The 143,693-nt window shown below is 40.5% G+C and overlaps 1 protein-coding gene across 2 annotated transcripts; it reads left to right on the top strand.

Annotated features, from left to right (window-relative positions):
* Nucleotides 1-3,808: 3,808 nt before the first annotated feature.
* On the top strand, nt 3,809-92,424 carry CHRM2 (cholinergic receptor muscarinic 2). 2 transcript variants are annotated; one of them, XM_066549689.1, is made up of 3 exons: nt 3,809-4,135; nt 85,078-86,510; nt 89,704-92,424. In XM_066549689.1, exons 2-3 carry the CDS (start codon nt 85,117-85,119, stop codon nt 89,723-89,725), a joined length of 1,416 nt encoding a protein of 471 aa, XP_066405786.1. In that variant the 5' UTR covers nt 3,809-4,135; nt 85,078-85,116; the 3' UTR covers nt 89,726-92,424. The 2 variants fall into 2 exon arrangements, with proteins under 2 accessions (XP_066405786.1, XP_066405788.1); XM_066549691.1 differs by lacking the exon at nt 89,704-92,424 and having other exon boundaries at nt 85,078-86,514.
* The last annotated feature ends 51,269 nt before the right edge of the window (nt 92,425-143,693 follow it).

The following is a 143,693-nucleotide window of genomic DNA, read 5'->3' on the forward strand; positions in this document are numbered from 1 at the left end:
GGGGAGCTGAACAATCAGATCCCCATCCACTGGGCATTGGCACATCCAAGTGTGCACCTCCCTGTTTCCCTCCTCCTAGGAAATTTGGCAAGCAGGAAACAGCCCTGGCTCTAGGTGGACATGAAAGCCTCTGGGAGTGAGAGGGAAGTCAGTCTGCCCTTTTCTCATACCCTCTCTAACACCAGCCTCGTGGCAATGGGATGAAGCAGCATTCCCCCCACTGAGAAGAGAGAAATAGGAGCTGTGGGAGCATGGGGACCACCTGCCCAGCCCCTTGTAGCCTCCCTCTCTCTTGAGGGAACCTTGAGCTTCTGCAGATATCTCTGTGACCCCCAGGTGCAGAGAGAGAGAATCAGAGAGGGAGCTCACCCTAGGAATACAATAGAAAATGTCCCCTTGGAAGTGCCTGCCAGGGACACCACTCCTCCCTCTCCACCCAAGTTATGTATCCATGGGGACAGGGGACCAATCCTGCCGGGGCAAACCCCAACGAGGCAGCTCCACGCCGGGAGAAGGAGCCATTTGGGACACGTGTAGCCAGAAACAAGGAGAGCCCCCAGCAAAGTCTCACTAGAGATCACTGGGCATCTCTGGATACGGACGCGGTTTCCTTTGGAATAGCCTCGCTGAAAGTTGCTGTCTCCGCCTGCGCTCCCCGGGAGCGACTCCTGGTCCCTCTGCAGGGGAGGGAAGTTCAGCATGAGCAAACACGCGTTTCCCCACGAGCTTGCTTTTTGTTTCCTCCCAGCGAAGGGCTGAGTGCTTTGTTCTGTGGTTCCAGGACCAATTTAACCCCACTGCGGTTTAGAGCGCTGTAAATTACTCGGCTCCCTCGCCCTCCCTCTCCTCGCAGGAGCCGCGGCCGAGGGGCGTTTGGAGCGGCTGGGGAGTGAGGGGGATCGGGGAGAGGGATGTGTTTTAAACGTTTTAAGCTCAGAAGCGGCATTTTTTTTCCCCCTCAGGAGGCGTGTCCAGCACGTAGATCTATAAAGAGGAGAGCCGGTAATGACGGATGCTCTGTCAAACTTAAAAGGTGCCAATTACCACGGAGTCACCGGGTGCCATCACGATGTACTTGCCGAGGTTGATTGAGAGCCGGGCTCGGGGAGGCAGCGCTGCTCTCACGCGTGTCGGTGGCTGGGGGGAATCTCCGCTGACAAGGCACGGAGGAGGTGAGGGTTACACGCCAGGGGTTTTCAGGACCTCGCTTTTATTTCCTTGGGAGATCACCCTTGCGAGGAAGCGAGATGCTGGCCGCTCGGGCGAGGGGATGTCCCTGCAGCGATCCGTGACGGCCGCACGGCGCTGAGCAGTGGCACTGGGGAGCCCCCTGCAGCTGGGCACGGCCACCTCCTGCCTTCACTCACAGCAGCCGTGCTGCTGGGAGCCATCCCCGCACCTCTGTCCTGTTCTGCAGCGCAGGGACACAGCCTGGGGAGTCCCCAAGACCGCCGGGGTCATCCCAGGGCAGGGACGCCCCCCGCTCCCTGCTCGCCGCTGTGGGAAGGGCTGAGTCGTGCTCGCAGCCGCTGAACTCTAATTAAATCTCCAGAAATCAACGTGCACAATCAAACACTCGCTGGGAGGGAAAGAATAATAATGATAATAATAAGGGGAAGAAGAAGAAGCAGGTGTTGTGACTTTTGAGGCTGCTGGTCATCCTGATTAGCGAATGTCAAAGTGTGTTAAGTGCCAAGGGCTCAGAGACAAGCGTGGGAGGTGCAGGGGCGGCCGGGGCTGAGGCTCTGTCTGGCAAAGGAAGGGACACCCAGACTGTGGAGGTGGCTGTCCCCTGCCCTGGCACTTGAAGTGAAGACAGCAATCAATCCCATGGGGCTGTGGCATGCTTATGGCATGCTTCCCGCCTCCAAATATCAAAATCAAATATCCAATACCAAATATCGATGCCAAATTATCGTCCGAGTGCCTGGATAGCTGTCTTCCAACTCTGCTGTGAAGTCCAGGCAAAATTTTCTGTGAAAACTGAAAAACCAAGGGGCAGAAGTCAGGTCCCAGGTGCCTTGATTTTCATGAAAAGCTCTAAGTAATCCAGCCCTTAAATCATGTGAAAGTGCTTTCACATAGAGAAACACAGCCTTGTTTACTGTACCTACACTGTACCTGTATAACACAGCTACCTCCAAAATTCAGAGCTCCCCATCTCCAAATCAAGCTGGTAGTAAGGAACAAAAAAGATCATTTAGTTCCAACTCCACTACCATGGGCAGGGACATCTTCCACTAGATCAGATTGCTCAAAGTCCCATCCAGCCTGGCTTTGAACCCTTCCAGGCAGTAGCCCTACAGGACTACCCTGAAGGCACATCACCCTCTTTGGGGTAAATCTACCCCTAAGACCCTTCCAGGAGCAACAGCTACATGTACATGAGTCATGTAGACAGCTTTCTTCCTGCAGCAATCTCAGGCCAAGAAATATTTGGAGACTCGAGTAGAGGTTGGAGTGGAGAGGAGGGGAGTGCTTGGGCTGTAGCTCCTTCAGCCTTCCAAGACAAGAGATGGGGCAGGGGAGGCAGCAGCCAAAAGCCTGGATTGCCTTCATGAAGTCCACTTCTCTTTTCTGCACTTAGCACTTCCTCCCCTGCTATTCTTTGGACAATAGATGAGATGGGTTCCGCTCTCCTGCTTCCCACTCCGACAGCCCTATCCCAAGGGAAAAAGCAAACTTCAGAGCACAAATCAGTTCTGGTCCAGGAGAGAGGCAAATAAAAACAAAGAAAACCTAAAGATTTTTATATCAAGATTACATCCACAGAAGTGGCAAGTTTTCTTATACAAAATTAACACCTCTTAGCCTAGTGACTGTTAGTTAAAGAAGAATTCTTTACACCCTGTGAGAATTAACTCTTGTTCTCAGAATGTACCTGTTTTCTCTTATTTATTTGTCATTGTGCAAAATGTGCAAAATTTATTTGTCATTGTACATGAAAATTTCAGAACAACAATCAGTTTAAGAAACTGAGCTGGATTTAGTGTAACAACATTTTTCCACAATGTGTGGACCTCCGATGACTGCAATAATCTAAAAGCAAGATCTCCTTCTCTCTTTTTCCTCCCACATATTGCTTTTACACTTACAGCTATCAAGGAGTTGGATTAAAAGAAAAAACAAGAAAAGAAAAAATAATCAGAAATAAAGAGGACAGTATTGCAGGGAAAGATGGGGAGAAGGTAATTGAAAAAACAAAAAAGTGGTTCTGATGTGCAAATTGTAGATAAAGACTTATGATGAGAAAGAGGGGAGTGCCTGATGAGGAAGACGGGAGAGTGTGTTGAGAGATAACAAGAACCAGTAATTTCTATTCAGCAAAGCCACCAAATCAGAGAGCAGTGCGATCTTATTGGAGGAGAGCCTTCAACAGCAACTAATCCTGTCATATTGAAAGAAAATTGTAAATGTTCTCTGCAGAAATTGCCTTCCCATTGCAGCTAATCGAGCCCACTTGGCGCTCGCACACATCACACACCCCCGCACGCCCTCCGGGCGGGCAGCGAGCGGACCCACAGCCGCGGCAGCCGGCAAGGACATCCACCCGAGATGCTCACCTAGGCAAAGCTTCCCTCGCTCGCCACCAGCCCAGCCAGGGCGGCAGCTCACCCTCATTTCCCCACCAGCTCTGGGGAAGTGTAAATTATTACCGGCTCACTCACGAGTCCCGGCTTCACCTGTTTTTAATTACTCCAGTTTTGTCTAAACCTTTAAGTCAGGTTCGATAGCACTATTGCTCTATATTTTTTAAATTTTATTTATTTTTTTTTTAAAGCTCAGCTTGGCTGAACTGAAGCAGCGACTCCCGAGGGTGTGCGTGTATATGTGTGTGCCTGTGGGTGTGGGAGGGCGAGAGGGAGCGAGAGGCAAAAACTCCATCAGCCCGGACAATGCCACCTCTCGTTTAAAGCTCCCAAGCTGTTATTCTTTCCCCGCACTATCACGGTACCGAGCGTTCTGTGTTTCCCCCAGCCCAGCCCCCCTGGCTCCTGGTGGAAGATATGGAAGAGGAAGATAAAGCCGCTGGCTGCGGGCGCTGACGGCGCGCAGCCCGCATGCCTCTGCCGCCGCCGCTCCAGCGAGCCGCTTGCAGCGGGATGAGATGCAACTTCTGCTAATTGGATCACAGGTAGGAAAGCTTTGCTTTTTACTGACGTTTCCTCTCTCTTCTTTTTTTCTTTTTTCTTTCCATCATCTTTTTTTTTTTTTGTCTTTTTTTTTTTTTTTTTCTCTTGGCTTTTCTTTCACGTCCTCTACCCTCCGCCCCTTCTTCGCCGCACCTAGGATTTCATCCGCTGCTCTCATAGGAAAGCTCCCGCCAAGGAAACAATGTCTAAGAGACGAGCTTTTGCTTCCTGGCAGAACAAGCAGAGCAGACCATAGGGAAACTTTTGCTGAATGGGTCACAGCTGAGCGGGCCACCGGTGAGAAGCAGCGAGAGGCAAAGCGATTGTCCCCAGCACAGAGCCCTTGTCTGTCGAGTTTCAGTTGCGATATTAACCCCAGAACCGAGCCTGTCGTGGCATAGCGGGCGAGACACAGTAGAGAAACCTTCACATTTTTCAAGCGCCGCACACAGGGGGGTTTTATTACAAAAGCTACATTCCGACACAGGTTCATCTGCCGGGCTGCCGCTCCCAAATCCCGCTGTGACATGTTTGCCGGCGACTCCTGCAAAATGTCAGCGGGAGCGGAGCCGTCCCCGGGGAGCGGAGCTCGCTGTCGGGCCCGACGGGGCGGGCGGGATCGGGATCCCTGCCCTGCGGGACCAGGAGGGATGCGGGTGCCGGGGAGGGAGCTGCCGGCGCTTCCCTCGCCCCCCGAGTCCCCGCTGTGCCCGGGAGCAGCTCCCGCTGCCCCATCTCCCATGTCCTGCTCGGGGAGGGGAGCGGGCTCGGAGGTGGGAAGGGTCTGGGCTTTCCCCGGCTCATTTCCGGCCCCGCTTCCCCGCATCCTTGCCCTGGCTTCGCTCCCCGGAGCAGGGAGCAGGGTGATGCGGGAGAGGATGGGCCGGGGCCGGGGCCGGCTCGTCCCCCTGTCCCGGTCCGGCTGAGTCGGTCCCGGCCGTGCCTCCGGGCTCCTTTTACTTTCGCCCGTGCACCACCATGGGGTGCTTAGGGCCAGAAGGAGCGAGCTGACACTGGGAGGGAACTCAGATCAAGCTGTGGGAGAAAAATTTCCACCCAGAAACAGCCCTGGGGCATCGAGGTGCTCGTGCAGCCCCACAATAAGGCTGTGTCGGGGACTCTGAAGGGACTAAGTGCTTTCTGCTCCTTCTCGGGCAAAAGCTGATCCTGGCCGTCCCTCCAGCCAGGGCACTTCTCCTGGCTTTGTGCCTTCCCACCGGGCTGCCCCAGCACCAGGATGATGGGGAAAGGCGGGCTGGGAGCTCCTCTGCTCTCCCCTGCGGGGCACCCCAGCCCCAGGGCCCTGATGCCAGGTGCTCCTGGAGAATGGCTGTGCCCGGCCCATGGGTGAGTCCTTACCCCTTTACTGGGTGAAGAACAAGGACAATTCCTCCCACCCCTGTAAGATCGTTTATTCTTACTGTTTTGATTTGCTAAAGTTCCTCCCAGGGCAAGGAGATGGCTTTTCCAGCTGGAAATTCTTGTTGTAAATCTAGCCAGAATGACATCCATTCCCATTTTTATGTGTCAACCAGTGTGTTGGCACATTGGCTTGTCCTTGTCCCTTAAGGAAGATATTCTCTTTGCAGAAAGAAAAAGGCAAGGACAAAAAAAGAAGGTCTAACCTCTGCTTGACAGCCTGTTCTTGCAGCTATTTGGTGGATAAAGCAAATCCACAAACTATAAAAAAGGATAAGGAAGGTTAATACAGGAGAGCAGAAGGATGCATGCTGTCTGCCTTTATGGTATTGCATCACTTGCAATCACAACCCCTGTCTGAATACACACCAGCTTTGATTGTGTGGTTTATGACCACCAGCTGCTCTCGGTGATTCATCTATAAACCTCTTTAAGCTACACAGAATACACTTTCTTGTTCCTTTAGGATCTCTTGGAGTGTAAGTTTGGTTGAACTTCCCCTCTGCAGGAGCCTGGACTGTTTGGCTTTGCACCAGGAGAGTGAGAAGTGCAGTAATCTCACTGGTTTGTTGTACCCCACTGAGCTGCCCCCTCAGCACTCTGATTTCTGCATTGTAGTCCACCTGGGAACAAGGCACAATATATGGGGAGGGGGGGTCTAGGATATCCCCAACTTGTTTTGGATGGAGGGCAAAATTATAAAAAGGAGAGGTCATGCTTTTCTCCCATCCAAACCCAGGATTTTGAGTAGTGTCCTCTAGCCTAATGGTTGTAACTCTGCATCTGGAAAGAGCTCAGGGAGGCCTGGACCATGTGTGATCAAGGATGTCCTGAGGAGATGGAAGGCACAGCTGCCTGGATGTGCTCTGTCACATCCATCCAGGATGGAGACACAGACACTGAAAGGAGGAAACTGAGGCCATCAGTTAAAAACAGAATCTATAAACAAAACTTTTTTTTTTCCCTCCTAGGTGTTCAGCCCAGTGCCCACTGCCACTTTGGTTGTCACCTCTGGGCTGAATCCCTGTGTGTATGTCATGGTTCTCAGCTACTCAAAATGCTTGCAGCCCGTTTGGTGCCTCATTCAAAAGTCTTTTGAGGACACCTACTATGAAATCCCTCACTGTTGTTAATATAATCCCAGGAGGTTGCTCTGTCCCACTTCACTCCTGTAACCCACTCACCCGTTCACCCAGCTTTCCCTTCTCCGCTAATATCATGACCTACATGCAAAAGATGTATTTTCTGGTCCTGTTTCCATAGCAATGCAGCACGGGGAACTCAGACAAGCCAGTAATAATGAAGCCAATTCCCTTTCTGTGAAATCAGGACCTCTTTGAAAGTTGAGTTCAGTTTAAGGCAAAGTAGGAAGCCGTGGAGAGTTTTATTTCCATCCCGGAGCCCAGGTCCCCGCGCCCTCTAGTGCCAGAGGCAGGCGAGGAAGAGCATCCCCGGGACCAAGGAATGTGAGGCTTCATAGCCAACTACGGCACGGGGAGACAAGCAAGTGGTGTGAGAAAAGAACATTCTTCCATTCTTCCCAGTGTCTGTTGCCAGTCAGGTCTGCTAAATCCCAAGCTGCAAAAAAGGGCAGCTAATGCTCAGTTGATTCGACTGATCCTGGTTTGGTCACTCGGAGATTATGGCTTGGGTGGGTTAAACTGTGGAGTAAAACGTGGGAAGAAATTGAAGCTGGGAAGCTCAGACTAGGTCTGACCATTTTTTTGGAGATTTTGGATCTCTCTGGATTTGAGCTTCACAGCTTGAAGCCACTCTCAGCTAATTTTGAGAGATTTGAAGGCACAGAAGAGGATTACTCACTCGTGAAACTGCTGCCCTGACCTTCTACTGGCTGTTTAGGTGGGTGGATGGGATAGGCAACAGTAATCACGCTAAGGAAAGCTGAAGGGGTTCAGATGCAGCTCATATGATTGACAGGGATAACTTTTCCACAAATGCTTGTAGCCTCAAATCTTAAAAAGCTTAAATTGTATGCTGGCATTTAATGTATGGTAGCATTAAATTGTGTGGTAGCATTTCAAGGCCTGTTAGATCCATCTCAGAGATTCTCATCTCTAAGAACCAGGCTGCACAAAGAGCCAAGCACTGAGAACTCCTGAGGCTAAACGGGACTCCACGCACACCACCCACCCATCTTTTCCAGTTCCTCTATTTTGGCAAAGATAGCTTTCAGTTTTGCCAGGGTCTCCACAGCTTTTCCTGTGTCAGAGCTGCCCAAAAAATACAGTTCCCTACTTGCTTGTCCACATCCCACCAGCTGACTGCCAAACACCTGTGCCTAGCAGATTGCATTCCCTAGCTCTCCACATTAAATTGAGGAGGGATCCCTTGCTGACTTATCCCACCAGCTTCCTACACTTCCCTGATTGAAGTGGGCAGAATTAAAAGTTGAGACCACTCCTGAAGTTGCATTAAAGGGCTGCCTCCTTTTCCCATACACCCTGAGCTTGCTGCTATGTTGAAATGCTTTAGGCTGTGGAGCTGCCAGTCATTTTGGACTGCCTGTCCTACCTTATAATCTATATTATTACCTATGTCTAACACCATCTATTCCCCATAGGAAGGGTTATACATCAGCAGATCTTCCAAAGAATATTCTCTCATATAGCACAATTTGAAGTTCCAGGAGGATAGCGTAGGGTGAAGTGAGTTTCATTTCGTTTCCATCAAGGACTTCTTAGAGAATGCTTGCCAATGCCACTAAGATGTGCAGTGGGATTTCAGTAGTTCACGTGCTTCATATATTTGTTTTTAAGGATATGATACAGGTTAAATGAAACCACATTTAGGGCTAGCTGCTTTGCTCAGAGTCTTCTGCATGTTTTCTGTTTGACAAGATGATTCTTTGATTCCCATCATTCCAGTATTTCTTGAGACTCCATGGGCCAGATTTTGATCTTAATTACATTCTTTCAAATCAGGGGTGCCTCCAGTGATTTTAATTGCGTCTGCTTTATTCTGGTGCAATTGAGCTCAAAATTTGACTTTCACAGAAACATAGCAAGTATTGTAATTAGAATATGCCAGTGTTTTGACAACTGTTCATGGAACAGCTCTGTTTCATCAGACTCTGCTGAAAGGGAAATGCAATGTGATAATGGGCATTGGGAATAGCACGGGGCGCCTCTTGCAGTGATGGCAATAAAGATCTCTGTGAGAAGTCACAACATAAATAGGCGAGAAATTCTGTAAATCAGCATTTTACAGGATTTCCCTAAGCTCTTAGAAAAGCTCTGAGTAAACTGTGGGCATGTTTTCTTTGATTTTGGTTGCTTGTGTTTTACAGTTTGGTGTTTGGTTTTGTTTGGGGTTTTGTGGCTTTGAGAGAGGTGTAATGAGACAAAAATATCTCCATAAGTCTTTCTTCTGAATCATTGTCAAAATTAGTGTTGGAAACCAAGGTGATTTAAAAGAATTTTCTTGCTTAGTGATTTCTCTGGCTCAGGATTTTCAGGTAGCCTGAGTATATAAAGATCTCATTATTTCTGTGCAGACAGGATGATCTTCAAACATGAAGATTAGATCCTTTTCTTTTGTAATCTGTTCCACCTCGTGAGAAACAAAAATTAGCAAAAACAATACATGGGGAAAAAATAAGTTTCTGATATAGACCATAGCATTTTCACAGATTCCTGAGAAACTTTCTCTCAGCTTTGCAGTGCATTACTGATGTCTATTCTAAACTCATCTGTCTCATGCTCAGTCAATTAGAAAACAGAGCAGTCATATATTGAAAATTATTCATAACTTTGTTCATGAGTAATGGCAACAAGCTTATTCTGCTATTATTTCTGAAATCCTTTAAAGGAAGCTAGTGACCAATGATTTATTCATGAAAACATTCGCACATTTCAAAACTTTCATGAATGTTAGCATGAATAATTAAGGGAATTTGTGTTATTTGTTCTCATTGCTCATTATTTTCCTATTCAAAACGGCATCAGTCATCCACTTACAGAGCATTAGAACATAATGATTACAGTATTAGATAAGACAGGTGTTTTGTCTCATCCTGTAGAGTGTTTTGATCAATGTTGGTTACCAAAAAAGGCAGGTGTAGTGAATGCTGCCCTAGATATCTGTACTGCCCTCAGGTAAAAGGTTTTTATACCCATCAGCTTGGGTTTGCTCTCTACCCAGAGATCTTTTCCAAATGACAAAAAGATCTACTCACCTCCCTCCCCAGGTGGAAACCTCTAGAGATTTTAGACAAGCTGCAGATGTACTCACAGGCCAGATAAGCAACTAATCCGGTTTTGCGTCCCAGTGAGTTCAGTACCTTAGTGATAGTATGTAGCAGGCAATTCAGTAGGTTAATTAAATATTTTCCTTGGAAAATCATATTCCAGACAACCTTTGTTCTATTTAAATTAGTTGTCTTTCAGTGTTATTGATACCTCTCTGTTATGTTAAATGAAAAGACCAACTAGAACAGCCAGTTCATTGTATAGGCGTCACTCATTTAATCCCCCATTAGAGAAGAAAAGAACAATAAAGTAATTTCCATTTTAACACCTCTTACTCCTCCCATGCTAATGAAAGTTTTGGTTTGTTTAGTTTGGTTTTTTTTTTCTGATCACTGCTGTAATAGAGCAGAATAGGGTTGTTCACTGTAATGCCATAATGAGTGGCCACAGCTGGCTTAGAATCCAGAAAGGCTTCCAGATCTTTCACTCTACCTGTGACTGTTCTGCCTCAGCCAATATTAATTTCCATTAGCTACCCAAATGTTAGGTTCTCCCAACTCAATTAACATACTACAAAATACTTAATTTCTTATTCTTTTTTTCTAAGAGCAATAATTCAAGTAAAGTTCTACGTTCTTGGACAACCTGACTGATAATATTTTGCTGTGAAAAAGGATCACTCATGTGTAGCTTCTCTTTTCTCTTTCTTAACCAGCTTCCAGCTTGTAATAGTAATTTTCCTATTCTATCACAACTTAAATCTGTCAAAGAATTTAATGCAATATAGAAGTACCTATATATGTAGACTTGTCAGGTTGGTTTCTTGGTCTTTTAACTTGATGCTTCAAAGAACATATATCAGACAACATTTTCTTAAAAAATCTATTATTCTTTTTTATCCTCTCCTATATGTAAATCCAGTTTTTGTTAGTTTCAGTCAATTAAGGTGGAAGTAGAATGAGGCTTTTCAGTATATAATACCTAAGATTAATCCCGTGCCTGTCCTAAAGATAGGTATGCTTGTTGCTACCCCCTGCCCTTCTGCAGCGTATCTGACTCCAGCAACAACTTGCATATTTTTGCTATCAGCACAGCCACTTCAATTTCAAATGCTTTCCAAACCCTTGCATATATAGCCATGAGGTCCTTTTGATATGCTGCTGTTTAGTTTATCAATTTGTTCCAATGTTTCCCCTTTCAGAGTTTCACGTTCTGACAGCTCATGTGCTTTCTTGTCTTGGAAAAGAAATAGGTCTAACATGGATATCAGCACAGCATCATGTGCACAGAAGATTTAACCAAAAAAATAATTCAGTACCTCTGCAAAGTCCTTTTCCTCATTAATTATTCCAAATAGTCCCTTGATGTGCAGTAGATCCCACTGGCTCCCTCCTGAACTGGCAGAATTTAAGAGAATTGAGAAATGTCCTGCAGTTCCTCTCTCTGCACACACCCCCACCAGCTCTTGTCAGTTTGTGCATCCTTGATCCTCTTCATTTACAGCTGACATTTTGTTTGTGTTTTATTTTAACTCCCTCCCTTAGCCATGGGCTTCACCAGACATGAAGTGTCATTTCCACAAACATGGTTGCTTGGCTCAAGCAACTTCTTGGACCTTCACATTTCACAACAACTTTTTTCCTGCCTTCTCTTCCAATTTGCTTTCCACATGACCTCACTGAATCAGAAACTGTCTGTTGTTTTGAATCCGTGGATTTTACTTTCTCTTTTGTTCTTTGGTTTTTTTTTGTTTGTTTGTTTTTAATTTCATTTATTTCTGCCTTCAGTACTTTTTAAGCAGTTCACTAATTATGAGCAGTTTGTCTTGCGCTCTTAATGCAGTAATAAGTTTATAATTTTTCAATGTTTTGATTATTTCATGTCTTCAGCTATTTAGTTAAGAGCACCTGCTCTTATGTTCTCCACTTATTCTAAAAATCACTTAGGAATTGATGGGGTTTTTTTGATCTGTTTGTACCATTTGACTTACCAACACACAGGCGGGTGGACTCACTGATGGTTGGTTACAATCTTATTAGACATTTTGATACCTCTTTGATCTCTCTCCATAAGAACCCTTTGAATACCCCAGACATTTCCTGGAATAAGGGTGCTAGTGCTTGAATAAGGGTGCTAGTGCTTTGTGCAAGCATCAGGCTTGAAGTAGAGAGGATATTTTTTCGCTTAGCACACTGGACTGAGACCAAGCTGATCACAGATAAGCTCCTGACCATGCCACCCACCTGCTGCATGAGTTTTGACACATTCCTGTGGCCTGACACAAAGCCTGCTGAGGTCAGAGACCAACTCTTGTTACCTTGGGTAGGCTTTGGCTTGGCATCCTGAGGCAGGGACAATAATTCTTCCTGGTCCCATGACAGTGTTGTAGGGATTTGCTTCCCACAGATTGTCAGATAGTGAAGTTCAGCTGTGGTGCTGCCAAATGAAAAAAAAGGAACACACAGACTCCACACAGAGGGTTTTTCTTTGCACTGGAATGTTGGAAAATTGAGCCTTTAGGAGATGCTTAGTGGGAAAGTTTTTGTTCAGGAAAGGAGGATAACCTAAAATGTTCAGTATCCCTCCAACAAAAAGGTACTGAGGCTGCAGCTGCTCCAGACCTTGGTGAGAAGTAAAAGAGAGATGTTTTCTCTGCTGTTGCTTTTCCATGCTCAATCTGATCCCCTGATCCATTACTGGCCTCTTTCACCCACACAAATTTCACTTTTCTAGCACTGTATATTCAGCTGATGGAAGCTGTCAGAGCACGAAGGACATGAAAGGAGAGGCCACCACCACAGAAAGTGCTATATTTAACCTGGCAATGTCATGCCTTCTCAGTATGACCTTGAGCCCTAACACTGAGAATTTAAACAGGGAATCTTGGTTGTGAAGCTTCTTCCTTTAGCCAAACATAGAAGGCTCTTAAATATGAAGAAAAGTGGGAAAGAAGTAAGGTAAAATAAGTTTTCCTTCTGCTTTTGACATTTGTGATAGCCAGCACACTTAACTGCCACTAGAAGAATACATGAAGGCCTCACTGTTAAATTCTCATTAGAAATGTCTGTTTGATGTCTGCTAGTCATTTCCACAATCTATCCACTGAGAGTAAATGTAGGGATTTTTACTGGAAGGTTTTGACATCAGAAGCAGTTTCCTGCAAGAAATACCCTACTGATATTAATTATTTTGCTATGTGCTTCAGTAAAGGGGAAAAATCCCAAAAGTACACAATTGGGAAAAAAAAGTAAGGAAAGAAAAAAGAAAGAAGATGAACAAAAGCTTTGGTTATGTTTTGTCTGAAGAAAGCCTGTAACTATCTCTCTCCCTTTCTTTACCAAAGAGTGAGACTGTTTATCTCCTACTTTGAAGCACAGGGAAATGCAAAATAACAGGTTTAAAAAAGCCCAGGTAAGTCAGGCACTGCCATCCTTTCTGAATGACAGATTTGACAATTAATATTCCACATTATTGTCTTCAATTCCTCTTAAAAATCGAAGTAGGGTGTGGAAATTACACATAGCTAAAAAGATGAGGAGTCATTTTCTTGTTAGTACTTGCAGAAAGTAGTGACAAAGGCTGAATTCCTGGTTTCACCACACGTTGCTGACATGGCCTTGGATAAACTCAGTAACCTACTGTACCTCAGCTTCTAACATGGAAATAGTATAAAAAAACATTTTCATTCTCACAAGCTTTGTCTGCTCTTCCTGTTTAGATTTTTAAAGTGTTTGGCAGCATTTCTGGAACAGTCAGCACTAAACTTGCCCTTAAACATACCTAAATTTGGGCATCCATAGAAAGAAATTAATGATATATCATCTTTCAAATGTTCAGTTGCTTTTTATTCCATCTGCAAATTAGCTAATAGCATGGGCCTTTGGGGAGTCAGAGCCTTTCCACTGACCCCTGGTGTTGCTGGCACAGGCAGCTACAGATGGGATGGTATCCCAATTTCTGCTGGGGTGGTGGTACCACTGTGTGCTTGTTCCCTTTGCTGCCACACACTTCTGAGAGTGTGGGCACTTCTGAGCAAAGTGGGAACTCTGGCTTAGGGAGAGTTGCTTTTGTAGCCAGAATCATCAGGTGAGCCCTCTTCTCTGGACAATGCTCAGCCTGCTTTACTTTCTGTGCTCACCTGAAATTTTTTGTCCTTCTTGGCCAGGTTCTTACTAAAACCAAAACTACTGTAAGACACTAGGGAAAGTTTCCCTGAGGGAAAGGCAGGTGCAAAGCTGCAGAGAGAAAGCACTTAGCCCCACAAACCAGCAGCAGCAGGATTTACCCACTTTGGGGACACAGTGGCAGCCCAGATATCAAATGTGCTGCTCTTCAGGGAGAGTGTGATGGTGTTTGCAGGGGTCCCAGGATGAGGGAAGAGACGAGGATCTGACTCCATGTTTCAGAAGGCTGTTTATTATTTTATGATATATATATTATATTAAAACTATACTAAAAGAATTGAAGAAAGGATTTCATCAGAAGGCCAGCTAAGAATAGAATAGCAAAGAATGATAACAAAAGCTTGTGGCTTGGACTCTCTGTCTGAGCCACTGGGCTGTGATTAGCCATTAATTAGAAACAAAAATATGGGCCAATCAAAGATCCACCTGTTGCATTCCACAGCAGCAGATAATAATTGTTTACATTTTGTTCCTGAGGCCTCTCAACTTCCCAGGAGGAAAAAATTCCCAGGAGGAAAGGATTTTTCATAAAAGATGTCTGTGACAGGAGAGTCATTGGCTCTGGCTGCTGTGGACAAAAAGTGCAGTTTCTAAAGACTCAGTCCCACTGAAGACTGTCTGAATCACCTTTTCCCAGGGCACAGGCAGGCTGGGCATTCTCTCTCAAGGGGATCTGGCCATCAGCATGTTCTGTGATGCTGTCTATGACTTGAATGAGCCCCTTGCCCTCCCTGCACCTTTCTCTTCTCCACTGTTTAAGAGTGGGAACATCAAGTTTCCTCAGTGCAGGTCAGTGGACAGGACCAGCTGAAGGTGCCCTGATTTTGTGCTAAGGATGACAGCATAACAAATGCCTACAGCACAACAGCAAAGGAAAAAATGCATCCTCTGTATTTTCTGATATTCTTTGGGTATGTTCAGGTTGAGTCAGCTAGGAGGCTCAGAGACTTCTGACTGTACACCTTAGCAGGTGAAAAGTTCTCAATTTAACTTTTATTCCAGTTTGAGTAGATGGAACAAACTAAAAGGTCTTCAGCCCTTTCCTTCAAGGCAGGAGGAAGCTGTGGTTAAAGCTGTTTCTTAACCCTCTGGCAGTGGTGTTAATGCAATACAACAAAAAGAACAAGGCAAAAAGCCCAGGAGAGCTCTCACTCTTTTTTTCTTTAAGAATTTATTTATTTCACACGAAAAGCTCCAGATCGACATTTTATTCATTGTACATTATTGCTTCTTAAACAAAAGAACAAAATTAAAAGCACAACCAGAAAAGAAGAGGTTTTTTTGCAGCTGAACACATAGAGATGATAACTAAACAAGAGGAATCCCTTGCTTATTTTGAAGGTCTAATAATTCCTCATTGTTAGGGATCACAGCAACATATTTTTGTTGTGCTAACACCCTTATCTCTTCAACCTCCTGTGTTCTGCCATGAAGCCAGTTCCTGCACTGCAGCTTTAAGGAGTAATTATCACCCTTTCCTGGGTAATGATTAGATCTTGTAGAGGCCACCTAGAAGCCTCCTGTGGTCGTCATGCCAACTCTCTCCCCCAGTCTTCTTTAACCTGCTCTTTTTTGCTGCAATGCTCAGCCACAGGTGGGCTTTGAGGGGCATTCAGGCTGTGCACAGCCCAGCCTGCTTTCACAGCATCCTGGACACTGAAAGGGCGCCCAGCATCACCGAGTGAGCACAGACACAGGGATTTTAAAGGCTGCTGTCTCTTGCTCAGCCTGTGTTCCCTGCCATGATGTGAGAGGATTAGGATGTGTGCTGAGTGCCAGAGCTCTCGCTGCCCTGCAGTCAGCCACCCTGGGTGCTCAGAGTGCAGCCCCAGGAGGAGCCTGCTCCAGCCCTGTCAGCTGGCAGCTCTCTCTCTGACACCAGGGCTGGACAAGCTGCGGCTCGGGGGGTGCTGATGGGGCAGGCATGAAAGCAGAGGAGAGGTGCTAAAAGAGGACAGCACCTCAGAGAACTCAGATGCACTTGGCTCTGGTAGGAGCCAAGGTGTGTTTCCAGCTACCCCTCAGTGCTGCTAAGATGTCAGTCCTTTTTAGAGGTGGAATCGATTAGCCAGAAAGTGAGAACATCACTGGCTTTGCTTTAAAGTGGTGGGCATGTCTCAGCAGGGAAAAGGGAGGAGGACTGCATGTTGTCTGATCTCCCACCATTCCTTAAACTCTGAATTGAATTGCACTGCGAGGAAAATGAGAGCTGGTCTTTGCTGAGATAAGCGTTCTCAAGTAAATTAACAAAACAATGACAGAGCTATTTGTGTTCCTGTAGGAAATTGTCATATGGGCTAGGGTGCATCCTGCAGGCTGAACGGTGCAGGAGCAGAACCAGCTGCCTCAGCTCAGGAATACTTGGGATTTGGTACAATATCTATTTTTTTTTTCTTTTGCTGCTTGCTGAAATGACTACCTACAGCCCCTCAAGGGCAAAAGAAAAAGAAATCTGTAAGAACCTCTCCATATTCTCCACAACAGAGGACACACAGTTGCTCTTATCATTATTTATACATAGATGATTGTTATCTTCCACAGTGAGGAATGAAAGGATTAATTGGAGAAATAATCTGAAAATCAAATGCTTCTTTCCTTTATGTTTTTTAAAAGGATAGATTTTGCCAAAGCTGTCCCATGTTTATTTTTAATAGTCTATTTAATAATATATTAATAATCTGTTTAATAATCTATTTAATAATCTATTTTTAATAATCTCTAATTAAACATCTAACCAAAGAGAGCAACATTTTTACAAAAACAAGTTAAAGATTGATTATTATATGGAAAGCAGTGCTCTGTTTTGGACTGGGAGGAGAGAGAAGAAACTTTCTCTCTTTGGTCTACATCCAGCAGGTTGAAAACAGAGAGCTCTTCAGTTCAGTTTCCTTTTTACTCCTCCACCCTCCATACTCCTCTTCCTTCCAACATGCACTTCTCATCCCTCTTTTCAAAGACACAGCCTTGTCAGTCCCAAAATGACTTTGTCTGCTGTTTGAGTCTTTGAGTCAATGAGTTATGATCACCCATCCAGCCCCATTCACACACAGAGCTACTGATTTTCTTGGTTCTGCACATTCACTGCAGGAGCACCACACTGTTTTGAGCAGTCTGTCCCTTCTGTGGGGTTGTCTGGCTGTTATCTCTGCCCTCTCAGCCTAAGGAAGAGAGGGCAGGACACAACAAGTTGTTAGGCTTGTGAGAGAAATTGTGTGTCTTCCCAATAGCCTGCAAGAGGGCTGTGTGAGGATGGGCTTTTCTAAGCACAGACATCCCCTCAGTCTGGGTCTCATCAGTCACTGGTCTCATCAGACAGCTGATGCTTTCTTTTGCTTTCAGATCATTGAAAATAAAATGACCTATGCTGAACAATCTGTTAATTGTCATTAATTTGTCCACTGGATATTTCCCCCCTATATTTTAAATTGTACATCTGCAAGTGTGCTGGCTAAGCTTCACAGTCTGATTAATAGTTTCAATTATTATGTCAAGGCCAAGAGATTCTTTAAAGCTTTTCACATTCAGTATTGAGAACTTGGTACTTTTTGTGTGTGACTGTTGACTTAACACATGTGAACCAGCTTCCCACCTCTAAATTAATGGCCTGATATCTGTAGGCAGAAGCTGAAGGTGCTCTGGACAGGCTGGACAAGAGCTGCTCCCTTTTGCTCTAGGAATTGCTCCAGAGCAGCACAGCTGAAGGGAGAGATTGCAAACCAGAAATATCTTGGAGAAAGGACAAACCCAAAGGCATGGGCTGTTCAGCAGGGGCAGCATTTATTGTTCCTTTCCCCACATCAGATAATTATTGCAAATCACTGGTGGCTGACTCCATACCTCAGCCTGTTCTTGACCACATCTTGCAGGAGGATCTTTTGGTTCAATACCTGTGAACATAACCCTGATCTGTTATGGTTTAGCATTATTCTGCATCATCCACTTGTCTTTTTAAAGGCAAGTGCCTTTAAAAAGATATTAAACTGCAGGTCTACACTGTGGGTAGTAGCAGAAACTCCCTTTGGGCATATTTTCCTTGAGTACACCAGGACTGCTTCCACACAAGACAGAAACTCTGCTGCATCTCCTCCATCCTGAAAGAGGCACAGAGTTCAGTCCACTCCAAAAGTGGAAACCTGTTTGGCCATGTGTGTCCCAAGGAAAATGTGTGATCTTAAAATAGACTTGGCTTCCCTGGGGAGTTAATTTTTGTCTCATGGTCTCCTTCACTTCAGCATTGGCTGCTCCATCATCCCCTTTCTTGAAAACTTTGCAAAAACTTGCTCAGCAAGCAAAGGGATTCCTGTCTTATGACATTTCTGCTGCTTTAGCACTGCCTTTTTTTGTACCACCTGCTGTCTCTTCAGCTCATTTTAGGATTGAGGCAACTGCTCTTTTATTTGCTTTGGGTTCTATTTCACCACTGAACAAACATCCCAGAAATGTTTGTCACATCAACTGCTCCACACTGTGAGTGATAGTCCCTGGATCTGGCACAAAATACTAAAGGAATGAAATAGTATCTAGTCTGAGCAAAGACTGCAAAATCTTTCATTAGCTTTTCACCCACATTTGTTAGCATCTCCTCTTTTACACAGAAAACCTGTTCACACATGCTGAAAATATAGGGCAGCACATTTGAAAATATTTGCAAAGTATATTTTACTCAGTGACTTTCTTACTGTTAAGCAGCAGAATATGCACAGTTGCTGAACTAAGAAATGTAATGCATTTTTAAGAAGTATTGGTCAATCATGTGGAAATAGACATCCCTCTCAAGTATGACTAAAATTACTAGTGGTATCTATGATTAAAATTACTAGTGGTATCAGACCTCATGTGCCTGATTTTACATTGATTATTGAGGTCAGAGAGGTATCTTTCCACGTAATAAAAGGCTGTTGATTATTGAGGAAATTGACTTTCAAAGAATTAAATATAGCTATTATTTTATATGGTATTTTATAGTAAATAATAGTATTCTTTATTTACTACATAATTATATATATATATATATATATATATATATATATATATATACATATACATATATATATGTCAACTTGTGATTGCTGTACTCTTGAATAGGGGCATTAGTGATGTCTGCCTACTTGGAGGTTCTTATGTTTCAAAAATGTCTCAGAGCCATAAAAAATGCCCAAAAAGAGCATGGGAGCCTCACAGGGCCCCAGGGACCTGTAAATAGACAGCCAAGTGCAAGTGTGATAAGTGGCAGGGTTAGATAAATTCTATTTGAGACGTCACTTCTAAAGAGTCTGTTCTTCATTTGTTGCACTTTGTTAGCAAAGCAGAGCTTCTAGAAATCTATTTCAATGCATCAGAGTAAACAAAAGCAGCAGGAAGAATAAATGTGTTCTGTCTAGTCTCATGCTGATGCCAAGGGGCCAGAACCCAGATGTCCTGACCCTGAGTTCAGCCCCATGCTCTTATTATTGGACTATAATTTTACATGAAGCTTTCTTTCTTTTTTCCTTTTATTTTTTTCCACAGGGTGTTGGGGGGTGGTGGTACATTGTATTTGTTCACATCAGCCAAGACTGAAGCAAAAATATTATGTATAATTACAGAGCAAGGCAGGCTCATACGTCACCCATCAGCATTGTCTCATGGCTGGTATTATTCTCTGTTCTTACTCACCCTCATGTCACTGCTGCCTCTCTTCCCACCTCAAAGGCTGAACTCCTCCTTCCTCTGACAGGATGTACAATAGCCAGAGCAGTATAAATCAAAGCCTAGAATCAGGAGAATTAGAACAGATTGGAAGTGCCAGTTCCTCAAGAAGGAAAAGAAGGAAACAAGGCAGCAGGAGATCAGAAGAGTGATTGCAGCTTCATTACAAGGGCTGCTCTACCATCACTACAGGTTATTGCCTGTCACAAACTGTTTTTATTTCCCAGCTCCTGACTGGTGGAGACCTTGATCTGAAATAAATACCAGCCATCCACTTATTTTATAAATCTCCTGGCTGTGATCACATTTAATATTTACTTGTCACCATTTTTTCAAGTAAAATCTGATTTTATACTTTTGGTATCTTTATTGTAAAGCAGCAGCAGAGAGGTTGAGAATTACTGAGGAGCTTTTACAGGTCCATGTGCAGTAGGACTGAGAGGGAATGAACTCAGGCAGATCAAAAGGCAGGATAAACTGTGATGGGTCTTCCATGCAGTGGGATCAACATAAACTCCTTTCTTAATCAGGTCTGGACATTAATCATACAAGTGGTCTGCAATACTGAATTTTTAAAGCTTTCTTTCATTAATTTATTTACTAGTTAAAAGAAAAAAAAAAGAAAAAACAACCAAGGAACCATCCAAAAATAATCTTATTCTGTAACATCAGGTTGAAAACTGAGGATTTCAACAACATGTCACTGGGACTTTCAGATTTCAAGTAAAAAAATGTCTGGAGCAGGAAGAGGTGAAGACAGTTTCTTCCCTGAATGCTGGATCTTTGCTAAGTGTATGTGTTGAGGGCAGATCTCCATACTGACTTTTCCATGGGGGACAAAGTCATCTCTTTAGGATAAAGAATTTCTTTTTATTTTAAGATTCATGTGTAAAACAATAACTGATTTTTTTTTAGCAATCTATAATTGTTAGACCTCCTATTTACACAGCCAGCTCGGCATGCCCAGGTTTGTTTTATAGAAGTTGTGTTTGGAGGTAACTTGAGCACCATTTGCAGCTTTGCTCACAAACCCATGGGCTGGCTTATCCTCCCTGTGCTCTGCAAGCAGCCAAGTGCTTGGGGTTATACTTTTTGAGTGGCTGCCATCTCTAAAGCATCCTCTGTGTTTTTAGTTTTAGGTTGAGTGAGTGTTCTTCTCCTGCTGACACTTTGGACGCTGTCCCTCTCACAAGTGGTCCCTCAGAAGAAGTTAGGAGATTTGGAGGAGTAACAGGCATTTATTTGGGCCAGAACTGCAGCATTTGAGTCCTGAGTGGGAATGAGGAGCTCTCTGACTGTCTCCAAACAATGAGGGAGAGATGCAGCTCTGATTTCCCCCCTGTGTGCTGTAATTCTGCACAGGAAGGCTGCTGGTGGCATGGCACAGGAACTGTTCTTTCTGAAACATGCAGGATGGAAGGGCACCTGTACAAGCAGGAGAAAATCTGCAGGGAGACAGGGTGGGCTCACTGTAAGAGCTGGCAGTGAGCAGTCTGGTTGGGTTTGTAGTTATGCACTGGCACTGCTCTTTATTGCTGAAGTTTTGTGCCCCAGTCCCATTAGTCAGGATTTTAACATGCAACCAGTGGAAGACAAAATATTCACTCCTTATTTTAAAATTAGTTGTTTGGGACCAAAATGATCTGATTTTGGTACTTTAATGAAGTGTCCCAGTGCTGCTTTAGGTTAACATTTCATTGTCTGGATAATTGTCCTGAACAGACCAGGCTAAGCTGAAATCTCATTGCAATAACAGGAACAACAAAAAAATAAAAATCATCAGGTTTGCTTCATGAACCTGTTTCTCACCTGAGATGTATTTTCAGCGTCTAAATGGAATTGAAGAGTTGGATGTCAGCTATGCTTCTCTCTATTGAAAGTCCAGATTTAGAATGAAGTATTACCATTTTAGTGATTTATTTTACCCTTTCTCTTAACATTCCTTAATTAATTTTTAAGACTCTGAGCTGACACCATATTTGCAAGCTTTCCATTTCCAACTGAGTCTTCTTTCTAAACAGTCTTACTCTTTCATTTTCAGTCTTTATAGTATTTCTTCATGTATTAAACTTCCTTATTAGTATATATATTATAGAATTACTGCTGTCTCTAATGAAAACCAGTATTTTAGAGCAGAGAGAGTTTATTTCTTTTCAGATTCAGTAATTTCCTATGCTTAAGAACTAGAAAAGACCTATTCAGAGAGGAAGATTAAAAAAGAGAACAGCTCCAACTGTCAGTACCTGCCATTTATTTGTATTAAAAAGCAATGACTGCCAAAAATTACAGAAGCTCAAGAAAGTTATTGCTTTAACAAATTTATTAAAGAAGTTTCCTCAGTAAAATATTTGATTTTCTATCAGCTAAAAATTCTAGTGGAAAACATCTGCATAGATTAAAAAGAAACAAAACAACAAAAACTACTAATTGCCTCATTAGAAATGCAAAAGAAAAAAAGAAATGTAAATCCATATTCTTGGGTTTCAACAGCTTGTTGAAACTCTTTGCCTTTAATTTCTTTCATTTTAAAACAAAGCTTTAAGAACTTTGCTGAGTGTTTTGGTTAATATTGTTTTGAAGGATCAAAGTACCAGCTCAGCAATGTGCAAGGTGTATGTGAAGAAACCAAATACAGTGACAGATCTAATTAGTGGGGGAAAGGAGAATGAGGAGATATAAGCCTTAGGAGACAATGGCAATTCTATAAAAATATACTTTTCACTACAATGAGGTAGCTCACTACATGATAACTTTGTGACCTAAAAATTTGTTTTTTTTCTACAGGAGAATAGAATATGTATCTGGTTGGATAGGATCCATTTAAATTTGAATTTTTTTTTGGTTGGTTGGTTTCAGTTTGTTTTTATTTTTCTTTTTTTAACTAGGCCACTAGGAGAATTTCTTAGAACAGACTTTGTTGGCTACTTTGAACAGAAATACTTTTTTTGTGCCTGCTGGGTGTTCTTCATGTGTTTGGGCCAAGTAGGCAAAGAGCAAGTTAGGTATGAGTTTGCAAGTAAACCTTGTTCCATATTTTCCTGTCAAAAGTACTGCAGGATGATTGCCTTTTTATCAATACCACCATAAAACATCAGTGTTTATTTGGGATGAAAAGTGATCACAGTTTGTGGCAGGGCTTTGATTACCAGGCAATTCCTTCAAATTGTCACCTGGTTCAGTCTTTTTACCACATGGAGACTTGGAGGAGCCTGGGCAATTCATGGACAGGACAGACCTCAGCACTGGAGAGAATAACACTGAGGCAACCTTTTTTGGGTAGATATATTTAAAAAATTCTACTTCATTAAAATTGTCTAGCTTACACAGTTTTTTTAAACATGATTCCAAACCAATTAATTGTGCCTCTCTGTTCTGAGCTAAAGTGAGCACTAATGTGTGTCTTATCTTTATTGTATGGAAAATGTACAGGAAAATAAATGAAAAACATCACAATAGTTCCCAATATCTGCCCCATGGAGAATGCAATTTAAAGATGAAGGAAGGGATTTAGAAGACAACTTCAGATAACAACTGTACCCTTGCAGCAGAGCACAGACAGATCAGTTGACTGAGAAATGAACAATGTTAGCAAACAAAGATAGTTGTTTTAGATGAATAGACTGGGGATGGATACATCCCACTGCTCTAAGCCAAACTCTTGTTTGTCTCTTAAACTCTGTTTGGCTGTCAGTCATTTCTTCTCCAGCTGTCTTCCTCCTTACCCATTTTTTTGAAACTAGATTACATTTTTGGCTGAGGTTCACAAAGAGTTTGATTATGTTACCTAATTCACTAGTTTTGGGGTTTTTTTCTTTTTTATTTTCTGGGAGCCTTTATCTGTTTTTGTTTGTTTGTTTGTTTGGGTATTTTTTGTTTTGTTTTTTTGTTTTTCTGTTATATTTCTGGTGCATGATCCTTTTCCATTCTTCCTTTTCATGTTTCAGGAGCTTGTTTTAATACTCATACACAGGGATTTTCCTGGTTTTTTCCTGCCTCTGCTTTTTCTTTTCCACCTCCCCAGCTGATATCTAATTCCCTGTATGTTCATCTGTAGAGACATTTGCAGAGTAAATGAGACGGCACAATCTTATCCTCCCATCCTTTGCAGGCTCTGAGTGTCACAGAGGGAATTCTAAAACCGACTAAAGTAGCTAGAATTTGGTTCACAAATGCAGGGCTTGATTTTTATTTTACTTTTAATGCATTCTCTTGAAGGTACAGTACCAACTTAATTTTCATTTTCTGCCTCTCTTTTATTCTACCAGCGTGGAGGGCTTTGGGATTCCAGCTCCTGTCACACAGGGGGATTGAAAGGGACCAATCCCAGGATAATTTACAACTTGCTTGCCAGCAAAGCTGCACCAGCTTGGTGCATTTTCCATCATATCCACAGGTAGATGCTGGCAAAAAAGAGCCCAGCCTCAAACCCACTGGTATTTCTCACCTCCACAGTGCTTGGAGCAGGCTCACCCCAGTGTCAGAACCCTTGCATTTGTATTTCTTTTAAAAATATCTGGATAGGAGCAGAGGGTAAGAGCAGTGTCTCCTCCATGCTGCCAGCTACCAGTAAGAGCAATTATTTGAGAGGCAGCAGACAAAGAGCAGACAAACAGCCTCTGTCTGCCTGCTCCCAGCACCCTCACACCTGCACTGTCACCTACCAGCAGCGTCCCCAAATGCAATAATGCCAGGAACACTAAATCAGGAGAGACTGGCAATTGCAGAGAGACTTCAAAGGCCTCCTACATGAAGCACTTAATAAAGAGCCCTGAAGGGCAGCCTGTGCCTGGAGCAGACATGAGAGCCCACATGTGCCTGCTTCACTTGTGCCATGGTACCTTAGCAGAGCTCTGGAGCCCAGGGTGCTTCCAGACTCCTGGGTATAAAACACACACTTGTTTGTGTGTGCCTCTCTGAGCACCTCTGTGACCTGACAGCTCACAATGTGCCCCAGCAGAGGTGGTTTTGGTCCCAGTCACAGTCCCCTGAGATTAAAAAAAGCATCTTTCAGCTGTAAAGATGGAAGATAAATTATTCTCAAAACCTGGACTGCTTTGGGAAAAAAAAAAAAGACAATTCTGTTCTTTATAATTTTAGCAATTGTAATTTTCCTTTTTTTTCTACACTAGAAGATAATTTATAGACAGATTTATAAACAAAACCAGCAAAAAAAAAAGGCACAAAGAAACCATCTTATTCTTTTATCTTTCTCCTTATTGCTATTATTATTATTCTCTTCTTATTTTCACTCTACATATCTGTGTGGATTTCCTTGAAGTGTTACTGAAAAAGCTCCTGAAAGGTTTAGAAGAAATAAAATCTTTAATTGGAAAGCCCTGCTTGCTGCTCCAACTCAGTAGCATTCTTCAGAAGGAGACTTTTCCTTGTTAATGCTGATGTTTGAACAGAAATCTTTTTGTCATCTATGGCTGCTTGCAGCTGGCATCCTTTTATCCAGGAGCAAGTCTTACACTTTACCCTGAAACTGCTTAGAAAGTAGTTCTGTCTTTTAATTGGAAAAGGAAAAGAGTTCACAAGAAAACTGGAGTTTGTGGGCAATATGAAAAGCCACACAGAATTACAGGAAGCCTTCAGCTGAGGAGAACAGCTTTGAGCTATGTTGGGAAATTACCTGACAGCTGGTAAATATCACTTCTACATGACACATTATTCTGCTTTTATTAGAGCAAGAAGTCTGGAAAATTACTTAAAGCCTGGGATAGCAAAAAGCCCCCAAAAAGTAAGGATAACCAAAATACCTTTAAAGAGTCTCTTTCTCCAGAGTATTACCATGAGGATGCTTTCTGTCAATTACCACCTGCTTTCTGACAAGATGCAAACTATTTCTTGGTATTACTTAACTGGTTCTGTGCAGTGCAATTCTTCAAAGAATTAACATGAAGTAGTAGAAGCAATTGATATCTGCTCTGATTTTTATGTTGGTGCACACTGACCTGAGTTAAATTAATTTTTTTTCCTGATTTTGTGTACTTTACTGGGCTGTTCTCTCCAGTTACCTCTGATATGCACAGCAGCCTGTTCCAAAAATACCGTATTTCTTGTGAGCTTCAGTAGTAAGAGAGAAAATCATATTTCATTCCATTTACCTGGGAAAAATCAGTTCTTCTAAAGCAATGTTTCAACTGGTCGAAAGAGCAATCATCATTTTCTGAAAGCAAAAAGTAATAAACCCATCATCTTCCAGGGTTTTATTCTGCTGGTGGTGGTTTTTTCTTTTTGTCCTGCAACATATCACAGCCCTTTAATGTAATTTTGTTTTCTTCATTTTAATCAGTTTATCCTTTAACTACAAGATTTCTCTGCCTGCCTGTCTTTTCCCTTTAGCTTTTAGACAAAATTATTACAAAGTAGGAAAACCAAAAGAAAAACAGACCAGACCAAAAAGTTGGATCTCTAAGCAAGACCATCTCAAAATGAGAACATCCTGCTGGAGATATTTCTGTTCTGAAAGAGCAACTTTCCTTTAAGATAAATGTCTAATTTTTTTGTTTAGTTTGGTCAGTGTCATTTACAGGGGAATGGATCATACACTGTATACCCATTTTTCATGTAATGCATGGTGTAGTAAGCAGCATTTGACTTTTATTGGGTGGTACTGCTGCCCCTTAGATTGTTCTTTCTCTTTGTGACCTGCCACAAGTGATGTGTAGCAGACTTACAGAATTTAGGAGCTTTCAGATGCTGGCAAAGCAGAGTGTCTCCCTGAAAATTAATCTAATTTCCTGAGTTTGGCACTGCAGCAGAAACACAAGGCTGGGACACAAGAGAATGAGAAGTGCTCTCTTACCTTCCACTCTCATCAGTTTCTTTCTGGCATCATGAGTTTTTCACAAACATACAAACCTGCACAAACCCATTGCACAAACAAGCAAACAAACACACACCAAAAGTAACATTAGAAATAAAACACCAAAGCCTTATTAATGCCACTTTTCAGGCAAGATGTAGCTTTCTATTAAAGCTTGTGCTCAGTTCTTAATAGATCAGAACCCTAGTGAAAATCTGACACCACGGTTACACTCCTGTGAAAAATTATCCTCCACTTGTGAGGATTGATGCCCTACCTAAAGCCCAGTGATAAAACAGCAGTATGAAAAAGGACTACTTTTGCCAGACTAATTTTTTAAATAATGTAAGAGATAGAGTGCAATTTGTGTAAATACCACGACTATCTCGAATTGAAGTTCAGCCTTTTAGTGCAAGAAATGGCTTGTGATGTGCTTGAGAGTTTTCAGTGCTTTAATGGCTCATTCTTTGGCATTAAGCAAATGACTAGCACACTGAGGAGTGAGCTGGCGAGGAGTTAAAAATCTGAATGTGAAAGATAATCTCTTTTGAAAATGCCAGGGACAGCAAGGTGTTCCTTGGCCCATATGATCAAGATTAAACATCCCATGTTCCTCACAGCAGAAGCTAAACTCATCAAAGAGGGAAGGTTTTGTAGGCAAAGCCCAGCAGGCTATTTGTTTTCAATGTATAATGGTACAGCCAGTAGGAGTCCTTTTCAAAGGGTTGTCTGATTTAAATCCCTGATGGGAATGACCTCCTGTGGACTGGGGTAAGATTGTCTCTTAGGTGAAAAAAATGGTGGTCTCTTAGTTTTCAAGCAAATTTCTCTAATGACTGAAGCCTCTGATATTTCTGTTGATAATTTTGGTAATGTTTTAGCATTCTGTCCTGTGCAGCACTCTTCAGTACTCAAATTCTCCTCTCCCTTTTTATGGACACATCTCATGAGCAAGTGTTTCAAAATGATGATCCCTTTATTGCATACCTTGGAGCAGATGAAACTTTTTCAGACTTGTGTGTTTTCTCTTGGCTTCTGCCACAGTGTTATCATAGACTCATAGAATGTCCTTGAGTTGGGAGGGACTCACAAGGATCATCAAAGCCCAGCTCCTGGCCTCTCAGGTTTGCTGTGGCTGAAATGGCTCCCGAGGTATTAAAGAGTCTTTTTCCCAGTCCTGTGACCAAAGAAAAAATTGGGATTCCTCGGCTCTGGTTTTCAAGGCTGTTTATTTTCTCTTACCTATTACATTCTTTTTCTGACCCACTGAGGTCTGTCTGGCAGGTTGGTTCATGGCACACTGACCGCCCTCAGGGTGGTGTTAGTTTTTTATACTAAGAACTACGTGTACTTTATTTACAATAATTTTCCAATATTATCACCTATGTTAGACAGTTTTTCTCTACTCTAAACCAATGCAAAAGTGACACCATCATAGCAGAAGATGGAGGACAAGAAGGAGAAGAAAGACAGGACACACCCAGATTCCTCCATCTTGCCTCTTGAACCCCCATTCTAAAAACCCCAAAATTCTACTTTTTCACCCTGTGACAAATTAGCTATCATTCTATTCAAACTCTTGTGGCTTGTAAATCTTCACACAAAGTTAGTAATTGTTTCCATGGGTTAAAATCGAAGGCACAGGTGTCCTTGACTCTGTGCCAAGGTCTCTGAGCCCCCTGCCAGGATCTCGAGTCCTCCAGGGCAGCCAGAGGAATGTCCTGGGTTCCAACACTGGCCCTGCACAGGACACCCCAAGAAAGACCCTGTGTGCATGAGAGCATTGTCCAGATGCTTCTTGAAATCTTCCTGTGATCACTTCTCTGGGGAGCTTGTTCCAGTGCCCAACCACCCTCTGGGTGAAGAAGATTTTTCTAATATCCAACTTAAGCCTTCCGTGACACAACTTGAGGCCATTCTCTTGAGGGGTCCTGTCACTGGGCACCACAGAAAAGAGATCAGTGCCCGCCCCTCCTTTTTCCCTCTTGAGGAAGCTGTAACTGCAGTGAGTTTCCTCTCAGTCTCTTCTCCAGGCTGAACAGACCAAGAGACCTCAGTTGCTCCTTGTATGTCTCCCCCTCAATGCCCTTCAGCATCTTTGGAGCTCTCCTTTGGATGCTCTCTAACAACTTTGTATCTTTATTTTGTTGTGGCACCCAAAACTCACCCAGGACTCGAGGTGAGGCTGCCCAGTTGGAGTAAAGCAGTAAATCACCTCCTGTACTTATCAGAGAGCTGCTGGGTTTAATAAGGCAATTAAAGCAATTATAGCAAACTGTTCATAATTTCAGTATTTATTATAACTCTCGGATGGAAGAGGGCACATGGCAGTATTTGGGGACAGGCAGTTTGCATGGTCAGTTGCTAAGATATTGGCTAATGTCAAAATTGTGTCTGAAATGATGGATTGTTCTGTCCCTTAAAAAGATTTTAGCTGCATGTTGGTCTTTATTTGTCTTCAGAAAAATGCTGGCCCTTAGAAGAATCATTTCATTTTTGACATACTGCAAAAACTATGTGACTCAGCAGAGTGAAATGCCCTGCAGACACCATATCCATCAGCAACTATTCATTAGTTCAATAGTACACAACACACAGTTCACATCAAATTAATTCTGCCCATTAGATAAAAATCTAGAAATCTCAGCTCACAAACAGTTGGATTGGGAGAAATCTTGTTTCCACAGGGGTCAAAGTAGATCTTCTTTCTCTCCTAGTGTTAGCATTCAGAAACACATAATCACATAAGTGATTATATGCAGGTGCTTTTATTAAGAGCTCTGGGTGTCAGGAGTATTCAACTCAAATCTGACTCCGACCATACATTCGAGAGGGTCGTGTTTTATACTCTATCGTTATATAACTTTCATGTTGATTATTAAACTTATATTGTTCTATTGTATACATAGATTTCAGTCAAGCATGGCTTTTCATGGTTCCCCCTTACATTTCTAACATAGTTTCTCATGATTCTTCTTATGATTATACAATAATTATATTTAGTTACTAAACAATCATCACATCTAACAATTATATCATTTATCATACTGCTTATGCAGGTGCAGTGATCTGAGAAAACACAAAGCCTAACATTTTCAAAGTCTATCTTTGACATTTTCCAGGGCTCCTCTATCACTAGTTGTCATAAAATTTCATCTTACACCTTTGTGGCCAGGTAGTATTAGACAGCATCTTAATCCAAATTAAAATGAAGCAGCACAGACACACTTCCCCAGAGATGCTAAGAGATATGAAAATTTTTTACTCTTGAGAGAAGCCTGCAACTTTATGAAACCAGTATCTGTCTTGATCAAGTCCTCCAAAGAAATTAGTGGAAATTTTCGACTCAAATTCGCTTTGAAAAGATTCTACCATGACATAAATTTTATATAAATATGAATTGATTGCTTTGACATTTCCCTTGGACTAGTAACTTTACATAGGCAGAAAAAGCCTTGACTTAGCAGGACTTTCGTCTTATAACTTCTGCCCAGGAACTTTCACTTGATAATTATAAAAATTACTGTCCAGAGCTTTCATCTTGTCTCTGCTGCATTCCTTTATGTTACTAGCAGTAATTACAGCAAAGTCTTCTGTAGCATTTTAGGGAAGCCCATGAGGCTGATTCACTGAGATTTTGGGAATCTCTTTGCTTTTATAGCCTTCCACGGAACGTGTTAGAGCTCAACACACCCAAAAATCATGCTAGATTCTCCATAATCAAGTGCTACTGGAAATGGTTTGCATTTTCATGTTATCTATCACCTTAAGAGAATAATAAAATATATTACCAACTGATTCAACTCCAGTACACTAAAAACTCTCCAATGCATCATATTCAGCATACTTCTGGGCTGAAATATGCCAGCTGCTTCAGTGTATTTAGCGGAATTACACCTTATCAAAGGGTAGGAAATGGAATATGGTGTCCCATTGCAATGCCAGATAGAATTCTACATATTGAAATTTAATTACCCAAGTTGTATTAGGGTAGCAGTTCTCTATCTGCTTTAATCCAGCTCATTATCATTTCAGAGAATAGCACAATTGCTGGTAATTTACTGCTGGTGATACCAATGGTCTCTAGAGGTAGTTTTATCCAGCCCTTGTAATGTTAAAAGAGGCCCCAAACCAGAGCTGTTTAAAGGAAAAAGTGAAGAATAAAAGAAAATCTGCTTTGAGGAACGTCTTTCACATGCCTTTAAATCAATCACTGAAAGACTTTGCAGAAGCAGACAGCTGAGATCTAATATTTTACATATTGTACATTAATAATATTTTAATATTATTTCGTAGTATTCTAACAACAAATTTGAACTCCAAACCAAAAAACCTCTAACAGTATTCGTGGCCTTTGGGAGGAATTGACTTTCTTAAAATTCCTCTTTGCTTTCTGAGGACAGAGGAAATCACAGATATGAGGTCATCTTTTGATACCTGCAAAAGAGATTTGTCCCCTCCTCCATTGCATCAAATTCTGCTTGGATGGGATCTGGACAGTGATCAGCAGGCACATTAAAGAATACAATATGAATTAATATTAAAGAATATAATATAATTATATATGTACAATCAGGAACATTAAAGAAACTTTGGAGCAGATCCCCAGCCAGGAACTTTGACAGAAGTAGAAACAAAATCTTAATATTTTCTGTGCCAATAAAGAACATTCCAAACTTTTTTTTTTCCTTTTTTTTTCTTTTTTTTTTTTTTTTTGGCACACTTATCAGTCTGCTCTGTTGTTGACAGCCACAAAGTTCTTAATGGTGGTGCAGTGAAATATGCTGTTATAGTGATAATATCATAAGGGAGACTGACAGAACACAACATCAATAATCTTTCCACAGTGCTTTAGCATCACTGCTGTCAGTCACCACTGCAGCATGGTTGAGGCTTACAGTCCTACCTGAGCAGGGAATGGAGGCAGGAGAGGTAAGGGAAAATGAAAAGAGCACTGGAAGGTCAGACTATACATGTCATTTGCCTGTCACCTTCCTTAGTACCTTTTGGCAGCTCCCAATCCCTGTTCTTTAAAGATCTTCTTGTGACAATTGCTTAAGTAAAACTGTATTCAGATTCATGTTTGATGGAAATGAAAACAACAAATCCACAGTGCCATTACACAGTAAAGTGATCAAAGGGCTGCTGATAAGTTGTAGAAAACTTGCTGAAACCCAGCCTTGTAATTTAGTTATGTATCAGATTCTGTCTTTTACTTACTTTTCCCTTACAGTTCGATCTTGAAGCATTATTTCATTCTGAGAAGAGCTAGTTTCCCTATCAGACTTACACACTTTCTGTGGGTTTACTCAGCAGCAATTCACATATTCCAACTGAGCTGTTTGAGGAATAATGTCTTACTAAGCAGGAACCCCATGTATTTCCCCACAGCAACTCAGGGAGTAATGTACTATTCACCATAAACTAAGTGTATGTCAGCAACATAATTTGAATTACTGTGCATAGATTTACTGTGCATTGAAATGTTGGCAAGTGCATGAAAGCAGACTAAGATTTCATTTGTCCTTTCTGCTTATACTCATTATTTGCCCCTGCATTGACATCATCAGCATCTCTGCTGCAACGAAATTTAATGGCACAAACAGCATTGTAATTTGAAATAAAGCAGCAAGAACAGACACAGCCCTAGCCCATGTATTTTGACTCTGAGCAAAAAATCATGCCACTACATTGCAGAAGAAAATAAACACCAAATACATCCATTGCAGAAACCAAAAATTTCTTTAATTCAAATGCTTTCACGACAGTTATGTGTGACATCTTTGTAGGGATGAACTATGAGATGCAGCCATGATTTCTTTGTCTTAAATACTCCTTCCTTGATACAGGGGAGTTTTCAAAACTGAATTGTCATTGGCATCTCTTTATATATATTTAGGAATGTATATCAATATTAAATGTTAGATCTGCTTTTTTGTTCATTTTTTAAGAAAAAAATTTTCTAGAAAAAGGGAAGATTAGAGAGTAACTTTTCCTGTGCTGTTGAACAGGAGCCTAAATGTGTGCAAGGTCTCTTCTTAAGCTTTTCCTGGGTTATCAGGCTTTTACAGAGTCAGGTGGCTGTGTGTGCTTCTTCCCTATGAAGAGTGGTGGGGCATGCAGGAGTCTTGTCTTTGTGTCTTCTTTGGCCAAGAAATGCTGCCATGTACAGTCATTGTATATCAGTAGTGAATAATTACAGCCTCTTCCCCATGAAAAGGAAAAAAAAAATCATTTAGGTGGCAGAAAAATGAATGGCAAACCTACCTGCCAACTTTCAAGTATTGGGGTTTTCTAGTGCCTGCTTTTCCATATGTAGTTCACTTTTCTGTGTACAGATGCACAATTTATCCTCAGTCTTGCTCTCAAGGTCTGCTTCTCTATTCATATATCCATAACTTCAGAGATATCTATGGGATATGAAATCTCCAGAAATTATCCTTTGCAGTGGCTTTTTACTTTTTTTTTTTTTTTTTTTTTTTTTTTTTTTTTTTTGTAATTCTCATTCAGTCAAAAAAAGGGAAAAAAGGGAAAAAAAATACAGGCACAGCTTAAACAGATTGCTTTTTCACAGGCACCGAAAAATTAAGAAAGCTAGGTTACAAATCAGTAGGGGAGATGAGTTCCAAAATAGATGCCTATTTATTCAAAATGTCCTGCTATCACTCCACAGTGAAGAAGGTAAAGAATATATCACCACACAATTTAATCACCACACTGGTCAGCTGTTTGCATGAAATAATAATGTGGCATTTAGTCTTTCTGTGAACATCAGCATACCTATCTGTAAAATGCATAGCATGTTGTAAAATTCATATAATACCTTGCAGGAGTTTTGTAAGGCTAGGCTAATTAATGTCAAGCAGTCAGCTAAAATTTGCTCTTTAAGCAAAATTAATTTATCTAAACCTTCATAGAAAGGAGATTTCTTAATACTTTCCTATAAAGGTCCTATAGCCATCATGCTGACTATTTATTACTTATACATCAAACCCAAAGTGTAGGAGAATAATGGGCAGGGCAGAAAGCTTGAAAATAATAAGTTGCAAGCAAGGTCTCATTAGAGGCACCAAAGTACAGAGTCAGTGGAGATAAAGAACAGTTTATGACACTGTGCTTGCACATTGGCACTGTGCTTGGAAATGGTAGAAAAATTTCTAAGACCACCATGATCACCATTGCAGGTACTCTTCCTTGGACATCAGCATGTGATTTGAGGCTAGAAACACAATTCAGATTCTGCTCATCTTTGAGAAACACTGAGGAATGATTTATTTGCCTTAAGTAGTCCTTCCTTGATACAGGGGAGTTTTCAAAACTCCCCTGTCATTCTCCATTTATTAATCTTTCTTGGCTGACCAGAACATATTTCTCACATTGTTACTTACATTCTTCAGCATTGCTGCAAAACAAAGCAGCCACCCAAAAGACTTGTTCAGAGATGGTTAGGACATGAAAGGAATCCCAGATTTTGTAATTCCTGATGGAGTTCTCCACCTTGATGCTCTAGTTGAGACAGAAGGTGCTGAGTATGGCAGGTGTAGAGTGAGTGCCAAATGCTGAAAGGAAAGGTGTGTGTGACCTCTTACCCTTGTGTATTACACTGTACAATGGTGGGAAAGGGGTGCTGAAAAGGAACAAAGGAATTTGCCTGCTGTAGAAGAACTGGTAGAGGATTCAGCAATTCCCTGTTGGACGCGCTGAGGATGAGGATGAAGATGAACACTGGGAGCAGTGCTGTCTTCATGAGTTCATGGTTCGACACCATGGATCTCCAGGTGGGTCAAGGTTATAGAGATACACCAACCTGGAGGACTCCATGCTGTTGAGCTGTTCATAAGCAGCGGAAGCCAATAAACTCCTCTCAGCCTGGTGGTTGTTTTCCCTGCCTGCCTCTGGAGCTCTTCTGGCTGCACTGTTTGACTCACTTTGGAGGAAATTCCTCGTGGAAAAAACCCAAAACCTTCCAGCACTGAGGAGACGGAGCAAACCATCTCTCTGTTGGAGACTAAAGCACAATCAATACTGATGCACAGCTAAGGAGATTTTGGTGTTGTTACCAAGTGAGAGCATGTGCGTGCACATGTCCAAAGTGGATTTTCTTCCATCTTGCTGTGAATGCTGCAAACTTCAATTCTTTGTCACAGGGAGAGGTGAATGGGCAGATGATGTTCTCTGTGAAACCACTAAAGTAGTAAGCGGGTAACTGTCTAAAGCAAAGAAATCAGGCATGTTCTGAAGGGGTATGCCTACACTGTCAAAAATTCATGGGTATGAGGCCATTCTCCAACACGTGTGAATGGATGCCTTCCATCCTCAGTGAATACCTCCAGTGGTGGTAGAAGCTCTGAATTCAGGTTATTTATGATTCTTCTGAGAGAGGACAGCCTGAGCCCTTTCCCAAACTCTGCATGAACCCAAATCTTGTTTAAGTGTTCTAGGCAGAGGAGGCTGTGGTTGGGCAGAGCATGTTACTCTCCCACTATGTCAGCACATGTGTGAGGGACAGCTTCTTCCTTTTTCCTGGAAATTTGAGCTATAAATGCTAGTGTGGATGGAAAGCTTTGAGGTCATGGGGAATGGCACCCTTACATCTATTTTTTGAGCCCACTTTACACCTGGAAGTGTAGACATACCTATGGAGGATCATGTCTTCTGCATGTGTTTATGTCCATTGATGTAATTCAATACTCAGTCCTTTGTGGTTCACTTGGGTAAAGCCAAGCCTTGTCATTCTGGAAGAGGGGAATTACCTTGGAGCAGAAGACAGCTGCTCCGGTTGAAGACCTTGGGGCTGTTGGGTCACTCACTTTTTGCCTGAGTGCACCAAGGCTCTTCAAGGATATTGACAATGGATTGTTGCAAACCAGGAATTTTTGCTCTCAGGAATTGCCAGGGGTAAAGCTTAGGCTGTTGCTTACTGGACTTTTTTGTTTACTGTTTACTGTACAGGATTTCTAATTGTTTAGAAATTTTCTGTTTACTGTACAGGATTTCTAATTGAGGGTAGAATAGGAGGTTGCAAGAGAATAGACATGCGCAAAAGCTCTGTAAAGCAGGATACATCCTTATGCATGTTTCACTGAGCTGTGATTTAAGTATATCTGGTCTGCCGCTGACGAGCAATCTAAAAGTGATGGGATTTTCAGAGACCTCTTTTGCTTTCCATAAGGCATTTCTCTTTTCCTTGGGGAAAAAAAAGAAAGGAAAAGAGACTAAGAGAGTGAAAGAGTTCTTTGGGACATAAAATGACTTCCAGAGACAAACAATGCACCTGTATTATACAGTATTGGTTGTGACATGGCCGTGAGTTACATGGAATTACAAGCTCCCTTGCTCTCTGTTTCACCAGGGCTGTTTCATTTGTATAAATTGATACAGGACCCACAGCTGAGGGGCTGTTTTTCACCCTTTTACCTGAGCCCTTAGAGCTGTTGGTAATGACTGAGAAAAGTGGGGAGCTGATAATCAGGGAAGAGTGGAGGCAGTGTATTACTCACTTCCAGTGCCCTGTTATCACACTGCTGAGCTGACTGGGGCAACAGCCTTCTCAAAGCAATCTGCACTAGGGCCATTTGCCTCCAGCAGACAGAGAGCAAGAAAGCACATGGGCTATGACTTTTGTGCTGGTTATCTAATGTCATGAAAGAAACTTTTTGAACTCCAAAGTGGCCAGGAATCACCAGATATTGTTAGTAAGGAAAACCAGTTTGAATCAGGAACAAATGAATGCTCCCGCATATTCAAAAGGGTTCTGTGATGTAGCATGTTGAATTTTGGCTGTGTGAGTGGATGATACTCAAGCAGATCACTGATGTTTTTGAAATCTAGTAATGCATAGTTTCATTGTCCTCAAACAACTCCTGGAGTAGAGTGGGACTTTGCTGAGGCCAAGGGGCTCCAAACCATCTATACTGATCTGTCTGGACATGCCCTTAGAGAGTAGGGCGTATTCATTGTCCTTGTTTTTCCCTTGTCTTCTGAAAAAGAAAATATGTTCCCATTCCCTCAGGTTCACTTAAGAAACTCTCCACCATTTTTTATGGGTTTAGGGCTTTTATTCCTATGTTTATGGCTCTTATTTTTAGACTGTGATTGGTGCTGAACTGCAACACACTATGACAGCTGCTTATTCACATGTTTGTAGCTGTACCTTTAACTTCAGTTGCTCTCTGTCTCATTGCAACATCTCTTCAAAATGCAAACACGTTTAAAAAATAGATTATATTTTTAACCAAAGTGAAAAATCATGACCAATTTTCTTTGTTTATGAAATTTTGTGGCATATGGATGTTTGCTAGCAGGGTAGCTAGTCCCAGCTGGTGTGTTTATTTTGCAAAGTGTAAAGTGTACTGCAAACTGGCTAATCAACTTGTCCTTTTCAACCTGCTGATTTCATAAGAGTTATAAATCCATATTTCCCATTCTGGTGTGGCTGGATAAACAATGCAGCAGCTATTTGAGTCTGGGTTCCACAAGCTCCAAAAAAAATCCATCAGACTAATCCAGTTTAATATTGCACTGGGCATGGTTTGTAAATCTATTCAGTGTAGTGCACCTCAGTATGAGCTGGAATTTCCTTTTTCCTTTCCCTTCTTTAGCCATTTACATGTGGAAAGAGAAAGGAGTGAAAGAGACAAGTGAAGGAAGTCTCATCTTCTAGCACCTAAGCTAAGAGAGTGGAGGTTTTGAGTTGTGCCTCCCTCAGCACAGCAAGGGTTTCTGTCTTTCCTCACTAGTAGCCCAAGACACTTCTTTTACAGGACACTAGACAGCAATAACCTTCATTTTAGTGTGAAGGTTTCATTGGGCTCCTTTGTGATTCCTTTCTACAAACAACAAATATGGAATCATCTTCACCTCAACCCTATAAATCTCCCCAGATCAGTCTCAAGGAAGATCATTCCTCAACAAGCATCCTTTAAAACGAAACCTTAAGGTTGTTCTCCATTCCTTCCAGATGTTGGAATGTTTTGAGAACTGGAAAATTCCTTTCAAAATACTAGATGCTATCATAACCTGATTCACAGAACTGGGATTTTAAGGGAGAGAAACAAAATAAAAAACCCAAACATATGAGGCATTAAAATTACAGGATCTGGCAGTACTATATTTTGCATTTAATTTATAGAGGCTTTTAGGCTGGAGGGGAAGTCTTCCTCGTACATTATTATTGTCATTTTTAGAAAAAAAAAACAACAAAGAAGACCAAAAAAGGAGCAAAAAAACCCCAAAAAAGAACAAACCCACAAAGAAAAACACAACTACCAAAACATAGATCAACATTTCATCTTGTTAATTAATATTATTTTATTGGACAAGGAAATTAACAATCTCCTGAAGTATTTCAGTAAGGTCAAAGCCAGTTTTAAATATGGATAGAACCTGTTGGATTCACCAGTTGTATTACTGCTCTCCTTTTCTTTTTATAGTTGCTTGAAGGATGTAACCATCTCATTGCTTTCTTTTCTGCTCAGAGAATAGAAACTGTGACCATCCTGCTTGTGCCTTCCTACCCCTAATTACGACACCTGTGACCCAGATTCCTTCTTTGAGGGCTAGGTGACAGAGAGATCCTGCATTAAATTCCCAGTTAATATCAGGCTGCTTGCATCAGCTCTGCTTGTTGCCCTCTTGAAGGCAACAGGATGAGCTTTCTTGTTTTCTGCGTCAAAGATCTTCATTATGAGGCCCTCCTCAGCAGGGGCTTTTGATGGGCTGAGGTGGAACAATGCCATTAATGGTGTTGTGAAGCAACAGCAGAGCACAAATCTACACAATTAATGTAGCCTCAGTCTAAAGTGAGAAAAAGACACTTCTTGATGCCCATTATGTATGTGACCTTGAAGATTTCTGCCTAGTTTACTGATCAAGATTTTCTATTGTTAGCAGTGCAGAGCCATTACAATCTGGAAGAATGAGCTGTGCTGAGATCTGCTGTGTGCACTGTCAGCAGAATTGTCAGCTCTGCCTTAGTCACTGCATTTTTATTATAGGAGGGTTTGCAGGCCTTGTAGACACTCAGATTGACTTTTTATTTGTGCACTGAGCTAAGATGACAGAGAAACCTACACAAGGCAGCAAATGTGAACCAGAACCCTACTTGGTACTTTCACAGTGTGGCTTTTGTGTTTGCTACCAATCTTTGCAGTGAGGGTAAAAAAAAAAATCCCATTATTGCTCTCTTTTGTTTTCAGAACTCCCTTCCAGCTCATTTCCACCAACTGTGAGCTCTGTCTCACACACGTAATGGAAAGAAGGAAATAACGCCTTTAGCTTGAAAGCTTTCTAATCACAGGCTAGAGGACTGACATTTTACCTAACAATAGCCAAAGAAATCTATGTGCTTTAAGAACCCTTTCTAATGCCAAAAAAGAAGCATAAAAATGAATAACAGCAGGAAAATGAATAATAGCTTTACTACTTAGTAGGCACTGAGAGTTCCATAACATAGTTTTGATGATGTGTCTTTTCTTGAAGATTCACAAGTGACATTTACTCAGTCCAGTGAGATATTCTGGATCAGAATGGGATGTGGGATTCCTCCCAGTTAGGTTTCAAAATCCAGTTACAAACTGGCCTTCTCGTCTACCAGGTCTGACTAGTGTTCCTGTGTAGTAAAGTATCCACTGGTGGCACTTAATTCCATTCTACCATGGGGATAATGAAGAGAGGGCAGATTCCCTTCTGGATTCCCTTCTCTGTGATGTTCTTTGCTGTAGAAGGATCCAAAATAGCTTTGTTAAGGTTCCTAACTTTCAGAACACTAAAATCAGGCCAACAGTATCCCATGGAAGGAGAAAGAAAACCACTTCTGAAGTCTGCTCTGCTTGCTGTTTCCTCTTTCCAGCCTCCAAACCCAATGCACTTTTGTTTCAACCAGAAAGGGTACCTTCCTACAGCCCTTGATATAAAGCTTCTGATTAATATGAAGAACAAGGAACAAAGGGTGAAATACCCCAGTGACACAGACATGGTGCCTCTTTCCCTCGGTACGTAAAAGAAGAAATGTTCCTTGTTGTCCTTCTCCCTTGCCACCTACTTTGTTGAGACTTTTTCTGTGGAAGTTCTTGGGAGCAGATCCATTGAATTCAGCAGGATTTTTATCAGCAGATGTGTCTGTGAAGGACTTGTTATGCATTCATTTGCATGCTGTCAATCCTTTCAGTAGCCTCTGCTTTTGAAAAAGAAAATGTCTATGATCTGGGACCCCGAGCCCGGAACAGACCCTTACCCCCAGCACAACACAATGCTCTGCCTTAGGTTGTAAGGTACAGAGCAAGCTACCTCTGTAGATTAGGGGTTTTCCTATCAAATAAAGATATGCCCAAAGTTGCCATGCCTAATTCCTGTTTAATTAATGCTGCCACTAGAGAAGCATTCAGTGTTTCCATGAAAATTTCCCTTGTACTAGACACTGAATAAACAGTGGGTTCTGACTTAGCTCCAGACAGCTTGATTCTTGAAGTTTCATAAATAAATTATTTTCAGAAAAAAAGTAGATAACCCCTGCTCCATAAAGTTACTGCTATCAATGATCTAAGTCCTCCTTTCCCACTTCATATTCTCTGTGTCTCTGGAATTTTTAACATGAAAACTCAGCATCTGAAGTGGGAAAAAATGTTGTGAGGTTTTTGGTTTTGTTCCTGCTCTTTAGTGGGGGGTTTTTGTTTGTTTGGAGGTTTTTTCCCTTCCTTTTTCTAACTCATATTACTTTCTAAAACTACAACATACTGCACTGTTTATCAATTACTATTTACCTATGTATAAATATTTCTGATGTGTCAAACAATTTCTTTTCCCAGCAGAAAAATTTAATTCCAAATTACTGAACCCCATATGAATATTTTACTTTGGTCTCATTTTAATTTAAAAAAATCTATCCAAGCAGAATTTCAGGCAACTAAATTTGGATTTCTAGTTTTGTTTTGAGTTGTTTTTTTGGTTTTTTTTTCTGATGCCAGGCAACAAAACTAGGGAGTGAATAATGCTCTCCTTTTTGCAGTGTACAGTTTTCAAAATACCATTGTCTAGTTTCCTTTCCATCTATCCATTTTCTTGAATCAGCCACAAGTTGTATCAGTGTTAAGATTTCAGATTTCTCTTTCTCTATATGGTTTTAAGCTATCTCAAAATTAAATTGCTGTAATATAAAATACTGCAGAACCACTAAAGCCGACAAAATTAGTTCTTCTGCATACCCCAGAACAGGTGAGCTGCATGTTACAAAGCCAGACAGATTTTAAATTATAGTGGAGTTCAGTTCCATGCACTTTCTTAATGTACATACACTGAGAATTACTGGGGCTAACAGCTTCTGTCCTGCTGTGAAGGATTGCTTTGAACTCCTTATTCTCCTGACAGCCTTTCCAAAATGGACATGTATTTGAAAGTAATGCCCAATTGAATACGTTTGCAGGTGTTCTGTCAGCAAAGGACTGAATCCTAAAAAATGAAAGTACTGAGTAGGTTTGTTTTACTCTGAGGTCACTCACCTTTGTTGCCCTGCCCTGTAAAATTTTATAAGTATTGGAGGCTGGAATCTGATTTCAGATTCCAAAGATCTGTGCAGGAAGTTTTACACCACTATTTGCATTCTTTGACCCATTTAATTCTTTATTTGATCTTGGCAGAATCATTAAGGGAGCCCAGTAGAAGCATGAAGTGACTTGATTTAGAAAACATACATTGATAAATGCTTGTATTTTTAGATTATATGTAAAGACAAATGACTGTAAATAGAACTCCCATTAAGTCAAAAGGCATTTTATCTTTAGCAAGCTCTAATGTCAGTGTCTCAGCAACTGTAACGTGACACAGCTTCATTACAGTCAATAGAAGGACAATTTGTTACAGTCATAATATTTCCAGCAGCTCAGAAACTACAGGGAGCCCTGTGCACAGAATTCTTCTTCCATTTGAATGCAAGTCATTTAGCTCACCTTTTAGAAGTTGGGTGCAAGTAACTTCCTCAAATTGTGTCAATATGGATAAAAAATTCAATTTTACCCATGCAGGAATAATTTTCCCCTCTCTCCTTCTTTTACAGTCAACACCACCACCACTACATCTGAGAGTCTTTTACCACTGATTGCTCCAATTTGTTTTTTCTTGAGCTCCTTCCAGAATTTTTAAGGGGAAGTGCATGTAGATTGTGTTACATAGCTGAAATTGTGTTATATACACTGAAATTATGAAAGAGATCTCTTTGCTTCTTCCCACAGATTCAGGTGTTATATAGGAGAATCCCTTCTTCACATGGAAGAATTCCTATTTTTTTTTTATATAACTTATCCCACTCTGATACAGAATGGTGCTGCTGCTCTGTGCATCATAGACATTCCCTTCACTAAAACTGTATGTGACTTTTCTAGACATCCTTTAGAATGCCAAACAAGCTCCATTAGGTAAAGGTTAAAATAACAGAGAGTAAAAATGGAAAAGAGCTATCAAACCACCCACTGGTGCATGCTCCCTCTTCAGGATTATCCTGCAAGCCTTGTAATGGTGTCTTGATCTGACATTTTAAAAATTGTACCAGAAAGTGCTAGAAAGGGGCCTGTGATGCTTTTACCCTTACTCCATGGAAGCAGTGCTGAGGATATCTTAATTATCCTTGATAGGTATCTGTAAACCCTGATATTAAAGACCTCCATGGATGGAGATGCCACAAAATTCTGTTGGTACACTGATCCAACATTTAACTCTCTTTTTTAGGTAGAACCTTTACCTAATAAGGAATCAAAATCTCTTTTTCTGCTAGTCAAAGTAATTATTCCTTGTGCCATTGGTTATGAGTGTAGAGAACAGTTTCTCATCATTTGAAACAGCTTTCTGAAATTCAAACTTCTCTAGAATGAAAAAATCCAATTCTCCCAATTTTCAGTCTATTGCAGGATTTCTTGACCTCTGTTCAGTTTAATTCTACTGCCCTGGACCCCTGATTATACATTTGGGAATTCCTGAAAGTGGTTTGTGAAATAGAATGTGGTATTCCAGCTGAACACTCATTATTGTAAGATGCTGAAATAATTATTTTCCTCAACTTGCAGATTTGCATGTTCCATAATCATATTTATCTTTTCATAGCAACACTGCATATTGCATCTTACTGATATGGAGATCTTTTCCCCAAGAACAATAGCCTCCATTTTTTGTTTGCCTATCTAATTTCCACTTTTTTCATGTAGGACTTTGGTCTTGCCTTAATCAAATTTTAATTTCTGATTCAATTTTTTTTCCAGTGTACTGAATCACTTGAGATTCTCATTCTTGTGCTAGTTGCTTATCATTCATACCCACATATTAATATTGGCAAAGCTTGTGGGTGATCAGGATGTTTTTGGGGAAAGATTATCAGCTTTTGTGGAACCCCCTGTAGTTTGTCTCCACCTGGCCCATTGAGGGAAATGTGCTCATCCATGTTGTCATCTCAGCAGAGTAGTGTGGGAGGCCAGCTGCTGCTTTTTGGTTGGTAAATCAGCTTTCTAAAGAAAGTTTTAATTAATACTGTTCCTTGAGGTCCATCTTGCAGTGTAAAACACTACCAAACCATTTTTCCTTATTTCTCAAACCTCTCTATATATATTAATTTATCTCATTTTCATTGTAAATTAATACTCTGACAATTTTTCTTCAAACGTCACCATTGATAGAGCTTTACTCCTTCTCTGGTTCCAAATCTCCTGAACACTCAATTCACAAAAATATCTCCTTGAACAAAAAGCTTAAGTTGTATTTAAAGTCTGAAAATACGTTTAATACTAATCATGAGTTCCAATTCAAAATTGCAGCATCATATTACACAGCTAAGGGGAGAAATCGCTTCCCCTCCTGTCATTCCTGCACTCATGAGGACAAATGACAAAAAGATGTGTCACTGTTCAATGTCTTCCATCAACATTCTTGCCACCAGTAATACAGACATATTCTTAAAATTTGATATTTCATTCTAAAAATTTTGCTGAATAAGTGCCTGCTTAAGTGTTTTCCCAAACCAGAGCTCAAGTTAATTTGTACTATTTTCCATCTGCTCCATTATTTCTTATAATATATTGTTTCATTTCTAAGCTGTTTATGTTCTTGAATTAAAAATTATGCTAAATAAAATTAAATGAAACAGCTCTCCTAGTAGCCACATTAGAGGATATCACTCCCCAGATCAGACATATCACAGAACTGTTATCTTTATTTGCAGTCTCTTGTTTTTTCTTAGTTCACAGACAGTAGTGCTCCTATTTAAGTCAGATGGGGTTTCTGGGGATAGCAGCATTTCATAGAAATCTACATTACATACTTTAATATAGTATTACATCACTTTAGAAAACAATTTGATATTCTGTCTCCTAGAGCATTATCTGCAAAATTAATATGCAGATGGAGCATATGATAGGGATGCAAATTTAAAAATCTATCTATTATGCATTTCTTGTTAGTTCCTGCAGTTACTGAACTGAGGGCTCTGGTACTCATTAAACACATTGTGATCTTCCAGGGAAACTCCAGGATGTTGGTGCACATAACTCAGAGCTGGGTTAAAGCTTCTCAGTGGTGGCCAAATCTTGCTGCCTCCAGCACAGAGGCAGGAGAAGGTGGAGCAAACAGGGATCAGTAGGGAGGGAGAGAGCCTGGGGAGAGCAGCCAGAGGCTGCTGGCTTTGTCAGGAGCCAGCACTGCAGCACTGCCTGCTCTGAGGTGCCTGGAGACAGCAGAGGGGTCATTGCCAGGGCTCTGGTGTTGGCAAAAGCAAGGCAGCAAGCCCTGAGCTGTGTCACTGCTCTGCTCATCTGACACTGCCCACGGTTCTGCCTGTCACAAGACTTGTCCCCAGGACTACTGTGACCAAAGGCTTGTTAGATCTGTACTGAGCTGCTTAAAACAACACCACTTTTTGTGTAGGCAGGGTACCACCCAGATTCCATCAGAGGAAACATCCAGCTTTGCATGCAGGTGGCAAAAGACAGGCCAGTGGTGGCACTGCTGTGATGTGCTCTGGCATGCTGGGGACGTGCACTCACCCCCAGAGCCCAGCCCTCAGCTCAGGCTGTGGAGGTGATAAAGCAGTGTACCAGGTCTATTTATGACTGCAACCTTTAGAGAGTTTATTTTCAGGGCCAAGCTCAACACTGTGATAACACAGTGGGGCTGCACCTCGTGGTGGTGGTGCAACAAGCCTGGAATAATTCAGTGTTTTTGTGCCATGTGCTGGCTCAGATCACTTACACACAGACAGCACAACACTGCTAAGTGCTCTGGGGGCAGCAGGCAGTCTCCTCTTACCAGCTACTATCTGATATTCATACAGTAGTACACTCAGCCTTGCTTAAAAGCATTAGGATGAGCAGAAGCATCCTGAAGCACAGTGAGAAAGTGGGTTTTTAATTTTATTTCATGCTTCCCTCAATATCCTCTATCAAGGTTCACTGTATACCTTTCCTAGGGTAGAATTTATGGGTATCTGATGAAAGTAGATAGGTGGCAGAGCTCTGGTATTTATTGATGTGCCTGCAACATCAATTTTTTCTCTTTAATTTTTGTTAGCTTGAAAAAAGTCTAAAGAAAAAATCATTGGTCTTTGTCAACAGGCTCAAACTTTTCTTATTACACATGAAAAGAAGAAGGATATTCACTAGTTTTAGGCTACTTCCAACTATTGTGTGTCCAGAAACCACCTGAAGCTTCTGAAGCCTCAAACATGGGGTAATTCTACCATTCTGCACCTACTACAACCCCTGTACACATCCTGCAGGAAAAACCTGTGCCATTTCTGTAAAAGCTTCAGAACATCTCATTTGCCTTTTCTTGTGCCTTTCTTTTTCTCACCTTTCATTCTTCCCATTTTTCTCCCTTTTCCCTTGGTCTTTCTTCTGCTGCCCCTCTTTTTACTCCTTTATCTTCAGACACTTCCCATTGCCTTCACCCTTTCCTGCCAGGGTTTCAGTCCTGTGCTGTGGATGGAGCAGATGTTCTCACAGGAGGTTCTGCAGACAGATTGGAAACACCCAGCATGCTGTATGGGAGAATCTCTCAGCTGCCAGTGCTCAGGACTGGGGATCCACTCATTGCAGTTCAGTTCTGAGAGCCCAGAGACTCCCAGACACTTCAGTCTCTGTCCCTAATTTTCACCCAGCAAGGCACAAACCAGGGACCCCAGGATGTTGATGTGGGGTTTTGGTAATCAAAAAACACAGAAACCTCCAGAGATGTAAATACAGAGTAAAGTTCCACTTGCTGCAGGAGAGCAAACCTGTGTTCAAATCCACCAGGCACTGCAGAGGCTTTCAGCAGGAATGTTTTTACTTTGCAAGGAGATTTGTATTCATTAGGCAGCCTCTAAGACCAGTGGTCACCTCTAATAAGTGTGCTGATAAAAGAGGTCATGTCCCCAAAGGGTGTCTGATTGGGACGTGTCATTTCTCCTGTAAAAGATGATTGATTACTATAGTCAGACACTGATTGTCTTCTAATATCCTTAAGGTAACAATCTTTTTAAAAAAAAGATAAAGAAATTGCACTTCTCCTTCAAGGTTGTTCAGGACTGATGAAAGTTGTTGGACTGATGACTCTGAGAAACAAAAGTTCCTCTGCTTCACAGCATAGGCATTGTCAGTGCAGGACAATTTTGCCTATTTAGCAGCACTACATGACCAGCAGGGTTCAAACCTGCATGCAGGGACAATCCTCAAAGTCAAGGATAATCTGACTTCCAATTCTCCTGTTCCATCTGGGATAGGGACCAGTTCCATATAAGCTGCATATGCTTCAGTCTGTAACCTCCATACAGCCCTTTGGACAGGGCATGGCCATTGGAGCAGATAGCCCAGCCAGCTATTTAGTCCTAAGAGATTCCAGAAATGGGCATGGAGTGAGCTGAGACTCAGCTGAATTATCTCTGGGAGCCTCCCCTTGTCTGCACTGTGTCCCCATGTCACCAGAGGGGAAGGGACCCTCTTGTCCCCTCCTGGATGTTGTGGCTGTCCCACTGTTGAGGTGTAGGACCAGGCACAAAGCTGGTGCATGAGGAGGGCGCCCACACTGAGGGTCTCAGGAGGAAAGGCCAGGGCAGCCAACCCTCACAGGCTTTTTTTAGAGGCTGTGGCACCTCCACACTGCCTTCACAAGATGAAAGGTTTTTCATTTTGCCCCCAGAAATAATGAGACCAAATGTGGAATCCGAGTGTTAGTAAGTGGCAGAACTGGGGAAAAGGTCTAGAAGGCAGAGGAGAAAAATTCTTTGCTGATTCTTCCACAGAAGACTGAGCTGAGTAGAACACAGCCCAACAGAAAATACCAGGTGTAAATTATCATCCAACTGCTTATTTGAACCATGCATTATAATGTCAAAACTTAATTACTTAAAGACCAAAAAGTTTACTATACTAGCTTTCCTTGGTTTTGTGGGGTTTTTTGTTGGTTTGTTTTTTCGTTTTTGTGTTTTTGTTTTTTTTTTTTTTTTGCTTGCTTGCTTGTTTGTTTTGGTTTTGGTTTTGGTTTTTCCTTTCCACTGTCCAGGAAAGTTTTCATCATTCAATTTTCAGGAGTATGATAGGATGAACTAATTAATCTCATTATGAGGTTGTGAAGTGTTCAGATAAAAGTGACACAAAACCTGTACAAAGCACAGACACCCATCTTTCTTCTGTTTCTTTCTTCTCATTTGCACTTTGTCCCACTCCCAGTTAATGACTCTACCAGCTTTGGAAACCTAAATTTTGAATTACCCTCACTGTTCAGTCTCTGGTTTTGTGTTTGTTTTGTGTTTGTTTTCTGTTTGTTTGTTTCTGTACTGCTTTCCAAATCTAGATGCTTTTTACTGCACCATTCTACCAGTGCAAATAACAGGGACAGTTTAGAGTCTGATGGCCTATAGAATAATTTTCCATTCATTTTTCTTCAGTGATGTTTTTATTTCTTTCCTAGTACTGTATCATTTTGAAACATATCCAGGCATTAAACTGTAACTAAATTCTATGCTTCAACATGTGTGGACTTTCTGAAAGGATTTCTTCCTCAGACCTGCCACTTTTCTGTTCTTAAGAGGGGTAATTCACAGTTCAGTTAATAATAGTTAACATTTCCTTCCCTCTCCCTCTCAAATGATTTCCTTTTCTTGTGCAATTTTATGAAACCAGAAGGATTGTCCCTTTTGTTTTTGCTCCTGAATTTCAGATATCTACTTATTTATCTACTCCTACTAGGTTTGACTGGACAAAAGATGTTAAAACCCCTATCTAAAATAACCACACTATTTCTAGTGCTGCACTTTGGTAGCTGTCCTGATCTTAACCACACCTCATCAATTGCAATTACATCTATTTATGAGTGGGCATTACCAAGATTTCTGCTCATGTAAGTGATGGAATTCCCCAGTTGTATATTGGAGTTTTGCCAACAGACTTGGCAGAGCGTGAGGTTGCCACAATTGGTAGGGAAATCATAATGGAATTTAAAAGAATTTCATTGTATTTATTGTCAGACAAGAGAGGAGAAGAAAAATGGCCAACTGTAATATCACTCACAAACTCTCAAACAGAAATATAAACTTTTTTTGTGAGATTCTGTTTCTCAAATATCACCATTCATATTCTGCAATCAGCTGCTCCTTAGTGACCTTTTATCTTGAATTTTATGCAGCCTTGAAACATTGGCATTGCTGCTGCAGAGAGTTTGCAAAATGCTTGTCACTGCCAAGATATTTTGCCCCCTGTGCTTCCACAGTAGGGGCTCAGCCTCACTCTCCTAATTCTTAAGCCAGAATCAGCAGTCAGGTTGTCACTCACATCACATTTACCTGCCTCTGGCAAGAAGACAGGAGCAATGTTTTCTTTGAAAAATTTCTACTGCAGTGTTGCCAAATCTTAATTAGCTGGGACAGACATCTTTCATTTGCTTAAACAAATGAGATTTCTAATGTCAGATTGGGGCATACAGACTAAGGATAGGGAAAACAATGTAATTAGGTCTTTAATCACACAGGTTTCTAGAGGAAGGGGTCTGTTACCAGAAATAATAAGTTCAGGTATGATTGGGCACCACACATCTCCTAGGGCATGGCTAAGAGCTGCCTCTTCCACGCATCACTGCTTATTGAAAAGAAAATTCTTTGCCTTCTTTAGAGCTGGTTTTGGTTGCAGCCACATTCTCTTTGATGACTTTTAGGGTCACATAAAGTGACAAAGGAATCAACAGTTTACTTATGATGAAGCCTAAACTATAAGTTCATTTCATCAGCCTTATATAAAGATTGACCCTGATGTTCAAATAGTGTTGTTTCACCAGAGCACCACAGGGCAGGACTTTGGGCAGAGGTGTCCATCATGTGTGAAGGCAGCAGGGCTCCACATTCTGGAGAAAGCCCCACTGTATAATTCATATGGTAGGAAAAAGCCAAGATTATGCTAGAAATTGCAAGCAGAAAGCTGCTTGAACTATGCCAACCCTGCTACCCACCAGGATTTTAGGGAAAACTGGCAACTGAGAGGATTGCACAAAGGTAAAGTGTTTGGGACAAGCCCCCTACTGCTAGAAATGTTATTAAACAGGGTTCAGATATGTCTTAATCTGTGTATTTTAGTGTGTAGCTTCTCCCTGCCTGACCAGCCCGTGTGGGTTTAAGGTATGAGAGTTGAGAATAATTTCTTTTGGAAAAACAAGGAACTCTGTTCTTCACAGGGAAAGGGTTTCTTCCTCACAGTTCTCTTCCACCCTTGTATTTTCTGGAAGGGGATTTCAAATACACAGATCTAACATGCCAAGCAAACTCCATAATTTGCATTATCAAAATCCTGAATTCTGCATCTTGGTGAATATTTCAAAACTAATAGAAACAGAGGTATTTTCAATCAAATTTAGGGGGATATTTTCCTCCAAAGCTTTGTTTTGTATGGTCATTTGTTTTTCAAATACATTTTAAAATGAAACTGTATTTTTTTACTCTTGTAAACAAGAAATTTACATTAAAATTTTATAAATTCTTATATACATCTAGAACATTAAAATAAAACCTGCAATAATTCTTAAAATTACTTCAAAATACTTTCTGAATGCATACAGTAATTCTGTCATAGTGATATCCAAGGTCTTTGTCCCTTCTTGCATTTTTCTGTTCTTCATGACCAATGAATATTTCAAAATACTATAAATATTTCATTTATTGTAAGATAGCATTTCTTATAGTATGAATATCAATCGTGCAGAAACGTGACTAATACAATTATTTTTTCTGAAGAGATGATAACCTGCAAAATACACCTTACCTGTTGCAGACACTTAATAAATTACAAATGCTTAAGCCTTCATAAACCAGAACTGAATTTGACAATTACTAGAAACAGTGGAATTAGCATGCTTGCCTCTGTGACACGGGCTGCATAACTCTTCTGTTTCCCTAACACTGTCAAGAATCCAGCTGATATATTTTCCCTTCTTGAACACCTGAAGTCTCTGGAATTGTACTGAATTTTATTATTCAAGAAACTTTTGCAAGTGTTGATTGTATTTTCCCTGACAAACATGAAACCAGCCATAAACAGTGATGTCAAATTGTCTTAAGAAATCAAACAGTCCGGAAGAGCAGTTCAATCTTTTGCATCTTTAATAAGCAGTGTAATCATGCAGAAACTTTTTACTTATAAAACACCTCTTAGTTAGGTTCTACAAATTTTCTTACATCTGAAGACATGCCCTAGGGTGCTTTAAAGTGCAAACTCCATGTAGGAGATGGTGTGCTGTTCTCCTTATGCTCTGTTAACTTTGTGGTCTCATTAGTACCGTGTGGCAATGTAAAAGAATATATTTTTGTATTGGATATGTGATACAGAGGGTTTGATCTCTCATTCTTGCTCTCTGATTACACTCTGTGGTTTCTCTGTTCTAAAGAGCAGATAGATGTCCATGCAGGGAGTGTTTGCTGTGGACAAGCCATGCAGATGATTAACCTTGGCACTGCCCCATGTCTCTCAGTGTAAAATTTTCACTGAGCAGATTCGAAGTAAATCACCCAGCCCACTTCACTTAATAATGCCTCTTTAACATGCTCTGCAATTATATCATTTGTGCTGTTGAGCTTGGCCATTTTCCTTCTCAGCTATTCATTTCCCCCCAAGGAATGGCAGTTTAGCAGGCATTTCCAGTGACATAAGTGGTAAAATGAGGCAATGAGTTATCTTACTGACCACAGGATTCCTCTCTTACAGCAACCACAGCAGTCAGGTGTCATATTCATTTCAGGAAGAACCTTTCTTCCATCATAGACCACTTGGGAAGACTGGTAAAGCTGGTCCCTTCCCTGCAAATACAAAACAGGAGCTGGACAGAGAGTTCCATGTGTTATGTCCCACTCTGGCTCCTCTGGTGTATCCACCCAGCAGGTCCAGCAGCAGCAGTGCCCAACATCTGGCACAAGGCACCAGGGGGATGCCCAGCTTACCCAGGAGCACCAGCCACCCATGGCTGTCCCACTGGGCTTTGCTTTTACAGCTTCCAAATCCCTGACAACAGATTGCAGAGAATGCCACAAGTCCAAACCTCAATTTTTACAAGATTCCTACATATTTTGATGGACATATTTTGATGAACGCATTCTCTCCCCTTCCTGCTGTGGGAGCTGTCTGCATGAATTGGAACACAGAACTATTCTTGTTTCACTCCATTCCAATTCAGACCCAGCTCCTGACAATTTTAGGTCCCTGGCAGGGTCATGGTATTTTATCCTTGTGCTCAGCTGGTATTGCTTTTCTGTGGGAAAGAGGCTTTCCTTCCCATCCTGCTCTTCTCCTTCTCTCCTTTGCCGTTTTATATGGTGTGGTCATTTAAAAAAATGAGTTTCTTATACAGCAGAAGTGTTCAAAGAGCTGTAACACTCTTGAACCACTAGCACCTGACTTTGGGTAACTTAATTGCTGGCTCATTTTTGCAATGACCAAATTCAAAATATTTTGAAATTTACTGTTAGGTAAAGACTACCTGCAATTCATAGCAAGACAAATTACCTTCTTGGACAAGGAATGCTGACAGGGATGTTGCTACTAACATTTTCCATGCAAACTGCAGTGAGGGGTTCTGGTAGGATGGTTTTCATACCAGATCACATTTGAAAACAAGTAGTACCTTGTGATTCACAATGCTTCTTTTCTGTCACTCCACAGAGTCACATAATAGCTCCATAATGTCAGCAGCTAGAATCATAGAGGAAAAATAGTTAATATACTTAGCAGGGTTCCTGAATCAAAGGCATCCTGGCCTGCTAATACCTTTTTGGCTGAGTTTCACTTCTGTAGGAACATTTAAAGGGTCCTAGTTCAGTTTCAACACGGAATAAAAACCAGAAAAAAAGCTGCCCCCAAACAGAATGGTTTCCTTCTGAGAAGTGGGATATATCATGCCAGATAGAGACCCTGTGCACAAGAAATGGATGCAAGTGAACTGAAATTCAGGGAGTTTTATCTGTTTTGGGATGGGTTTCAATCCTTTTAGCACGTGATTGAGTGCAGGATCAAGTACAAGAAGTGGGATAGTCAAAATATTACTTGGTTCTAGGGAGGCATTTCAGATAGCTGTAAAGAATGCCTTTATCAGTGCATAAAGTAACCTCTGATAACAGAGTCAATGATTGGAAGTAGAAGGCAAAAAAAAGAAGTCAAGAGGAAATTTAATAGAGTTTAAGTATAAGCAGATATAAACAAGCCAAAAGATCAATAGGAAGAGCAAGGAGAAGAGATCAAAATTTATTTTCCTGTGATCTAAATCAAAGGGAAGCTGCATTGAAGAATGTTAAGGCACAAATACAGGAGTGGCTAAGAAATCTCTAAATGTGTAATAGGATTCTTCTTGTAACATATTCTTACCTATAGAAGTTCCCTTAACCAGAAATAAAGATAGAAGAAATTAAATATGCAGGGAGGGCAATTGCATGAACAGGAAAGATACAAACATGCTCAAACCTGGGTTCCAAAATGTACTCTGTCATGGGCTTTCTAGGCTTTCCTTTGGAAAAAGTTATGAGCAAAATTTTCTTATTTTTATTTTAATTCACACCAATTGTAAACTAGATTGGTGTCCTCACCGTTTATCCTCAAAGGGAGTTTCTCAAGGCAAATTAACTGTAATGAGAGTCTGCATCTGTCACCTTTCTTCTCCTCTTCAAGGAGGAAGCACAGACAACAAATCTCTTTTATACCAGCCTTCCAGCCATGGAAAGTCCTCTGAGGGGACCCCAAGCACACAAGCTATTCTAAGACACTTCTTGTCTGTGGCTGACCATGTAAATTAAAATGCTGCAGCCATCAGTAAGGTTCTGATGTCTTTCCTTACCCTGCTGCAGAGATTTCTTGGTGAGAAAGAAAATGTAGCCCTCTGTGATTTTATCCCTTAATTACTTCCCTATAATAAGTTAAGTTTTAATTCAGACAGTAATATTTCCTTTCTTCCAACCTATCTATCTAGTTGATAAAGTCATTGAGAGGGAAGAGCTTCCTTCTTCAACTATTCAAGGGCAAGATGCTCAGAGACTGACATAATTGAATTAAAGCCACAATGCAGTTATACTGTTTTCTCTGAGCTGGTGACTTTGCCCTGAACATTTTAAAGGAACACGCTCCAGGACTGCTGGGTCCCTGATCCCAAAGCAAAGAAGTTCTGTTCTGTCCTGAAACAGATTTTAAAAGTGCTGCCATTGGTTCAGACAAGCAGAGTGTTGAAAACTCTGCACTCTCTTGGTCTTTCATGTGTTTAATACAATTTTCTACAGGCACCCTGTACTCCTCACCTTGTTGCTTCCCATTAGGTTCTGAAGTGTTGATAACACTTCATGATGGTCAGGACAATCATGCAGTGATCAGGCAGGGTGGGTTTCTGTGCCTTTCCTCCCCTCTGTGCCACGTTTGGAGCAGGTGTGCTGTCTACATCCATTGGAGACCCAGATTAATCTCTCTGTTACAATCACTGTTTGGCCATGAACTCTGATACCTGAAAGTAATTGAAACTTGGAGAAAGTTGTGGTTGTGAATACAGGATATATTCATGAACTGCAATTCCTTCTCAATAACATAAGCCCCACTTGCAATTATAAAAAGACTGGGTTCATGTGGGATTTTTTCCTTTTGTTATTTATCCATACTTGAAAATACCAAGAGAGGGGACATGAGGACTATTCTAATCAAATTAGTCCAAAAGCAGAATAAATAGGAACTCTTAGAAATATCAAATAAAGAGGTGATGAATAGTTTAAAGAATGAGGCCAGCTACTTTTCAAATTCTAGTAAACAAATGGAGATCAATCCAGTAAATTAATTTCTACTCCATTTTATTCCAATGGGACAAAATAAGTGATTTTCATGAGATTTTTCAGTAGGATTTGTTTACCAAGTTTCAGAGAAATTCAATTTATCTTCAGTGAGAATTTTGAGCTCTTAGATGTTTATCTAAATTCAATCAAGCACTTGGAGGGTCACTTGCTGCAAATACAACCAAAAAACTTCAAAACAAAAGTTGATTAAAGGTGCATAAAGGTCACCTATGTTATCCCACTTGAGTGGGAGGGTAGACAAAATGACCTCCAGAGGTCCCTTCCAACTGCAACCATTCTGTGATTCTATTATTAATTTTTTTAAATTTTGTTTTCCTAATCTCAGTTTGGTCTTTAAAAAAAGGTGCAGTATTTACTCTTTTTTTTAAGTTCAAGTATCAGCAGTGAAAACCAAAGAGACTGTAATTCAGTGGTCTGGCACTTCACTGGTGATGCATTACTGTGTGCCATGATTACTTGTGTGTTCATAGGGTTTGGGTGCAGCTTTATTCACCAGAAGAGTTGGAAAAATGTCCAAGCATGGCAGCAGTGAATGGCTGAAGAACAGAATCCCTGTTATCCCTTGGTGCAGCTCCAAATATGCCTTGTCTGATGTAACCCTTCAGCTGCATTTTCTGCCACAGATCTCAAAAGCCAAACTCAGCAGATAAAATATATCTCAGCTGGGTCTAAGCAGGTGTGAAACAAGGCACAGTGGATGTTATTGATAAATGCAATATAAAGCCCTTCTCTATGGTGATTTAGGCAAAGAGAGCACAGGATTTGGATATTAGGTGATCTTCTGCAATACCATTAGAACAGAATGTCCTACTCCACTCTCATCCCTGCTCCTAGTGAGAGCATGCAGAAGTGTCTGAATTCACTTGTATGGATTTACCAGTTGCAATTGTGCAACTTTTCACTCCTAGACAGCTGACAACATCACCTAATTAAAAAAAGACAAACAATCTGATTTCTTCAGCCAAAATATTATCAGCAAGTGTCTAAGAAGCCATCTTTGCAATGTGCTTGCAGAGAAACACTGACTTTCATAGGATAATTCAGATGACACCTGTGACAGTGTTCACAGGGGTCTGAGGATGAGGGAAGAGATGAGGATTTGACTCCATGTTTCAGAAGGCTGGATTTATTGTTTTATGATATATATTATATTAAAACTATACTAAAAGAATAGAAGAAAGGATTTCATCAGAAGGCTAGTTAAGAATAGAAAAAGAATGACAACAAAAGCTTGTGTCTCAGACAGAGAGTCCAAGCCAGCAGGGCTGTGATTGGCCATTAATTAGAAACAACCACATGAGACCAATCACAGATCCACCTGTTGCATTCCACAGCAGCAGATAACCATTGTTTACATTTTGTTCCTGAGGCCTCTCAGCTTCTCAGGAGAAAAAATCCTAAGGAAAGGATTGTTCATAAAATGTGTCTGTGACAGACACCTACCTGAACTCTGCTGTTAAACATTTTCTGAAGATTTGCCTGTGGATTTTATGATAACTGACAGTCTTTTGTGCTCCCATTAAGCTCTTGTTTTAAGAGTTCCTTGAAACTGTCATGTATGAACCCTTAGGCCTCTCATCCTAAGGCAGAAGAAAAGTGGGGGGAAAGGCTTATGGGCCTAGCTCAAACAAATATTTGTGTTTTGTGATGAGGCTGCCCTAAATCTACCTGGTTGAATATTCAGACTGGAAGAGCATCTGAACATCTGTGTTCTCAGTGAAATGCACAGGCACACAGATGATTGGCACCATGAGAGCCACAAGAGCACTCCTGGCCCTGGCAGGTACCCAGAGCCCAGGGCAGCAAGCAGCGCTGGGCTGCTGGAATCAATGTAGCCACAGGCAGCAGAAAATAGGAGCAGCAGACATTTATTTCCAGTATGGTCCCTGAAAAAAGACACTTCAATTGCTGAAGAGTGATGCTTTGAGGAAAAGGATCTGATCCCTGTATCAGCACTTCTTCAGGGATTCCAGAGTTTCCCCTTCTCTCAATATCCTCTACCATTTGCACAACTGAAAACTCCAGAGCTCAACAGCAAAGAATTTTCAAACTGCTTAATCTGAATAACCACTGAAGAGAAACTGCAGTAATAGAGAATAGAACTGCTGCCAGGAAAATGGAAACATTTAAAAAGAGAAGCCCTAGGAGCAGAAAAACAGCTTTGGTGGGAACTGTGTTGCAAAGGCCAGCCCTCCCCTGTGTGGTTTTAGCAATTCAATTAGAAACCTTTACAGGTTTAGTAGCTGATTGTTAAGCACACACCTTCAGCCTGCAGTGCCTGCTGTTGACATGTTCTGTATATTCAGGATTTCTCTGTGGCTCAGCATGCACATGAGCCCAAAGCTCTCACCCATTGAGAGACACAATGGGTGCCCACACCTAGTCCCAGAGCAGGAGAAGAGAAGGAAAACAAGCCTGCATGGGAATTAAAACCAAAGGGACCTGCCCTCAAAGGAGAATCTGTCTCCTCAGGTATATTATTGTGTTTCTGGGGTAAGGCTTCAGATCTGCTTTTTTAGCATTTGAAATAGGAACAGCAGGAAGGCAAGCAAGAAGGACACAATGAGGCACTCTGGGTCTGGGATTGTGGTTGTCCAATCCAACAGATAGCAAATTTACAGTGTTTTCTTCAAGTAAATTCCCACAGAGGAGAATTTAGCTTGAGTTTGGACCATAATAAAAAGAGATTAGTGAATTCAGCTCTGATTTTGAAGGAGGAGGGACATTAATGGTCTCCTAAGTATCTATAGATTTTAATTAGTTCTGATAAAACATTCCACAAGTGGTAAAGCATCCAGAGATATGTTTGCTTTTAACATAGCTAGAAGTGAGGTACCAGGACTTGAACTGTGAAAGTGTGAGTTTTTCACTTGTAACCTATGGCAGAACCTCTTCATTTCTGGGTCTCATTGCTTTCATTTGAAATGTGACAGTTAAATATCTCAGAAAATCCAACTGCAACCTTATATTTCACCCAGTTTTCGCTGAAAAGTCTAGTTTGATTGAAAAATGCTCCATATTTCACAAAATAAGATATGAGAGCCAATGAGTAGGAATCAAGCATTGAATATGTTTTGAAATATGAAGTCTTGTTACTTGGGTAGAGCTTAGCACAACACTGTTTACACCACAGTTGTTGAAATTCCTGTAACTCATTATGGGTTACCCTAGCCTTCACCAGCTCCCTTAGACTGACTGCAAAATCAATTTTAACCTATCTACCCCACGCAGTTTCTGAAGAGCTTTCAAAATTGATATTTATGAAAGGCCATTGTATACGAGTGATTTTCTAAACTACAATATATTGCAATATTCCACAGTGTTGTCAGTATGGGCAACTAAAAGCAAACCACAGGAGTGCAGTTGTACTGACTTTTTCCAATTACACAACCAGTGAAGGGGGATAGAAGCAAGGCAGATGAACACTTCTAATATGAAGTTGGGTAACCCAAGAGGATTGAAAGGTGAATGGAAGGTCAATGTTAATTTAAAATATAAAATGTCTTCATTATGTTATTTCTCTGTGCAGTTTGGTAACTTCTAAAAGTACAGTAGCTCCAGCCTGAATACGGAGTAAATTAAACACAAAATACTAATGTAGCTCACTCTGTGGCCACATTCTTCACTCACTGCTGATTTAGTTTCCCTGATCTGACATCCTCATATTTAATCACTAAAAATGCAAAATCCAGTTCCACTGTTCTCAGATGGCTCAGGAGGGCAGCACATGGTACCCATATTCCTGTGCTCCATCTGGTGCCAGTCCCACTGGTATCAGCACAAACTTGCCACTTCCAGTAGAAGGTTGCCTGGCAGCATGAAACAATTCAGGGGTTCATGCAGGCCAAATTTAGGGAGAAAAAAAAATTGAGGTGGAGGTAAAAAAGTTTAATTAAAATATTAAATTTTTGTCAGAAAAGGCAGAAGGCAGAAGGTCAGTGCCATTCAATGAGACTCTGTAAATGCATAGACACGTAGCTTCTGCTGTTATCAGCCATCGACTTATAGGGGATAAACCTATTGTTTGTAGGCAGAAAAAACACACATGACAATGTCTGACAAAACCCTGGTTCTCCTTTCATGTCATCACAAAATTTAAAAGAGGCATTTATGTCTAACTTGGCTAACGATTCTTCCCAATGACTCCTGAGAGCCAAGCCTGCAGTGAGGATGGGAACACCACGGGCTCCCTGCCTTTGGTGGCAGAGATGAGATGGAGCCCTCAGGAAATCTGAAAGGTGGCATGCATTTTGCCACACAGCTCTCTCATCCAAATAAGCCAAGGTAATTCCAAGAAAACAAGCTAACTTGAACATTTAGTTTCATCATATTTCTCTTTTGGTGGCAGTTGTAAAAAAAAAAAAATCAAGCTATTCCAGTTCCACAGATGTTTACCTGAAATCAAAATGAGGATTTTCCTTCTATTAGGTTTTAGGCTCCATTTCCAGACTTAAACAAGCTTTTTTCTTGTACTTCCTCCCATATTTTATTAACAACTCCAGCAAATAAAAGAGCACATAATTTATCAAAAATGTTTTCATGAAAATGAAAAATAGAAGACATTAAGAAAATATGTTAAACAGCATGTCAGAAATAATCTATGGCCCAAAATAATCAAATGAAAACAAGAGAATTTCTGAATTCATACAGAAACACGTGGTGTCTTTTTAAAATGGACATCTCTTCAAAATGCCCCTCCTCTGGCACATTTCAGGAAGGGCATTTTCATGCATGTGCTTTCATGAATGTTCTCTATGCCTTCAGTCAACCAAAAGAGAGTCCTCTCAAAGATTACTTCTTTCTTCTTGTTTTTTCCCCTTTTTTTTCAGGAAAATAGACAGTAGGGGAGAAGCTATCTAAAATCTTTTGAATTAATCTTTTCCTTAAAAATCTAGAAGAGAAAAAAAAAAAAGAAGCTCTATCACAAAAGAAAACAGGATGTTTTCCCAGTAATATTAGTAATAGAACATTACAAATAAACATTTCAATCAAAATAAATCCCAACACTAATATATCCAGTTGTCAGAAGTATTGCACAAATTTTTGAATGCCAAACACATCAGCCTTTTGAGATTAATAATCTTCTTTTTGGTCAAGAAAGAAAACATTTTGTAGTCCAATATTTCCACACTGAGATTGTTTTCCACTTTCTTTTATGTGCAAATAGTTGAGATGTCAAAATTTCATCAGTGTGGGCTGAAAACAAATTAGTAATATTTCCTACAGGGAGACAATTCAATTTTCCACATTTGTCTGACTGAAAAGCTATTCAGACCAATGTGTGTTTTTATAGCATGCAGGCTTTGAAGTACCTGAATACCCTCAAGTCCTGTTAAGACTTGGTTTATGTTCTTTAAGACTCTTCACCTCCATCCTCCAGCTCTTCTCAGAGCCCACACTCTCAAGGAAAAAGCTTTCCCAAAGAGACAGTAAGGCAACAGAAATAATAACTGCCAAAACTCAGTATAAGATTGAACAGATAAATGGATTACTGCCTGCAATATTTGCTCTTAATTAGCTGCAATTATTAGCACCCTAATGAAGTCAATAGGCTAAAGGGAAATACAGAATTGGCAAAATTAGCTGATGGAAGTGGTTAGGTTAGCCAAGACAGAATATGTAAGGTTCTAATGTACTCCTAAATAATTACATTATGTACAAAGTTGATAAATGTAATGAGCAGTCTCAGGTGCATCCATGTACAAACATCAGCTTTAAAATCAAAGTAACCTTTTTAAGGAAAGAAAAAAAAAACAATTAAGGCTCTCTTGTTAATGAGAAACATAAAACTGAAGAGGGAGAAAGTGAATAAAATGAAGAGTTAAATGTCTCATCCACAGTGGTTTCAGCCCTCTTGTCTTTTGTTTCAATTATCTTGTCTTTAAGAAAGAAAAATACAGAAATATGATGGTCTAAAGACACTGAGGAAACATCTTTCCTCCTCCTACTGAGGGAGATATTTTACATCATTCAGTGTAAGAAGGAATTGAAGATGCTGGGAAATTTTTTTGGCAAAGAGAATAATTATATCAATCATGACAGAGTTATAAAAATTAAATTAATTACATTGGGAAGGCTAAATAGAGCTAAATAGATATGTCTGTCTACCTTGAGTTGAATAGCACAGGATGCATTAATAGTCAGCAAATGTACAGCAAAGGAAAGAAATAGTTTCATGCAACATTTAATTGAATTGTTGCTTCTCACTGCAGGGAAATTTTACTGACACTAAAAGCTTGGCAAGACTAAAATATGTTTGTGTTTGTATGAATTACATGTTGGATACATGCCTACGTTTCGGAGCTACTGTTAAACAGGGTGTATGGGTGGAAACCTGGGGCTTGGTCCCTTTACCTTGGTAGTGTGTGCAGAGCTTTTAGGATGGGAATTTCAATTTCCTGTCCTGTTTCCCTGACCTCACCACTATGACTGCCAAGAGTACTTTCTTATTGGCTTTAAATGGTAGAAGAATAGAGCAAATTCTAGAAATCTTACATCTTGGAATTCCTTTATTTAGTTCTTGCTCTGAGACATTCAAGTGGCAACCAGGGTGACAGAAAAAAATTTCATCATTTTCTGCATTCACCAAAGGCCAGGTAAACACTTTGTGTCTTATTTTTAGTCCTTCAATACAAACTATCTCATCACTATGAGGACTCTGCAGTCTATGATGCTATGATAACAGTGATAAGAAAGAAAATTGAATTCTTTATATGGTTTATCCCATTTTTTTTGTCTTTGATTCTCTAATGTATTTCCTACCATGCCATATTGTTAGAAGATAAGCCACCAGTAATATAACAGCAGTCATACATAAAAGCAATACTACGTTTGCACAGGAAACAAAATAATTTTGACAACATTTATCAAATGCTGTTTCATACAACATAAAAATAATAATACTTGCATAAGCAGAAGCTGAGCAGTATAGTGATCATTAACCCTGTTTTGTCTTACAGAGTTTCCCAGGGCCTCAATCCCAAAACTATTAAAACATAGTTGAAAAAATTCCCTCTGGCTTAGTAAACTTGGGTTCAGGTCCAGGAAAAAAAATATTTATTACATAACTTTTTTATTTGATGAGAAAGCCAGTTTTCTGTGTTACTTATCAACCCCAGATGCCATTCATTTACACTTCTAGTGACTTATACTTTGTAAATATAGTTTGGGAAGCTAGGGAGAAATGCCTGGAGAACACATGCTGTGCTGGAGAACATCTACCAGAGGGCAGATTTTCTGCAGTGGGTTAGCCCTGCTGATTTGTGTCCAGTGGCACTCTGTAGTATTGCCCCATATTAAACTTCCATATAGCAAGGAGTTAATGAAAAGTGAGAATTGTCCTATCCTCTTTTCTATACTTGCTGTTTTCTAGGAAGTTTTTTCATTTCCAAGCCTGGTCTCAAGCGAAAAAATTGCTCTCCTAAGTTCTGTGGTGTTCTGATACTTTTTGTTCTTATTTTGTCTCACTTTCTTCTTGCCTTCTGGAAATACAGCATCTGAACCCAAGTGCAATTAATAGCAAATAAATTTAGACTTGGGAAAAATCTTCAGATGAAACTGGGGAAAGAAGAGCACTCATCTCCTGTGATATACTTCTGACAAAGTATAATTAAAATATTTTCATGCTGGCTTGCCTGCTCCGTCTGCCTTTCATGAATGATGAATTCTATCAAGCTATTATTTGTCTACACATTGTGTGAGGAAGGATTAAACCACTGAAGTGTTCAATATCAGTAAATGATCTGGAACTCCATAAAAACATCAATTATTATGCAGTTAAAGACATCTCAGAGGTCTCTCAGGAAGCTGGTGTTTTGTCCTCATTCCTCTGATGATGGAGTGTGAGGATGGCTGTCTCCAGGGACAGAGCATGTGCAACTAAGATGTAAGGTACAGGACTGTGCAGAAAGGAGGGGGATTTTCTCAGTTATTTATTAGGATATAGTAGAAGAAAAATGGAGCCTAAGTCAGTGCAGAAAAAGGTGCTTTACTTATATCTCAGAAAAGAGGGGCTCCTCTGCCTAAGCCCCTCCATTTTGGGCTGACATGGTGCAATGGTGCCACGTCCTGAGGTCAAAAACCTTTGAGGATTTCTGGTGAAGCAATCAAAAAGACTGTAACTGTGGGATTCACATTCTCTGAACCTGAGAGAAGCAGTGAGAGAAGAAGAGAAAAGAATGATCAAACCAATTCTTATCTCATTGGCTGTGTTTGTGCCAAAGTAGAATGCAATGTGGAGATTGTTTACCCAAAGTGTTGGTGTTTTGTTTTCTTGGCCCATCAGGGCCAAGTGTGTGTGTGGGGACTGTCAGCTGACAGTCATGAGATTGTGGGCAGTTGAGTTGAGTTGAGTTGAGTTGAGTGCTTGTGCAGATTCAGTTTAGATGTAGTGTAATATAGTATAGAATAATACAGCATAATAAAGCAATTAATTAGCCTTCTGATATCCGTGGAGTCAGATGCATCATTTTCTCTCCCTCATGTTGGGGTTGCCTTGCTTTCCAATATGTAATTCAATATGTAATTAATTTGAATGTATTTGTGCTTGGTTGAGTGGTAGGCAGCCTGAAAACATATTGACTAAAAACCAAATCCCTGCTCAAAGCCCTACTGTCACTTTTTTTTTTTTTTTTTAGTGGTAGGGTTCTGCTATCTTTGATATAGCTGTGCCAATTTAGAGCCAAAGAGGATCTGAAATATCAAGCAGGCACCGTTCCCAAAGTCTTTCTCCTAAACAAAAAGTTTGAACTAAAGCAAATAATATACTTGCAGTGTAGAGATTGCATATAAGACTCAATGAAATCATGATATACAAAAAATACTGTTGGTGACCTTAAATTACACAACAAAATGACAGAGGACATCTAAAAATTAATTCTAACTCATTAAATGCATTGCTCACTTAATGAATGATTCATGATTCGTATTGCTCAAGTTGCCAAACATTACCTCAAATTATAGATTGGGCACATCCTGTCAGCAGTATTAATAATTACAATTATGTCAGTGTAAGTACCTTCAGATACAAAAGCCAATACATTATCTTCTCCAAGCCTTCCTGCCTCACCCTCAGAGCAGGAGGGTCCCTGAAGCACATAGGAGCACATTTTATTTTTTAAAATGACACCATACTTGGGAGATCTAAAGGTCTAACTAACAAAAGCTGAAAAATGTTCATGTTCAGAGTTGATCTCAATACAGCTTGTGATAGCCAATTAGAGTTGGACCATGAAAACACAGGACTTGCCCAGTGAGTTTCTAATCTTTCCTCTGCTTGTGTCCATTAGAGCTTTAAATCTTATCAGCTATTTAGGAAGCTCCTAAACAAACAGCAGGATGAATAGCTGTAACTAGGAAAAAAAAAAAGACAAAAAAGTCTGTGTAAGTTGTACTGCTTAGAAATTGTGGTGGAAATCCAGCCACAGAATGCCATCTCCCTCTGCAAGTCTACATAGTCTTGCAGACTTGTATTATGAAGGTTTTTTACATGTACTTTTTGTGAATCCACACCTTCAGTCTTGTTTAAATGATAGTGAGACCACAAACCACTCTTGTGGCAGTGAGCTCTGCAGCCACATGTGCAGCACATGAAAATCCAGTTCCTTGTACCAGATTCACATCTGTGGACTTTCAAATTTCTCTAAAGTGCCCTATTTGAGAGGAATGGGGCAAAATAAGCTTTGAGTTCAATTTCTATCTGACACAGACTGCACTTCATGTGATTACTGCATCCTCTCCTTTTTCTCTTCAAGCTAGACAGTGGCAGTCTCTGATGTCTCAGTAGGCCAGCTAAATTAACCTTAGCAGAGACAGAAGAGGTAAAAGACCTTTCTATCTGAAATGTTCAGAGAGAAGAATCTTAACCCAGGGTAGTCTTTATACAGCTTGGAACCACTTGCTTAGAATACTTTGTGGTAAATACTGGAATGAAGCTTCTCTTTCCCTTGCAGTGAAATTGTTTATTTATTTAATTACCTACTTCTTGGAAAATACACAGCATTTAAGGAAACTTTTGAGCTAATAAAAACCATAATTGTACTAGGATATGAAAAGATGGATGTAAATTGGTTATGGATCTTTTATAGCAGGGAATTTTTCATGACTCAACAGAAAAACAAGAAGCAGGAAATCTATTTCTATAGTGAAGCACAGAAAGTCTCTGCCTGCTGTAGTGACAGGATTAGAAGATATAAATATGGTGGAGTTGTCAAAGCATCTGTTTAGGATTTCAGATTAACTAGGTGATTTGACTGGAGTTTCTATAATGTGTTAACCAGAAAGGTTTATTGAAATTTCTAGAGGTAGACATGATTTACTTTCTTTAAGTGCAAAAAAAATCAAGGCAATCTTTCTTCATGCTGAAAGATTGCAGAGGGTAAAGTCACTTTGCTGCTTATTGAAGTAGATACTGAACTGCCATCACTATATTCCCTGACCTTTTGTCTCAGTTTGACTCAGGGTGAGAAATTGAGCAGCTGCTTTCATATAAATTACCACTATAATCTTCTACAATAACATGCTTGAATTTTTCTCATTTCTTTTTTTCCCCCCTCACCTCATGAAACAGCTTTTTCCTTCCCCAGTGAGTGTTCCTACACTAGAGGAGTACCAACAAATTTACACTGCTTGGTTTATTCGTGGGTAAATTCCATTTCCCTGAATCTTGCCTCTGTTATAGTGCCACTCACTACACACTGCTTAGATTGTACCATATCTCTTATTGTCAACCCTGAATCTCTCTGATATTGCCCTGGCATCTCAGATAAATGATGCCTAGCTGTCTGACATATTCCAAGGAAGGCATTTGTGGGCTGTCCAGTTGCAGTCATCTATTCCACAGCAATGATACAAAAAGGCAAAAAACATTATGGGGGAACCCTTGTATTTTTGTGAGACAGTATATTTGCCAAGAGTGGGCCACAGCTGGATCTCTCCAGCCCCAAGAGAACATGGGTGTAGGCAGGTTTGTCTTGTAACCCAGCACAAGATGAATGGGCAGCATTAGGGGAATGACAGGACAGCAGAACACAATAAAAAGCAGCAGCTCATGAGGGAGGCTGGCTGGTCAACTTTATTGCCATGCTCTTTGCTTCCCTCATTGCAATTATAACATCTTCGGCTGTTGTTTTTTCCACATCAGGTTGCACAATAATTTGTGGAGGAGAGATGAGACAAAGATGAGATATTGAAAGACTCCCTAAGAATAAACTGGATAACAAAGAATAAATGGCACAATTCTTTGGCAGGATGGGGGTTCATGCTCCCCTCAGCTTCGGCTGAGATGCTTGGGTTGGGGCCTAAGAGAGAGCAGAGAGAGAGATTTCAGGTGCCTGATTCAGAGATCTGAAAAGCCAAATGACTGTGAGAGAACCTCCCCATCCTCATTCACTGAAGAGCTGAAGGTGAGTCTGCTAACTTAGGCACCCTTTTTAAACATCAGCTGCTGTAGGTGTGAAAACTCTCCTTCACTGTTCTGTAGTAATTAATCAGTAAATCTGTAACCACCACTTGGAGCCAGGTATTGAACTGCACTCTGACACACGACAAGGTTCTTGATACTGGCATGGCTTTTATTCCTATCCAATACCTTCTGGATATTCTTTTATTCCTCTCCAATATTCTTAGCAGAAATCTAGTAATTTTTTTCTATTGAATATTATAAGATTTGCCAGGAAATCAAAAAATAATAGTTAAAAAATTATACCCCTCTGAGTACCCATACTTTGAATTCTTTCACAGAATTCAAAATAGGTATCATAATGTACAATTTCTTGTGAGGCATGTGAAAACTGTGATTTTCTTTAAAGCTGTGAGCTTCTCCATTTAAAGCACACTTTCAAGTGGTATTTCAATGATCTATGATGCCATGAAAGAATGAAATCATCTAAGTATCAGAAAGAAGATTTTTTTCTGGATTCAAGACAGCCTTTAGAAAGTTTGCATGAGTGTTTTCAGAAGGAACAGCCAAACGTAAGGAGACTTACTCTGTAGCCAAAGGGTAACCCTCTGACAAGACCTTTCTTCAACACCTTCTAAGCACCAAAACCCTTCAGGTCTCAGAACTTTCTCTTAAATTTCCTGAATGTCTACAACACTGGAGGTAAAGATTAGCAGGAAAATAAAATACCTGGCAGAATGTTTTTCAGAAGTTTGTTCCAGAAGGAAAGACACTTTCTCCAAGTAGAAAAGAAAATTAGCATGAAAAAATGCCACTTTGAAAGCAGCCCTGCAGAGTCATCAAAACTTAAATAACTTATCTTTGTTAATCTCCTGGGAGCGCAGCAAATGACAGAACAGAGAGAGACAGAGCACAGCTTAGTGGATACAAGTGATGGAAAACACTGTGGTATGCATCAAACAATCTTTAGAGGAGAAAATGTGTTTGGAATATTTTCAGCACTTTCATTTCAAATGGCATCTGAGAACCAGTTAGGGAAAAGGAGGAGTTAATGAGTCAGAATGTATGGATATTCCAGGGAGGTTTTCTGTCAGTGGATTCACTGACAGAAACTTTAAAGCAGATGAGAGGTTGTTATGATGACACAGTCTGTCTGGTATCCATGAGGCAATAATATATAACAATTGGCAATATTATGTCTTTCCAGATTAGTTTAATATATAAAGAGCTTGATGACAGTTGGAGGTGGTGGGCTTCTTTTTTATTCTTGCTATTTTTGGTGAAACTACTGAAAACCTTTCAGGCCCTTGCCAGATTTTATTATTAGAGCTGGGGCTGTAATAATACTAATAACTTGCTTATTTATGGTTTCACTGAATGTAGGAATGGAATAAGGATTCACTTACCTTCGGCACACAAAGATGAAAGAGAGGGGGAATTATAAGAATGAGTCACTTATCATTTAGCAGTCTCATTTGAGCCAGTTCTACCAGGCTTCCACCAACTTCATGGTATCATTTCAAGGCTTTGATCCAGGTTTTAGCTCAGCTCCGCTGCATTTAAATGAATCCTCTTATCTTCCCTTTTTCCTTTCTTAGACACTGCTTTCTCCTTTCTCCTTTCTCTTTGAGCATTGTTGTAGCTCTCCCCTAGCCAAAGCTCTGTGTGTTTATGTGGAAATGCCTGCCATCAGTGATGTGCCCCAAAATCCCACCACTTCCCAGCAACACAGGCTCTGTGTAAAAATGTGCTTAAAAAAACCCCAGTGCTTGCCTGGTTCATTTCCTGTAAACGGACAAGAAAATGAAAAGGTGAAAAACCCTCCAGGTGTCCTCCATGCCTTGAACTGTGGCAAGCCATGAAGTTATAGACCAGCTCTAATGTCTTGGCCTGCCTGTTGATTCCAGAATTGCTCTGAGGTGAGTGAGACATCACCTGTAGATCCTTGAGCTCTGAGTTTCAAGATAAACTTGGAGCAGGAAAATGAGAAAAAAAAAATGGACAGACAGGAGACTGGAATGGATAAATAGGCTGCCATAAGCTTTAGCATTTCTGGGTGCCACACATGCCTTTGAGGTCAGGGATGATGTGCTGTGCCCACATTTTTCAGGGATAGACAAGGATTGCAGAAAAGTTCAATCTAAGTCATTGTTTTATGTCAAAACCCTGTTCCTTCAAAAGCTCTGTGTTATCATGTGCAATTTCTAATGTAACAGTTCTGCCACAACACATCCTTCTACTTTTATTTTTCATACTCAAGTATTTTGCAAAGTATATTTCTGATATGGCAGTCAAAAAACTGAGAATGCTGATCTGGCTGGGTTGTAATTAAATCTGGACTAATTATAAGGGTAACTTCACAGAGCATCAGTGAACTGACTATTCTTTAAATGGACTGAACTTCTATATCTCATCCTCTTCAGCAATGGATGAACAACAGAACCTCCAAGTTAGCAGCAGAAATGATGACACAAAGAGTCTGGCTACCTTCCTACAAGCCTTTGAGCTTCAACTGTATGTGGTTGGCACACTTGATGCTTCTGTGCTGAGCCTTTACACTGGAAAATGAATCTCAGCTGCATCATCATTGCAGACTCCGTTCATGTCAGGGTTATTATGCTCAGAGAGGAAGCAGCTGCTCCTTCCAGACCTGCATGCTTGGGATCAGAGATGGACAGCTGTCACCATCACCAGTAAAAGCAATTTGGAGGGGAGGCAAAAGATATATATCACATAATGGAGATGGAAAGGCTTACTGCTGTGTGATCTTGCTATTCCACAGTTCTGCCAGGACCTGCTAAAACAGGCATTTCTCTTGCTTATGAACAAGGCAGCACTTGTTTGGCAGACAGTGCAGGGCTTGAGACCTCCTCATGTGATTCATTACAAAAGCTATGTGAACTTGTGGTAGGGCAAGAACAGAAATATGGGGTAGGGGCAAACATGGAGCCTGATTCACTCGTGCTTCACTGTGAAGCACAAGTTAATGATTCCACTGATTCCACTTTGCCTTGGAATGAGCTGAGATATGCACCTGAGGAGTTGCTCTTGTGGTGAAATTTTGCCAGCATACAGCTTTGCGCTCGTTAAACCTTTCTCCAGGAAAATGCTGTAATCAGGGCAGATTTTTAAGATCTGATCTTTACTCTTCAAGCTGTTCTCTGTGGGCCCTTGCATCCATCCTCAGGGTCTCTCTGAGACCAGCTGCAAAGGCTGCCTAGTGGTCAACAACAGGTCAGAGCTGTAGGAATCAGCAATGGGGCAAGGGGGCTCTCTTTCAGATTCCCTGGGTCATCTCAGCTTCAGCTCCTGGGAAGCAGCAGATTGCAAACTGCAGGCAGGTGACTCCTTTTGGACAAACTTTAGGGCATTTAATTCTGGTGCAGAGCAGATGCTGATTTTGAGTAAGAAGCCAAGCACCTGCATGATGCTGGTTCCTTTTTGTCTCCATTGTGCTTTTCTCACAGACTGTTTTCTGCACGATCATGTGGGTTGTTTTCATCATGTCTGATTCCATATTAAACAAAGGTATTTGTGTTCCTGCTTTCCTGATCCAGAATACCTTCAAACTTCATGGCATATGCTAGAATCACAGAAACGTAGATTAATTCATGTGAATACAGCCTCAGGAAGTCTCCACTCCAATTTCATACTCAAAGTGGGGTCAGTGTTGAGCTCAGACAAGTTTGCTCTGGGTTTTATCTGTTGTGTCTTCAAAAACTTCCAAGGATGGAGTCTGTACACAAATCTGTGTCCACTGCTTTGCTGGTGTCATAATGAAATTCTTTTTCTTTCAGTGTCATCAAAACCTTTTGTCTTCTTTCTTTCACCCTCCCACTATACACCACTATAAAAAGACTGGCTCCATCTTCTCACTAGATTCCCTGTAGGTATTGGCAGGCTGCTACCACAGCCATCTCTTCCTCAGGCTACACACTCTCACTGTCCTCAGCCTTCTCTCGCAGGTCCCGTGCTTCACTCTATCAGACAGGACATCCTTTGTCATTGATCTTGGACATATCAATGCTCTCAAACTACTTTCCAAGATGCACCAGTTACTGAACTAAAGATTTTTTTTAAAAATTAAAAGTTTCTATATTAGAGATACTTCTGATCTGCTGGACACAGACATCCCTGGACATGCCCTCTGTTTCATGGCTGATGGAAAATCAGGTGATATCCAAAGCAATGGTTAAGAGCCACTGCCCCTGAAGTGGTAAAACTTAGGAGGATCAGGGCAGAAAGCAATGTGAATAGAAGGAGGAAACACCATTTTTATCCCAGTGGTGATTCTTATCCCCAGCCTTGCTGCCCTAGGGAATCCTGTACCACTTCAGCCGCTCAGTGTGGGTTCAGTGACTGAACTGAAAGAACCAATCTTCTGTCCAACAGTTCTCTAAGAAATTTCCTGTAGTCTCCATTGATTTTCTTTTGAGAGGGAGACATAGATAGAGCTTTGCTTTTTGCTTTCCTTTTACACAGAGAGAGCTTTAATTAGTGGCCTTTGTGTTAAACTGTTAGATGTGGCCGCCTGTGGTATCTTGAGGTTATTCACATTTGTAAGTGTTTTTAAGTGTTGGGTCTAAGCCACCCAGAGATTTTACAGCAGGGGGAAATATTCAGTTGCCTTGAAGTTTTTCCATTACTTTAAACCACAGGAGTGGCATATCGGTGCTACAGAAAAGCAGTACTTGTACTAAAAGTCTTGTACTAATGTTTCTACTGGAGGAAGCATTTTTTTAGGAGGTGGGAGGACAAATGTGGGGGAGTTCAACTTGTTTTGCTCTTATTTATTTGTTCCTTTGTCTTATTCACTTAAGGGACAAGACATGAGTAAAAATAGTGATGACTTATGTCTATTTTGTTTTGTTCACTTGAACAAAAAGTCTGAACACTTGCCCATGGCAGTCATATAATTTCCTTACTCTCCTCCTGTTTGTACTATGATGACCTTGTCCTTGTCTTTGTCATCCCATCCCATGACATCTCAGTAGCTCTTCTCACTGCAGCTTCTCCCAGAGTTTGAATTTCCAATTTATAAAGGAAACCTGTTGGCCACATCTCCTCCACAGAATAGATGAATGAAAAAGAAGGTATTTTATTCCTCAGTTGTTCTGCTGATTATCACAATCATCATAGGACAATTATACTCTTTTTTAATGACGATTCTAGTAGTCTCTGCCATTTACAAAGTCCTTTTATCAGGTAAGGTTCCATGTTACTTTAGGAACTTACAATAGTCATAACCATGAAGATCAATTTTGACATAAACAGGATGGGTGAACTGCAGCAGGTGCCTAAAAGTAGGGGAGCACTGTCCAGAAAACACACCTGGAAAAGCAGCCTGCAAAGCAGAACTGTGTACCTGCAGCTCCAGAACATCAGAAGCTCATTAGGTTCCAAACCTGAACCCAATGTTATACTTTGCAGATTTTTTTTTTCAAGATATATATGCCAATAACCTGGCAACAGTCACAGCCCCAGATAGTTTTGCATGGCCATGTGCTAAGGACAGAAAAGAGAAATATTGTCCTTCAGAAGAAGGAAATGCTTGGTTGGGCATTGTTAATGTTACAAATGGGTACTGAAGTCAGAGTTTTCTCCTAAGTGATGAATAGCAAGGGTGATCCCAGGACAGTTTACAGCAGGGAAGAGCAGAATATGTTTCTGGATCTAATAAAACAATGAACTAGGACTAGTCCCCAGACACCAATCCTGTTTCTTGCCTATTTCATAGAAAAGTCATGAGCCTACCAAAAGCAACAGAAATTTTGCCATTGGCATACACAGGGCTTTTGACCTATTGATTTTTTTTCGGAGCAATTTACCATGAGATTTCAGGCTCTGAAATTGGAGTGTGGATGAGTAATGTAGCTTGTACAGTGGAGCCCTGCTCTCAGCAATCTCTGAAGTCAGGCTTCCAGGGCCAGTGCTGATGTGTGGAATTTCACAGCTCAATCCAGGAACACTCTCTAATATCCTCCCAGTGATTGCTGTTTTGTCGAGCAGCCTGATATTTAATTAATTCTAAACCTGCACAAAAGTAGTGTGTGTGCAGAGCAGATGAAGTGAATCTAGCACAAGCAAATATTATCTGTGTATTTTTGTCAGGAATAGATAGCTCTGTTAGCTACAGAGGGAGCTCAGATTAATTCTGTGAATCTCAAACCCAAACAATATAGAGGAGAGACATAAAAACACTGTACATTCCATGGGTGTGCACTTTCTGACAGAAACACTGGTTATTGTTGATCAACATATATAATTTTGATCATATTGGATTTATTTTTCTTTGTCTAATATTCACAGTTCGGCCCAAACCCCTTGTGCACACAATGACAAGAAAAACAAAGAGGAAAAAAATGCAATGCAGGTCCAGCATGTTGAGAAATATATTAGTAAAGAAGGAAAAAGATAGGAAATCTTTTAAAACTAAAAAAAGATAGGAAATCTAAAGATTTCCTAAAAGATAGGAAATCTAATAAAACTACAGCAGAGCATAAATATGTATTCTATACATACACAAATGGAGAAAGAGAGATTATGCTTTGAAGGCATTATGAGCTTTTGATTTTCTATCTATTGCAGAACAGACCCATTTTAAGGAAGCAGGAAAAATGATAACTTGGATTGTGATTACCTCTAACAAAATTCTGTGTTTGCTGGAGTGGTTGCAGTCATTCTTGGTGAAAAGAATTGTGATTTGTCCTCCTATTTTTATTGTCAAATAAAAATAGGAGGACAAAGGAGAAAAAAAATCTAAGGTGAAGCACTAAACTACTTGACATTCCCCATCATTAATAGTACTACCTTTGTCAGTTTGCTTATAAGTGTCAAAACAGCTTCATGAAATTTCTTTTCAGACAGAGAAAAATCTCAAATGTGTCTTGTTACTTCCTGCATAGAGCCTTGCAAAACCAAAACTTCTGGCACACTTATTCAAATTCACTACAAAAGCTTTATTTTTATCCTGACCCTAACAAAGACAGGTAGAATGAACCACTTCCTGACCACAGAAGGACAGTGTGCATCACAAGATTTAGAAAGAGATGCTAGGAAATGTATGATTTTTTCCTCTTTTTACTACATTTTCTTTATGCTCATCCAGATACCAGAACAAGTTGCATCACCATTTACTTGCTCTCAAACATTACCCAGTACTGAAAGAACAAAAAGTATCACAAGTCATGTGCTGCAGGGTCGTGAAAAATTTGCTAGAATGCCTGAAACACAAATTTCTGTTTGTGTTTGAAGTCCATGTGTGTTTACATGGGAGTTGAAGTCATATTGACTCTGGTTTTCACCAGACAAATAGCATCATATTCTCACTACCTGATGTAGAGAAACAACCCCCCTTCACCTGTGAGGATTACAAGGCAAGAAGAAGAGATTCTTCCAGAGAAAGTGTAAGAGTTCAGCTCTCTTAATCTCTCTGCCATACCTGTATTTGAAAATAGCTTTGAACTGTGTTCTTATGTTCAGTTATAAGCAGGTTGTGCAGAGGCATGGGGGTATGAATTTAGTAAATCACAAGATTCATTTCTCTTCTTACCAGATATAATTAAATTATTTGTGAATTCCGTCTTTTGGATGCTTGATTCTCTTTGAAAAGGTGATGCAGTGCAAATGTGCTATCATTGAAATGCTTTTGGTGGGGTTAAGAAAGCACACTATCCCTTGAATTACAAGGTCTGAGATCTACAAACTTTATACAATTAGGAAGAGAATAAACGCCTATATCAGTGGCAGGTGGGTTGGATAGGATTTGTTTAGGAGGACCAGAATCATTATGAGTGGATACAAAATTATGAAAGATCTCTGTGAAGAAAATTTACATTTTTAAATGCTCTTACTTTTACAAAATAGTAAATGTACAGAAGCAGATAATTGAATTTTAAATTACGTTTTCCAACCCTAACATTAGAAAGATTAAGAGGTTAAACATTAACCTGACTGTAAATCCCTCCACTATGTCTTTCTACAAATAAGAGTGTCTGCATTTTAATTATTTGGTGTTGTTCAGTACCTCGAACATTCAATGGGATTGCATTGCATGTCACAACAGATCAAGAGCAGAGCAAACTGAAAAAAAAAGTCTAATCCTACTTTAATATAGTTTTATACATACTGAAAAAACCGAAAACCAAACCCAAACAAAAAAAAAATGCTTTAGATATTTCATGAAATACATTCAGGACTTTATCTATGTGGAGGACACTGATGTTGTAGGTAACATATTTAAAGCCTTAAAAAGTATTGAATTTAGAACTGAACCTCATTTACACTAGGAAACAAGAAAATGTCATGATAGTGATTTGCCTGCAGCCTGAAAGGGCACCAGGAGCCCTCAGAGATTTTTCTGTTTACTCTGTGACTGGGTCTGCAGCAGGGAGCAGCAGTGCTTTAGCATGTGCTACTGCTGGAAGGACTAAAATGAAAAACTGGGGGTCACTGTCTTGGACATCAGCTTGACCCAAGGAGCCTGCTTAGAGAATGGAAACTCATTTGCCTGCTCTTTGACCAGCCCACTCTAAGATGAAAGCATCACACAGCTGTTTTCCTTCTCACTGCCAGGGTTTTCTTGTGGTTTTTGTAAAGAAAGAAGGGAAAAATAACCCACTGAGAAGCAGTTATACCAAAATGTCTTAAGCCTGTTATATCATGAACAGAAAAAAAGGGACAAGCAGACAATCTTTTTCTTTTTTTTCCCTTTTCCCTGCAAACATTTCCTTTCAGCTGTCCCTTTGAAGTCACAGGCTTACAGCGTGAGTGACTGAGAGCAAGGAGCTGTGAAATGAGCCTTTGAGCCACAGATCTCTCAAAGAGTTTCACAAGGAGTGTACGAGTGGGGAACACGACATCTGCGAATCAGTGTGGGCTCACTGAGGCTTCCTGCAGCCTCTGACTCTGAGACAGGCACAGAGACACAGATTGCAGCAGGGGAGAATCACCTCCCATCCTCATCCCACCTTCCCACCTGGGTTATCTCACTTCCCCTCTGGGCAGTGGCTGGGTTGGTGTGACCAGCTTATGAGAAAATAATTGGGCATACTAAGTACACTGGAATTTCTGATTATGGAAGAAGACTATAATTTTTTGGAAAAAATAATTTCTATCCTCTTCTTTGAAGAGGTTATGTAGGCCAAGTCTCAGTTAATGGCAGTGGATTTGAGAACTTAAATATTTGAATGACAATTGAGGTGAGATTTCAGAACTTCAAGTCACTTCAGTGTTTCCACAATACTGCTCAAAGTGCAAGGCTTGAAGAAATGTTACCTTATCTCTCTGTGGCCTGTCGTGGGATAATACAGACAGGTACTGTAACTGGGGTCAGTGAGGAATTCTGACTGAAAACAGGCATTAAGGGGTGACAATTTGAAGAGCCTGTGTGAATGCTCTTGCACAAGAACTCTTTTTCTTGCCTTCTTCTAATCAACTTCTTATTATTCATGCCTCAGTCTTGTTCCTATTTTTCTCTCTCACATTCACCCAATTTATTATTTTCTCTTGCCCCACATCCTTGTCTTTCTCTAGGTATGCTCCTGTGCTCTTCAGGTAGGTTTGTGCTGTGTGGAGGCATGTTGCAATGCAGCAATCACTGCTGCCCTTGCATGGCACAGTGGGAGGGATTTAATCTCCAACATGACACTTCAGGACACAGCAGATTGATGGAGGAGATTGTTCCCTAGGTATGCTGCTAGATACTATTCCTATTTAATTTTACTTCCTGTAAGTTTGCTTTACCACAAAGCCCCAATTTAAAGAGTTGTTATGCAAAGATGGATTTAATTTCAGAGAAGTGGACCACTGTAGAAGAATAGGGTAAAGTGAGACCCCAGAAAATGAAATATATTAGTCAGTAGTCTTTTTTCCTTAGACATGTGTGCTGTGGAAAGGTGGTCTGAGATGTAGAAGCAGAAACAGGAAACTTGCAGACAGTAACAGATAAGTCTGCCAAAGGACAGAAAGTAAGGCACAGCATAACTGTGGAATTTCAGGACTGTCATAAAAAGAGTTTGAGATCCTCAACACCACAAATGGCAGAAGAGCTGATTTATCAGCAAGTCATTATACCAACAGTTGTGATGAAGCTGACACGGTGCTTCTGCCACAACGTAAAAGAGGTTCCCATGTGGTAAATATAATGACATGGTCTCTGAATTTCAAAATCAACCTCTTTCTCTCTTTTAATTAAAAACTCATATTTGAAATTTAATGGAATGTGCAAGGGACATCAAATACATTCATCACATCGTTCAGAGGAAATTTTGTATCACACAGACTTCATTGCTAAAGTAACAAAGTGAGTTTGTGAAGTTTACAGATCTGTGCACAAAGTAATGGCCTGCTCTTCTCCATCCTGTGCTAGTAAATGCCCCTCAGGTTTTTAATTTTTTTGGCTTCAAATAATCCAGTTTATCCTTTCTTAAACCCTGTGTTTCAAATGTTCCCATTATTTTATTTTGGTCAATATTCAAGAGTGGTCAAATTCTGATGTAAACAGACTTTACAACATCTCTTTAAAAGCCAAAATGTGCAGAGAGCTTGAGAGTATTTGCTTATGAATTTTAGTCTACCTGGCCCAGTGATGATTAATATAATTTTCACAGAAGGTACATGGTCAGAGACAAGTCCCTCAGTTTCCTATTACTAAGTTAAGCTTGCTAAACATGACATTATTTTTTAACAGAGGCTTGGTGAATTAATGCAAAGCTAAGGTATTTTACCTTGCTAAGGGTAGCTGCAGCATGTTAGTACCAATATCTGGACCCATGCATCAGAGCCAGCTCTAGACACAGATTTGTTAAACCTGTAGTAGAGTCAAAACACGGTATGTCTGTAGCTATAGTCTCTGTAATTAAAGTTGGTAGCAGTCATATAGTGAAACACAGCACAGAGACTTAGGGAACCTACCCTAATGCAGCAGCTATGAAAAAGTACTAAATAAATCTTTCCTTTCTTTGGCAAGGACTATGTGATCTTTGAGGTTCCCTGTTCACAAAAGGAGAGATGATTGTGCAGACCCACAGTAAACAATCATGATTGTGATCAACATATTTATAATTAGCTATAGCAAACACTTTATTTTAGATTTTTAAATGTTGTTATGAGTATCTTATTAGGCATTGCCTCTCTTTCCATCTTTCACAAACTTTTCTCAGACTGCAGAATGAGCCTGGAAATATAGATTTAGAAATCTATATTTAGAAATTTAGATACCACTGCTTTCTGGTAAGGAAATGACCTAATTAAGTTCCTTCAGTATTTCACTGCTTCAAATGCAGTCTGCATCAATACAGGCATAAAAAAAAAAAATAGCTGCCCTCTCAGAAACAAGTTTGAACTTCTGTTCAATATATGCTTAAATCCTTGCAAAGAATTTGAGCCATTCCCTATTGTATCTGAGTCACCATTCTTTCCTGTGCTTCTAATCTACATCTTAGGTAAGCTGTTAAGTAAGATGGAATATGTGTAAAAAGCCCCAGAATTTATGGACACAGATTTTCAGGCTCTTGAGAATTTCATGTAAGACTGACCATGATGGTGTTCAAAAGAATATTAAAAGCATTTGCTGAGTAAAAAAATAAGGTAGTTTCCAAAGCAGATTTGAGGATTATCTGATAGATATTTGTGAGTGAATAAGAAAATCCCATGCAAAAGGCAGGTACTTACACCATTTACAACCTTGAGAAAAGGAAAGATTTTCTTTAGCTTCAGTAAGAGTCTCTTTGGGCTCTCACATGTTAATATTCCTGTCAGAAGCCCTACTCTGACTCTGTCTGATGAACAGAGTGAGAGCCTTCATGGGTTTATTCATGATCCCAAAAGGACTTCTTATGTCTTGGAGGGATTTGCAGATATTCACGGAAATATCACAGAACCATTTTTGGACTGACTGGCAGGTTGAGGGGGTCAATCCATGGTTCCTTGAGAGACCCTCCCTGTACTGAACTGCAGTTCTCTGGGGTTTTTTCATGACCAATATTCCTACAGGTTCTTGCAAAAAAAAAAAAAAAAAAAAAAAAAAAAAAAAAAAAAAATTAAGCCAGGAAAGAAAGACTAGAAAGCCTGAGGTTTGGGTTTGTTTTTTGGGGGTTTTGTTTGTTTGTTTGTTTGTTTGTTTGTTTGTTTTTTGGGTTTCTTTTGGTTTTGTTTTTTTTCTTTTTGTCTAGGGAGGTTGGTTGGTGCGTTGGTCTAGGGGGGATTTTTTAGGTTTTTTGTTTGTATGTTAAGTTGCTTTTAGTCAGCCTTCTGATCCCTCTCTTCTTTCACCAGCTTCACCACTTGTCAGTCAGGGACTTTGAGGAGCTCTCATAACGTTTTTGTGTTTAACAGCACAGGTGTGATAGGTGATCTGAGGATAATGGAGTACTGTGCCTCCAATTTGTGCTGGGCTGCAGAGCGACTATTTAACTCTCACCACACTTTTCCTTCAGAAGAGATATCCTTGAACCCAATGATCTTCAATTCAATCTGAACAGAAACCTCAGTAACTCTTCTGCTGACACAACCTTTCTCATGGCTGAGGATAGGTACAATTTTATTCTGAGTTCTAGCATGACTATTTTAACTAAAGTGCTTGAAGAAGATAGTTATAGTCAGATAAAACTTGTTTGGTTGATGGGTGTGAGGAGCTTCAGTGAACTTCCAGCAGCAGTGGTGCAGCACAAGGCAGAAAGGAGAAGTCAATTCCTGAAATCTGTCACTTTGATGTCCCTTTTCTATCTCTCCTCTAACCTCTGCCAGCAGAAATCAGTATATGTGCACTGATGAAATGTGTGTGGTATGAGCTAGTCCCCAGTTTTTACCTTTTGATGACATTATCCACTCTTTCAACCCATTTAAGGTGCTCTGTGAAACAACTTTTTGAGTTGGGTCATGCCCAAATTGTGACTAAACCATGGTGGTTGCAGTGAATGAATTCAGGCCTTAGCACATGTTTCTGTACACTGGCCGCCCCAGTCTAACTGGATCACAAAATATTGTGATTTGGAAGGACCCACAAGGATCAACAAGTCCTGCTCTTAAGTGAATGGTCCATCCAGGGATCAAAACCACAACTGTGGTGTTATCAGAACCATGCTCTGACTGACAGAGCTTATCCCAGGTCATATATTTCTTCATCCAGACTGCTTGCTCCAGGAATATTCAACTGTAATGGCTTCAGGTTTTTGTCAAATTATAACTCTTCTCAATGTTTATAATAAAATTTAAATTGCAATAAAATGTGGATCTCCTCTGCCTGAGAGTTTAAAAAGTTTTTAAAATATTTTTAAGCCATTCTACTGCTGGAAATGACTGTTTTATGTGGCAGCTGCTTATCTGTGCCTCTAGATGGAGATCCTATCCATTTAACTCAGCCCTCTAGAGAAAGCTGTGGGATGCTTCCATTTTGCCTCTCACACTGCAAAGAATAATTATTTCTTTTTTCTCTGATTTCTCTGGATTATAAATTTACTTTGATTTTAGTAAATAGATCTATTTTACAGCTTACTTGGAAAAAAAAAAAACAAACAAACATAACAAAACATAAAAAATGTTCTTCTCTAGCTTTCAACAGCAAGAGCATCCCTAACTATTTACTTTGCCTGAAATGTAATGCTGAAACCTTCTGCTTTAATATTACCATTCTGAAAACTCCCTCTACTGTGCAAGCACAAGCTGAGGTGCACAGGATTGCAGGTGGGACTCAGAAGGAATCACATGGACCATTGTACTCAGTCACTTTTATCATATGGATTATCTCATGGTTCCACAAGAAAAGAGAGGAAAACCTTCCATAGCTTCACCAAGAGAATTGGTTATTTTCTCACTAGTTTTGGACCAAGTTTTTTTATTATAATCCTAGCAAGAATAAGGAGGCATGTACTCACATTATCACATTATTATTAGAGAAAATATCTTCTCTAGTCCAGGAGATAAAAATCGCTTTTTGTGGATCAGAACCAGTTAGACTGAGCCAAGTGTATTAAGCATATTTTTCAGGTTTGCCCAGTGCAGTAGGATGCAAAGTTTAGCTTGTAATGGTATCAGCTGCCCAAAGACAGAATGCAAATTCTTGATTACACAGGTCCCAAAAATCAAAAACATATCTGCAGCCAAACCTATTCTGACAGAAAGGTAATAATTCATGTGCTTTAGTACCAATGGGTGACTATCACAACAGTGGCAATAGTAATAACAGTACCAATATATTAGAAATACTTTGTTATCAGATCTTTAAGGAAAAATTACTTTTTAAATTTTTATTTATTTCCCAAAACTAGAGAGATTATTGTTTGTTTGGTTGGGTTTTTTTTTTTACTATGCTGTCTACACTTCTACTTGTGTTATATTTAATATCAACAAGTTGGGCTCATGACACTATATTTACTTCTATATAGTTTTTCTATGTTCCCTACAGTTTTAGCCTGGAAGAGCAGCAGTGTGCAAGTTGCAGTTTACAGCTTTACAAACCCTCAGACCCTAACGTGCCCTGAGGCAGCATTTTGGTGCCAGCATTGACACCTACCCATTTACAGTCCCCTACTGCTTTTGGGGGAATATTTTCATTTTTGCCTTGTTTCAGTTGCTGCTTGTGGCACAGTGTTGGTTTGTTTTTTTCATATTTTCTGACTCTGATCTACTTGTTGTTTCAAGATCTGTGCAGAAATTTTTAATCTTGCCCTTAGGTATCCTTCACAATTAGATGGGGAAAAGTAGATTCAAGCAGGCCCACACAATATCTTTTTTGTAGGACATGTGTTGATTGAGATAAACAAAAGTGCATGAAAATGAAAAAAAAAAAACCCAGACCACACCAAGACAGTAACACTTAGCAAAGATGTTTCTAGTTTCAAAAGGATTGCAGAAGATAATCCATGTGGTGAAGATTTTAGTCTTCAGGTGTTTGGGTATTTTCTGAAATGCATTTTTACCAGAATTCCAGACTATATATATATATATATATATATATTCTCTCTAAAAGTATGCAATAAATTCTGGCTAACAGACCTAGCATATTTATCACAGATTAAGGGATTTTATTTCTCTCTTTTTGTTTTCACACTGTAAGTTTAAAATGGTACCAGGAAGAAATTTAGAATCAAAATCAATTCAGCTCAGGATAAATATAATTTCAGAAAAAAAACATTCCATTATTACTACAGCAAAAATCAAATCTATTTTGCATAGGTTTGGGCTGAAGAGGAACTAGATTAAAAAAAGAGAGTTAAAGAAGTATATTTCCTTCTGCTTGAGACTTGGATGCTTAGATGTGCCCTCAGAATGGGAATGCACATACATTCTTGGGTAATCCTGTTTAAATCACAAATATAACTCTCAGGTGCTGATCATTTTTTGCCTCTTTCATGTCTTGACCTTTATATGGTTTCAGAGAATTCAAAGAAGACATTAAATCTTTTCAATTCAAATCCATTAAATTTAACTTGTCAAAATGCACAATACAGAAGAAGAGTTTGTCTAACAAACTCTGACAGGCGTGATGCATCAGCCATTTTTTTTCAATATACCAAACATTTCTGTAATCTGTTTTGTGGCAGATGTTGGAGATATATTTTAAATTTAAAATTACAATGTTTGCTACAAAATTTGCCTGCACCAAATGGATGTGTTCCTGTCAGGGTAAGTGGAAAGCACGACTCAGCAGGATGCAATGCTTAAGTATGCCTCAGCTCTGCCCTAAACTGTTGCCCAGTCAATAGAAGGGAATGATTTTCAGTACTGTGAGTTCTTTAGAGGGAGGAACTACTGCACTGGGAATGTTTCCTAAGTACATCTCAAATATCAAACAATGAATTATTTTATATGTGGACTCCTTGGCTTTGTACATTTTCTGTGCAGTGATTATGGTGTTTCCACTCCAAAAAGTCACATATATTTTGAAATATATTTCAGAAAATTATCTCAGTTGCTTTTAAGGTCACAAGAGACATTCCTTGCCTTTTCTGGCTATTCTCTGTTCAGCAAGAATGCACTTAGTATAGAAGGATAAATTATGGTAGCCCATGGGAGTCAGTGCCATATTGTGCAATTCACACAAACACCCATGGGCCTGCAGAGGAGAGCTCTGTTTGTTCAAGAGTAAGATCTGGTATTTCTCACCCAGGAGGTCGGATTACCTTAAAATGCCTCTGCCCCGTAGGTCTGCCTGATGAATAACATCTGCTCCCAGAACAGCAGCCTCTCCAGCAGGAGAGATGGGCTCTGTGGCAGGACAGAAACAGAAGCAGTGCACACGCAGTCCTGCAGCCACGATGAGAAACAGAGCCCTCTCTGTGCACCCGGTGCCATCCTCTCAGAATCTCTGCTGCTCACAGTGACTCTGAGATATGTACAAGCCTCTTTTTCCCAGCCTGGCAGTCGAAGAAGGAGTCAGGATTTTTCTGTTCTCATTCTCAAGGTTGTTTATTATTTTTTATCTGTAACATTCTTTCCCCAACCCGCCACAGGTCTGTCTGGCAGGTTGGGTTGAGGCACACTGACCATCTTTGGGGTGCTGTTATCTTTTTATACTAAAAACTTCATGTACTTTATTTACCATAACTCCCCAATAACCTATCACCTATGTTAGACAGTGAGTTTCTACCTTAAACCAATCCAAAAGTGCCAACATCACAGCAGAAGATAGAGGCTAAGAAGAAGAAGGAGAAAGGCTGGACACACCCAAATTCATCCATCTTGCCCCCTGAACCCCCATTCTAAAAACTCCAAAAATCTACTTTTCACCCCGTGACAGACTAACTATTATTCTACTTAAACTTTCTTGACTTGTAATTCTTCATATAAAGGTGGTAATTTCTCCATGGGTCAAAATCAAAGGCACAGGGATCTTGGGCTCTGTGCCAAGGTCTCTGAGCCCCTGGCAGGGGCTTGAGCCCACCAGGGCAGCCAGAGGAATTTCCTGGGTTCCAACCCCAAACCTGCTGGAGCCAGGAGGAGGGAGATGCCCCCAGAGCATTGCAGGGGCTCTTGGGTTAGGGATTTTGCACGCCTCTGCCTCTGCATGAGTTATTTTAGTGCCCTGAGCAGTGACCATGTATGTCAGTGGAAATGAGAATTGTCTCTCCAGCCCTACACCCTCTCATCAACATACACAGCAAAATAGGCTTCACTTTACAATCACACTGATGCGGGCAAAGGGAAGTTTTCACTGGAGCTGGTGACAGCAGATGTTTCCCTGCACCTCAGAAAGTTGTGACTGCCCTTGTAATTTGCAGCCCAAAGCTACCAGCCTTCTTAAGGGCTGGAAAGTTTCGTGCAAAAAGAGGGAAGAGACTCCTTTGCTCTGCTTCCATTCATATTAACACAATGAAATCCTATTCCTAGCAAGTAAGATTAGCTTTTAGCTTTCATCCATCTCCTTGCATCCCAGAGATCCCCATAAAATCAGGGGAATTGTTACTGAATTGCCAATATTTCCACTGAAAGTGGGTAAAAACTTCACCTGAAAATACTCAGGAATAAAGTCAGCTGGGAAATAGTAATCTTGTTTCACAAGTTTCAAGTTTTTAAAATTAATTTTGTTCTTCAGTGGAATGAAAACAGAACTTCTGAACAGTTTTTCAAAAATATATTGTAGAGAAACACCTGTTTCCTTATAACAAAGCAAAATTTTTTCATCTCTAATCTCTAACCCACTCTCACTCATTTCCATTTTGCTCCCCCACTCACTTTCTGTCACCAAAGGTAGCTGCAGAGCACCAGATCATGAACCTTCTTCAGCTGATTTTTTTTTTTAATCAATACATCTCTATGCATGATTTTTCCTCTTCATTAAAAATGCATTCTGCTAAGAATGTTCATAAACAACTCTGCTTGGGAGAAATTCTTAGCTTGTCCAAAAAATGGATGCCTTACGCATCTAACTGGATAACCAGCTGCTCAGCTGTGAAGCTTTGGGAGAAAAATTGACTGGGAATTGCTGAAATGTCAGTCCTATGTATTAAAGGTGTCCTGTCAATGTTTTTGCACAGAGTAGAAATTCTGCTACATTCCACTCAGCCTATTCTTACTGTACAAAGCACACACTTAACTAAAGCATTCCTCTTCCTCATTTTGTTATCTTGAACCTGATCTCAAGGATTTTAGTGTTGTACCTGTAAATAGATAGCTAGAAATAAATGTCTGTCAAGCCTTATGTTCCTCTATTTATTCATGTATTCACTTCAACATAGAATTGGCAAAAAAATTTTAGCTGTTTTTGACAGCAAAGGCAAATGCATGAGCCCCACCCTCTGCCAGTCGTATTTCTCTAAGTATAAATTTCAATATTACAAAGTTTCCTCAGACAAAAAACCTTTTACCCTGGTTTAGCATTTTGACTTTTCCACAGAGACAGGCTTGCTTATTTTTCCCAGAGTTCAGAAGGGGTTTTGCCACTGTGCTGACATTTTGCATCATCTTCTTTCTTTTGCATCTGGAAAAAAAAGAGAAAAAAAAAAGTGCAGCTCTGAAATGACAGTAAAAATGCATTTTTCCTTTGAAGTGACGTGGACTGCATATGTCTGTGCATCAGCAGGCTAGTCAGAGGGACCAGAGCAGAATTTTCTAATCCCTGGTACAGGGGAGCCATACATTGATGATTTTTTCTGTCTTCCTTTGATTGTACCACCATGTTTAGAGACTCCTTCTTAAAGAAGTGATGCCTTATGCATGGGAGGGGGGGAAACAGCAGAATATTGTAATTAGGAAAAAACTCTAACTTCCCTGTCACATCTGGCCTTCATACTTCAATAATCTCTTGAGCACAGCTCATAAATAATGAGCACTCAGATGCTGTACAATTCTAATGCATTCTATTGACTTCCAGGGGATGCACAAAAGGAGAGAATATATCCTGGAGGCAAAAGCATACAGTGTTTTCTTAGTTTTCTATCAAATGTGTATCACTAGCAATTTAATTACTATTTATTGAGCACTGCCAGTAGGGTATAAGGAGCACAAATAAAATTGCCATGTGTAAACAGAACTGATTTTTATCTTTTTCTTTATTTGGCATTACCCTGCTGTCTATTTCAGACCTTTTGTTTTAGCTTTATGTGATGCAGATTAAATATATTGTGATTTGAAAAATAATGGGAAAAGTGCAATCAAGCAAGCATCAAAAGATAATACCATGTTTAAAAAAAACCCCAAACAAACAGCAATGCCTTATCAAGGTACAAATACTCAAAAGTAAGTAAAAAATAACTTTAATCTTACTGAAATTGAAAAAAAGTAGAAATCAAATATGTATGCAACTAACTAGATAGGTAAATGATCAACTGAGGTGAGTTTACAAACTTTGTTAAGTTCAACAGACCCACCCTATTTTGTTTATTGACAGACTAATTAGTTTGATGAAGTGACAAAATCTTTGTATGTGCTGCCTGAAAAAGGAACTGTAGGGTAAGAAAACTGGGGGGAGATATGATAAAAAACCATTCCATGAACCTCACAGAAGCATGCCCAGGTGGAAAATTAAAGACAGAAACAGAGACCTCCTTCCTGTGATCTGCCTCTCAGTAGATCACAGCTTCACTTTGGGTTATAAGAATATTACACACTCCAATCCAGACTTTTTATTTGGAATAGAGTTTGAAATGAGCAAAGTGAACTGTTTTTTTAGCAAGAAAGAAAATAATATGCAGGTTCAGTTCCAAAATATTCAAGTCAATATTAGTTTTTAAAAATAACAAAGAGAAAAATGCATTTGAGAACTTAATGTAGTTTTCAGTCCAAAAGTGTGCCTTTCTCACATATTTTGAGCTAGCCTATTGTTCTATTATTCCTAAACTGTACACTGTGTTTCCTTTAGCCAAAGCTGACTGGTTTTTCCTGAATACATCTTCTAGCTTTAAACTTTTGCCAAGTTGTGTTTTTTTGGGATCCATTCCTTAAAGGCAAAGGGACTAACTTCCTGATGGTATCTGTTTTCTTTTCTTTCCTCTGCAGGCTTAAGTTGTAACTGGGTATCTTGTTATCAGAAGCAAAATGAATAACTCAACGTACATAAACTCTTCCTCTGAAAATGTGATGGCCTTGGAGAGCCCCTATAAAACTGTTGAGGTGGTGTTCATCGTCCTGGTGGCAGGGTCCCTCAGCCTAGTCACCATAATTGGGAACATCCTGGTCATGGTGTCAATCAAAGTCAACAGGCACCTCCAGACTGTCAACAATTATTTCCTGTTCAGCCTGGCCTGCGCTGACTTGATCATCGGCATCTTTTCCATGAACCTGTACACCCTGTACACTGTGATAGGCTACTGGCCCTTGGGGCCCGTGGTGTGTGACCTCTGGCTGGCTCTGGACTACGTGGTCAGCAATGCCTCAGTAATGAACCTGCTCATTATCAGCTTTGACAGGTACTTTTGTGTCACCAAGCCCCTGACGTATCCCGTGAAGCGGACCACGAAGATGGCCGGCATGATGATCGCAGCCGCCTGGGTGCTGTCCTTCATCCTCTGGGCCCCTGCAATTCTCTTCTGGCAATTCATTGTGGGAGGAAGGACTGTCCCAGATGGGGACTGCTACATCCAGTTTTTTTCCAACCCTGCTGTCACTTTTGGCACTGCCATTGCAGCCTTCTATTTGCCTGTTATCATCATGACTGTCCTTTACTGGCAAATCTCCCGAGCCAGTAAGAGTCGGATAAAGAAAGGAAAAAAGGAAGCTGCCCAAAACCAAGAAACAGTTTCCCCCAGCCTTGTCCAAGGTAAAATAGTGAAACCAAACAATAACAATATCCCGACCAGCGGGGATGGGTTGGAGCACAGCAAAATTCAGAATGGAAAAACCAGTGAAGAGACTGTGACCAATAACTGTGTTCAAGGGGAGAAGGAGAGCTCCAACGACTCCACCTCCATCAGTGCGGTCGCTTCCAACTTGAAAGAGGATGAAGCTACCAAAGATGCCAGACAGGCTTCTGCCTCCCAAGACCATGTCAAAGCAGAGAACTCCAAGCTGACATGCATCAGGATAGCCACCAAGTCCCAAAAGGGGGACTGCTGTGCCCCAACCAACACTACCGTGGAGATCGTTGGCACAAACGGGGAGGAGAAGCAGAACAGCGTGGCCCGGAAAATCGTCAAGATGACAAAGCAGCCAGCCAAAAAGAAACCACCCCCTTCTAGAGAGAAAAAGGTGACAAGGACAATTCTGGCCATCCTCCTGGCCTTCATCATCACCTGGACCCCATACAATGTGATGGTGCTCATCAACAGCTTCTGCACATCCTGCATCCCCGGCACTGTGTGGACCCTGGGTTACTGGCTCTGTTACATCAACAGCACCGTCAACCCCGCCTGCTACGCGCTCTGCAACGCCACCTTCAAGAAGACCTTTAAGGACCTTCTCATGTGTCATTACAAGAATATAGGAGCTACAAGGTAAAAATGATAATGAAAATGATTGTGGAAAGGGTGGAAAAGTTCCAAATTAAATTTAAAAAAACCCTTTGATGCTACAGCACTTTATGGTCTTCAATGGAATGTGCAATCCAGGATGTTAGTGGAAGTACTGATAAGGGGCATCAGCTGTACCCCTCAGGACAACACTTTAAAGCATTTTTTTTAATAAATGAAAATAAATCTTTGGGACACAGGGATGTTTGAGATATTATTCAAGTGTGTGGACTGGAGGCACAGTTCCTTACTTTCTGAGAGTATTCTTCAGAAGGGCTTTCAAGTCTATGATTTTTGGTCATTCTGTGTAAAATACTTGTTCTTTCATTCTCTTTTTCTTGTTTTTTTTTTCCTGTGTGTGTTTATTATGTCTTCATCCAGGTAAAAAAAAAAAAAAAAACGAACCCAAATTTTAATAATAACTGTGTGGAAGAGGCATAGGAGTTTGGAAGATCATTGCATAATCCAAATCAATCATGGCAGAAATTTTCTAAAGCTCAAAGTTGTCTAAAGCTGTTTTGCCACTGTCATGTAAGATGCTTAATGTTAGGTAAATCATGATGGAAGTTTTTTATGTTTTTTATGACACCACCATTTCCAAAACCACATCAGTTCTGAAAGTGTTCTTATGCACAACATGTAATCATTGTATATTGTTCCGAGTCTGCTGCTTGCCCCATCCCAGGGGCTTTTGTTCTGTGACTACTTCACCATGTCAAGATCAAAGTGAAAAGACTTGGTCTCGTCCAGATTGCTACATGCCAAGACTTCTTCAGCATCCATGTAAACCAAAGCTTTTGAGACGATTTTGTTCATTTTATTCGTCACATGACACCAACCTGTGGATTTGTCTTTTACCTTCATCAGCCTTTTCTTCCTTTCTGTACCTTACTTGTCCAGGGCAAGACTGAACATCAAAAGAAGCTGTAAATTTAAAGGTCTCATCCAGTGGTGGCCACCAGGGTGTCCATGGGTCTCAGCTGAAAAATAGAAAGATTATTACTAGAAAATGAAAAGCTACATCCATTTAAAGTTGGATGTACAGATGAAGGGGTATGTTGAGGCTTCACAGAATGAATAGTTAATATTAGATGACCGTGCTCTTAACCTGTCAAAAAATAATTCTATGATTAATTTATTGAGGTAAAGAGTAAGATAGACTGACATACCCACTTGGATCAAACTCTGCTAAGCCTTTAGTGTGAAACTGGGGTCCCTTCTGGGTGAATCCTGCACAAGATATTTGCTTTCTGGAAGAATATTGGTCATGTTGCCTTGTACTACCTGAGAGCCATATTTTGACTGTAGGTCAAGGGGTAACACTAATAAAAATGCAGACAGGAAAACTGTGATTATAGAAAAACAGATATTAAAATAGTCTTGATGGGAGTCTTGCAAGGGTTAAGTTCAAATATTTTTTGCTACTCTACTCTAGGTGAAATTTAGATCATTTCTGCCTGATAAAGAATTTCGTATTCCAATATTTGATATTTACTGTAGCAAAACAAAACATTTTGTGGACAGGTCAGAAGGTATCAGATTATTGAAAACAGATTGTGTGGGAGTCATGCACATTTTATTTACCTCCTTCTTAGTACCTCTAACTTCCAGGCCCTAACAAAGGTACATTTATATGTTTTCTTACCCAAAAAGAGCATAGACAGTGTCCTGAGGATCTCTTTTCTGGAGTGAGCACCACCCACAAAACAGGACACAAATTGATTTGGTTATTTCATGCTACAACTATAGAATATTGCAAAATAGCAGCCTCTGAGATTACAGAGAATTAAGTTTTACATTTGACAAGCTTAATGGAAGACAGTGTCAAAGCACTCTGGTATCATGACAATTTTCATGTTTTGCAGCACAAGTTCCCAGCAGAAAGTGAAAATGAGGAGGATTAAACTGCAGTAAATTAAGGCCATGTTAAATTCCGGATTAACATGTTTTAATATGAAGTCATTGAATTTATACCCCTAGTGATTTCATCCTAATATAACTGTCTACAGCCAGGGATCTAATTTTGCAACCCTCACTTGCCTTGAGTCATATCTACTATCACTGTTTTAATCTTCCTGCTTGTAAGGAAGAATAACTAGATGACAAAGCTTGCCAAAATGTGCACTGCTTGCCTTTTAAAACTTCATTCACATTTATCTTGACAGGCCAAAGGAAGGACTTAACACATTCCTGGGTTGTTCAGTCTCTTACAGTGTTAGAAAAATCCATATAAAATCCCAAGATAGAATAAAATCAAATATGTTCAATTTCTAAATCTGACTTCTTTAGAAAAGTTTCATAAAAGAAACACACCTGCTTCTTTCTTTCAGCAAGTGCTGTGGGTATCAATAGCACAGGTACTCAAATTGGGAAATAATGGTTTGTATAGCCATACTTAATCTTTTAACTCTGGTTTTCTGCTAGGCCTGCAAATCCCTTATTCTCACATTTGAAGCCATCACTTGTTCATAATGAATTAATCTAACAGATAAGGACACTCCTACAGGTTAAGAAGTGTGACAGATAGATTGCAATTATAGTCCTTCATCATGTGATATGATGACGCTCAAAAGACCACAGAAAAAAAAAGTATTTTGGGGCCAGCATTCATGAAAAAAATACAAGCAAAGGAAAAACATAATTTAGAAGTTTTGCAGCACTTTTCCCTACCACCACCATCACTTTTGATCTCAAAAGATGCTTTGATTTGTGTTATAGTATATTTAAAAGGCTTGCAGGACACAATCCTCTGTGTTTCCACCCTGTAACAGTTTATGGTACATTTACATTTGCAGACAATTAAACAGTGTAAAAATAGATGACATAGTGCACCTATGTATGGATCCACAGGCATGCAAACACACACCCCTACACGGTTTATATACGTGAAAAATAACCAACCAATATTCAAGATATTGCATGGAGCCTTGTCTGCCTAGTGTGCATTGCCAGCTGCTGGGAGGCGCAGAGCCAACACTTACTGCACTGTCTCACCCTTCCTGAAGGCAGAGAAGAGGCAAAACGTGCCCTCAGATTTTGGGAACCTCTTGGGTCTTCAGGTGCCTGTGGCTCAGTAATACAAAAATGTGCTCATGGTCCAGAACCGCAAAATAATTTCTTCTTGAATATCCTTTGAGCTTTCATGTCTTTCCTTTGTGTCCCAAACCATGTTCACCAGGTTTCACTTCCCTCCTGAGTGATAGATCTGCAGGATCTAGATGTCAGTCTTGAAGAGCAGCTCTCCCCGGGTAACCTCGGCTTCCCTGGCTGTCACCTGCACCCTGTGGTCCCCAAGGTGGCCCTGCTGCTGGAGCTGCCTCATCTTCACCTTCAGCTTGGCCAGAGGATCCCAGCAGCACATCCACGCCATGTGCTGCGCTGGCCACTTCTGTCTCACATAGAAATCCAGCACACTGTGCAGGTGACCCATGAGAACAAAAAGAAAAAGCAAAAACATCCCAAAAACAATAACCGACAACAAAAAATTGCAGCTAGAACTTCTTGCCCCCTCCTTTTCTTCCTCTTTCATTATTTCCAGAAAGAGGCAGCCCACAGGGAGTGATTTGTGTTGTCATGGGACAGCCCTACCTTCATGCTCCAGGAAGAGAACGGCTACTTGGAGATGCATCAATCCAGTGGGTAACTTTTCTGAATATTAAAGATGTCTGTGGTCAAAAAGAAAGGAAGAAAGGAAGAAAGAAAGAAAGAAAAAGAAAGAGAAAGAAAAAAAAGGAAAAGGAAAAGGAAACAGAAAAAAATAAGGAAGAAAGAAAGAAAGCGAGAAAGCTGAAGCAATATTTAAAATCTGTTTTCCAGTGAGAACAAAATCTAAGAAAAACTTGTCAGCATTCTTTCTGTTTGAGATTTTCATTTGATTTATTAGGAGTCATAGGATCTATGGAAAGATAGCAAAGTATTTGAATGTTGCCTGATGAAAGGCAGTCCAAAGACAACAAACACATCTATATAGGTCAGATTGCTTTAGCTTGCTTTCTTTCATTGGTTTTTTTTTGCTGTACAAAAGCTCACAGGGATGGGAGTGTTCAAGTGGACTCCAGAGATCAGTTGTTTGGCATTCACAAAGCATGAAGGGGACAAAAGCAAGTGCTAAATCTATCAGCCCTCTACTTTATACTCTTCTGGTGGAGAAAAACATATTGACAAGAAGAGGTGCCTTCAAGAAGTGTGGCTGTGGTGAAAGCAGCCCACACACCACTGAAGAGACCCTTAAACTGGCCCAGCAGCTCTTGGCCTCTCATCCAGGGATAAGAGCAGGAGGGCAGAGATTTTTTTTTTTATTTTATCTCCTTATGGATTTGAATGTGTCCATCTGTCTATGGGACTTGCTAGCAAACTCACCGTCCCCTTCCCCAGTTTTGACTGATTTTGATCTCTGTTCTTCATTCCTATGAATGGGACATTCCTAAGTTTGATTGAGTGTTGCTGCAGGACACAGCTCCCAGCTTCTCCTTTGGTGCTGGGGTGGCACACTTTGAATTTTTCACCTCTGCTGAGAGTACCTCTCCTTGCCACTCCATGCCCCAAAATTAATCATGGCAGTGGACTAGCAGGACTGAATAGGTAAAGCATCCTGACAGCAATGTGCTGGAAACCTGACATGATGCTGGGGGCAGGAGTGGAGCAGAGCCATGCTGATGTTTTTTCTCTCTCCCCTAAAAATACTTTGGAAAAATCTTTATTTTTTTGACAAATTGTAGAGTTTCTGGGGGCTAGAATATAAAGTTTTACATAAAAAAAGGGCAGGGAAACAAACTCTGGCTCTGTGCATGGGGGTGTTTGCTGACAGTGAGTTTGGAGTTTAATAGTCCCAGATGACAGCAGTGCAAGTGGTAAAAATTAAGAGGCTTGAAAGGAGTTAGCTTTTCTTTCACTACAGACACTTACAAGGGTATGATTTCTATACAATATTCCTTTTTCAGTTCTGGTATGTTACAAAATGCTCTAGACTTTTAAGAAATCTTTCTTTTTTTAAGTTTGTAGAGAACCTTGCCTTGAAGGAACCTCAGAGATGGTTTTTAATTTTCTGTGGCCTCTCTTTCTCTGCCTGTTTTTGCTCTTCTGCCACAGTTTTACTAAAAAGCTTTCCTCCTTACTTTAACAAGTGCCACCTGTGTTACAGCTACAGGCTTGTAGTTTCACTTGCCTTTCAGGCACAGTGAATGCTGGTATTTAACCTCTCTAACCCCACCCAAAAACTGCCTTCCCTAGCACACAGCATCCTCCTCCACTGAAGCCCAAGTTACTGTGTGGGCTGACAAGTTCCATAAATCCTTTCTGCATGGGTTTTAAATTGGAAGTAAAACAAACCCTCCAATGAAACAAAGCCAAATCAGTTCCTTTGCTCCCCAGTTGTGTTATCTCTGTGTTAGGCACAACGGTGGATAATGTCCAAGAGTGAATGTGCTCATAGTGGGATATCATGCTGCCACATGCACGGATTAATTTTCTGCTCTGTGCAACAGAAAGGCAGCCCTGCCTTCCCTTGAATCCCCTTTCATTCATGAGCTTACTGGCAGAGTATTCACTGAGAGACCAAACCTAAGAATGTAATTACAGCAAGGCCGAGTTGAACATCTACCACAACCAATGCAATTATTTCTCCTGTATTTTTACTTCCCTCCTTTTGCAATGGCCTCTTTTGCTGCACTGTGGAGCCAGTGGGTTACATGAGCATATCAGTCCTCCCAGGCCTCATGTTTCAGAGTACTGGGTATGTTTGTTAAACACATTTCATTCCAGTGATAACCAAATAAAAGAAAATAAATTCTGGTGTCTTTTTGCCTTCCAAAGTCCTGCATTACCTGAAGAGTGCCATTCAGTAACTACTCTTTTTGGTCTTTCCACTGTGAGTTTCTTTTCTTTTCTCTTTTTTTTTTTTTTTTTTTTCTGGATCATACTTGCCAAGAAGGACACAGAAACCATTTGAAACCATTTTGTGAAATGTCCCAAAGTGCTCTGACTCTGGCAAAAGCAGCTCTGTGTGGTACGTGAGGCAGTGTGATCACAGCCCGTGTCACAGTGCCCTTGGAAGGAAGAATTTATTTAAGATATTAAAAACTGAGTGTTTAATATCTGGGCTGACTCACCTGACAGCACTGGAGAGAGCACAGGGGGACAAGGTTGGTGTGTTCTTACTGGCAAAGGGACAAGCAAGTCACAGCTGGATTGCCTTTCTGCTTCCCCCAGCTCGTGGAGGCTTCAGGGAAGAGGTGGGGATTTCTGCCCCCTCTGGAGACTCTCTCTCCACCTCCGCTCCAAAGACAGCCCTTCCCTGAAGCACACCCTTGCAGTAGTGGCAGGAAAAGTAATAAAAACACTGGTGGGAGTGCCATGGCTGCCAATCAACAGACATCCTTCTATCCTATCCCTTGTCTCTGGTGCCACTTAGCTGAGGTGGTTGGTAAGAGATCAGCAATTTGTAAATACCTTTAAATAGTGTGTTTTAACATGACCAACACCATATCTTGACTGTGTAAAAAATAATACAGTATGTGTAATACTATCCAGATAAGCTTATAATGTAAATATATCTACAATGAATGTCAAATTATGCTTTGAGCTCTATGTATGAGGAAGAACCTCATCTCTTCTTGAGATCTTTTTTAACTTAACAATATGAAAAACTTGTTATTCATTTATATATATATATATATGTATTTTAAAAAAAAACTGCATTCTTTTCTTCAAAAGAAAATACTACTGCAAGAAAGAAGGAATGCATTACATGTATGTGATCTCCAAAATCATGTGGTAAAACCAGGAACTGAGAATCTTACAAGCAGGGGACTGGTGAAATTCTTGATGTCGTACATTTGATCTCATATAAATAAGATAAGCACAAGTTTATGGTTAGCTGTGTAAAGCTGACTCACTTGATTATATATACATTATAGATATATATTTATATATGCTGTATAGATATACATATATTATACACAACATTCATACAGTGGAAGCAAAGTTTGATTAAGTTATATTAACTGGGAATTTGGATGTAATGTTGTGTTCCATTTGGAGGAAAAATGTCTGTGTTATTCAGCAGCATTTGTTATACAAGATGAAGAAAGAAGGTACTTCATCAAAACAAGCCATGAGGGAATAAGATTATGAGGGTTTGAAACATTTTGGAGAGACAAATAAAATTACATGCAATATATATGTATGTACTTCTGCTGAGTTGTATTCCTAGTTAAAGCATTGCATTAAACAGAGAATTATAATAGTAAAAATGTGTTTGTATGTGGAATCTCTGTTTATTTAATCTTTTTACTGACTGAACTACTCTGTGAAATGTAATGGTGATAGATGGAGAAAAATGGTTTTCCTCCAGTAGCCGCAGGCTGAGAATGTCTGTAGTAATCAGGAAAAAAAATTCTAAGCTTATTTTCCCTGACTTCCTTGGCCAATGTGAAGTTCAAGAAGGATCTCAAGTGCAACTTCACATTTTCTTGTTTTGTCCACATCTTTGTTCCTCCTTCAGAAAATATCACTTTAACCACAATGTCCCTTGAACATTCTGACAAGGACTTCCAATAGAACATTCCTCCAGATATTTCTGTCATCCAAGTGTTGAAAAGGAATAGGTAAGATTCTTTTGTAGCTGTCCTGTTATATTCAAGCAAAATAAAATTTTAACTTTGAGGGGAGATGGCACCACTAACAACCAAATACTTGCTGAGCTCCCTTTGCCTTATGAATGCAAACCTGTCTGCATGGCATGCTCAGAAATAATCTAGAAGAAGAGATAAAGAAATAAGGTGCATAGTCAGCTTCTCAGGGTCCCAGGACACTGTTTCACCCCCACTTCAGAAGCAGACAGGGCTCAGAAGCAGCAAAGGGATCCAGTGGTGGTGGTGACTGGGGACCATGGCTGCCCAGGTAAATCTGGATTTTGGAGCACAGTCAGCCTATCAGTTTGACAAGTGATTGAAGGGTAGATCTCTTGGGCATGGTGCATCAGCTCTGTCTGGGTCAGGATACTTTTGTCCACCTGCTCCAAAAAAGACATTTTAATAAAGTGGCCTATGATGGCTTCCTTTTCCTAATTTTTCCTTTCTAAAATTTGAGGATCTTCACTGTTTCCAGCTTTCCAGGACTTTAAACCTGTCTCAACCTCTCTGCCAAAGACTTTCTGCCTCTGCCATTTGCTCTACTGTTTCTTCAGCCCAAGCTCACCTTCAGCCATTTCACCCTTCCTCTTCACCTCTCCACAATGGAAGTGAGAAAAGCCAGTACTTCCCCTACTTTTGTCTCAGAGAAATCAGATAAATTGGTGTTTTATAATATATTTATTTACTTGTATCTAAGCCCCTTTGCAGCCTGCAGAGCAGGGACACTACTGATAGGCTGCAAGGTGGGAAAATTTTAAGGGGTAGATCCTGATGGTCAAAAGACATTTGTAAAAATTACAACAGAGACACAAGCAGGTACCTGAAATCTGTTTTCCCAAGGCACAACTATATTCAGCATGCACATTTCTTATTTATACATGTATTTCAGATCCACATTGCAGAAACACATAGCTCAGGCTACCTGTAAATTCAGAGCACTGATGCTAAACTTTTGTTTGTCTTCCCACACATATTTTGAAAACTTTTTTTGCCAGTGCTGATTGTACACAGTAGAAAAGATACATGGATATGCCAGATTACCTGCCAGAGCCATTCACTCACACTCACAGTTTCACCACCAGTCTGTGAACAAAGTTACCTTTTTCTTTAAAAGAGTAGAATCATGCTTAGCACAATAAAAATCACCACCCCAATCTTTAAGTACAGACAGTAATATTTGCAGTTAATGTAATATTTAATAATGCACATCATCTCCCCTCTGGAGAGACATTTTGAGACAATGCCCACCAGGCCAGAAGTTTCTTTATTAAGTGTTTCTCTTTGAGGACATTTATTAGCAGAAAAAAATTAGGTAAAGTGTAGCTACCTACTTCACCCTGAGTTCTGGGAGCACTCTAAGAAAATCAAAACAGAGAAATGCTGCTATTCAGTTAATCCATTACCACTGTCTCTAGCCTTTTGCCAAGCATTGAATGCACCATCTAGACATGGGAACCTACTTGGCAGCACCAGGACATTGACACCTTCTTCTCCATGGAGCTTGCCAACTTCACTTCTGCCAACACACAGAATGAGGGAAAAGAATAAAATCAGCAAGACTGATATCCAAGAATTGGAGAGACAAAAATACCCCTTTCTTCCTGCTCTCAATCTTTATTCTGTCTTGCCACCCTCTCCTTCCTTGTTTTGGTCCTTCCTCCCTCTCCCTTTCTTCCTCACCTGCCTCTGACAAGTCTCATCTACCTCTCCAGCTTTCTCTCTCTCATTAACAGCTTGCTAAATATGCTAAATAAATCACTACAAAATCAAAGCCTTTGGCTTAAAAACGCAAAGCAATGTAAGAGGGAAATAGATAAGAAGGAATGCCTCAAAAAACTCTGGAGTTAATTCATTTAGTTTAGGAACCAAAGGTTTTCCCTGACTCCCCCCATAATCCCTACTATCATTTTGCCTGCAGTTGAAAAACACTTATAAACAGGGCTGAGCAGAGATTATTAAATCCATATGGCACAGGAGCAATATTCCTAAACAGAAGCATTGCCAATGGCAGCTGCACCAAATCATTTTCTGGAACTAGAGACACAATGGATCTGTGGTTTTGCAAAATTCCTCCTACTAAAATGCAGCCTAATGAAAGAATAGGGAGCAAGGTCAAAGCAGTTAAATCTCTCCAGCACAGACCTACCTTAGCTCCCATTACAGATGGGAAGACTAAGCAGTGCCAGGAGCAAAAAGGAGCAAGAATTCTGTAAAAGTTTCACTATTTGGGACAAATTAAGATATTCTGGGGTTGTCTAGCTGGGTTGTCATTTTGGGTAAGAAGAGCTAAGCTTCTGCCAAGGTTGAATATCTTTCAACAGGAGGGTTAGGCTTCAGCATTCCTGTCAAGAGATAAGGATGAGAGCAGAATTCAATGTATACAGGCTTAGTTATTAAAATAGTGGATGTTCAGGATGTTCCACAGAAAATATAAACAAAACTTATCAAATACGGACATCAAATCCCAGATTCTGTTATGCTGTCTTTCTAAAATGAAAAACAAACCAAAAGTTTCCAAGTGTTTTAATTGGTATATTTTCCATTACAGGGAATGTAATTTCCTTGTATGGAAAAAAGTCACCATAATTTTATAAAAGGGAGGGTTGAAGTCTTCTGTTCATGCTGAGAAGACATGAACTAGACAACTACAAAATGATGGAGTTGGTTGGGAACTTTCTAGTGAAACTTTTTCCTGCTATAAAATTCTGATTTGTTAATTTTAGGTTTTTTTGTGGGGGTGTGTGGAAGTGGGGTGGGTAAAGCAAGACGAGACTGAGGGGAGATCTCACTGCAGGAGAAGTCTTACAACTTACAACCTTACAACTTCCTCATCAGAGGAAGAGGAGGGGAGACACTGATCTCTGCTCTGTGGTGAGCAGTGACAAGACCCAAGGGAATGGCCTGAAGTTGTGTCAGAGGAGGTTTGGGTTGGATATCAGGAAAATATTCTTCATCCAGAGTGCGATAGGGCACCGGAACAGGCTCCCCAGGGCAGTGGTCACAGCACCAGCCTCACAGAGTTCAAGAAGCATTTGAACAATAGTCTTGGGCACGTGGTGTGGCTCTAGGGGATGGTGCTATGCAAGGTCAGGAGTTGGACCCGATGATCCTTGAGGGTCCCTTCCAACTCAGCTTATTCTGTGATTTCAAAGGAATTCCTGGTTTTGAAATGCTCTAGGAAAAAAAAAGGGATAAGTTTTATGGCTTATGCACAGCCTTGAGCAGCGGCCAACCAGAGGCATGCACCAGGCTAGAACAAGCAAAAGCAGGTTTCCATAGCATTGCACAGAGAACAGGAATGACCACGATTTTTGTTCTGGGCAAACTTGGGTCATAATCCAGAGCACACAATTAGCATGATTATGCTTTTATGAACACCTATAGAACACTGCTCCTCTAATGCCTGGGAGCCTGCAAAGAGGAATATGTACTCTAAAAGAGACAAGCTACAATATGTGTTAATCTCTTGGCAGACACAGTTCAGAATGGAAAGGGCTGGAAAGTGAAAGTCAATGGTGTTTGCAAAGAACAGTGAAGCCACAGAAGAAATGAGGATGAGACATGTCACGCTTCATCTGCCAAAAGTAGGACACCCTCCTAGGGGCAATGTAGAAACAAAATTTTCCCTTATTTAAGGAACCTTATTTAAATGGGTTGAAAGCCTCTTTGGATACAGCTTTTTCTGCCTATACTGATGATGGGGAGAGTCAGGGTGACGGGCTCAGACAACCCTCTTTTGAACAGCTACATCAGACAAGATGCTTCTCAGTCCACAAGTGCACAGCCCTAGGGCTTCATAGGTTTTGTAGATGCAGCTGTAACAATAATTATAATAACTAGTGCTATGCTGGGAAAAATGAGGCAGGGGAGGAAAGAAAAGAAATCCATTATGTAAAGGTGCAAACTATATGGGGAGAAAATAAAACAGATTGGTTCTTATGCCTTTGCTCTGTATTCAGGAGTGTCTTTTGTTCTGGGAGAGCATGTGGTCCTTACAGCAGCAAGTTTTGCATGTCCTTGAGCACAGTAGAGCCACCTTTGAGCTAAGTATCCTGAGGGCATGGGAGAACAGCCTTCTTTCCTTACCCTGGGTGCAACAGTCATGGCTGGCATGGACCTGCCCCTCTCATCCCTCTCAAAGGCTCTTCATGAGAAGAGAACAAAGCAACAAGGCAGAGAGCTCCAGCCTGGTGCAGTGGAGCTGGAAAGGGCAGAGCAGGACTGCTCTGTTAACAGGATCTGACATCCCCATCACGTTTTCTCCTCTCCATCACTCCCTATCAGGATGCACCCACTGAAGGTGCCAGGAAAGCCACTTCACAATAACATCACCCCACATGAATACTAACCTGAAGTGAGAGGAGCCTTACAAAGGGAACTGAGAACCTGATTGCAAAGGCCCAAAGTGACAATCACCCAAAGGGCAAGGAAGGGACAGGCAGTAGTTTACATGCACTCTTTCCATTTCCATCCACCCCTCCCTCTCTAAGTCTGCATTTTGTATAGAAGGGAAAAATAAAATAACTGATCTGGATTCAATTTCCCACAAGTTGCTGCTCTTCCTGTTATGCTGGACACAGGTTGTGATTGTGATGGATAAGCAATAAATATACTGAATAAAAAAACACACCCTTGGCTGCTAACTTGCCAGGAGAAGCCTTGAGACTATGGTTTTTACTTTCTGGTTTAAAGTAATTTCCACTGCACACCCTATCTCCTGCTCTATTGCCTTTTGCCTATTGTTCCAGGAAACCTCCTCCAAGGGCCTTTATTTCTATCAGGTTATGGACCTAATCATGGAACAGTAATTCCTCAGGGGGCCAGACAGTGCTGATTACCTTCTTATAAGATAAAGTTCCCCTTATCTCTAGAGAAGTGCCTCAAAACCACCTTCAATTTCTCCATGGCTAGGAATGATCCCAACCTGTTGATAATAAAATATGTTAATGGCAGTGGGTACTGCTGCCCCAAAGCAAAGCACTTAAAGGAAGAATCGAGATGAAATACTGAATTTATAGAAAGAGCATTATGAGTTTTATCTTTAATTTCTTCTGTTTTTCATCAGGCCAGTAGCTTATCTGAAAATAAATTCAAATTAATCTTCAACTCAGAGCAAATACAAGCCCAGTAACCATTTGTGAATACATCTCACCCATAAATTTGTCAGTAAATGATTCTAGAGTGAATGTGACAAAGGAAGGGAGGGAGGGAGGGAGGGGTGTAGTATTATACCTGTAGTGACAAAAGCATCAGAAAAGCAATTCAAAACTAGAAATGAAAAATTCAGAAAAATTAAAATTTCATTTAGTACAATCATTTATTCCTTGTGTATGTCATGGTTTTGCTTGATTATTATATGCATTTCTAAATGATGCTGTAATAAATAATGAAATTCATGCTCTGTATAACATAAGATATTGAAAGCCATTTTCAGGATTTCTCATTTCATGGAAAGTTGTAGAAACAAGCTTTTGTTCCAGGCTTAAACAAACAAAATAATGATATCCTAGTTTTCCATGAGTTGGAAAACTATTTCAATGTCCCTACTATTTGTGTGTCTGCCTCATGAGCATATACACAGATGTACAACTGAGAAACCTGAAGGCCAGGATGTTGACATTCTAGATATCCCAAAATCAGGCACAGAAGCTGAAGTATAAACAACTATTGCCTCCTCAGTACAAATACATTTCTGAATATTTAAAATTTGTATTCAACATAACTGTGCAGTGAGTGTGGATTGAGCAGAGCAAAAGAAAAATCTGCTATTTTAAACCTCAGAAATTTGAAAGTGAAAGAGTGAAAGGCAGTACTTTTTCAAAATCTGGGTGGGGGCTTTTGCTGTCCTGATCAGTTCCTCAGCTGGGAGGAGGTGGTGCAGCATCAGCTCACAGCCTGTCTTTCCTGCCTGGTACAAACATGGCTCTCCAAACACCTGGGAGTGATCAACTCCTGTAAGAGTTTAGGCCAGCTGAGCAAGGGCAACAAGAAGGGAACTCTCTTCTCTCCCTGCACATCCTGGGTGCCAAATTCTCTGTACCTCTGTCTCAGGATCAGAGCTCTGTGCATTGATCAGCACAATGCAGCTGTCCACCCATGTGGTTATTAATGGCTAATAAACAGCTCGAGCACCCACGAGCTGCATTTTTCTTAGCACCAGCCTGCAATCAATTAAACAACCAGAAGGGCTCCAAGAGGTGCCATCAATTGCAGAAGTTATTACACTCAGGATGTTTCAGTGGGAACTCCCACACAAAGCCATCAGGTGTCAGATGCGGCTGTGTGTTAATCAGGAGCTGGCAGTGGGGTGGGGGCCCCTCGTGGGCACTGCCTGCTGCAGAGTGGCTGCTGCACAGAGCCCCCAACTTCCCTCTGTGCCCAGCTACCTGCATTGGCTGCTCTGTGGCCCTTGGGAATAGGAGAGGAAATTGGAACAGCTTGAAAGGAGCATGGAGAACAAAGCACAGAAAACATTATCTGTGTCTTTGCTCCCAGGAGCAAATCCTGTTTGCTGGTCGAAAAGCCCCAAATATTGGGTGCTTTCCAAGGGAAATATGAGGAAACTTGAGTGAGCTATCCCATTTTCAGTGCTTCAACAGCTTGCTGTTGGTGTATGTGAAAAAGGCAATTGTAGCAAACACAATGCAAATAAACCTGATTTTAAGACCAGTCCAAAAAAAAAAAAAAAAGTAGGGTTTGATATAACATTTATGTACAGAAAAGAAAACAAGACAAGACTTATTTTCCTGGTTGTTTTTCCTAATATTATACAAGTTGGGTTTTTTTTTATAGTTTTAGCTATGTTCTGTAGTGTAAAGCAACTTCCATCCTGGCTTTATGACATCCCTCATACTGAGATTGTAGCGAACAAAGCAGAAGAGAAAGTTGATTGACTTCAGGTCACCAGAACACAGCAAGGAGACAAAGTAAGCTAACACCTTCAGCAGAAGTCAGCAATACCTAACAGGTCTCATTTCCCCTGTGCCCACTCTTCTGACATAAGAAACAAAAGTTTCAGCAGAAGTTATAACACAGGAAGACAACAAAACATTCCTCAGATACCCAAGATCTTAGCCATAAGGACACAGAAACAGCCATACAAAATGTCAGAGAAAAACACTTAAATGAGCTAAGAACAACTCACGTGGTAGCTGAGCAAGGACTCTGAGTTTGCAAGACTCCCTGTGCAGTGACAGGAGCAGAGGTAGAGGAATAAGTAGAGAACTGGTAAAACATCCCCAGTGGCTAAAGCCTTGCAGCTGCATTGCTAGAGCTGCCTCTGCCTGCAGAGTGCTGTCCATGGAGGGTCTCTGTTCATCCACAAGATCTGCTGGGATTCAAAAACCCATAAACAAATGTCATTGTGCCTATCCAGCCCGGTTTCAGCCAAGACAGAGTTAATATTCTTCTCAGGAGCTGTTACAGTGCTGTGCTTTGGATTTAGAATAAGGTTGTTAACACACTGATGTTTAAGTTGTTGCTAAGTAGTGTTTACCCAAACTCAAGGACTTTTCAGAAAGCAGGTGCAGAAAAGCTGGAGGGGATCATATCCAGGAGAGCTGACCCAAAATAACCAAAGGCATGTTCCACAGCACAGAACATCCTGCTCAGTACATGAACTAGGGGAAAATTGGCCAGGGTGGCAATCAGTGCCCAGGGACAGGCCAGGTGGTGATCACTTGAATTGTGCCTTTCTTGGGTTTTATTTCCCTCTCTCTCCCTTTCACTACAATTATTAGCATTGTTATATTGTATTTGCTGGGTCCCCCATGGCAGGAAGGAATGATGAATCTGACTCCATGTTCTCAGAGGGACAATTTATTATTTTATGATACTATATTATATTAAAGAATACTAAACTAAACTATACTAAAGAATACAGAAAGGATACTTACAGAAGGCTAAAAAAAAAATAATGAAAACTCGTGACTCTCTCCAGAGTCCTGACACAGCTTGGCCCTGATTGGCCAATGAGTGAAAACAACTCATAGCAGAAACCAATGAAACAATCACCTGTGGGTAAGCAATCTCCAAACACATTCCAAAGAAGCAAATCAGATAATCATTGTTTTCATTTTTCTTTGAGGCCTCACAGCTTTCCAGCAGAAAAATCCTGGGCAAAGGGATTTTTCCATAGAATGTGAATGCCACATTGATATAATTGGTATTATTTGTATCATATTTCGCTTAGTTTCAATTATTCATCATGTTCTTATCCATGAGTTGTCACTTTTTTCCCAGTTCTTGTCCTAGTCCTGCAGTCAGCAGGGGCTGTCAGCAATGTCTCCTCATATCTCCTGGCTGAACTTTTCCTACTTCTTAAGAACTGCAAGTGTGGAACAAAAGAATGACTCCTTACCTGCTGGTTACCTGCTGCTAGGGTACTCAGCTGTGGCAGATGATGCCTGTGGGAGCTTTGGATATTGCTAGGGACAACTGTGAGCACTGACGTTCCCCTTTTTTTTTTTTTACCAGTGCTCTAAACTGAAAAGTGGCCACTCTGTTAAGCATTTAAAAAAACCCAAAAAACAAAACAAACCCCCCCCCAACAAACAAAAACACATACAGAAACAAAACAAACAAACAAAAAACACAGAAAAAGCCAAAAAAAACCAAACCAAAACAAAACAAACCCCCCAAAAAAATATTTTCTCTGAATCTGCTGCTCTTATGATTTAAATGGAAATGGATATTTAAGCCTTGTTGGATATTTAAGCCTTGACAGACAGAGAGATGAACCAAGGCTTTCTAGTGGTAGACCAGGATTCCTGGGCCACTAAAGTATTGCTTCAAGTCTAAGAAACTGGCAGCAAGTTGGGAAAAAACTGTACCTAGAAATACAAACTAGAGGAAAGTGTTCAGCCTTCTCAAGCCCTGTTTTATTCCTCACTGCCTCCAGTTAACCAAAAAAAACCAGCTCCTTCCCAGCAAGCAGCTCTCACGTCTTCCTCTCCAAGGCACTCAGCTCCTTACAAAGGGAGACTTTCAGTGCTCTGTCACAAAAGGGAAGCAACCAAAAGGTCTGGCATTGAGTCCCCAGCTCCTTATGTGATTCTGAGTTTGATCATGAAGCAGATGGATGTTTGGAAGCTCTGCATCTGGAGACATCCTATAAGGTCCATTCCTATTCATGACATATAGTGGGGGTAACTCAAACACAATGGAATAATTAGAGCAATAGGCTAGAAAAGAAAGTTGCCCTTTCCTTCAGTGTTGGAGAAAGCAGAGTATTCCCCACGGCACATTCATGCTCACAAATGCATTTGCTGAAGATGATGGTTGCCTGCTGCTTTATCAGAGGGAAATGCATTGCAATGATGAATCATTCATAGAGGAGCTTCACAGGCAGCTCTTCCAGCTGGGACCCCAGGCTGTCACCCACCATCCTCTTTCATTTGTCCAAATGCTCCAGGCTCTTCAAATCAGGACCCAAACTGGTTCATTCTCTCCAGCTCTGGAACTGCTCAATGCAGTAGATCGCCACTTGTTGACTGATGCAAGATGACAGAATTCACAGAATGACCAGGCTGGAAGAGACCTTCAAGATCATTGAGTCCAACCCATGCCCCAACACCTCAACTAAACCATGGCACTGAGTGCCACATCCAACCTTTTTTAAACACACCCAGGGATGGTGACTCCACTACCTCCCTGGGCAGACCATTCCAGAACTTTATCACTCTTTCTGTAAAAAACTTTCCCCTAATATCCAACCTATATTTCCCTTGGTGCAGCTTGAGACTGTGTCCTCTGGTTCTGTCAGTGCTGCCTGGAGAGAGACCAACCCCACCTGACTACAACCTTGTCTTGGTTTGGAAAGACAGGTGTCTGCTAAGGAAGGCAGAAGCCTCCCCTGAAATGGAAAATGTAAACCCCCTCCTTCTGAATTGTTATAAATCTGAAATTAAGGGGCTCCCAGGCAAAAATATGGGAGCAGGAATAACAGTTCTTTACTAGGGAAGAAAATAAATTTTAAAAAATAAACAATGCAGTAAACTAAAACAACACTGACAGAGTCAGAACACAGCCTGACACCCTGTTGGTCAGGGATCCTGTAGAAGGGTTTAGTCTTCCTCTGAAGATCCAGCAGAAGAGGCAGCTGTTCCTCTGGGAAATCCAGTGGAGAAGCTGCACTGGTGTTCCAGAATCTCAGATTATATCCAGTTAGGAATGCTTGGCCCCTCCCCCTGGGCGGAGCATCTCCCAATGGGATGATGTAATTTCATCAGTCACGCAGTGACAGTCCATGGCCCATTAACAGAAGATCTCTCCCTGGAGGGAGGATTGGTTTATGGAAGAGATAAGGAAAACTGGAAGATAACTGCCCCACCTCTAACAGATGGCAAATAAAATTCACATTGCCTTGCAATCTAGGACAAACCTCCTTTCAGGAAATTGTGGAGTGATTAGGTCACCTCTGAGTCTCCTCTTCTCCAGGCTAAACATCGCCAGCTCCCTCACTCATTCCTCACAGGGTTTGTTTTCCAAGCCCCTCACCAGCCTTGTTGCCCTCCTTCCCCAGCCCAGAGCAGCCACCCTTCTGGGTAACTCTCCCCAGTTTTTACACTGGGCATGGCATTCCATGGTATGGAATTTCCCTCTGGTCACTTCAGGTCACCTGTCCCTGCTGTGCTCCCTCCCAGTTTCTCTTGTGCAGCTCCTCATGGGCAGAGCATGAGACATGGGGGAAAAAAGTCGTTGATTTAGGACAAACATGACTTAGCAAAAACCCCAAAACATCAGTGTGCTATCAGCACCACTGTCATTCAGAATCCAAAACACAGCACTGTAAGGAGAAGAAGTGAACTCTGCCCTGGCTGAAACCAGGACACAAATGCAATTCTGTAACCTGATCCAACAGCTGACCACCAATACAATGTAGACTAATCAGAATTAGACACAAAAATAGGTCTGGGAGCTGAGATGATAAATCAGCTCAGGTTTCATCACTCAGCAGTATTTCTTGAATAAAAATTGAGCTCTTAATCACACCCAACCCTCCCCAGGCCTGTCCTTCCTCTTTCCTCTCCTTCTACCTCTGAGCTTTCACCTTCAGGAAAGACTTTCTCCTTGTGCTCAGGGCCACAGGCTTCTGAAATACTGGAGATCCCAGTGGTGATTTGTGCAAGAGGCTGCATTTGAACATGAGCTCATTTCCTTCTAAACAGGAATCTTCCTTGAAACCAAGCTTCAGGGGTTATTGGAAACCTGTTCCTTTTTAGGACTATCTGTAATGAGATGCCAACACAAATGAAGGTGGATTCTGAACCGTTTTTCTCTTCTGAAGACACATGATGCAAATTTTTGTAAGTAAAAAATTTGTAAGTAAGATGAGGTGATTACTGCAGTCATCCAGCTGAGACATTTTTTAGATGTCATTATTTCTTGTAGAAATAAAGTGATTCAGACAGACACTCAGACAATCAAAAGCACATACTGAACCTTTTTTGAAACTTAATCCATTTGCAAGCTTCTCATTTTACACTAAAGGAAGGAGTGATCAAGGAACTGCATTTTTAACAGTGTGTTGGATTCACCACACGGTAAGAAAGCACGAGGGATGCCACTCTACAATGCCATCTCTGTTTTTAGGTGCACAACTTCTACATATCCCTGGGAGCTTTCCTCACCTATGGCATGCTTAGTAGGAAACAAAGAAAAAAATATTTTGAAAGCAAATCATCAAATATTTATCGTTAAAATCTTCTCATAACCTTTGCCTTTAATCTCTGTGGAAACATTCATGAGTACAGGGAGCTGTCCCTTAAAATAAAATTATAAAACTCTCACCAGAAAAAGAGTGAAACTGGGCAGGATAATCTATTTCCTGTGCTGAAATCATCACTAATACTGGTGAAATTCAGCATTTGTGTTCTCTTTTAGCCAGCTGTAATCCTATTTAGCAATGAGGTGGTCTGATACTAATTAGCTTTCATCAGCTACTTATCTGCCTTTATCATGGCAATTTGCTACTCTTTATTAACCATAACTACTGAACATCCATATAAACAAGAATATACTTTTTTTTTTTTCTGTCATCTCTCTAGAACTAAGACTGCTACTTAGAAATCCTCAAAGGAAAAAAGAGACATGTCAACCCAGGGCTTGCATGCCCTTCAGTGTGGGGAAATGTACCAGAGTGTGAGTTCAGATTCCTTTCTCAAATTCCTAACAAACATTTGAGCTCAGATGATAAGGCATAGATTCTTTTAGTGGTGGGATAAAGAAAACACATATTTGAGTCAAGCAGAGCTATTTGTCAAATTTTTCTCAAACATTATACATGGGGAAAAAGAAAGTAAAAAATTTAAATGAATAATTGAAACATTTTAAGGAAAATGTAAAAAAGAAAGTAATATATTTGAAAAATTACCTACATTATAGTTTAGTAAGTGAAAAAATTAAGGAAAGGAATAGAAAAACAAGCCTTGTTTCATTTCAGTAGATTTTAACAGAATATCTAGTGAGAAAACATTTTGTTTGACCTAGTATTTTTTATTATCATTAATTTTAGATTACCTTATGAGGCAGAAAATAATTGCAAAACCTTAACTTCAATAGTCATCTACCCTGACCTTCTGCAGAAGAGATACCATGAGTTACCATCCGGAGATTCCTACTGCAAGTTCAGAAATTCCACCTGAATTACAACTGGTTTTATAGAAAAACTTTCTGCTGAATCTTGAGACATTTTAAAAATAATCCTGATTTAGTGACAGCTCTGCTGGCTGGTATGATCAATTTCTCTTAAAGGTGCTTCAGTGACTGAGTATTCTTAGCTTAAACATTTGCCATTGATTTCTGTTCTGAATTCGAGTAGCTTCAACTCCCAGCCATGAGAGCCATTTGCAGATTTTTATACTTTCAGAAGGTTAAAATGTTGTCTCCTAGTAAATCTGCTCCTCTCATAGGCACTTATCTACAATGAACAGGCACCATTTACCTTTAAAGGTAAACGAAAAAGACATTTTACAGTAAAAAAGATTTTCCAGGACTCCAGTATTCCTTGTAGCTCTTTCCTAGACTTCTCAGTTTGTCAATATGCTTTTAAAAATATGAAACAGAACTGACTGGGAACACTGTTTTATTTGAAACACCTTTCTCAATGTAAAACAAAGCTTTCCATGGAAACACGTGGATTTACAGGAGATTAGACCAACAATGCAAATATTTTCTAGGAACGTGGCTGATACATGTACAAATCATCCAAGTTCAAAGCAGGGGTCTCAAATCTTTAATTCTGGTAATCCAAGGGTGTGGCAGTGTTTGAGGGTCCCCAGGACAAGGGAAGAGATGAGAATCTTGACTCCATGTTTCAGAAGGCTGATATTATATTATATTATATTATATTATATTATATTATATTATATTATATTATATTATATTATATTATATTATATTATATTATATTATATTATATTATATTATATTATATTATATTATATTATATTATATTATATTATGTTATAATTATATACTAAAACTATACTGAAGAAAAAGAAAGGATTTCATCAGAAGGCTAGCAAAGAATGATAATAAAATCTCGTGACAGACTCAGAGAGTCCGACACATCTGGCTGTGATTGGCCATTAATTAAAAACAATTCACATGCTGGGTAAACAATTCTCCAAATCACATTCCAAAGTAGCAAAACATGGAGAAGCTGAAGCTTCCCAGCTTGTCAGGAGAAAGGATCCTGGCAAAGGGATTTTTTATAAAATATCACAGTGGCACAAGAGATTGACCCAATACCAGCAGTGCTCTGCATTGATTGTCCCCAGTTGGAGTCATTGCACTTTTTGTAACTCATTGAAGCTCAGTGGACCCAAACTGAGAAGATTGCAGTTCATTGTGCATTGCACAAGAGCTCTCCTGGCACTGCTCCTGGCATAAAATCTTGGGCTCAAATTCCTGACCCAAATCCAGCAAAGCAGATGCCCTCAAACCTTGACCCATGTCCAGGTGGGATGACCACCACCTTGGGTGTCCTGAGGGACTGTCCAAAGGGACACACATGTCCAGGTCCTGCTGCAGCACTCCCAAAGGATGGGATCTCTGCCATGGCTGGGAAAAGAGGTGCCTGTGGCTGGGGACCATCATGGAGCTTAGATGCACCAGGTGCCAAGGTGTACCCAGGCTCCAAGGCACCCCTGGAATTCAGGACACTCAACCCAGCCACTGAATTTAAGTCCACAGTGTCCCAGGGGAGTGAAAACACTACTTAGCACAGGCTGCTTTGAATGCCTTTGAGTTCTTTAGCTTTCACACAACAAATATCAGACAACTTTGGTTTGCAGGGCTAAAAACAATGACTGTGCCTTGAAACACCCAGCAAAACCCAATTCCTGCTTTTCAGATCTGGTTTACTTATAAAAGCTGTGTCCAGTCTTGGTGCATATGGTGGTAACAGTGGCTCTGCTTGTGGTTGATCTTTATTTACACAATCAAGGACTGCTCAGGCTCTTGTCTTGCTAATACAGCATCCTTAGAGCTCAGGTTGCAAAGATTGTTCACCCTGATCCTTCAGCCCTTTATCTCAATCCTAAGCACAGCCTTTATCTTGCATAGGTAAGGCCTAGAATTTCCATTCCTAGATGAACAACCTTGCATTTAGCTGGATTACAATAACATGTGTTGGCTGTTCAGCTGGGCCCCCTGTGCCATCACCAATGGGCAGCTTTGGAAAGTTCCCCCACACCTCATCCTTCCAGCTGGAGACAAGGTTTCTTCCACAGCTGCTGTGGCTGAGGGAACAGTGCAAATGGAAAGGGATCAGGACAAAGAGCATGTGAACAGGAAACCCAGGGAGACCCAGAGAGATTTGCCCTTACTTGCATGTCAAAAGGCAGCTCCAAAAATTGCCATGAAGATTTCTAGCTCTTAATCACCTACCACCTATCTTTTCCACTCAGGAAAACCAGGCCTCTGAGAAATGTGGAGCATCCCACATCTTCTAAAGTCCTCTTTTGCTCTGGAACTTGGCATTAACACCATTCATTCCTCCTGCTGCTTCAGTTCCTCACACAGGCAGGCAGTTTTGAAAGCAGTCACAGCCTTCTCCCTCTCTCTGTGACAAGAAACAAAAAAGCAGTCCAGACAGGAGATTTTTTATCTGAAAGGAGGGTCTGCCTATGTTTTCCCAAAATACAGATATAATTACTGTGCCTCAGGCAAAGAGAAAGAGAGACAGAGAAAGAATGTGTGCCTATAGGCACATAGCACACCAAGTCCTGAACAATTCTTTTAGGTAAAGGCATTTTTCAGCTGTTGCATGCCCCAAATCACATGAGAGCCAGGTTCTTATTTGTCTCAAGCATAGTTTAGCATTTAAAGTTTGGTGTGGATTTTTTATGACTATCCAACTTGTGCAGTACTTGTTGCTAATATAGAGCAAGTTTCCCAGAAGAATGTTAGGGAGCAGTGAAGTGACTGTAGCCCAGGTAACATGGGTGTAGAAAAGCATCTCTTCTGTTTGACATGTACTTTATGAAATTCTAGTCACAATTTCCTCTCTACACAGTGCAGCTTTTCAAGGATGTACACAAGTAGTCCTGTAGGACTGCACCTTGTGCATGCAAGTCTCTGTGGAGTTTCTGTTTTCAGTACAGAATCCCCCTGGCTCACTTTGTCAGAGCATGGTGCTAACAACACCAAGGTTGTGGCCTTGATCCCTGCATGGGCCATTCCCTGCAGAGCTGGGCTTGATGAACCTTGTGGGTCCCTTTCAACACAGCATATTCTGTGATTCTGCGACACAGTAGAACACTTGTAATTTGTCAGCTTGAAGGACTCTTATCAGTGTCTCTTTTCCCTGTTTATCTCTGAATGCACAGGAGGCTTATTCACATCATATTTTTTCCCAAAAAGCAAACTCCAACCCTTAAGAGAGCAATCCCTGAACCATTTACAGTGCTGCTGACTCCTGAAGTATCCCTCCATTTCAGAAGACAATAACTTTCAGTGTTGGGTGGGTTTTTTTTTGCTTATAGACACCCAAAAAGTTTTTCCTGGAAATGCAGCCTTCTCCAAAGTCCATTTTTGCCAAATACTAACAAGCTGTGTTTTCTCCTCTGCCTTTTGTTCATCTCCCCTAAACCAATAGAATTTCAGGGCCAAGAGAGCCCAGCCAGAAGGAGCAGGGTTTATCCCTGCATGGAAAAGCATACTGTGAGTAAACAGGACAGTGTTTCAAATATATACAAGGGTTGTGATTACAGGTTAATCCAGGCTATCCCAATCTCTACTGGTTAAACTGTTACACTTTTCACTTAAATATGTTCCTGCTTAATTTTAGAGATCAAATTTTGAAGTGTTGATATTTGGGATTTTTTTTTAATCCCACAATTAAAATATTTCTATTCAACCTGCTCAACATTCTTACCCTTTTACTGTAGTGAAAGCTCTAGCTCTTGGTTTTACATGTTTCTTAATACATGCAAATAAAATTCCCAGGGAAAACAGATGGCTTTTATGAAAGCAATATTTAAAGGAGAGAGCTAACATACCCACAAAATTATATTTCAACAGGAAGATTTTCACCAAATAGAATTGTTTCTTTTAAAGGGAGTGATATGTTCTTGGTCTCACAACCCACTGCACATGCAAAGAGATCACACAGAGAGCTGTACCTTCCCTGAGGTGGTGGTCAGAGGGAAGAACTTTGATGAGATGCCTGTAACAGACACCTGGACAGCTTAGGCCAAACAGCAGTGGCTCTCTCTCCCCCCTTTCACAACCCCAGCCCTGTAACCCCATGCCCAGCAGTGAGGGGCCACAGGCTGAGGCTGCAGCTACACAGGCACAACATCATTTCTGCAGAACAATCAGCATCATGGCAGATTAGCATAAAGCCCTTCTCTTTCACAGAGTGGGGAATTTCTTGATTACCATAAGCTGTAACCTCATTAAACTATCACAAGGAAAATAATATTTCTGACATTCCCAGTGCTTTTGGGTTTTTAATTCGCTCATCCTCAGCAGGAGCAGTTATGGAGAGCGTGGGAGGACAACTCCTCTTAACCAGAAGCAGCCTTCAAGGGCAAACAGCTCTGATCCAGGCTCCTGAGGAAGGGGGAAGACACAATCCCCAAAGGAAGGAAATCTTCAAAGGCTAGCATCAAGACTGTTCTGGGAAAAAGCAAAGTGTGTTAAACTCAAGTCTAACATCCCTTTTTTCCCCTCAATTTTCAGCTCCTAAAACAGATAAAAATGTAAAATGAGATTATTTTTTTTCTTTTTTTTACTGAGGTACTCCTTTCGGACTCCTTTACAAACAACCCCCAAAAGTGGTACTGACAATGCTGCAGAAAATGAACAGTGTGTGAGTCAGGCTGAATACAAAAGGTGGATAAAATCCTGGCAACGTTCTGAAAGGTGGGGTGGCAGCAGAGCAGTGGAAACACTCCCATGCAGCTGAGCAGCTTGCAGTGCTCCTGGTGTCTGTGGAGAGCAGCACTCCAGCTGGGCTCAACCAATGAACCCTGTTTACTTCAGACAGCTTGTTCCAAGCTTGCACAGAAAACAGGTGATGGCTTAGGGAGAAATGTGATGAATTTTAAGTAGGAATACAAGTGCAGGTCTCCCTCCATTTAAAGTAATGCCTGGCTGCTCTTTCTAAGCACTACATAAATTATTGGGCAGCCTGAGCTAAGGAGGGGGTGGAATCCAGCCTTGAGGTAGTTCATTTCCTCCAGCAATGCTCTCCTGATCAGTGGGACTAGATTAATATCAACAGGAATTCCATTTTTAGAAAATACCTTGTTTTCATTCTGCATTGGATGAAAGGCCAGAACTCTGTGAGATACTCGGTGACATCCGAGAGATTGTGCTCCAAGATGTTCAGGTCCCTGCTGCTCTGGAATTTGCTTCATCCCAGGCACAAGCACCCCACAGCAAGCTGTAATGTCAGTCTCCACAGGGTTATCCATTTGGCAGCCCTGCACATTCCTTGCACACGCAGCAGAATTCACTTCTGAGCAAAAAAGAGCATGACCCAGACAGGTTCTGTTTCTCCCACATGTTGACATTAGCTGAGAACCAAGAGAGTTCAAGTAACCCACCCCAAGCAACTATAGGAGATAAAAAGAATTTTTGTTTGAAACTGTAATGCAGTGACTAAATAAGTAAATAGTACCTCATCCACATCCTGTCTCACAGAGATATAAAGGGTTTGCAGCCAACAATTACACTGAAAAGTGCATGTGATATGAAAGATTATACAATGTAAATGTAAAGATTCTTTCCAACGAATTTAATTTACTAGGGCAGAAACCTTACCCAAGCAACTTAAATTCTTGATCTAGAGTCACAGAGGTATTTTTAAGGTATTAAAAGATGAGAATCTGTTCCTCTGCTGAATGAGCATGGGATTAATAGAAGGACAGCATTTTCCCCATGGTGGTCTCTCTTTTATTTTTATTATTTGCATAAACTTTTATCAATAAATATCTTATTTAAGGTGGCAAAATATCAGAGGCAATTATCTTATTTGAGGCAAGTTATAAAATTTACATCAGCTGCTTTTTGAACAGACTAAACTCTTCTGACCTGTGTCCATAAAGTGCCCCAGTTATTTAACTTCCTAATATAGTAAATTATTCTGGCCTAAGTGGCCACTATTGTTTCCCATTTTTGCAAAATTTCTATCACCATTTTAATCTTCTATCCATAATGATTTCCATACATTATTTCCTGCACTGCTCTTTAGAAGGTCTTACACTTTAGAAGGACCTACCAAAAGTCTTAGCATTGATTGATGGCTTTACTAATGAATACATTCTCTTTGACCAAAGTCTGCTCAGTCTGATGTGCCATCTTGGCAAATCTTCAGTACCTTGCAAGAAAAAAAAAAAACAACACATAAACAAAAATTACTCTGCTCTGGAAGATATATCTCAAATAATGTTTATTCCTATGTATTTACAAATCATTAAAATAATGCTCTATATTCTGCTTTAGTGAGGCTTTGAATTTTTAAGTAAGACAAAAACACAGACAGAAATAGCACAAACTTTTTAAAACAATTTGCTAACTCAGTGAATGCTTCTAATCAGCAGCTATGACATTTCACTTGGAATTAGTGAGCCCAAAGTAACCAAGCCATGCCCCCTCTAGGATCCCTCGGGGCTTTTATTGTCCTACGTTTACACAATCAAAGAACAAAACTGTCTGCCCTCAAGTCATCTAAAAACATGTGATTTTGCTCTTTGTGCAGAGTGCATTGCATGAATTCAATTGTGAATGAAAAAATAGTCATATTCAAATTCCAAATAGCTCACAGGCCTTGGCTGGCTTTTCTTTGGTCCTTTCCATTAAGCAATCATGAAGATTTCAGAAGCTCGGTTTTGGGTAAGAAGTCAGCTCTTTATCAGTTAATGAACTGACAGTGAATCAGCAAGGTACATGCATTTACATTGTGGGGCTGAGACCCCCAGGTAATTCAGAGTAAGGGCAGAGAATGCTTCAACTTCCAGCTTCCTCCAGCACACTGAACAAGAACTCATACCCTGGAAAAACAGGAGTTATTTACCTCTGTTATACACTGAACATGCACCTAAGTCTAGACTAGGTAGATGTTATACCATATATTAAAAAGGACTTTTTGTGTCCTTTTTGAACTGCTGTAAATAAATTCTGCTTCAAGACAGAAATGCTAAGCCCAAAAAGACACATTTTACATGGACTGGGGGTCATGCCCTGCACTGGGCACACACCACAAAGGACTCCTGCCTGCTAACCCTTGTGGGGAGCTCAGCCCCACACAGCTGCTGCCTCACATCCCAAGTGGGATAGGGAAAAAATTCTAGGAGTAAAAATGAAAAACCTTGTTGGCTGAGATAAAGACACTTCACTTGGTAAAGCAAAATCTGCGCACCTGAGCAAAGCAAATTAAGGACTTCATCCACTACTTCCCATCTGCAGGCAGGTGTTTAGCCATGGCAAGGAAAGCAGGGCTCCTTTGCACCTAAGCAGTCAGGAAAGGTAAACATCATCACCCTGAATACCCCATCCTCATTTCTCCCCCCAGATTTAATTTCTGAACACAACATCACATGGCATGGAATATTCTCCCATGGTCAGCTGTCCCCACTGTGATCCTTCCCACCTTCTTCTACCTCCTCACTGACAGGCAGTGTGAGAAGCAGAAAACGTCTTTGATCCTGTCCCTGCATTCTCAGCTCTTTTCTGATCACAAAACCCAAACAGTAATGTAGAAGCTACTGTAAAGAATTTTTTTTTTCTATATTTTTTCAAGTTACTGGCTGAAATGGAATATAGAGGCATACAAACTTTGATTCAGTGGTTTAATGTTATGTTGTGGATGCCAGGCATGGTTCCTGATTCTGCCTTGCATTTTCTCTCCACACTTGTGAGAGGGAAACTGATAAAATGAGATTATAAACCTGAGCTATTTTCCATTGGAAACACAGTCATGTCATGGGAAAGCACTGTGAGCAGATGGCTTTCTGAAGCCAAACACCACATAGGTGCGAGCTCCTCAGGCTGCCCTGCACAATTCCTCCATCTCAGACCTGTCCATTTTCTGCCCCAGGACAAGACAGGGACTGGGCTGCTTATGCTACAAACCCATCTACTGTGTCAATACTGAGGCTGCTGGAAGCAATAATTCCTTTCCAGGTTTATTAGAAAGATTGAAACCACCACCACCACCTTCTTCCTTAGCTTTCTTTTTTCTTTTACTGATGATTTGAGGGAGAACTCAAATACTGTTCTTTGCATGCAGTCAGTGACTGATTAAATGCAGTCACCTCCCTCTATGTATGTCCACAGACTTTTAATACATTTACAAAAGTGTCACACAAAACAAATATTAGCCCTAGGTGACAGAGGAAAGGAAAATAAAGTTTAGCAAAATAAATGTACTTATACTCATGGGTCCCAAAGACTTCTCCTAGCTTATTACAAGATCCAACAAAATCTAATGAAACTTCAAGAGGATTTTAGAAAACAATCATCATGCTGTTACTCTGTGGATAGTCTCAAAAGTATGAAGCTAACAGAGAAGGCACTTGAAAAGAAAATAAAACATCTCTTTTAAATTGAGTGTGCTAAATGTCACAAAGCCAGTAGGAGTTTCTTATTTCCACTAAAGGCAGGAAGAATGGGAAACACATCTTTGCTGATAAACAACCCTGGTGCTAAAGCAAGTGAGATAATTACAGGTACACTTGTCTTGGGGATGGCACATGCCATGGGGGAAATGAAAGACATTGAGGTGTCCCAGCTCATTCACACCTTTCTTCTGTATTCCTGGAGATGATAAATTACAGGAGCCTACTGGGGAAGGGCTCTCTAAACTCTTCTTTACTTTCCCTCTCCTTAGGATATTGCCAAATCCATACAATGCTATAACCCTCTTTCAAATCCTCTCTAAATGTTAAAAAGTTTCCCCTAATAACACTGACATGATAAAGTCTAGCACTTGCCTAATTGCTCCTCCCTGTGTGGATATTAAATCCTGAAGGTAAGTGATAAGATTTTATACATTCATGGCTACTGTGAAACAGGGAAACCTTTGCTTGCTCTTACATAGCATGTGTGTGTCTATATATTGTGTTTGTGCCTATGTAATGTGTATCTGTGCCTATATATTGTGTGTGCGGGCCTACATATTGTGTTTGTGTGCCCAGAAATTGTGTATCTGTGCCTACATATTGTGTATGTGTCCCTACATATATTGTGTATCTGTGCCTATATATTATCTGTGCCTATTTATTTTCTGTGCCTATATATTGTGCGTGTGTGCCTATAAATTGTGTATCTGTGCCTATATATTGTGTATCTGTGCCTATATATTGTGTATGTGTGCCTGCCTATAAATTGTGCATCTGTGCCTATATATTTTGTATGTGTGCCTACATACTGTGTATCCATGCCTATATATTGTGTATGTGTGCCTATATATTGTTTATCTGTGCCTACATATTGTGTATGTGTACCTGCATTTTGTATATATTGTGTATCTGTGCCTATATTTTGTGTATGTCTACCTATATATTGTGCATGTGTGCCTATATATTATCTGTGCCTATAAATTGTGTATCTGTGCCTATATATTTATTGTGTACCTGTGCCTATTTGTGGACACAGGCTGATCCCTGGGTTTCAGTGTGGGTCCCTTTTTGTGGCTTACATTCCCAGCAGGTTGTCTGGTGGCATCTGGTAATTTATGAATGTTTATTAAACGTGCACTAAAATTTTCCTGCAAAGATTCCCATGGCCCTGATGTCGTTGCTGCCTACAGGAATGCTGCAAGGGAAAGGCAGAGCTTGTTTCCAGTGTCAATTCAGCTGCAATAAAACTGCTTTCACTGTCACACCAGAGAAATAAATCTGAAACTTGTGGCTACTATACAGGTTATTATAAAATAAGTCAGTGACACTTTGACAAATTAACTGTATTCATTCTTGCCTTGCACTTGAGCTGCAGAGGACTTCAACTTCCTTGAGATATATAGGAGATAACAAGGTGGAATATTTAAATATTATCAGGTAAAAACATACAGTGTGGCTGAAATCCATCTTCACCTTCAGGGTCTCCTTGCATGACATCTAAATTAAGTCAATTCCCAATCAATTGAGACAAAATTTTTTCTCAATGCAGAATCTAAGGATCAGTGGGTACCACTCCATCAGGACAGAACAAGGATGATGTTTCAAAGCATCTCTGACCTGTTACAGCCTTTCCTCACCACTGTAATTGTTTCAGGAGTGGATTTCCAAGGACAGAGGGACAGACAGCACTTAGGATGTTGTGACACATCCCTCTAACTCTACCACGTGCACTCTCAGTGTAATGACATGCCCTGACACCTTGTAAGAGATCACAATCAGGGAATACAGTAATTGTACCAACACTCATTAAGAGAATTTATGAAATCAGAAATTTGAAGTCATTGCAGAGATTAATTCAAATTAGAAGAGTTCTAATAAAAGCTAGACTGATACAGATGATGGATAGCCAGGGGTTTTTTTCCCTCTCACAGTTTCTTGTTTTATTTCTTCACTCTCTTAGTTAAAGTCCAGTTCAAATCATTGAAGGGGGTATTTGTTCAACAGACTCTTAAAGATATTATTTGGAATTTCTTGTTAATTCAAATTATTTACCTTGTTGGGGGAGAAAGAGTTCTAGGTGAGTGAGAAATAAGAAGCAAGTTTATGTGTAGCCACTAATTTATCCATGCAGCATTTCAAAGATGGAAACACTGAGTATGAATTTTTGCTTTTATCCACAACAAAGAAAATTGGAAAAACAAACAGAAATCTTGCAATCATTCCTTGAAAAAGCAAATTTTCCATTTCCCTAAGAAGGGCCAACTGGGGAGGCAAAAATAATATAATGTGAATATGTCATGCTTTTTTTCCACTAAAGGAGATATTATATGAACCAGCATCATCATGAGTTTAGTCATAGCATTTTTCATCTTGAGATTTCAGAACACTGCCATTATTTATTTTTCCATTGGGTTCATCCTCAAGCTCTTGCTGAATATGCACAAATAAATTCCTGCCATATATATTCACCTTAAACAGAAACAGTTTAATTGCTCTGGTCGTAAAAGACTTTAAATCAACATTAACAAAGAAGTCATGCTTTCATTGCAAGCATTCCTCAAACAAAAATACTACAAGCATTCAAGAGCAGTAGCCCAGGCAAAATTTTGAGGTATAGAAAAAAAACAAAGGAATTGTATGGATCTATTTCATCTCCAACATGAAAAGCAAAATTTTAGACTATCCTGGGTGCAATTTGCAGTAATTTAAAAGCCAGAAACTTCTCTACAGTCTACATAAACATTCATAAATCAGCAAATGTGTGGAGCTGGGGTTGCCCTGTGCAGAGCCAAGAGCAAGACTCGATGATCTTTGTGGGTGTTTTCCAACTTAGACTATTTCTCAGAAAAGGACTTTGTGCCTCTTTGCTCACAGAGCAGAGAAAAGCTGGATAATGCCCCTTCTCATCAAATTGTAGCACATGAGAGAGCAGGACCAACACTAAGGATTTTACACTATTTCAATTTGTTGCTGGTGTCATGAACAGAATTTGAAGCTGCTAAACACTGCATTCCTTTCCTCTTCCTTGTTCTGCTTGCATCCTCTCTCTCACTTCCTTCAGCAGTTGCTTTATCCAGAGAACAGAGAAACACTTACCCAAAGCTGAAACAGCAGCAAAAAGCATTCTCTCATCCTTTAAACAAGACATGTGTGCTGCTGCTGTTTGTGGCTATGACTGCAGATGGAGCTGCCAAGGCTTCCAGCATTTTTCATAGCATCATGAGGCACTGATGACAAAATATCACACCTAAGAGACTGGGAGAGCCCTTCCCTGGGCTGTCCACCTCTCTCTTCCACCCCTCTAGTTTGCATCTAAACATCTGCATGAGGAAATTGAGACAGACTTTTCTACACTTTACCCCCACAAGCTGGTAATTAGAATTCGGTTTTGGGGCACACTAAGAAAAAAAAGTTAAAATAAAGCCCAGTCATCAATAAAAATTCTTCAACAAAAATGAGCGACAGATTCTTCTGTGAGCATTTCCTCACAGACACATCCATAAATAATCCCAGTGTGCCACTGTGACAGTCTAGTCTGGCCAAAAGCACAGCACAGATCACATGATTTTCAGGACTGAATTATCTCTCTTTGGACAAGCATGTTCTCTGTGGAAGAACAATAATTTTTAGTGCCACATTTTTCAAGAATGAAGAATCCATCGCAATTCAGTAGAAATTCATTCATGGTTTAAAATATGTTTCACATTTTAAGAATTGTCTTTCAGAAATACCATTTGCAATGTTCAGGTTCCTAGATGGCTTCAAGTTCAGAAAAAAAAAACAACAAATATTCTTTTTGCAGAACAGAACATATTGCTTTCTTAGAATTCTTTTTGTTTATTATTTTGAGGTTTTCAGTATTCAATAATACAACTCTCAGACTGGCAGATCCGTCTGAGCTTCAGTGTGTTTGAGGTGTATTTTAAAGGCCCATAGCAGTTTTGCTTTTCCTTCAGTCTTTGCACCACTTAAAACTGAGAACAACATATGTATGCTGGCTAGCACTCCCCTGAAGAAACCTGGAGTGATGGGAATATTTTACCTCCCAGACAGTAGTAAAAGCTACTTCTTCTTCTTCTTCTTGCAATAAACCCTTGTTTGACCCTGCATTTGATGCCAAGATAACATCTTGCTAAGGATGACACAAGCTCAGTGTAATTTTTCTTCATTAGAAGCTCAGGTGCAGTCAAAGGAGGAGATGGCTTCAGACAAGGCAAGATTCAATTTAATTGTAAATATCTGTAAGATTAGTGTGAAATAAATTGGTTTATAACCTATGATTAAAAAAGAGCTAATATTTCAATTTCTAGTTTGGCCCTTGATCCTGCTGTCTGGCACAGACACACATTTGTGGGCTCCTTATGTATATTGACCCCTTAAGTCAATGAAACAGCACAGCAGCAGCCCTTTCCATCCATTTCATAAGTACATTTGGGTACCTTACACCACATACTCTGTACAAATATACTAAATGCAGTCAATATCAGTAATTTTGTAGACTGAAAAATGACAGTGAAGAACTACTGCATGCACTTATCTATTTCAGATTTTTAAATAGACAGTTTTTTGTCATGTTCTATTTTCCATACAAAGGGGGGAAAATCCCACTTTTTTACCATTGCAAGTTATTTTTCTTCCAGTTTAATGCTTGCCTCTTTAAAGGGAAGTTTTGGAATGTTAAAAAATGTGAAAAATAGAGTTTTTGCAAAAATTTTAAATAAAATATACCTCCTCTGTGGCAACACTAAATAGCTTTCTCAAAACAATTATACTAAACAGGCTTACCTCTCCCAATGCCTTCTAATATTAAAAAACTGACCCACGAAAGTGATTCCAACCCAAGGGTATTGACAACACATTATTTCAAACAGATAAGAGAACTAACTGCTGAGTGCTGAGCTTTGGTTCAGCAAAGGATCTTGTGAGAAAGTATCTCCAGCTCAAGAGAAACTGAGTGCTGAGATTTTTGTCTGGGGAGCCCAGGAGGCCAATGCCATGTAGGATCCAGAGCAATTCAATTAATTTAAGCAAAATGACAACCAAGCCTTCTCCAAAACTTGGCCTTTATCAGAACAAGGGATGCAGACAAGATGCAGTCACTGTGCTCTTCTTCACAGAAGAGAAAATATTGTTACCTCTAATGCAAAGAACTAATAATTGTTTGGAAACCTTTCAGATAGGAACATTTGCAAGAGGAATTCAGTGTAAATCACTGATGGTTTTCCTCTGCCATCTCCCACTGTCACTGGTAGTTGTTAGTGACAATGAAATCATCCAGCAGATGTTGTATTGCTTTAAACCCTCAGAGCTACAGTGCTACACCATGTACTTACAACATTTTAACATCACTGGCATGATTTCCATAGCTCTTCATGGCACAGTGCACATCCACATGCCCACAAGTCCGACAGAAATCTCACAGGTTTATTTACCCACTGTCTTGTAAAGTGAGTGAAAATGTCAGCAAATGGAAGAGTGGTGGCTACAGGTGACTGCAAACAGCCCCAGTTAAGTCCAAAACTTGTGCACTACAAGGGTTCACCAAGGATCATGTTCAAGGCATGGTTCTAACAGAAAATACTATATATTCTTCACAATATTTCCAAATGGACTTAATTAACATCTCAAGGTGCTATCTGTCTTGAAACCCAGCACTGCTTAAATCATGTCTTGTTTTCTGAATGATCCTCTTAAACACTCCTAGTAAACCTAGTCCTTAGGTTTACTGTCAAAGCTCCTTGTATAGGTAGATATCACCAGAAGATCACCCTTAGAGAAAGAAGTCCTCCAAAGGATAAAATAGTTGCAGTAGAACTCAAGACTCAAGTTTTATTTCACCTCCTAAGACTGTTTCTTTTATTGCTTTCTTTTCTACTTTTCTTCTGTAAATGAGTTATTTTCTTTTCATCATATCTCTTGCTACTATGAAAGTTCCTTCCTTCCTTCCTTCCTTCCTTCCTTCCTTCCTTCCCTTCCTTCCTTCCCTTCCTTCCTTCCCTTCCTTCCTTCCTTCCTTCCTTCCTTCCTTCCTTCCTTCCTTCCTTCCTTCCTTCCTTCCTTCCTTCCTTCCTTCCTTCCTTCCTTCCTTCCTTCCTTCCTTCCTTCCTTCCTTCCTTCCTTCCCTTCCCTTCCCTTCCCTTCCCTTCCCTTCCCTTCCCTTCCCTTCCCTTCCCTTCCCTTCCCTTCCCTTCCCTTCCCTTCCCTTCCCTTCCCTTCCCTTCCCTTCCCTTCCCTTCCCTTCCCTTCCCTTCCCTTCCCTTCCCTTCCCTTCCCTTCCCTTCCCTTCCCTTCCCTTCCCATAGCCACATTTAGTACTGATTCAGTCTGGAGGATTTTATGGTCATGTAGACCAGGACATGACTTTGAAAGTATCACTGTGAGGGTTTATCACTGTGCTCTGTGGGCCACAAGGTATTAAAAGGCACAAATGCCTGAGGCTGGGGCAGCTTACATGGCACAATTCATAACAAATGATAGCCTGTTTCTAAGGATGAACTCATTTAGCTTAGCTGGCTGTGAGTTTAAAAATAATTATAAATAAAAAATAAACTGACATACTGTACAGCCAAAACAGAAATTGAATAGGGAACACAACAGCACCATATTGCCTGCAATTACAACATTTTCTGAATTGACTTGAGATTACTTTTTTCAAACAAACACCATTTTTTTTCCCTTTTGGAAATGAAATCAGTTCTCTCTGGCTGAAGTTTCTTGTCTTTCCTCATTACTATTTGCTACTATTGCAACAGCATTGCTACTAGCTACCATCACAAAACTGGGCTGAAGAGCCTGTGCCAAGAGGCAGATGAGGTATTTCCCTGTCCTGGGAGTGCTGTGCTGGAGCCAGGTTTGCAGACAAGGGGAACCAGAACTGCTGACTGATCAAATGGAGGTGGGACACACAGGCAAGACTGCTGACAGCAAGGGAATGTGGCTAGAAAGTCTCTGACTGGCAAAAAAAACAAGTGGACCCACCTATGGGCCTGTACAAGCTCTTGATCCAGTTCTGGTTTTTCCTGTTCTCTTTTTCATTGCAAAGGATTTATCTTCCTTTCTAAATAGACTAAATCAAAACCTGAAAGAGAGGAATGATCTTAAAGCAAACCCTCCTCTATTTTCTGAAGGCGAGATTTAGTAAAACCAAAAAAAGTTATGAAAGCAAATCAAGCCACTACTAAAAATCTGTACAGTTGCATGAATAAATATTATTTATATTGATTTGTCCAAAGCCAAAAGTGCTTCTTAATTGTCAAAAGCCACTTCATAAATTCTCTGTTGAACTTTCCTCTTGTTCCCCCATTAATACCAAGTCCACAGTATTCCTGCTAGATTAAGTCCTCCTTTTCTTTCTGTAACTATCCTGCAAAGGCTAACATCAACAAGGTAAAACTGGCAAAGAGGATCCACATCTATAAATTTAATTTAGGAGTGCTTAGTCTCCCAGACATGATCCTTCCCTAGCACAGAGTTCTTACATTTTACCTAAGTTTCAATTAACTGGACTTTCTTCTTCTGGTGCACATGGAAAATGGATTCTGAGATATTTATTGTACAAGTAACTTCATCACTGAGGCTGCCTCCTCTTGGACCACACCTGTTAGTGTTAGTAGGAGTACCACAGCTGTAATTTATTGCTGGTACAAATGAGTAAGCCCACAGATTTACTCTCTGGAGGAGTATTTGTTTCCATACTGTTGCCTTTGGAGATAGCAAAGGTTGGTATGGGACAGTTCCTTAAACCTTCTAATCTGACCCTGCAAAGCCATATTTGCAGTGGGGATTACTTTTCTGTTCCAGCTGGATAAGACACCACAGTTGTTAGACCAGCAGTTCAGACATTTCAGGTCACCATTTCAGGTCACCATGAAGATACAACAAACCTCATTAAAGCCTTAGTGCCTCCTTCTGAAATGCTGACACCTCAGAGATCAAAGACCCTAGCAGGATATGGTCTCATGGTCTCAAAGCAGTAGGATTTCCACTTTGGGAAGCCCCTATTTGTCCACAATCAATTGCTGTGTGGATTTGTGTTGTCCCTGCAGTGATGCCAGCCCTTCTGCACTTTTCAGACTCTAATGTCAGCTCTGGCTTCCATTAGCTATGGAAAGGTGGCTATCCCTAATTCCACCCATAACCGCAACTTGCCAGGCCTCACTTGCTTAATGGACTTGCAAAATGCACACAGCTACTGATTTCCTTCATTTGCTGTCAAAACTAAGGTCAAAAATAACCTCAGGAGACCCCAAACTTGACCTTTTCAAAATTTTATGCTTGTCAAATTTTACTGCAGAGGATGAATTATCAATGCCAGCAGTAGGAGAGCAATAGCTCAGTGTGTTCAATGCCTCACACTGATTCAGATAAAGGGATGTTCGCATGTCAGCACAAACCAGAATCAGAAAAGAGGATGATCTGTCAGTGGTGCTCACAACAGACATGACAGCTCCTGTCCAAAATGGACCTATTACCATTAGCATTCCCCTGAATTCATTCTTCATTTTCCATGTGCTAGAGCAATGAGGCACACAGGAAAGTAATGCCATCTGTATTGCCTCCTACTCCTCTACAATAATCTTCGCTTTTAAAAGATTGTTACAGGCTCAATTCATTGTGGGAAAGAATTGAGAATTGTGCAGGAAACCTATTTTCCCTCAGGGAAGAAGTGGGACATAATAATTTATAATGTTAAGGAATGAAATTATGTTTTTCTCCTTTTCCTTTTTTTGTTTTTTTTTAGTTTGAAAGGTTAGAAAATGCTGTGGAGATTAACATCACTGATATTAATTACAACCCTCCAAAATACATATTTCTACCATAAGGAGGGAGTATTCTCAGTGGGAGATTATTCTGGAGAAGAGAAATTACTTAGGAAATAGCCATGCCTGGGTCAACTGACAGAAAGCAATTATAGCCTTTTCCCAGCATGTAGGAAACAGGCAATAGTATAATTGACTCATTGTACTTTTTGAAATAAACCAGTAAGATAATGCACAGAAAACAAAACTGTGAGAACTTGTGTCAAATTAGTCAAATCCTGGGAAACAAAATGATAGCAAAGAAATACATCAAGACTTAGGTAGGTACAAAGACCCTGACATCAGTAGCAGATTAGACAGCTAGACTGACACACCACTTATAAATAATGATGCAAATGTACTTACCATACATAGCATGTGAAAATATTTCACCTCTTGATCCCACCCTCAGGTGTTACATATTCTGTTTACTCTGGACATGCACATGCATGAGGGAAGTGACACAGATATTTTATAAACAGTCTACACATGTGCTCCATGTGATACAAGCACCCCTGCAGTAGAAATAGAATATAATTTCCAGAAAGAGTTACATTATGGACCTAGAAAAAAGCTCATAGATACCCATAGGGAGAGGCAGTACTGTGCTGAGAATCTTTTTAGAGTTCAGGATTAATATTCTATATCACAGACAGTCTGGAATCCATAATCCATTTTTTCAGTGTATATTCATAGAGCTAGCAGAACAGTGAATGTAAATTGAGGCATTATTCCACCAGTTTTTGTTGGCAGGCCAGTGGCACCTGCCCTGGAAAGTCAGAAGGTGAGTGCATGATTTAATCTGGAAAAGGTTTCAGCCAAACCAGAATTCCTTTCCTTACCATAACCATTTTATGCTCATGCTCAAACAGAAAGAAAAAATGAGGGAAAAAATAAAGGAAGCAAACACAATATGACTCAGTTTGCAGCCACTGCAGTCTCATCTCAGTGTATCCTTCATGGTTTGTGGCATTTAATTACGTGTCTAGGGCTTTGATGGTCATTTTTAAAATATTAGTACAATTAAAGTGTATAGTTATACTGACTGATCTATGCTTCTTCTGTACTTTATATTTCCTGCAAAGTTTTTAGACCACAATAAAAATGCATTTTTTGTCACTAGTGGAAGTAAGTGACGTTAAATATTGTCTGGAGAAGGAGACCAGTGATTTTCAATTAACATTAAATAGGAAACTGTTTAATATCAATTGTTATTAAATGGGCAAATTAGCATTAAATTAAAGCTAATAGCGTGGGCAAAGTTTTCCATTAAGCAAGCCAATATTAAGTGCATTCAATCTTTTATGGTATCCACTATTCTGTTTCCTCAGCTGAAAGATGTTTCTGGCTAAACAGGCATTTATCCAGTTTATGCCCCTTCAGCTACCAACTTCATCTGATCTCTATTATAAAAATTCAGTGGATAAAGCATTCTTGCAAATTTTGATGGCCATTAATTCTATGGCTCCTGCCAACTAATTGTCCTCATTTTGAACTTCCTCTTTGAGCTTCATCTCACACGTACCATTAACTACTTTTTGCTGTTCCACAATGAGGAACAATGAAATCATCATGTTTGATGATTCTCCAATTTAGATGAAGGCCAACTGCTGATGTTAATGAAACAGTATTGCATAGGGAAGAAACAAATGCAGAAAAAGCCTTGATATTTAAAAATTCTCAGAACATAATCCTTATTTATAGGAGCTAGTAGCTTCTAAGATTTAGGAATTTATTTTTTTTTTAATGAGCAGTGTGTGAATCAAAAAATGGTCATGTTAGGACATGTATTTACTTTCTACCAGCTGAATAATAAATAGATGTTGAGTTGCATGGTGGGAGGGTAGATGCCATGAGTTTTACTCAAACAGAAAACCTAGGAGGAATATATGTGTTGGACCATATCTGAAACCTACATGTTTGGAAAGAGATAAGAGAGTACCAGACAAGCCTGTACCTCTGAGATTCTGAAGCTCTTCTGAGGAGACTTGTTTGTTGGGTATGTTAGGATACAGCTTGAATTATTCATAACCAAAAAGCCATGGATTTTTTTTAGCCGCTGGATGGGCCTTAAGTCATAGAGTGAACAAGACCTCTTGGAACTCTGACTCCCATCTCCTGTTGTCACAGAGTTCATGTTCTTAAACTCTTTAAGCAACTTTATCAAACTAACTTGAAAGTTAGCATGGCAGTCTCACAAAAAAGCAACTGTGGCTTCTTGAGTTAGGAATTCAAATATCTTCCCAGAAGGCATCAAGAGACATAGATGGTGTATTAATGAAATCAAAGTACAAACATACTTACATTTTAAAAGAAAGTTTTCCTTTTTCTCACCTACAGATGGGGTGTTCCATAGCCTAAAATGTATTTTTCAGTGAGTTTTTGAAAGCATTCTGAAATGTTCCCACATAGGTGAGCTTGTTTACCTGCAATAAGAAGCAATTCTCGCCATCTAAATGTATAAACATTTAGTCTTGCTGAATTGTCTCTGGAGAGAAAACAGAACTGCATTATAGAGGAATTTTGTGCAAAACAACTTGTCCTGTGTTTGTGAAGTGGCAGCATGTTAGAAAATTGGTGCGACAGTTTGATGGGTTTCCATGGAAACTGCTAGACTTGAATGCATGGGTGCACAAGCAAGCTTGCCAGGTGCCCAGGATTGGTTCAGAGGAAGGAAAAATCACATTTCCATGACAGCCATAGATTAGCTGAGCAAGTCTCTTTCCAAAGTGATGTACTTGCAAAAATAGATAAGCGCCAACCAGACTAAAATTTGTTGGCGCTTTATACAGCAAACTGTGTAATTTGATCCCCCCTTGAAAATGGCCAGATTGCAGTTTCTGCCCATTGAGTGTTTCACCCAAGAGGCTATGGTCTTCTGCTGCAAGGTAATTGTATGGGGGAAAAAAAATTAATAACCCAGCAGGTAGAATGAAGAAACCAAAACTGAAATGGAAGAATTATTCCCTCAAAGATAGCCACACAAGCATTTCTGACACCAGTGAGATATGTAATAGAATAAACCAAAGATAGGGCTTATTTGATAATCCTCTACATTCATTGCACTTGTCTGCTGGGCTGTTTCTAAAAATCTGAAGATAACTAGGCCATCAGCTACTGCAAATCACTATTGCTTTGATGAAATGAGTGTAATACTGAAAGCTTCCTTAAACTGGAGATATAACAGAGTATTCTTCAATGGGCAGATATAGCTTAGGACCAGGGAAAAGGCTAAACTGTACCTGGTGCCCCCCTCTGTGCTTTCTCATTGTGAGTCTGCTGGATTGCTTTTTCATCTACTCTGAGCACAACTTTTGACTGAGCAATGCAAATACCAGAATGTCACTGTCACACCAAGAGAGAAAGGTGATGAACAGTTCAGGAGATAATGGCAAGGAGGCTCAGACCCCTGAAAAATTGTGTAGGAATATTCTTTGGGATCCAAAAGTTAAGAAGCCTTTCAGATGCCTCTTAAAAAAGATTAGTGGTATCTGAACAAAATCTCACAGAAATCAATTCACCAGTTTCAGCTGACAAGGAATTTAGTTTTATATACAGGGCAATACTCAGGGAGGAGAAAAATGGGCTGTATAGAGGACATGTAAGAGGAATTATAGAGATTTTAAAGTACCTGGACTAAGTCCAAAGAACACAGTGCAAGGGTAAAAACTCAGATGTTTTGCTGTTTTGCCTAGATTCATGAGTTTCTTGCACAGTTGGAAGTGAAAATCTTGCCAGTACAAAAGACTCTTCTAGTACTCAGAGTTTCTGAGAAAACCAACTTTTCAACAGACTGCCTTCAGGTATTGTGCTCTGGGAAACAGCTCTTGTGTGTGCACACTCCTGGAGGATGGAATTACATCCTTGGAGCTTGCTTCTCTGAAGGGAGTCTGCATCCAGGGAAGTTACAAAGGGCAACAAAGACAACTCTGTAACTTACTGAGACCAAAGAAACCTTACAACTACTTAGGCATATTCCTACAGGAGCCAGTAAGTCACCAAGGTGTCCATCAAGGCATCCCTGAACAAAAGCTAAGGACTTTTATGAATGGACCCTCTGAGCTCTGTCATTGTCCAGAAGGGCTACTCTTACACAGCTGTTACATAAAAAGATCAGATTTTGGATCACTATAACTATCAATTAAAGCCTCACCTGTAACAAGTCCAACTATTTGGAACCATTTTTTTAAATAGATCATTAGGCATATACATAAAATGGCTTTGTACCCTCCTCAGCTACAGTGAAGACTATTCTTCAGTCACTGATTATTCATTACATACAAATTTAGAGGTCTGAAGTACTACCTGTATGGATTTACCTGTGGTTCAGCTGAATGAAGTCCCAACACAGTCACTGGAGGGCTTTTCCATTTGTCCACACACTGCTGTTTCAGTCATCCTATGGTGTCTTTCCCAGGTTTCATTTATATGCTGAGTAGCACAGGGCCCCTTTGTGTCATGTGTGATACCTGCCAGTGCAATTCAAGTACCTTAAAAGAATTTCTGCTGGTTAGATATTTATAAAAAAGCTAAATAAAACACTGATTCTCCTCTGATTAGGATGGAAACTCATGCACCCAACTCACACAAGATCTCTCTTTCATATTCCTAGTGCAGGTGTCTACAATCTGGAGCTGAATATCATCCTCACTTCTGTCACTGTGATATTTTCTGGAAAAATCCCTTTGCCAGGATTTCTTCTCCTGGGAAGTTGAGAAGCCTCAGAGAAAAATGTAAATATTAATTATCTGATTCATTTCTCCTGTGTTTGGCTGCTTTGGAATGTGGTTTGGACATTGTTTACCAAGAGGTGCATATTGATTGGTTTCATGTGAATTGTTTTAACTTAATGACCAATCACCATCAGCTGTGTCAGACTCTGAGGAGTCAGTCCCGAGTTTTTCATTATTCATTCTTGTTAAGCCTTCTGTCTGTATCCTTTCTCTATAGTTTAGTATAGCATTCTATAATATAATATAATATAATATAATATAATATAATATAATATAATATAATATAATATAATATAATATAATATAATATAATAGCCTTCTGAAAACATAGAGTCAGATTCCTCATCTCTCACCTCATCCTGGGGACCTCACAAACACAACATACTTCCAGTCTCTCTTTCTAAACCATACATAATCCTTATGGGTCTTTATCCTTAGCCACACACCAAATGGTATCTCCAGCATCAAGTGTTCATGTCAATAATAAGTAATTGTTTAAAGAAAAAATGCATTCCACACAGTAGTCTCCTAATTTTATATGCATATGGCTTTATACTAATTCAATGATACCTGTGTAAGAAGACCAGGAGCAAAAAGATTAACACCAATGCTCAATGGAAGACTCTGCCCAAACATTCTTTTTTTAAATCCTTACTTGCTGTTTAAAGCACAGTTTCTTTCCAGAATCTGTGAATCTTAAAGAAGTGGGTTACCATAAAGAAGTGGGGAACTGCATCTAGTCTAAATGTTGATCTCAACCTTCCTGACCAGCCCAGCCAGGAGTCCTTCAGAGGGGTGGCTGCTGAGACACACTGCTCCTGCTGCCAATGGGCCACTGGTGCTTTGGGAGCAGAGGAGGCAGGAATGACTGTTACCACCACACACAGGACAGCTGGCAGAGCTACAAAGCAGCCTGTGAGCCCCATACATTGCCCAGTGGGCTGAACACAGGGCAATGTAACAGCTTCAAAAAAGGCACAAGGAAGTGTTCGTTACACGAGTCCATTAGAGCACGTCGTGCTTCTCCGTTCTTTGGTTTGACTAACTCACAGCTTCAGGATAAAATGACGGGACAAAAAGAACCTTGTACAAATTTATTTGTATAATGGCTGAATGAGCTGACTCTAGGAGAATCTTGCATGTTCGAGCAATGTTTTATTTCTGGCTTTTCTTGACACTAATTCTATCTCTGGCTTCCTATAACACATAAATGATATGGAAATTAAAGCATGAGTGAAGATCAAACAAAAAGTCACAGTACTTGAACGCTGTTATTTTTACTTTCCTGGATGAATTAATTTGTATTAAATTATGCCAACTAAGTTACCCTAAACAAATGCCAATGTTGAAAACTAAAGACACAATATTGGACAACAAGATGCTGGCTAAAGGATTTGCAGGACATTTTTCAGTTAATAAGACATATAAATATTTCCATATTTAGAAGACAAAGTTCAAATCAGGAAGCCTTAAGGTACAATATTTTTGAAAAGGAGCAAATATACAAGCTTTCAGTGGCACCCCATAACTTCCCTTTTGTTTACATGCATGTAATGCTCACTATAGTTCTTATCTCTCTACTGATAAGAAGACTTTGCCAAGTAGAAGACTCACTAACTTACCTCCTCTTAGCTGCAAATGACATCCTGCAATCCTTTCAAACTTATCAGAAAATAGTGGTCCCATAATGATGTTTGAATATAATAAGGGCTTGTTTTACATTGGGTACAATGATTCTCTTTGTGAATATTAGTATAATAAAAGTACATGAACATAAAAATTTTGAAGACAAGTAGAGAAACATGAAACAATTCTGGAAAAGTACATTTAACTGAGTAGTGGGCATCTGAGTTTCAAGATGTTTAAACTCACATAGCACATATTCTTACAAATTATTATCCAAATACTGCAGTCAAATGAGAATATCTCAGTATATAATTCCATTCCCTCAAGTTTTGTACAGGATTACTCAAAAAAGATCCTCAGAAAAGGTTTCCACAGGCCTGGAACATGTTTTGAATTTATGTTCTACACTTTTCACTCATACTGAAACAAGATACTGTAAAAAAATAACTTTGGCCATGTGACAGCAAACTAATGAGTCCTATGAATAATGCATGAACCAGAGTGATAACATTCTTGGCTTTAGTGGAACAAGACAGGAATCTGGTGAAGAGCTAAAACATGTCATGGACTACTTGCAAGCCCTCTTTACTTTCTAAAATGCTCCTCAGCTGTTTTGGGTGTACTTCACAAGATAAAACAAACACTCCCAGCTGAAATAGTTATCACTTCTGCAGATGTTGGGGGATTTTCCTTCTGGGCAGAAGTGGACTCATAAGGTAGGAGCAGCTTGTATTTTCATGGAAGTTTCACTTGGAATGCAGATGCTATGTTGTGAACTGGTAACCTGAATAAGGGACACAGATGTGCTCAGTGTAAAATGTACATTCAGTTTGTCTGACCTAATTCTCCAGTGTCAGCCACAGCTGAGGTACCTCAGGAACAGAACAACCACCACACCAGGAGCCAGCTAAGGACTTGCAAATCCTCTTCATTATTCATTATAGAATTATGCACATACTTTTGGAGTTTAACCAAGCAACAAATAGATGCAATGGTTTAAAACAAAATTTATACTTACATGTTGGCATGTCCCACAAGTCTTCCAGAACTGGGCCCAAAGCCAGTAAGAAAAGTTGCCCTCACCAGGGACCCATGCTCTGGTGCCACTTTTACAAACACATGTAGCATGAGTTGGGAAAATACATTTCCCACTGTGCATGAAGACATGGCTCACTTCTCAGTAACGCTTCATAACTGTAGGCTGTTCAATTAAAGCTTGACTGCAACAGGATTCTTTTAGATTGGCTCACTGCATCCCTCAAATTCACACAAGCATTGGGGTGCTGGCTGGACGGGATCTCTGGATGACTCTGTCCCGTCCCACATAGGAGGCAGGGCTGTGTCCAGCACTAGATCAGATCAGCTGTTGCTTTGCCTGGCTGAGTCCCAGGAACTTCCAAGGACAGAGAGTCCCTGGACACTCTGGGTAACCTGTTCCAGTACAGCACCAGCCTCACATTTGTGGAAACCCAGGGCACAGGGAATATTTCTCTGTCTGCTCTGGGGTGCCCTGACCCCCAGGGGAGCACTGACTTTGACCCTCATTCATGGAGAAAGTTTCCCAGACTTCAAGATAGACTGGAATCCACTAAAGTGTGAAACAGATTCTAGAGAGCAGTGTAGGTGTATCACTTAGTGAGAAATTTAGGTCTTGGGATTTTTGGTATGTTCTGGATAGAAGGAAGATGGAGGGCACAGGGTGTTGTCCTGGGTTTCTTCTTCATGCTTCTTCTTCCTTCTTCCCATGGGTTTGGGTGGCATTTTGTAATTGGGCAGAAAAGTCCCCATTGCAGCTCTTTGGGGTCAGTTATTGGGTTAAAAGGGAAAATAATCTAGGTGTGAGTTCTTAATTGGATAGTTTAGTCTGAAAAGACCTTGTAACAAGAGATTGTTGGCCATTTTGTGCCTTCTAATGAAAAGCTGCCAAACTCACAGTAGTGAGACTGGTTTACTGATAAGAAATAATAAACACCTGAATCTGAACATGAATTAGTGTCTCAAGTGCCTTCAACCCAGACCCAGAAAAACCAACAACTAAGACCCCCATGCACAGTGAAGTTTTTCCTAATGTTCAACATGAGCCTGCCAAGCTGCAACGTGTGACTTCTGTCCCTTTTTATACCACTTGTCACTGCTGAGAAGAGTTTGTCTCAGGCAAGTTTCTTTGGATTGGAACTTTGCTGTTCAGCATGTTAAACATTCCCCCAGTTTAGCGCCATCTGCAAATTTGCTAAGGGTATGTTCTGTCCCCAAAGTTGAGACATTAATGTTAATACAAGCTACAGGAATTAGTACTGATTAGAGTACTGATTTGAGCTCCCATAGCTCATGTGAGAAAATTGAAATGTCCCAGTCAGGATTTCTAGTTCTCAGGAAACATCCAAGTATGGAATGCCAGAGTCCCCAAAGCAGAAACATCTGCTGAAGAGTTCTTGCTTGTTGCAGCACATGTACTCAGGATGAGTGCAAAATGAAGACAGAAAAAGACACGCTTAAAAAGAGTTACTGACAGCAGAACACTAAACTGGCTAATAAAATGTGGATGAGAACCAGCAGAGTAGACAGCATTTGCCATTTTCATTTGTCTATATCAATTTTATCTATCCTCCCCAATGCACAACATATCTTTTGGTACCTCAGAAACAGAAACTGAAAAGTTCGCAGCATCTATTTCTTTAGCCACAGGTTTCTACACACATGTAAGGAATCAGTTTTTCACTACCAGGACAATGCAGGTGAATGATAGCTGATGATCTCCTGCTGGAGAAAGTGTAGATTTCTAGGGACCAGGCTTAGTCTGCACTCAGATCAAAAAGAGAGCAAACCACTGCTTGTGCTGTGTGCAGCCTAATGTTTTCTTAGAGCAGTTTTCCTCATTCATTCTTCTTTTCTCCTCTAGAAAAGGTATCCAGCAGGCTATTTGCACTTAGAACAAGGGATTGCATTGCCTTAGATTAGAAGATATCTCCATTTTGCTTGACCCTACCTTTCACATATTTTTTCTGAGGACAAGAAAGCTTCAGTGTGCAGTATCACATCACATCTTTGTTGCAGTTTGGCCATGGCAAGGGAAAGGAATATTTGAGATCCACAAGAAGGCAGTTCCTTTCAATACAACTAAAAACTTACATGTCTCCAGAAACAAACTCATACATTTTTTTCTTCTGAAAGAGTGTATTAAAACTTAAAAAAAGGTCCCTCAAGCCTGAATGAGAACTTGGTGAGTGACCAGGATTTATTGTCAGGGAACATGTTGATCCTAACAGAGCAAGCCTCTTCTGTGCCAAAGTCCATCCGGAGATACACTTACATAGCTTTACCACCAAGAGGCTCCCATGCATTCTTTAACAACCCCTAGGACTTGAAAATCACTTTTCCTCACGTTATATGTTAGCCTGTGACTCTGCATGACCACTGAGAAAGGACTGTCTGTTCCTCTGGTGACACAGTATCAGATGTTTCCCTGGGTCCATCACCGTCCACTCTGCATTTGCCTGCTCAGAGCAGTGGCATAATCTGCCCTCCTTGCACTAATAAACAATTAATCCACAGAAGTGGAATAGCTACAGCCCTTGAGATTGTTCCTCCATTCAAATAATCTGAATCATGCAGAAAAACAGTTCACTCTCTGCTGTTAATCAAGCTTATTTAGGCTCACACATGCTAGTGTTATAAATCACCTGACAATTTGCAGGGGAAAAAATTATCTTTCTTCTCCTCTCCTTTCCCTTTCCCTTTCTAAACCTGAAATACCTTTTGCAAAGCATCTCCACTCAAGCTATGTTAAAAGGCTCAGTGAGCACCTGAAGGGAGAAGAAGCATGAAGTGATCACAGTAATTTAGTCTCTTTTGTTAAAAATTTGGCCTTCAATAGAAAGCTTTGACTACCCTTGAGCCCTACACATCTTCCATCAGAATTAAAACTAGAAAAGCATTTTACCACAAAGAGCAAACCCAGCAGGAAGTATCTCTCCTCAGGATGATGTTTTTCCTTGCAATTCTGAGTCAAGGAGAACCTGAGAACATCTCCCTGGCACCAGGAATGCACAGATATTTACTCTCCCCACATATGGTGTCTTCACTCATTTTTCCTCCTCTCATCCCACAGTGTGCTGCTAAGCTGAGCAATCCTCCCTTGAAGAGAAGAGCATTTACTCAGGTGGGAATTGCACATGCAAGCAAGAGCTCACTACCAAAAGCAGCTGTGCCAAAGGGTTGGTTTACACTTGTTTTCACTCCAGGCTAAGCTGGAAGAGCAGGGCACCTCGTGCACTCCAGCTGAAGGCAGGTGGAAGTCACCCACCTCCTCCAGGCCTGTGCCTCACCAGCTGCTGCCAGAGCAGGCTTTGTGTGTTTGATTTGGCCTTTGCCATCAATTTGTACAAATGATTCCTGAGCTGAGTCTCTATAATGCATGAACTCACAGGTCCATTTCCTCGCAGGTGTGTGCTCAGCAGACATTGGTCTATAAAAACTGCCATCAGCTACTGTCAAATCAGAAACCAGAAATGTTATTAGTGAGAATTGTGGTTCTTTTCTCAACTAGCTATGAATCAATGCTCTGTTGCTTGTTTATTGAGTTAGAGGATATTGACAAAATGATACCATTATGCCCAAGGAATGTTCTTGTTTTTATTTTTTTTCTATAATAGCACTATATGCACTGTTATTTTGAAACCTCACTTCCTCTGGATTAAGACAACCTGCACTGCAGGGCATCTCACAGTTTAAAAACCAAAGCGATGCGAGTGTCTCAATACAATGGCCAGGCAGAAGGGAGAAATGTCCCTTGCACTGAGAAGCTGCTGGAAGAACTGGTTCTTGTACAATGTCTGCCCTGCCACCAGCAGCTCCAGGAGCTCTGAGCTCCTGGCAAAAGAAAACCAGAGCTCAGGAGCTGGGGACAAGCTTAGAGAATGTTGAAGAAAGGGAAGGCAGTGCTCATCTGGACACTAATTCAGGAGAAGAAACTGCAGCTGATGAGGAGCCATAACAAATTCTCCTAGTGGCTGTTCATCCAGTGACATGAAGGCTGGGTAAATGTTTGCCAGAAAATTGCAAAAAAATCTCTGTAGCAAGATGGCTCCTGAGTGATTTCCTACTCCTGAGTGAATCTGCTCTAACTTAGGAGAAAGAGAAGTTCCTACAGCAGCTGTTTAAGAAACAGAGCTTGACAGCTACTGAAAATAAGCTTGGCTCCTATCTGCCATCAAGAAAGATACCAACTGAGAAAAAAGATAAAAGAAGAGACATTTTTCCAACTGTAAACTCAGTTGCTGATCCAGATAGTGGCAGAAGAAAGTCCCAGTTTAATCACAGTGCATTTGTATCCCCAGGTATTCTGATGATTAAATGCTACTTATTACTTGCTACCTTTGACAAAATAAAAGGTGTCACAACCAAAGAGGCAAATAAGCTGAAATTTTGCTGTTACAAAAGCAGATTGCTTTCTGCAGATCTCTCTTTTCATCATGTCTCTGCTCCCCACCTTGGTTGCATAACCCATAAAACACTGTCTTCCATCCTAAATATGCCAACATTTGTAATTGCACCTGGCAGGGAGCTGGAGACCTGCACAAGAAAGTAACAAATCCAGAATGCCTCTCCAAATCTCTTCAGTTAGGAATTGCCTAAGTTACATGAAAAGGTAAAAGTCAGAAGGCACTGTCCTGATTTAGTGCCGTCCTGATGCACTGAATGTCTCAAAGACATCACTGGTGTAGAGAGGTGTGGTTCTGTTGCTGACCAACAAAACTTTCCAGCTATCAGGGCTTTGCATCTTGCACGGCAAAGGAGAGAAGCTCCCTTTCCTTCACTCACCCTGCAATGGGAGTTTTTAGACATGTTAAAATATTTTTATCTCAGAACAGAGCAGTCTCTGGTAGCTCCTGTTTACCAGGCAGATCAGGCAGACGATGCAGAGGAGCAGGCCAACTGGAGCCATGGTATTAATAGTGGTGGAGAAAAGAACATTATCATGTCTAATACAGTTATGGACAGATGGCCTGCTTGTAGCACAGTAATCCTCCAATCCGGTTTCAGTCAGTAAAGTAAGTCCTCTGCCTCAAAATAAAACACTCCAAAGAATGACTCAAGGAGCTCCTGCTTCCTTTCCAGGGGCAAGTCTCATTACAAAAATAAGTTTTCACTTTTCTGGCTGTTTAAATCAGCAGCTTTTCTTACATTGAAGTATATCAGTTTCTCTGGGTCTGGATTGAAGGCACTTGAGATGGTAGTTCATGTTCAGACTCAGGTGTTGAATATTTCTTGTCAGTAAAACAGTCTCACTACTGTGAGTTCAGCTTTTCATTAGAAGGCACAAAATGGCCAACAATCTCTTGTTACAAGGTCTTTTCAGACTAAACTCTCCAATTAAGAACTCACACCTAGATTATTTTCCCTTTTAACCCAATAACTGACCCCAAAGAGCTGCAATGGGGACTTTTCTGCCCAATTACAAAATGCCACCCAAACCCATGAAGAAGAAGGAAGAAGCGTGAAGAAGAAACCCAGGGTGACACCCTGTGCCCTCCATCTTGCTTCCATGCACAACATGCCAAAAATCCCAAGACCTAAATTTCTCACCAAGTGATACACCTACACTGCTCTCTAGAATCTGTTTCACACTTTAGTGGATTCCAGTCTATCTTGCAGTCTGGGAAACTTTCTCCATGAATGAGAGTCAAAGTCAGTGCTCCCCTGGGGGTCAGGGCACCCCAGAGCAGCCAGAGAAATACTCCCTGTGCCCTTTCCACAGAAATATGCAACTTACCATCATATTTTTCTATGGCTACACTGCTTTCCTGTTGAATGTGACTCTCTCTGCTCCATTTTAGCTGTCTGCCCTGCCTTAGTTGCAATGTGTCTGTGAGAGCCCCTGCAGAATGCAGCAAAACCCTTACAGAACAATTCCCCTGCTCCCTCCCACCATCATTCCCCCAGTGCCTGTGAAATCTCAGCAGTAAGGACTTGTCAGGCTGCACTAGAGCTTTGCATAGCTCAGTTTGAAAGAAGCCAGACGAGGTTAAAAAAAGGGAAAATTTTACCAGGTACTCTCTTTTTCGACAGGTTGATGGTTTTATATGGGAAAGATAAGAACACAATGATTTTTTTTTTAAAGGAAGCAATAATTAGAGAGAATCTATGGGGGGAGATAATCACATGGCAGCTGAGAGGCAGTGAATCACTGCTGGCATGTGTCATGACAGCATCTTTGGACTGTAATAAAATGCCTCACATTTAAAAGCTCTGTGTACCCCCGAGTTGCCTGGTGATGGGCTGGGCACACTGGGCATTCTGAGACAGGGCTGAAGGCAGCTTGAATGTTTTTGGACTGCTTTTAAATCTCATTGGCTTCCTAGCAAGTGCATTCACATTGTACAGTTTTAAATATGACCTTGGAAGGGCAAAATGTGAGACACACTGTGGCAGGGTGCCCTCCCAAACTGGTACAGCTCCAAGTTCCTCCATGCATTCAAATCTGACAAACCAGACCCTGAATTCCCTGCTCTCCCTGCTCCACCTCTACAATGATTAATAAGAGCAGAAGCTTCTGTGCTGTCTTCTCTTCTCTCACACAGACTTGTATTTAGATTGTTGCTAATGGCTGTGGGTGCTGTTTCCTCAGCATCTTAGAAATCTTTGCAGCATCCAAAACCCACATTTTCCTTTCTATGCCTACTGCCAAATCCTCTTATTACTGCTTTTTTTGGCTGATACTGCACTGTAATTCAGTGACTGTTTAGAGCATGCTCACACCTGCATGGGCTATAACATCTCTCAGGTAACCTCTAAGCCACGTAGTTCAGGTACCAGCAGCAGCCTTGCTGTTATAAACAGAGTAAAATAATCCATACAATAGTGTAGCTGAAGAACTGCATGATTCTTTGGCCAGTCTATAAGATACTATGATTAAAATTATCTCAGATATCCATATGATATTTTCAAAGTACAAAACAAATATAATCCTAATTTACCAGGGAGCACCGTTCACACGTATTCACTCCTTCCCATTTTGTTTGGAAATAAAACAAAAATTCAGTATGTTAGAGCTGAGAAGCTAAACATACTAAATTACAAACAGAAGATACTCATCCCTTGGCAACCTGTGTCCATCTATAAAGAAAAATAAAGGTTTCATGAGCTGAAAAGTGCACGAGACTGAACTCTGTACTAATGGTTCATTTTCCTCTTTGCACCATCTCCTGGTGCATTCTGGATTCATGGCTGGTGTGAGGATTATAATTTCAATCTCTTCATTTTATGGCTACCACTTCTTTAAATCCTCATCTGGGAGGCTGCACACAACTTCACTTCTGCTCAAAAGCACAGCCCTTGCCTGCTGCCACCCACAGCAGCAGAGTGAGGCAGGGGAATGAAAAGCAGTGGGGACACAGTGGGGACCAGCCCAGCCCTGTGCAGCTGCCATGCTCAGCCAGGTTGCTGCTGACAGGGCTCTGAAAGGGCTGCCTGCAGCTGGGACTAGAAGGCAGTTCTGGTGTCTGATAAAGCAAGTGGATGTGCTTGCATGTCCCTGTAATCTGTGATGCTGGATTCCCCATCTTTCATGATTCAATCCATTTTTTTGTTGCAGAGAATAGGGGGTGGGGAACAGGAGGGAAGAGCCTGGATAAAAAAGCTCTTTCATTCTTCCCTTCTTTGGACAGTCTGGTTTGATTTTTTTTATCTTGACTGTAGGAAAGGATAAAATAGCCCGCTTTGAGACTTGTGTAAACATTATGAGCAAAAAGGAGTTGTTTGCTCTTCCCTTCATGATTGAAAGCTACAAGCCATTAAAATCAGCTGTCAATTTTAGAAATGCTCTTGACTGTGCATTTTAGATACAGCTGTACCTAACAGTTGTCACTGTTCAGAAAGCCAGGCACCAGCAACAGCCTGGCCAAAGAAGTGTACAAGAGTACAGCAGCAAATAAAATACTGCTGATGTAACCCACACCACCCTTTTTCTTCCCTCTTTTCTTTGTTTCACCTGGAGCTGGGCTCATTCCTGTCCCCTCCCTGGTAGCACTGAGAATCCCTTCCTCCCTAGAGATGCCCAGTTCCTCTCCCTATTGAGATCTCTGAGCCTCTAGATTTTGTACTAAAAGTCACCAGTGACTTTTAGTTGTTACTGTCACTCTTTCCCAGCTGTGACCTGCTTCATGCACAGCATGTTTGCTTGACTATGGATGCTGCAGCCTGTGTTTCTGCCCCCATGTTAAAATTACAAGAACAGGGCATTAGATACAGAATTAGAATTATTCCAGAATAATTCCACTGACAGAATATTTCTGGAGCATCACTTAGATCCTAAAACATTTGCTATTTAACTAAAGCAAGTTTTCCTGGAGTCAGTTTTGTGCAGATGTAAACCTTTCCTATATCCTTGAACAGTTATTGCACAAATGCTTTTTCTCAGTAACTGTTCTTTCAGTCACCCCACACCACCGTGAAATAGAAAAAAAAAAAAAAATAAAATAGAACTGACCACATGAGGGAACTGTGGTCAGACTATTCCTAGGGGAAATTGGATTAATGAAAAGGCCCTGCTCCAGCTTCTTTTTTCTTTGCTGCTCTTTGGAGAAAACTTCCAAATCAGAAAGTGTTTTATGGATGGCTTTCACTGCCTTGCTGCTGGTAACTGATTCTACCACCTCATTAGGTAATCCATTCCCAAATTAAATATGGACTGGATTCAACAGGCACATATACAGGAAGGGGTAAAATAGATGAGTGTAATGGAAGTGTAATTGGTTTTAATGTGATGTAATGTCAGTAAATGCTCTGCATTAATTGGTGTCCCAGGGCAATCTGTCTGGTCTCCAACCTAACTGCTCACAGATGATGGAGCTTGGGGAGAAATATATACAGAGAAAGCTTTTATGTTATTCCCCTGGTATAAATGACAAATCAAATGACATTGGGATGGAAAAAGGACACTGAATAAAGCAAAATGCCTAGGATGATAGTAAGGTAGATTTGTCCTCACTTGCCTAAGGTTTTATCAGCTCAACACAATGACTTGCAGCCCTGGTTTTACCCCGACACACTCTCTCAATCTTCACTTGACTTTTCAGTAAAGATGGCAAGGACTATTACTGTGACAGATGCAAAAATGGGATGTAAGTCACCACATCACCTGATGGCAAGTACAGTAGGAAATTCCTGAGGGTGGCCAAGCAGAAGAGCTCAGCCACAGGTGCTGCCAAATTAGGGAGGACCAGAAAGGATAAAAGCAACCATGAAGTTGTCCCAGCTAAAAGTTTACCTTGCAAAGCACTGCACCATGTGGCAGGGACCCTTTGGAAAATCAAAATAAAGGTCCCTGCACAGCAGGCACAGTCTGTCTGGCACCAAAACATCTTCTCTAGTAAATGATCTTTTCTAGCCTTTTTCTTCTGTGGAGGAGAAGATGGCTGTGCTGGGAGAGCCAGTCAGCCCTTGGGATTCCTGCTGGATGCCTGGGAAGTCACAGAAGACTGTCCTGGTGTCACTGTGTTTGCAAAAGGAAGCATCTCCAACAGCAGAGACAGCTAAAAGCTGGAAATGTGTTCTCACAGCTACAGCAGTAAGAGAGGATAAATTCATGGAGTTCACTCTGTCTTGAAAATTGCATGACAACGTAAAGAAAGGGAATAATGAAAAAATCAGTAATGATGTATTCAAGATGGAAATAAGTAAAGATCAAATCATTTCATTATAAGCTAGTGATGTGTCATTTGGTTGAGTTCACTTGCATCATTGGCCAACTGTATACATTTTTAGCCATAACTGAAGAGAAAAGCTTCAAGTTACTACTAGTCCCCTGGATTGCCTGGATTTTTTCATTTTCCTGGAAAGCTTTTGTTCTCTTCAGCAATGTATGGACACAGTAATACAATTTTATGGTCTGCTCATGGGGTCACAGCCCATACCAAGCCATCAGCAATGGCTGGTTTGCATTCAGGGTACACACCAGCACCTTACAAACAGTAAGGTTTGCAAATACAAATTGCAACTACACTACAGGAAAATAAAAATAGATAAGCACATTCCCTTGGCAGAAAGACAACCTTCCCATTTATGTTTCAGAGTATGAAAAATAATTATCTGTGCAGGAGTGTTCACCTGTTACTGAAATTTCCCAGCTTCAAATAAAGAATTTTGTAACTGTTGAAGATGAGGGCAGGATAGTTCAATTCCTCTGATTGTCAGGCTTCCATGTAGCTCAGTGGAAATTTAGCCAAAAGGTAAAAAGACATGGAGTCTCAGATAAAACCAAAAACTCTCATTAAATCAAGTGTAAAATGTCTTCCACTAATAGTAATTCAGAATTTAAGTGGGTTCCCTCTGAATGCACACATGCCCTTTTTCTGTTAGCTCTCTGGAAAGAATCCAGGAGTGTGGTTTGCTGACAAAAAAATGTCAGAATAAATAGCTCATCTATGTCAATTTTTGAATCTGAAAATGTTATAATTTCTGCCAGCAAGGCAATTCTAATAGTTTCACAGACTCACTTAGGGACAGAGGCTTAGTTCATGCCATACTGCAAGTGCGTAGCTGAAAAGCCACCAAGAAGTCACACAACAAATCCCTACAGGAAAATGCTTGCAATTAATTTCTAGTAATGAAAGCACCCATGTAGAACAGCATGTATCAACTGTTCAGGAACAACAGACTTACAGAAGAGTGGGACCAAAAGGAAAAAAAAAAGTGAGAATTATTTGCTCATTTAAAAAATATTAATGGTATAGAATAAACATGACAGCTTAAAAGCACTAATATAGGACGGGTACGTGACATTCCAGGCATTGCCCAATTCTGTGACAGGGTTCCAGAGTAGAGGAGGGCAGAAGATGTGAAAGGATGGCAGCAGCCCTTTAAATACCCCCCAGTATTGCTGGGACCCCTGTGGCTGGAGGAAGGAATGATGAATCTGACTCCGTGTTCTCAGAAGGCTAATTTATTATTTTATGATACTATATTATATTAAAGAATACTATACTATGCTATACTAAAGAATACAGAAAGGATACTTGCAGAGGGCTAAAAAAAAAAAAAATAATAAAAACTCGTGACTCTTTTTCCAGAGTCCTGACATAGCTTGGCCCCAGTTGGCCAATGAGTGAAAACAACTCACACCAGAATCCACTGAAACAATCACCTGTGGGTAAACAATCTCCAAACACATTCCACATGAGCAAAACAGAGGAGAAGCAAATGAGAAAAGAATTTGTTTTCCTTTTTCTCTGAGTCTTCTCAGCTTCCCAGGAGAAAAATCCTGGGCGAAGAGATTTTTCAGAGAATGTGAATGCCACACTCACCTTCATGGTGTGCAGCAGCAGGACACACTGCCAGGCTCCCTGGAGTGCCTCTGAGTGCTGAGTCCCTCGGGGCTCTCTGCTCTCTTTGCTCTCCTTGAGCTCTGTTCCACTGTGCTCACTGACACCAGATTGCCGGCAGGGAAACAGAAGGAAATGTTGCTTAATAGAAGTTGCAGCATGAGACTGCAGTATGGGTGTTATTACAGTTAAACATTGGAAACATTACAGAAACCACAAGGGCAAACAACCAGGTAGGTGGTGAAGTCCAGCAAGCTCTGTGTGCTGCCTCTACATGGCCAGAAAGTTTTGTGGTCTCATCCCTTTCTCTTTTTCTGGTTATTGTCCCACAACACTTTAGGTTTATCTGCTATTTTGCCTTGTTTTGCCTGTTGGGACTGGTACTGTGAGGCAGTTTTAGAGGTCAAGATCATCCCAGCCTTATGAGTTGTCAATACAGACAGGGACCAGTGGCATCAGGGGAAAGAACACATTAAGGGCAAGAAAGGCAACCTCTTAACTCCTAATTAATTTGTACTGCCAACTTAACAGCTACCTCTTTGAGGTTTCTTAAATTACAGACAACAGCTCTGTATTTATCAGTTCAGAAAGATTTGGGGTACTTTTCCTATTAATTTGTCCAATCATTATTTGAACCTGTTTAGATTTTTAACTACGATGGTAACCTGAATAGAAACAGTTCCACAACTTAAGCATACACTGGGTTTTTAACAGAGAACCCACAGAATTCACATATAAGCCATGTAAAAATATATTTAGATATAGGCTAAATGTTGAAACCTATGTATGTATATTAAAAAGAGTATGACTGGCATAAACACAGTGTAAAACAGTCATCTCCAATGCATTCTCTACCTGGGGCAGATAGAAAATGAACTCTGCAGGGCATCATTAACACAAAGAGTGGATAAAGAAATAAAGGCTGAGAACATCAGCTGTGTTTCTCTTCACCATCCCACCTCATCTCTTTACAGCCCACTCTTGGG

Source organism: Molothrus aeneus, chromosome 5, assembly GCF_037042795.1.
Source record: "Molothrus aeneus isolate 106 chromosome 5, BPBGC_Maene_1.0, whole genome shotgun sequence".
Classification (NCBI taxonomy): domain Eukaryota; kingdom Metazoa; phylum Chordata; class Aves; order Passeriformes; family Icteridae; genus Molothrus; species Molothrus aeneus.

What these genes read in the sequence shown, in the direction of transcription:
- CHRM2 (XM_066549689.1), top strand. Translation starts at nt 85,117, where the DNA reads ATGAATAACTCAACGTACATAAACTCTTCCTCTGAAAATGTGATGGCC. An exon ending in AAGAATATAGGAGCTACAAG is followed by an intron (nt 86,511 to 89,703) that starts GTAAAAATGATA and finishes CATGTTCACCAG; the next exon opens with GTTTCACTTCCCTCCTGAGT.